General features: G+C 43.2%; 1 long non-coding RNA gene across 1 annotated transcript; it reads right to left on the bottom strand.

Moving 5' to 3' along the window:
- Positions 1 to 31,339: 31,339 nt before the first annotated feature.
- Positions 31,340 to 131,506, bottom strand: LOC309825589. Its single transcript, XR_014297053.1, has 3 exons — positions 131,387 to 131,506; positions 51,641 to 51,792; positions 31,340 to 31,402 (listed from the first exon to the last, which is right to left on the bottom strand). It is a non-coding gene; the product is annotated as an uncharacterized lncRNA (long non-coding RNA).
- Positions 131,507 to 144,179: the final 12,673 nt, after the last annotated feature.

Raw genomic sequence — 144,179 nt, 5'->3', positions numbered from 1 at the left:
GTTAAAGGCTAGGCAATTTTTATTTTTATGCCAGGTCCCCTGTTCTTCCATTTACACTGTAACTTCAATCATAGGAAGGTGGATTTGCTATCAAGATTCCAGAGGGGGGAAAATTGTAGAATGACTGAATTCAACCTGACAAGTATGCCTTAAGTCCTGGATCTCATATGGAAATTCAAGAAATAACTCCAAGTCCCCTGCCTTTTAGATACTCACTTATGCATATGATTTAATATCCACTGGGGCACTAAAAGAAAATATAATTCATTTCCTTGCACTGACCTTTTGCCTGATTCTATAAACACAGTCAGGATATAACTCTTATAAATGGGAAACAAGGCAGTGGAGGGGCAGGTAAGAGAAAGCAAAAGAAGATACAACAAAGAGAGGTTAAGTTTCAGTGTACTAGAACACTAGTATATGAGTATAAACATATAGCTTACAGAGCTTTTAAATATCTGGAAATGGAAACATTCATCTTTCTCCATGTACCTTCTTCTTCTAGGGGTCAAAGATAAAAAGATGTTGCTGTTAGAATACTAATGGTTTTCAACACCCTGCTCTTTTAGTTGTGTGAATTTCCTTGTTTATTTACACTGATTTTAGCCCATTATCATGTATTAGTGCAATTATGGCTCATTACATAATTAGTGTAAATATTTGTAGGCATGTAATAACAACATGCAATTATGATATGGAGTGATGTCATAAAAGGTCTTATTGAAAAGGGAAAGTAAAAAAATAAAATAAATAGCATTTATAGGAGAACAGTAGTTATATACCTTTAGGTATAGAGAATCTATTTTACTCTTTTAACTTTAAAAAACACATTTTAAAGGTATTCTGAATACAGACAGACAGACCCTCAGACTATTGAACACTGAGGTTTTTAAGTGCTACCAGCAGCAATCTTTCCAAATGAAGGGAGGGTGAATCTTGAACAATGCCATGAGTGTCTGAGATTACAGAAAAGCAGGGACTCCCCACTAGTAAACATATTCTGTATTGATCTGGTGTTTGGAAGTTGGACAAACGTTATGATTAAAACATGATTCATTGAAGTCTGTGTTGGTATGGCCAACAAGCAATTCTGCAAAGGGACTCCTGACCAGATAATCAGTTTTTTGAAGTCAGAGTAATGTCTTCACCCTCTAGCAAAGTACTGAACACATAGTAAGCATTCATAAAGGTTTGCTGAATGAACGAGTGGATGCATCCTATAATGTGTCTGGCCATATGGCTCCAGCGAAGTAAAAAAGTGGCTTTATTCCAACTCATACTTTATTGAGTAACATGTTAGGTGTTAATAAGTCTGCAGATTTGGAGAGTCATTCCTATTGACTGCTCTGTAAAATTTCAGCACTATTACAGGCCTAAGAAACTTTTAAAATCTCAACTAGAGAGGCTAGGTGACATCTGATGAAGTTAAATAACACAGTCAGCAAAGATCTAGAGTACCTAACAAATGTTGGGGAATGACTGGTAAGCACACTGAAAAGTAAGAAATCATATTAACTTAAAACTCAAAGTTAATTTTGTCCTATACGTATCAGTTTCTTCCCATGAAGAGAAATCCATTTATTAATTTTGAAACACAAACAAGAAACCCTTTCAAAATTAAACACCAGTTCCCCCTACTCTCTCCAAACTCTGGTGATAAAGGGTGAACTGCTTTATCAAACACGATTCTTGGAATAATAATTATTTTTTTCTGTTAAAGAAAAACAAATCTGAATTATAATCTCGTGTTACAGCTTCATAAATATATTTTTAATAATTTGAGAATTTTAATAAAACTAGTTTGTTTTATACCCATTCTCTCTACACCCCCAAGCAATAATGACTACTGAATATATATTTTAGAGTCTTTCTGAGGAAAACCTGAAGTTATTTAACTTTCTGCAGCTTCCTGTAACATATCTGGTCCACTCTGAGGGAGTCCCAAGGGAATAATTAATAGCTACAGAACCACTCATTCACGAACATGGAAGAAGGGAAAAATACTGAATTTCATCATCCTGTAAAATATTTAATATCCTGTTTCTTGTGACCAGTGTCCAGGGGCTTTGGGCTTTCCACTAGAATATTTTCTAGCCAGGTGAATCAAATAATCATGTCCTAGGCCTTTTAGAAACTTTGAAAAGATGGACTGCTCTGCATAATCTTTTTTCTTAGGGTAATGACTGGGTTTAAAAAAAACCCTTAAAAGAAACGATCTGGGGCTTCCCTGGTGGCGCAGTGGTTGAGAGTCCGCCTGCCGATGCAGGGGACACGGGTTCGTGCCCCGGTCCAGGAAGATCCCACATGCCGCGGAGCGGCTGGGCCCGTGAGCCATGGCCGCTGAGCCTGCGCGTCCGGAGCCTGTGCTCCGCAACGGGAGAGGCCACAACAGTGAGAGGCCCGCGTACCGCAAAAAAAAAAAAAAAGTCACCTACTGGTCACCCTGCAGTCTTAATGTCATCCCTGTGTAGGGAATTCAGGCTGCTCAGCATCCCCTAGATTCATGAGCTCTGTTGGTCCCACTGGTAGCACATTTAATAGCAGGTTAAAGGGATGATGAGTGGATACACGATTTTGCCTTCATCAAACCTAAGTGTTTATCCAGGGAAGGTACAGGTTTAATTTGCTAGCAGCTTATCCATTCCGAGTCGACCACTTCAAAGAGGTGTATAAAAGCAACCGAGTAGATTGTTTGCTTAATGGGCAGATAAAGGCCTTGGGCAAAGAATTATACATGATACACACCAATGGGGACAGACTTTTTCTTCTGGATGTAATGTTCCATCATTCCAGAACGAAGCAACAAGTTCTCAGTAAGCTGGAAGTCAAGATCTACAGACCACCCTCCTCAATGCTTTGCAGAGCAAACGCATACACACAACATCCTCAGGGTGTAGCATTTGCAGAGCTTGGTATTCTCCAAGACGTCTTTAAACAATGTCACCTGTATCTGGGCCTTCCTAATTCCGACATACAAAATTTCATTTTTACATGCTTGATAGAAGAAAGCTCTAGCTACCCGTGAACAGTGCGGCTCTTATGAGGAGACAGCATTTAGTGAAAAAAATGTATCCATCTGAATTTCAAACCTTTTGCTGATGTTAATAACTACTTCATGTTGACTCTTTTTTGTTAGAAGAGGCTTCACCAAAAAAAAAAAAAAAAAGCCTTAAGGGAACTCCTGGTACTATGTTTGACCAAAAGGGAATGCAAAAGTTTCAGAGTCATCCAGATCTGATCAACTTTTCACCCTGGGTTCTGTTTACAGACGCTTCAGCTCACATTGTTGGAATGAGACAAATATAGCCAATTTTGCTTTGATCTGGAGTCAGTTTGGCTTTCCAATCCTGGCACAATGGTGACATTTAAGAGGCAAGGGGATAAAATTATTTTCATTCCAGCCTTTTAAGCATGGTGAAGAGTTATAAAACAGCTCTGGACAAATACGAAGCTGGACCTGAACGAGCCATTTCTTTTTTATAAAAGTTCTTTTTCTTACATTGCTGGGTATGTCCAGAAGTATAAACAGTTAAGCACATCCATTCCCCTCATTAATTTTATTTTTAAAGGCAAGGGCTGATTTGACGGCACTTGGAGAACAATGGGAAAGGAAGACTTACTACAAGGTACTGATACAACCCACACCAGGGTGAACTGGGTCTTGTAAACAAGTCTCTGTCACTTTCCAAAAAAGATCAGATAACTTTGAAAACAATGTCAGGCTCACAGAAAACAAAACAAACCCTCGTGTATATATCTATTTACTCACCACTCAATAGGAAGTTGTCTGAGTCACCCCCATTCCTGCTGCCTCACCTGTGAGCCCAGGCTCTTTGTCTGACAGCTGAGAGCAGTTAGAAGAAAGAAGGGAACTGAGGGCGAGCCTATAAATTAATCATTGGAGAGCCTCATCCATTTCAGGACAAAAGATCTCCTTCCTCCGCACCAGCCCCTCTTTCCGTGTCTACCCCTCTTAGAGGAAACTAAGGAGAAGAGAAGGAGAATCAAGGAATTGGAAGGGACTTTGATGGCAGACAGGCAAAGCCCGCGGCCTGTGAGATTGCCCACAGACACATACCTATAGACACAAGCTTGTGTGGGCTATCATCACAAGTTCGGATCTACGGGTTTGTGGCAACAGGCCTTAGGATCTCTCTCGTGTGGGTGTCTGACATGTCTGAAAATGAAACGTTAACACCATTAGTCCAACCAAAGGTTCTGCAATTCTATCATTTCACGCCAGAAACGGGAAGACTTCATCCCGCTCTTAAAAGGGCAAACGTTAAGCAGCATCTTCTAGGTTCTCCCCCACATACTTCCCTGTTTTCACTTATTCCACAGACACAACGGGCTTCAGGTAAACCTCATCATTTTACTGTTTAATATTACAGAAGACTCATTTATTCAGGCCTTAACACACACACGGAGCATAGTGATGGCAAATGAGCAGAATAAAGAAAAGTCTTTCAGTTGTAGGGAGAGAAAGAGAGAAACACTGGAGAACCCAAGTGCAAGTTCATTCTTTTAAATACCTGTAATTACATGAAAAAAAGATGGTGAATTTTTCCTTTTTTATTTGCGTTCTGGCAGACAGCTGTAATAAACTAGCAAGCACCGCCTATCGGCTTGTTAGTATTTCCTGAAAATTATTCTAGAGATTTCCAGTTATATTAAATTGGAAGATTCATCGTGAGGAAAAGTTTGTATTTCACCCTCACTCCGCCCCTGTTCTTGGTCCAGACACCAACAATGAGCAAGTCTCGGCATATTTTATAAAATCTGAACCAGAAAAGAAATTGTATAGTTGCTCCCCTCAAAACTGTCCCAGGTTGTGGGAATGACTCTATTTCTAAGGACTTCTCATAAAAGGATTTTGTTTGTCAGCATAACATCCTTTCTTCATAATCAGTGTTCTACAAGTAAAGGAGTAGCCAAGACAATGCACTTTCATTAATGGCTCCTTTTGTGAATTTTATTTAGGACAGAGTCTGAAGCGTGAGTACTTCAAGGACAAATGATGGAAAGCAAAATCATCCATCTCCCTAGATGTGGGGAAAAACATATGCCTCCATCTCTTTGTAGGACCTAGAAAGAGACCTTTTCAACTTTTGTTAGCAATGACCGTAGATGCTGGTTCTCAAGAAAAAAAAAAAAAAAAAAAAGATCTTTGCCGTGACAGAGGAACATTCATTCCTACCTCAAGAATCTGGGAGGCTCTCCTAATAACAAAAAAACACAGCTGAATTTGAGAATTATTCAGAGAAAAGAGCAGGCCCCGATGTATACAACTTAAAAGGTGGAAGCGAGAGAACAGGAAACCAACAGTGGGACAAATAGGGAAGAGGAGGCAATGGTTCATAGACACTTCATTGTCTGCCTGTTTAATCACGATGGAGCCACAAGCATCACTGCTCAGAGTTCACTGGTGCTGTGAAGGTTGCCAAGACCGAGAATTTCGTTGCAGCTCCATGGCTGGACTTTTAGATTCAAAGAAACAACAGTCCCAAGTGGAAGCAAGGAGGATCCAAACCAGTTACCTCAAAATGGTTTGGACTTTCTGTTATTTTAAAATGTTCATTTCCTTTATAGAACAAAAGGTTTTAAAATAAACTCCAAGCCTCTTATTTTGCTTTGATCTCCCTGACAAGGTCATAGGGCCAGAGGTATTTGAGGATGGGCACTTTGCACACTGTTAAGGATGGCTGGAATGTGTGTGACACAGGAGCTCTTATTAATGTACAAAGGAATAGGCTCAGGCTCCCAAAGTGACGAGAACTGTTATCATTTATTAAAAAGACAGAATGCAATATTTGTTAGCAACGGATGAAGATCTGTCAGAGTTACACTGAATCATTCAAGAAGCATCACCTTTGTAACTCTGCACCTCCAAGTCCATAACAAGGAGCTCAATGCCGTGTTTCAACTGGGGGCTTCTCTGTGTCTTTGTGTGTGTGTGTGTGTGGAAAATACAGGACAGAGAAAAGTTATTCATTCTGAAGGGTTTGTAGTGTTAATTTCCAAACAATCCAGAGTTTTAATTTTAGAAAATAAAAGAGAAATCAGAAGATGCCCAGGTGGCAGAGAAAAGAGAAAGTTAGATACCGACCTAGTAGAAGAATGGTTTATTTGGGAATAGACATTTCCCCAAATATCAATTGAATACCTCCTTCAAGAACCATCTCTGTGTTGAGTAGAATAATAAGGGTTCTTTTCAGAGGAAAGTCTGTCCTGCTTTCTTAAGCAAGATTCTGTGGGGCTACCTTAGATAGTAACACTAATAATTAACTTGGAAAATGTAGGCAAATACCTATAAACAATGGCAAAAGTAGGGTAAGGTAATTTATCAAGCAAATATATCATTTGTGTTATTAAACATATTTACGTAGCACAAAGTCCTCCAATAACACTGAAAGGAAGCTACTTATATCACGATAGCGGAGCTCAAATCCTAGTCACTGGACCTGTGTAAGCATAGTTGTATAAAATATGTCTACATACTGTATGTAGTACTAATCTAGGACTAAAGTTAAAACATCAACTATTATGCCATTATTATGTTATAAAGCACCCGTTATTATGCAACTTCTATAAGCCATATCTTCCAGGAATTCAGAGCACATGTTAGGCTTTTTAGAGATAATCCTCTAATACTTATATTTCTAAGTACAATTACTAAAGATAGCCACAGAGTTTAAGAACGGCGCCTGATGGTTTCAAATGAGGTTTGCCTAAATCGTTGTCAAAAGAAATAAGCACAGTTAAGCAATAACTTTCAAAATATTTTTCTGAGCTCCACAGAATTGAATAATCTGCTCGTTGGCTACAAATATTATAAAACTGGTTGCTATTGTCAAAAAATCAAGCTTAAAGTAGTTATTCTTCATAATTAAATGATTCAAGCATGCCCTAAAAACTTGTAATACTTGAGGAAATGGAAGGTTTGGAGAAATTATAGGAAAATATAATTACCTGAAAAAAGGACCTTCTTGTGAATCCTGTTTTTGTAAACCTGTTGCCATCTTGCTAGGCCAGCATCTTCAAACCATTTGCCTGCGTCTGGAAAATAAAATTATTTTAAACGGATCAAGATTTTTTGCTTGGTTTGTTTCTTTTTGTCACCCAACTCTTTTATAAAGCTGAACTAGAATTCATGCCAAAATGAAAGTAAAAAGGAACACACCAAAAAAACGGAAATAAAAGTAATTCTAGAAAAACACTGGGCAGCATTATGGTTTCTTCATTTCCAGAACTACACATGATAAAAAGGTTCTGCAAATAAGTCACTTTCACATTTTTCCTGGAATTTCCCTGGCTACCGATGACTCTTGAGAACGATTTTACCAGAAAAGTGATCAAATAGGAATGCGACGTCTCGGAATCCTCCCAGATTCCAATGTTTTATATCAAACTGCTCATTCGCTAAACATGATTAAGAGATAGGCTATCAATAATTAAGCAGGGTTAAGGTATAATCAAGTTGGGCAATCATTACCTGGCATGACGTAGCATCACTGAGACACTGTTTTAACTTTTTGATTCAGAAATGATTCGGGAGTCATTATTTCTCTCTGCTGATGGGGCCGCTAAAATAGAAGTAAAATATCTGATTGTGGTGGATTCAGGAGTCTGTCCCCCTCCACCCCAGCGGGCTTCTTGGCTTCCATTCCAGCGGTCTTTCATTGGCCAGGTTTTAGATGCAGGGTTTGCTTTTCCTTCATTGTTCCTTTACTAGTGGAAGGAAAACTCACTGTGCAGCTGCTCGCAAAAGGGAAAATGTACTTGAGTTTTGCCTGGCTGTGGACTTGAACACCAAATCCACGGTGATGTCAGCAGAACGACACCGACAGACAGATCCCCTGCCCTTCCACCCTCCTTCTCTTTAAAAGAGGCATCCCTTGTACAGAATCTCAGCACACCTCCTTTGTCCTGGGGGGAAAGAGCAATTCAACTGAACAACCTGTTATGAAAGAAAGAGAGAAAGAGAGGGAGGGAGGAGAAAGAGACAAAGAGACAGAGAGAGAAAAAGGAGAGAGAATTAAACAGAAAGTGAGAGATGGAGAGAGAGGAAGGAAAGAAGGAAGGGAGGGAGGGAGGGAAGGAAGGAGGGAGGACAGGAGGAAGGAAGAAAGAGAAGGAGGAAGGGCAGGCAGAAGGGCGGGGGGCGGCAGAGAGAGAGGCAGAGAGAGGGGGAGAGAGAGAGAGAGAGAGAGAGGGAGAAAGGGGGAGAGAGAGAGAGAGAGAGAGAGAGAGAGAGAGAGAGAGAGAGAGAGAAAGGAAGAAAGGAGGAAAGAGACAGAGGGAGAACTCAAATCTATCCCTGGCATTAACCCGACATCGCGAAGCAGGAGAAACAGCTAGTATTGGTCTCCCTATGGCTTTCCAGTTCTCCTGATGTCTTTTCTCTCACCCTCTGCAGCCCCTGCTCTTTGTAGAAAGATCCAATCACCTCAACAAAAGAGGCACATCCAGCAAGTGCTCCTCCAAGAGTAATTCACGGGTGCCACGCATCACAGCACACTTTCTCCACCTGCGACCTGGCCACCAGGACACCAGCCTCCAGGGTGCGAGTGTCCCTCAAGCACCCCGTGCAGACAGACAGAGGCTTCCGGCACCAGAGCCATCTAGCTTAGGTAGAAGGAATTCTTCTCTCCCCAGGAAAAACTGACCAGAAGGGAGCAGGGGAGGGAGGAGACTGGCAAAGCAACGCCATGGTGTTCGCGTTCCTTTCGGGCAGAGGGAAAATTAGGAACCGATATTTATAACCTTCCTACTACATACTCCCTGTATTAAAAAAATAAATAAATATTTTACGTCAAATGAAAAATGAAAGTGTGGCTAGGTCGGCTAAAGAACAAAGACATGAAAAATGGCGTGATAGAATAAAATAGATGGGATGAAAACAAAAGATGCCCTCAGATAATTTGAGTAGTGTGCTTTTTTTGGGAGGGGGTAATTTAAAAACGATCTTAAACCCACCAAGTGTTCACTTACAACAGATGTATAACAGGGATCGACTATTTAAGAGTGAGAAGTTGGAGGCAAATTTGCTTTTGACACACCCGAGGAAACAAAAGAGAGAGGGGCTGCCAGTAACAAGTTGTTTCGTGTGCAACTGGCTAAGGAGGTCGCTTTCACTTTTGAAAGCGTTAAGTTTGCTCAGGATGACAATTTATCTTGCTTTTTAAAATACAAGCAAGGGTGCCAGCCTGCAAATTCCTTTCTAGCTATATTGTTAATAAAGCCAAAAAGGCTTTTACGAGAATTAACATTTTAAAAAACACAGAAGACCCTGATTCTGGTATGGAAACACGAGACACATGTTTTTAAAAAATCGGATGTCTGTCATTTCTTGAATATAAACGAATTATAGGCTGCACAAAGCTTTCTATATGCCAGGCAACTTTAACACTTTTATGTTCAAAGCTATGTTTTGCTCTTGTTCTACCACAATTGGATTAGAAAGCTCCAAATGAAGTGAGGGTACAGGGTGGCTAGGGGGAATATTGAGGATCAGATCACTTGGATCCTGCAGGAAAGGAGATATGCAATAGGTAAAGAGTCTGTATTTCCTTGGAACCTTGGCTGTGTAACAAGGGGATTCTTGTTCTGGGAAAAGTACAAAAGAGCCTGGAGCCTCCACAATGATACTTACAAAAAGAAGCACCCATCAGACACAAGAAGCTAAGTTCAGCTGAAACAGAGACCTTCTGCCTTACTCCAGGGCAGAGGTTCACCCAGGGAGAGCCTGCCAACCCTCTCTCTGCGTTTCACTCCAGGAGAGCTTAGCTTGTCTCATCCAGGGCTCTCCACACCTACTGATTTCCACATTTCCCCCTTCCTCTGGAACAACAAAAATCAACCAAATGGAATATGATTTTATAAAGTCTCCGTCAAATTGAAGTTTGGAAAGAAAAAACAGGTATGAATCTATATTACCTACTACTTCTTGCTCTCAACTTTTCCCCAAATCGATCTGGTTTTGCCTTCCAGCCCTCTACACACCCCCAACACACTCTTTCTCTCTCCTCCAAGCCTCTCTCTCTCTCTCCCACCCTCCCTCCTTCTTCTGCTTCTCTCTCTTTCACACACACACACACGCACACGCACACACGCACACACACACACACACTGCCGCTTGGTCCAATCTGGTGCCTACTTAACACCAACAGAATGACAAGCAACATCTGTTTGTAAAGAAGCCAGAATGAAACCTTAACGGCTTTTTGGCTAGGTTTCTCTTTTTCCTTTTTCCCCTGACTCTAAAAGGGGAGGGGGCAAGAAGAAGAAATATTAAGATTTATATTCAACATCGGCTCCAACGAGGCAGCAACTGTACTTCCCTAGAGTTATTTCCAGGTACAGCAATTGTAGGGAAAACCACTGCAGTATTTACGGCTGTCTCCCCGAAGCAAGCCCGGTCACATAAAATCCAACGTATCGGATTCCTAAGAGTCAGGTTTTTTTCTAAAAGCTTTATATTCATCTTCTAATTAGAATTACAGGACCGCGTGTGTGTGTGTATGTGTGTGTGTGTGTGTGTGTGTGTGCGCGTGTGCGTGTGTGTGTCAGGAGGTGATGAAAGACAGAAAGGGAAACGAGCAAGACAGAAAAATAAAAGACACAGTTGAGAGGAAAGGAGCTATGCTGTTTCTCCCTTATTTTACAACACGCTGGCATGTAAACAGGCACCTTTCCGCAGATGCCACACACGAGAGCAGGCACCAGCAGCGGGAGGCTGTGGCAGAAACCTGCACAGCTGTGGCCATCAGAAACAGGTCCCATCATCCCCCACGGGGATGGGAATTTCTGGAAAGCCACCAACTGTCCACAGAGTCACAATGCAAAGGATCAGAGCTACCTAGACGGGGGAGGGGAGGGGTGGGCAGGCGCTGGTAAGGGGGAGAAAGGCTCCCTCACCAACTCAAGGATTCCGCCCTCAGGGAAGAGAAAGAGGGGACTCTTTCTTTCACTCCCCTTTCACTCTGCGTTTGGAAGAAACCCACACACATTAAGGGAAAAATAAATTCAGACAAGTTGCTAAGGAGACTTGTGTAAACTCCAAGCACAGACATATTTCTTGGCCTTTCCCCCTGTGCTTCATCTTGTATTCTGATCACGTTGCTCTGCGGCAACGTTGCACCAACCTTCTGCATTAATCTTGGCCTTCACCGTGCAGACTGGCAAAGCATGCTGGTTGTATATATCATCTTTCAAACTTAACAAGTGAAAAGGGTGCGCGCGCGTGTGTATGTCTAGTTGGAGGGAGAGAGTGGGTGGGGAAACTTAATTTGGAATTTTAAAAACATAGGTGTTGAACAAAGAAGAATATTTAGACTGTGTGTTTTGGGGGCAGTGGGGAAAGGGGCAGGTAAAGCACTGGAAATTTCCCTTTGCCTGTGCGTTCCATCCTTTCGCCACTCTGCTGGCCTTTTCCCCCCCTCCCATATCTCCGGTTAAAATCCTGTATCCCTGGGCAGAGGTAAGCAGCGCCGGCATCACTGCAGACGCCCAGGAGGGGCCCAGGCTTCTGCAGAAAAGAGTGTGCTGCACAGAGTGGACCCCTGGCTCCCTGCTTCCCTGCTCAGGAGGGTGTCCCAGAGAGATCAGCTTTTTGAAAACTAACTGCAACGATTCATAAAACCTCTGAACCAAACCTGTTTAGATTCTAAACCAGCTAGCACTTCAGAGGACAGACCCCGGCCCGATATCCATGCTCTGGAGCAGAGACCTTCTCCCATAGTGACACATCTTCAGCAGCGGCCAATATATGTCAACATTTGATTTAGGGGAAAATTAACATTTTCTTTCAGGACAGAGATGTTTGTACTGTAGAAGCCAATATTTTCCTTTCTCAGCCTCGTGTATTAGAATTTCTAAAATCTTCTCTAGGACACAGAAGGGGGAGATAATAGCCAAAATCATGGCTCAGGGTGCTGGGACAAGTCAGTCAAGTCTGTGTGTGTGTGTGTGTGTGTGTGTGTGTGTGTGTGTGTGTGGGTGTGTCCCTGCCTCACTGTCATGAGCAGATTAGGAAGACACACACCAGAGAGTTGGAAGGGGACAGCTACGGGTCCCTTCCCAAATTAGAGAAATTCACAGCATCTGCCCACCAGCTACAACCGAAGAGCCCCAGTGAGGGGCAACCAACCAGGCCCGCTGCTGTTTTCAATCACAATTCTCAGGGGTGCCCATGGGATAAGGAATTGCTAAGGAGATGGGAAAAGTTCCTGCATGTGGTGCATAGAGCTGAGTGTGTGCCTTCATGCTCCAACAAGGCTATGCAGCTTCCATCTCTTCCCTTTGCCAACCTGTATTTGGTTTTCACACTTCAAAGCTAAAGCAAGCTGTGCTGCCTCAGTTGAAATAAGGCAGCCAGGCAACCCTGAAGCTAGCAAGATGGAGGGTTTGCTCCTGCCATTCGCAGAGAAAGACAGAGCCCTGCAACGAGCCCTGCTGGCCCATCCTTTACAAACGACTCCATGCAAGTGAGCCCTAGATTTTAGGGAAGGGGAGATCGTTGGCGTCCTTTCTGACCTTTTCCCTACGAGGCATATCCTCAGATGTTCTGTGCCACAGAGGCATCATGACTCAATCAACATGAAAAATGAACCTGCAGGGAAAAGAGCAGGGTGGGCCTCTCCCAGCGGGCAACTGGGCAATTGCCCTGTGACCCGCCTGGCCTGGGGGCAGGGCAGTGACACCTGCATTTTTTCATTTATCCAGGAAGCTGCAGTAGCCCAAATCCCAGGAAACCCTGCCTTGTCGCCTGTTGGCTATTTGTCCTGCCTGCTGGAAACAAGAGGACTGTCTTGCCCTAATGTGAAGACATATTTGCTGGGACGCTGCATGATCCTAGAGCATCAAAGACAGGAAGAACTAATTTACAAGATCAACGCAACACCTAGTCCTGCAGTGAAGGATTCTCTTCCATCTAGATTGCCAAAGAAGTGCTTTCCTTTATAAGTTGGCTTACTGCTTTCTCAAATGCCCCAAAGAACAGAAAACATGTTAGATACCTCTTATTACAGCACCACCTGCCCTCCCTCCAATGCTGCCAGTCCTTTGTGGAAAAAGGAAAGATACCAGTAAACAAATGATCAACACAGCCAGGCTAGTCTGGAAGAAAGACTGCATCAGATGCATACAAAGTCAATTCAGATAGCATTCAGATAAAAATATGGTTTTTCACATCATATTGGAAAATCTTTAAGGAGTCTGTCCTTTGAGATGCAGAAAGAAAAACAGCCATATTAACAGTGGCTGGCAAACTAAAATGCTGCCCAGAGACACCTCTCAAAGTATAAAGTAATGCAACTTCTGATTTAACATGGGTATAGGTACATATCTGTGCGCGTTTATATAAACACACACACACCTATATACAAATATATGTATACACACATGCACACACACACACTTGTCATCCAAATCTCTCACCTCTAGCCTTGAGGTCAAAGACCACATCTTTTTCACATTTTGTAAACTGACCTTCCCTAGTCCACCCTGAAATTCAGTCTTACACTCCGCACACAGGGTAAGGAACAGAATGTTTGGCCTCTCCATCTTGTATGAGCTAATGCTTCAGACTGCAAAACACTCTACACATCAGTAAGTCTAGTTGATATTATTACTCCATGTTGTGGCAGAGAGCTGACAGAGAGGAAAGTTAAGCGTCTTTCCAAAGCTCATCTATTATTGTAATGACAGCATCAGAATTAAGACTCTCCTCCCTGCCCCGAAACTGGTGAGAGGGTCCTAGGTCAGGCTGAAGGAATTTCATGGTGCCCCTTCTCTCACTCCGCTTTACTTGTTAGTCAGGCATTTGTATCACGTATAATCCCCCAATACAGGAGACCTAGGCCACATGTACTCTAGCAGCTGCCATCTTGGTAAAGCCCAAAGAATAAACCAACACACTCCTATAGGAGGTTGATGTCAGAGGTCAACTAAGTTTGAGAAAGGTCTCTAGCAGCGTGTTCTAGTCAAGCCAATCCAACTGTGTGGTCCTATAGCTCTGATCGGGAGTGACAGACAACAGGTCACCTGAGTCTACAAAATGCTTTTAGCATATCTACACCCAGACTAAAGTCCATCCATTTCCCTGTGTAATTGTTAGTGCTTGCTGAATTTTTATTTGTTTTCACACACGGGGCAGCAACGAGGAGAGGATGAGTTCAAGATTTGAAGAGAGGGCATCAAGTGTACAGTGTCCTATGCAAAATGTTGACATATTTTCTATATATTCCCAAGGCGGGTGGTTATTAAAGGACAACTGAAAAACTCCCAGTGTCCCTCAGGGGGACTCAAGGTGGTTAAGCTGCTCTTCTTGGGCAGGATTAATACCCATAATATAATGACACCTCTGTGTTTTCTTCTCACATAAATAATTTATTTCTGACATTTAATATGGACCAGACATCACCTCATGGATGGCTCATAAAAGCACGATCATATTTCCCATTTCTTTTGGTGTGATATTTTTGGGGTGGCAGACAAGAATGGGTGGGGTAAGTGGAAAGTCGAGTCTTGAATCCCGTCTCAATGATTGGTAAACAGAAAAGGCTGGCAAAAGCCACCGATCTAGTCCAAAATCCCTTCTTGAAACATTTTAATGATGCCATGAAAAACTCAAGATGACACCTTTTTCTATCTTTATTTTTTTAAGAATGAAACCCCTTGTGCCAATTCTGACTGACTGGTAGAAGGTGTCTGGAGTACAAACCGAGAAGGATTCTGAAATCCTGCCTGATCGCAGTAGGAAAGAGTTTTCCAAGCGTTAGTAAGTTATCACTGCCCTGGGAGAAGGAGGATGATGATGAAACATATACTAAGTATTTGCCACTCCTGACTGACCCCCAAATCCTCTTGCATTGTCTTCCTTGTGACAGTGGGAAGAGCTAGCTATTCAGCAGCCTCTATGTGATAAAGTTTTTAATTCCTGTAAAGTATAATTGTTATTATTATATTATTTCTGGACATTCTAGCTAATAAAAAAGGAATTCAGGTTGAATTTTTATCTTACATGTAACAGGTCTTACATATTTTATTCACACAATCTTTAGAGTACTCTCTAAGTTACTAGAATAAGGTAGAAAAAATGGCAAAACAATTCCCATCCTCTTCCCTCAATCACTGAGAGATGCAAACCTCCTGACAGGTAAGTCTCTGTTGAAGGCAAGGAAAATCATGACAAAGAGCAATTTCTGTGCAGCCCGGGACGCCAAATCCATTTATCCTAATTTAGTTCTCCACAGAATCTATGTGCGATGATGCATTTTATAACAAAGACCTCTCTCTGGGCAATGCAGCTGGTCCAGACTGGCATTACCATTTCTCCTGGGAAGCTTGGAAGGTTCCTGGTGCTAGGTGAGGGCAAACAGGGGCAAGGAGAAGACAACGTTGAGATATGGATGTTTTCCCTCCTACCTCGTTGACTTGGCCAAGCTCCCTGGTGCTAGGAGGTTAGACATCTGTGATGAAACAGGACCTGAAATCAGGAGACTTGCCCTTTCTTTAGGGCACTCAGTCACAGAGTTTACCAGACATCCTTAGGCCCTGAGGAAGCTCCGTCATTGTAAACGAGGCATCCCTGTATTTCCTAGGTTCGCTAATGGACGTCTATCCCTTCAAGAAGGCGAAACTTTTGTCTGTGGTCCAAGTAATTAAAGGAAAAGTCCCTTTCCAGAAGCAGAAGCCTAAGGGGACCACATCAAAGCCTTCCTCACTCCTACCGATCTTTCTCTGCCAAACTCCACACTGTGGGCTATGGAATCCAGCTTCCCAAGAGGCAGGGTGGGAATCTCCCAAGGGAATTAGGTATTGATTCCAACCTGTAGGTGCGCCAACTTTATTTTCACATTTCTGAGGTGTGAGAGAGGACGTTTTCCTAGCCTCAGCCCCAAGAACTCAGCCTCACAGCCTGTAAAGGTGCAAATCTTCCAACCAGGGAAGAGAGGTCAGCGATCCTTCTGACTGAGCAACATGGACAGGGCTCACAGGTCCTCCCAGAGTCAGACCTTTACCTAGCCCATCCCTCCGTCACCACGGAGGACCACAGATGGACTCGCCAGTTCTTCCCCGCTTCAATACATTTGGCAAACGGACACGAAGGGTCGGGGCTGCCAGATGTTTTTCAGTGACCTGTGCACAGGCAGCGAAGGATTAAGATCAAGTCGCTGATGACTTTTCCTTGTGGACCTGGAGCCCCAGCAGAAGTGGTGACCACAGGAATCAGGAGACTCTACCTTTCAGATCGGAATTTTCAAGGAGACCGAGAGGCTTGACCTCCAGAGGGAAGGCCCGGTTGGAGCTCAGAAATAAGATACAATAAAAACTCTGTCTGGACCAGGTTTACATAGGATCCCCTGGGTACTGGAAAATTACGAGAAATTCCATCCAGGAGTTCAGCTGAGCATCACAACGTCGGTTTCTGCACATCTGTAAGTCCTATTAGTGCTTATGAGATCCACTTGCCTGTGGCTTGATTTGGAACTGCAGTTACGCTGAAGGGGCCATGAGGATATGAGCACTGACATATGGCTTCCTCCATCCCCCGCTCTTTGCGGGGAATGGGAGTAAGGGGACCATGAGCTCCAGGGCACCCCCTGTCCTAAACGATCCCCACTATCCCTGTGCGGGAGTGTAGGTGTGCGTCTCCCAGCATCTGCTTAGTTCCCATGAGTTTGCGGGTAGAGATGTTCATATGTTGCTGCTGAAACCCAGAGCTGGATTTTCTCCTGAGCTTGTTCACAGCTCCCCCTAGACCCCTGGCAGACAAAGGCACCACCAAATCCTCACTAAGAGAACATAAAAGCCCTGAGTAAGAGGAACGCGGGCACCCTAACTGCCTTTCTTACAACATATGGCCTATTGGCCTCACTAACACTAATACGATGAAATGCCTATTTAAACATCTTAGCCAAGGGCTCCAACATGGCCTGGCTCCACTCTGCGTGTTCTTTTTCTCTGTTAGATCTCTGCCTTTACTAGAGTCCCACTTCCCTGCACACACATACCCCACAAACGGGCTGTGCCAGATGGGCCCTTAAATCACAGCAATCAGCTGGGAAATTAAATGTTAGAAAATCCAGCGGGTCTCCTGAATTTTCGCACTTGAGAGCTCCGGCGATGCCCTATGGGAGACCCAGGCTCCCTTTTAAAGGAGGGTCAATGTGACGGACCCAGGGTGGGCTTTAGGCCTTGTGGGCATTTCTGGTTTCTTCTCAGAGAACTGCAGTTCAGTTTCATCTGGGTTCTGATGGCTGCTACTAATACTTCCTATTTAGAGAACACACACCTTGGAGGAGCTCAAAACAGTTACAGAAATTAACCAAGCTTTGCAACATCCCTGACAAGTAGGCAGGGACTAGACAGTACTTCCTTCATTTCAGAGGAGGAAACCGAGTTGTTCAGAGGGCACGTTTCTTTGACACGCCTTGCAGACAGGACCCCATGGCCCACTCATTTCCAGGGCTCTGACGAGGCTGCCAAATGAGGTGGGTGTTTATTTATACCATGCTCACTAGTTTGTTGTTCTAGTATTTTCTCACACACACACACACACCCCATCGTGCTGTAAGGTCCCAGTGTGCGAATATCACGTCTTTTTTGCTGTGAATCTCCCCACAAGTGTGTATTATAGGTTTCCTTTAGTAGGTGATAACGTGTGACTGATTATTTTGCAATAAACCTATATCTCCTTCTAGGCTGGCTTTCTCCCTCTGCCCAGAAGACTCCTAAATTCTGCTCAAACATCATTTCCCTGAAGACCCCAAGGTCCTATCAGCAGCTGGGTTTTAGGAGTCCAACAGTACCCACCTCGTCCAGCACTTACCCCATTCTACTGCAATTACTAAAAGGTGTAATAGTGAAAAGGAAGTAACTCTGTGATCTTTGAGACAGACAAGCCTCAGTTTGAATCCTAATTCTGCCACTGTGAGACCTTGGACAAGGTAACCAACTTTCTTCTATCTCCTCCTCTGTAAAATGGGGATAAAAAGACTTACTTTGGAATCCATCATGGCACTATTTGCAATAGGAGACAATAGAAGCAATTTAATATCCGCCTATATGCGAATGGTTAAATACATCAATATTGGAAAATACTCTGTAGCCATTATGAAGACTAGCATATATAAAGAACAGAGAGAAATACTTCAAATATGTATTAAGGGTGAAGAACAAATTTCAGAGAATATGCATGATTCTATATATACAAACAACTCCCAGATCATGTTGTTATTCTGTACAGGCTTACCTAAACGTAAGGAATGAGATAAGCTCTATGAAGGATGGATAACTGATGGGCTCACAGGACTTCCCTGGTGGTCCAGTGGTTAAGACTCCTTGCTTCCAATGCGGGGGACGTCAGTTTGATCCCTGGTTGGGGAACTAAGACCCTACATGCCACGTGGCCCAGTCAAAAAATAAAATAAAATAACGGGCTCAGGAAATGGTAGCTACAACTCCTGCTGTGGATGGGTTCCTTGGAGGTGGAGTTGTGTTTTAATCTTTGTATCTCTGGCACCTGGCACATCAGAGGCACTGACGGAGTGAGTGAAAGAAAACTACTCAATGAGTGATGCTTTCAGGAATTAACTGTTGAGTTAGGAAAGAAGAGTCCTAATGTGAATCACCAAGAGTCTTATGTCTTGTTTGGAATGGTTTCTTTTTGCTTGTTTTTTTTTTGCGGTACGTGGGCCTCTCACTGCTGTGGCCTCTCCCGTTGTGGAGCACAGGCTCCAGACGCACAGGCCCAGCGGCCATGGCTCACGGGCCCAGCCGCTCCGCGGCATGTGGGATCCTCCCGGACCGGGGCACGAACCCGTGTCCCCTGCATCGGCAGGCGGACTCTCAACCACTGCACCACCAAAGAAGCCCTGGAATGTTTTTTAATGTGGGGAGGCGGCCTAGTCCTTTGGGAAGAAACTGGACTGAGAGTCATGAGGCCTAGATTCCAGAGCAGTGTTCCTTAAAAGTGTGGTCTCAGGACCACCAGCCACCAAATCACCCAGGAGGCTTATTAATCATACAGATTCCGGTATGAGAATCTGAATCAGATTCTCTGGGACTGTGATTCAAGAATCTGTATTGTAACAATCTCCTTTTTATCTATAGATTAAAAAGTCTGAGAATCACTGCTTTAGATGCTGTTCTACCTTCCTGTTTGACTCTGGGCAAACCACTAACCTTTCCAGAATTCAGTTCCTTCTGTACAATGCAGAGGTTGGATAGCAAATGCTCCTTTAACTTGTAAAATTCTATGACCGTGATTAATCCAGTTCCCTGCCTTTAGGCAGTCCTGTACCTGAGCCATATAAGATGGACTGTTCAGACCTGGTATGAGCTGCCTTTGGGTCCCTGGGCTACCATTTGGATACTTTTCAAATTAGAAGCTACTTGTTATTTGATCTTGTGCCTTATATTCTTTAATTACTAAAACCAACTGGTAAGGACATTCTCTGAGCATTGGTTCTTAATGATTAAAATATACAATTTTTGAATTTTAATATATTTGTGTTATAATTGTAATATATTAACATAATGTAATTACTATAAGAAATAATATAACAAACACACACAAGAAAGGGAAGGTGGAATGAAGACCCTGGAACAGATACTGATAACAACTGTTAGGAAATATTACTGACAAAAGCCAGTAGAATGTCTCTCTGGCCTTGGGTATGAGTGGAATAAGAGGAATGTGTCCAGTCATTTTCATGAAAATTAAAAGCCAAGAGCAGAGACAGCTGAGTTGAAGAGGGACCCTCTAGCATGTCCTTATGTGTGGCAGGCCAAGAAATGGCAGGTGATAGCATCCTCTAAGAAATCCCAAAGGTTTTTAGAAGACAAAATCCAACACCAAATTAATCCCTCCTTCAGTCTTCAGATAGAGAAGAGCTTCTTAGACTCACCAAGAAATGGCTCTAAGTCATAATAAGAATATTCGGAAAGAGATTTCTACCTAAGGCAAGTGTTGGAAGTCACTGAATCTGGATTTAAGTGTTCTCTGTCCTCTTTATTAGGGGTATTGTCTCGGGTGACTGCCTTAGTCACTCAGAGCGCCAACTGCCTTACCCGTAAAATGGGGTTAATAAGAACACCCACTCCACAAGGTTATTGGGAGAACTGAATGAAATAATGCATGTAAAGTGTCTAGCCTTGTGCCCAAGGCATATTAAGCATTAGGTCAACGTTTAAAAGAAACCACCCTTCTTCCTGTGATAGTACAGAGGGTAACTGTCCTTTGAGCCTCTCTTGCCTTCCTCACGGGAGCCTGATAGAGTGTTGATTTAGGATTATTCAAGGGGACATGCTTTTGGAAATTCTCAAATTGTTTTCATTTTAGAGTTTCTATGTTATTCAGCTCTGCTCCATATTCCCTTTAATGATTACAACCAAATCACACACATGCATGATGAATCCTTTTAACAAAAAATAGTCTAAAGACCCTTCCAGAGGCTCCTTGAAATATACCTTATAAAAGGAAAGTCAAAATTATTGATGCCAGCACAGGGTCAATGAATAGGGGCTGATGGATTCCTAGGGCCTAGGACGCTGCCTGGCACATGGTAAGTACCAAATAAATATGCACCTGAATGAAATAATGTCATTTGCTGTAACACGGATGGACCTAGAGATTGTCATACTGACTGAAGTAAGTCAGACAGAGAAAGAGAAATATCGTATGATACCGCTTATATGCAGAATCTAAAAAGAAATGATACAAAAGAACTTATTTACAAAACAGAAACAGGCTCACAGACTCAGAGAATGAACTTACGGTTACCAGGGAGGGACGGGTGGGGAGAAGGGATAGTTAGGGAGTTTGGGATTGACATGTACACACTGCTATATTTAAAATGGAGAACCAACGAGGACCTACTGTACAACACAGGGAACTCTGCTCAATATTCTGTAAAAACCTAAGCGGGAAAAGAATTTGAAAAAGAATAGATACACGTACATATATAACTGAATCACTTTGCTGTACACCTGAAACTATCACAACATTGTTAATCAACTATACTCCAATATGAAATAAAAAGTTAAAAAAAAAAACAAAAAACCCCCCAAATATGCACTAAATGAACACAAGATCTAATGATCATAGTCATTGTGAAAGTAGAAACAGACTTAAAACTTTGTTCAAATGGTTGATAGTGTATGGATAGTAGAGATGGCTAAATCTGAAAATTCTTTGGAAATCTTAGGTCAGAGTTAAGTCACCTGGAAATAAGCTAGCCTCCAATAGCTTAGACTGCTGGAGTTATTTAGACATTTCTCCTATTTCTATTTTTTTAAATTCACATTCTGTCACCTCAAAAGTGTCAAGCTCTTTCTCGAAAAAAAACGTCTAAGGGAGAAAGCTAACATTCCTGAGTTTAAAGGCCCCATCTTTGGAATTCTTTGGACCTAAAAGAAGGGGACTGACCAGGAGCTCTTAGATTTGGTCTCTTTCTTCCCATCCCCATCCCTCCTTTCTTCTCTCTCACTCTCACTTCTGCTCACTCATCCTTACTTCCATTTTGTGTTTTGGCTTGCACCTTCCTAGAAGCAAGTTTCACGCTTTTCCTTTGCATTGCCATGTGCCCAGCCCTGGCATAATGTCAAGCACATAGTAGTACAGAAAAAATATTTGTTATATAAATTATGTACTGTATAAAGTATCAAGGAGATTTTGTACCAGGGAGAAAATTTTATTATTTTACCTCTGCAGGACACCCCAGCCATTTCTATCGTACCCCACCATTTCCTACTGCTGGGCATATATTATCCTATATATTTCATGTCTTTATTTGTTCACTACCCTATGAGCTGTGAGAGTCTCAAGGTCGGGATGATGTCTTCCTCCTCTGCATCCTCTCACAAACAGCCACGTCAAGGCTCCACTCCCCGTGGCCGGTGATTCATCAAGTATGGCTGCCTGACTCAGAACCAACATAATCAGTACAACACACTCTGGACCTTCCAAGGAGGTAGGGACCATGTCTCACTCATGCTGACATACAGCCCAGTGACTGACACAGCAAAGACTCTCAATAAATATTGACTGAGGAAGGCAGAAAGGCAGTAAGAATGAATGACACTGAAAAGAAAAAAATCCAAATGGTTCAGTGAAGCCAAACACGCAGCAAAATAAACTAATGTGCGTGTCTATTCATTCTACCTTGCATTCATTCAACAAACATTTACTGAATGCCTAGTTTATGCAAGCCATGTACTTGGCAGATGAATTATATATGAGTGGGAAAACAGGTCTGCGTGGAATGTCCACTTTAGCAGGGAAGACGGATGGTGTACGAGGCACTGCATGTATGCTGATGTTGCCAACGGGCAAGGAGAGAGTACAATTCCTCGTGCAGAGGTGCAGAGAGGCATGAAGGAGACAGGAGGTGATCAGGGAGAGACCCGGAAAGGAAACAGGAGACCAAAGAATCATAGACAAAAATTCATCTGCCCCTGAAGCAAGGAACTTCTTGTAAAGACAAATGTGCTCAGGACATTAGTCAGTCTTTAAATTGATGGTTTAGTGTGATGGCAAACGCTGGTACAGCAGACAGACATCTTCTATACACAGTGATATTGACACACATCCAGCCAAGAAACCCCAACATTCCCATTTGACTGATCACAAGTGTGGGCTCACCTCCTTGACCTTGGCACCAGCCCACAAGCTGTTTCGCGATGGTTTTTTGTTTGTTTTTTTGTTTGTTCTTTTGTGGTACGCGGGCCTCTCACTGTTGTGGCCTCTCCCGTTGCGGAGCACAGGCTCCGGACGCGCAGGCTCAGCGGCCACGGCTCATGGGCCCAGCCGCTCCGCGGCATGTGGGATCTTCCCGGACCGGGGCACGAACCCGTGTTCCCTACATCGGCAGGTGGACTCTCAACCACTGCGCCACCAGGGAAGCCCTGTTTCGGGATGTTTTAACAAGTACTGGGAAGTGGTAAGCTTTTGTTTTTCCTGATTTTCACAGAGATACCTGTTGACTTACACCTGGCATTCAGTGTACTATCCTGTACCAGGGATTCAAACTCAGTAGAGAAGAGTGGCAGGGAGTGAGGTTGAGGAGGAAGGAATTTGAGAGATTATCAAGACAGGAGCACAGGCACTTCAACAATGAATGAAGCTACTTGAAAAAGGAACCCCCAGGGCTTCTCTGGTGGCGCAGTGGTTGAGAGTCCACCTGCCAATGCAGGGTACGTGGGTTCGTGCCCCGGTGCAGGAGGATCCCACGTGCTGCGGAGCGGCTGGGCCCGTGAGCCGTGGCCGCTGAGCCTGCGCACCCGGAGCCTGTGCTCCACAACAGGAGAGGCCACAACAGTGAGAGGCCCGTGTACCGCAAAAAAAAAGAAAAAAAAAAAAAAAAGAAAAAGGAACCCCCAAATGGGTTATATTATTGAGTTAAATTCAAACTCAAGCACAGTGACTCCGAACACCAACATGGGCAAGAGGAAAACCAAAGTGCTCCAGTATTCGGTCACACACAACTCTTTGGTCTGGCACCACGATACACCCCTCTTCTACTTTTTCACCTCCCATGACAGTCTTGGTCTGCCCGACACCAGAAGCGCAGTCATAGACCCTGATCTCCACAACTGTGAAATGGAACCTTTGCTGTTGTCTGAGTAGGAAGATGCGAGAAGGCTTAAACTCACATATACGGGTACACAGATGAGAGCCTCTCCGTGTGAGTCTGTGTAAAGAAGAAATTCAAGGAAGTAAAAACGTAAATCTTCAAACTGAATGCTCTGTATCTCCAAGCATATCCTTGTATTCAGTTTCTCGGGATTTTCTATCCGTCCTGAGGACCATGGAGAAATGCAGAGGCTTGACAGCCAAGGGTTTCAAACCCAGTTTCACCACTTAGGTGGCAGCTCTGGATAAGTTACTTAACTTCCTCATACTTATTTTTCCTCATCTAAAACCTGCTGAGTTGGAGAGTGAGTAAAATTACCTGGCCCCTATAGGTGCCCGATAAATGCTGATTACTTTTTCTCAATCCCTAAAAGAAATGTAAGGTAAGGAAGGACCGATGCCATGTGTTTGCTTAGGTGCTTTTGTAAGACAAGGAGGATGAAAGAGCAGCATCGGTGGGGATGTGGGAAAACACACCTGAGATAGAGTTCTGAGTAATCAAAGGTGAACACAGAGCTTGGGGTAGCAATAAAGGAAAGAGGAAAGAAAGATACAGTTCCTTTGGGGAATAATGTCTTTCTGTTTCATTACCTTTCACTCTCGTGACCTCCCTATTTCTATGGTTCTCCCACATAACCACTGCCTCCCGGATGCCAATGACGCAGATGCAATTACGCCTCACGAGGAAACTGGCTGCTAGAGGGAGCTCTTCTGGCCACACAGCTACCTTTCCCCTAACTTCTCAGGTAAGTCTCCCCACCTGTGACAAGAGGCTCCAGAGACTTCTTGCTGAATGTGCTGCCGCACTTACATGGTCTGAGCCCTAAGTCAGGCAGGCCAGTGCCATTCTGATTCTGCTTGTTATTTCTCTTATGAAAAATGTAAGGTTGAGAGAAACAGGGAAGGGGGCACGCCCACAAGACTGCTGTTGGCTTCTTAAGTATTGTTCTATCTGAATGGGTGTAATGGCGAAACTCTACTGCTAACACACTGAACAGCAATGCACGCTCACTCAACAGCCTTACACCCATCTTCTCTAAAATTTCTATCTGACATAGAAAAGAGGTGTAGAAGATACTTTGTTTTAATGGTTTATCAGTCAGCTGAGCTTCAGAAATATATGTCCATAAAGATATTACATGGAGAACTACTATACTTTCCTTATTGGAATGATATAAATAATAAGTTATTTATATTATACTAAAAATATAATATGAACCATCCATTCAACAAATATTTATTAAGTAACTTCTGTGGATTAGGCGATGAGCTAGACCCACAAAAATGCATATATACAGGAGGAATTTTTACATACCCTTGAATAGTATTTATCCATAGAGTTGAGATATAGATCTCATGGGTGCAGAGTGAAATTTACCATCCTGTTTTTCCAGCACATCACATTTAGCGTGCACGACAGTTTCATAAACACAGCTTTTTAACTGAGTGCATTCTCTCTTCAAAAATTTCTTTTGGCCAATCTCAAAAAACTGTCATCTCTAGTATAAAAAAAAATGGGGTTCCCCATTTAGGATGATTTTACACTTGCTACAGAAATATCAGTTTTAAAAAGAGAGACTGAGATTGGATACTGTTGGCCTCGAATCCCACAATGAAAAGCAGCATATGATACCAGGATGATACATGTCCTCAAATAGAGCCATCCTTTTCCGTAGTTTCCAAGGTGAGTCGTGCTTGTGGGGGTCTTTAGAGAAGAAGTATGGGGGAATAAGGATGGACGAGAGAATGACTAGGAAAAGAGCTAATGTTCTCATGCATACGTCCCTTGTTTTTAGTTTAAGATTTACTTTTTCATTCATTCAGCAAATATTGACCAGTACTTACTATGTGCTAGAAGATGAAGTAAGTTATTGCACATAAAGGTAAGAAAAAAATATCCCTAGCTAAAATACACATTATATATCCCCTTTTGAAGAATCGTTAAAATTAGTAAACTGTGATTTTTCTGAAGAAAGTAACACTTGTAAAATGGGATTCCAGGAGTTTAATGCCAGTTAGTATCACTCTTTTTCCCATAAGAGGTGTGCTAGAGGACGGGAATGTGACATTTCTTAAGAGTGGTGGGTAAACCGTGTTGATGCTTATGAAGAACATGAAATGGCAGCTGATGACTCAGTGATTAGATAAAGACAGGATATAGGTTTAAACTGCAGCAAGGTAGAAGACACATGACATTGGGCATCACCCCACATGCTCTAGAGACATGAGTTCCACGTGACTCCTACCACTGCTAGCTACAGTTGATTGAACAGTAAGCAAATGCCAGGTATACCACAAGATTTATATATATTCTCATTTAATTCCCACAATAGCATAACAAAGTAGGTGATATCTTCCCCGTTTTATCTGTTGTCTAAATGAGGATGTGAGGCATACAGAAGTGGCATGTCTAAGCTCGCACAGTCAGGAAATGTAGAGCCAGGGTCTAAGCCAGAATCAAGGCTATGTGACTCCAAAGCTTGCCTGATGTGGCCACCCTCTGATGAAGTTCCATCTAAAATTCAAAGTGGGAAATCTACCTGAAAAGGACAAAGGATGCTCCAGAAGATTTCCTTCAGCTACAATAGCGACTCTTACTACTTGTCGGATTTCAGACTTCTGATAATTTTATGAAAGCTGGTCTCCCTAAAAAGAGACACGTATGTTTACAATTTGTGTGTGTATGTGCATTTTGGGGGGATTTCCAGAGTCCTCAAAACAAAGGCTAAGAACCTGTGCCCTGAAAGTTGCAGGACCCGACAGGGATGTAGTGGGTAAAAATACCTCTTTGGCCAAACCAACCAGGTTGATGCAAATTCTGGAGTATACGCAATTCCTTACAAACGTAGAGTTCACGCCTAACAACGGTTAATCACAACAGACAAAGACCTCAAATTACAAAGATATTCACAAAGAACACAGATTACCTGATTCTTGTTGGACTTTTGAGTAGGAGGGAGTCAGCAGGAGTGTCTAAGGGGGCAGGAAAGAACGTTGCTAGAATGAATGTCAACCCTATAGTTGGGCTGAGCCCCTTGGTCATGACCTTGAGGCTCAAGGAATTGGCTCAGACAGTTCTGAACTGAGTAGCCATTTCACAGACAGCCCACAGCCCAGCAGGACACCCCTCTCTAACTCTGCCATCATGACACTGCCATCTGCAGCAAGCGAGCTGAGATGTCTCAAGACCAAATTTATCACACCCAAGATTCCATCCTTACGTAAGAATCACCTGTCGCTGGTGCATAAATTTTAGCACCTAGCTGAGCCAAGGGTAATCAAGATTTAAAAGAAAGGGGCCTGAATAAATATCAAGCAGATTTCCTCTCTGTGGGGCTGAGTTTTGAAAAATCTTTGTGCCCTCATATGCCCCTCAAAGGAGACTGTCATTTTTCTGCTTTCGGTCTGCCTCACTACTGTTGGGGAAAGGATGCTCGCTACTGTTGGGGAAAGGATGCTCTCTAAGAGCCATAGGCAATCTGTTTTCTTGGAGGTTCTGCTCAAGCTATGACCTCGGTTTGTTCCAACTTATGTCTGTCCTCACAAGTTTCAGCTTGCTCTCATCATCAGCTAAATTAACCATAAAGCAAAGCCTTGACTCGCATTACTGAAGCTTGAGGGTAATCAGTACAAGCCCGGAGCTATGCATCACTGTTTCCAAGGCTGCAGGCCTAAGAAGAAATGCAGGAATGGCCCTTCAATTTATATTCCACTTCGGGTAATCTAGAAGATTCCTTTAGCTTGAGACCTTGGAGGGGAGGTTCAAGTGTGTCGTCTGAGAGCAAACAAAATGCCATTGGAAAGTGACAGAAGGCGGTGGAGTTGTTTAAGGAGCAGCGGCATTGGGATAATAATGGATGGGAGGGCAAGGAAGAGGGAGGAGGGAGTCTCCTGGACTAAAAAGGGGCCAAGAAAAGTCCCTACAGCTGTTTGGTGAAATTTGGAAAAGTTAAATTCAGGTTAACAAATATCTGGTCTGAATCTGACCTGGGGCACATTGTTCCCCCCTCTGGGTTTCCATTTGTAAAATGTAGGAATAGGACGAAGGCTTCTTCCTGCACGAGCATGTCGTGATGGAAGGTAGAAGAAAAAAGGCCTTTGAAGCCAACAGAATTACTCCTCTGTCCAGGGAAATATAAACAACAATAACTCCATCAGCCTTCGGCTCTGCTTTTGAATGAGTTCTTTGCTTCTGTCTGAGAGGCAAAGTAGTTCATTCCTTGGGAAAAATTTGAACGTAGAATGGTAGACCATGCCCTTTTCACTCCGGTTTCATTATGTTATTTTGAATTATTATTAGTACATAGAACACTCAATATAAGTTAACAAGATTTTACTGAGCATCTGTCACGTACCCAAGGCTGCAGTAGGTCCTCTGGGGTAGATAAAGAAAAACTCTGTGACACGTTCAGGGTCTTCAAGTATCTTAATATCTTTTTAGAGGTTTACATGTTCCATTTTAAAAGCCAAGCAGAAAACAAGCTGTTATATTTTAGAAGTCTAACTTTTAAGATAAATATTACTTTTCTCTATTAATGTAAGCAACTGAGTTTGACTGAACTTGTTTTTATGCTTCTACTAATATATATCACTGTATTTACTAATACATATTATTGTATTATTTATATTGTTACTCATGTCTACAAAAAGCCTCACTTACAGACTTTACACTGGCTTGAATTCTGGTTGGATGCCTCTAGGTAAAACACAAATAAAAGTCCATCAAAAAAACTCTGAATTTCCAAACAAATGCATACTTGTACATTTTGAAGTTCCACTCAAGTGCACTCTCTATATGATATGAAAGAAAACTAAATGAATCATCTTGGGGAAACTACTCTAATTCCTGAGTGTGTACTTCAGTTAATATTTCTGCACATCTTGGGACTTCCCTGGTGGTCCAGTGGTAAAGAATCCACCTTCCAATGCAGGGGACATGGGTTTGATCCCTGGTCATGGAACTAAGATCCCACATGCTGCGGGGCAACTAAGCCTGCGTGCCACAACTACTGAGCTTGTGCGCCTCAACTAGAGCCCATGTGCCACAGTCTAAAGAGCCCATGCTCTCTGGAGCCTGTGCACCACAACTAGAGAAGAGAAAAACCCGCATGCCACAACTAGAGAGAAGCCCGCACACCACAACAAAGAGCCCGCGCAACAAAAGATCCCGCGTGCCTCAGCAAAGATCCCACTTGCCGCAACTAAGACCCAATGCAGCCAAAAAAAAAAAATTTTTTTTTTGCACATCTTTTAAACACTGATGCTGCTGCCTCAAGTTAATTCCCAGTAATAGACTATTATCCTTTGGTGTGTACTTCTTTTGCAAATACCAAATAGATGGTCAGTTACATTATCTTCCCCAGACTATCTTGTTTTCCTTTGAAGTTTTCGAAGACAAATCACTAATCCATTTATTGTAAATGGTAATCCTTTCAAAAATATGCCTTGGGTGCAAAACTGAACTTTTCAGGCAGTAAAGATGTTTCAAAGGAGATTTTTCCAATGCAAATTATCTTTGTAGTGATGTGAAAGTAATTGTCCTGTTTTATATGAATACGCCTTTGTATACTTTCAATTACATGTATTTAAACATTTAAGAATGATGTAAAACATGATATATACATTAGTGGAATTTGTCAGTCACATCATATATTTCTAAGCAGTTTATAAAATATGTACCAAGAATTAAAGTATGATATTCTTTTTTTTTTTTTTTTTTTTTTTTTTGCGGTACGCGGGCCTCTCACTGTTGTGGCCTCTTCCCATTGCGGAGCACAGGCTCCGGACGCGCAGGCTCAGCGGCCATGGCTCATGGGCCTAGCCGCTCCACGGCATGTGGGATCTTCCCGGACCGGGGCACGAACCCGTGTCCCCTGCATTGGCAGGCAGACTCTCAACCACTGCGCCACCGGGGAAGCCCAAAAGTATGATATTCTTTCTTAAGAAACGATATACTGTATTACCATGTTTTTCTTCCAATAACCCACAGCATTATTCTGGGAACTTAGGTGTTCAGATTTGGGTTGCCTACACTGTTCAGCCCATGAAATTTCAAAGCACATTCATATCCACTGCCCTTATGGTGACCCCAGTAAGATGAGAGGCAGATATTCAGGGTGACCCACCATCCCGGTCTCCCCAGGATTGAGGAGGTTCTGGGGATGCGGCACTTGCCATGGGAAAGTCCCAGCAAATGGGGGACAGGCTGATCATCCTGTGGGTATTATAATTCCTCTTTGTAGTTGGGGAAACTGAGGCACAGAGAAGCAAAGTGCTCTGCCCAGTTTACCCAGCAAACCTGAGGCAGACGTGGGACTCAGTCTTCTGTCTTCCAACAAGAGAACATTTGCAACTAGGCAGATCCCTGCTATTTCCTCTATACCTTACTTCTGCCTGGAACTGTAAGAAAACCAATGTCATCTTTTGTCTTTTTTGCGTGCTACCATTTCAAAAGTACTAGGATGAAATACAGTGGGTACTAGTGAATAGGACTCTTTGTCAAAATCCCATATTATTTGGGAGGAACAGCATCGCAGCTTTGTGCTTTAAAGAGAATGACAGAGAGACTGAGAAGTTATGATGATCACAGCTCTTAAGAGCAGAGGAAGTACTAGCATAAGGTCTGTCTACCCCACCAACCACCTCTTACGACTGCCAACTATCTCCGGTCTTGACTGAGCCATTTGTGTAATTTCATGAAACAAATCAACTTAAACGAATCTCAGAAAAAATGACCCAGAGAGCCACCTTTTGAATCGCAGCACGGTAACAGCTAACATTTCCTGAGGGCTTACTCTGTGCTAGGTGCAATGCTTAGAGCTTTACATGAATTCGGTCAATTCAGCCTCACAATAATTCCAAGAAGGAGCAACTAATATTCCCACTTTACAGATAAGAAAAATGAGGCTGAGAAAGGTCAAGTAATTCATCCAGTGTCACACAGCTGATAAAGGTTGGAACTTGGATTTAAACCCAGGCAGCGTGACCCTGGAACCAGTGCTTTTAGCCATCCACTGCATCACTTTTAATAAAAGCAGTTCAACAGCACAGTTCCCAACGTCCCATCACTCCGACAGCTTTTTGTTAGGGCAGACCTAAAGCTAGTGGACCACATATTCCTCAGATGCACAGTGGGTGTGTTGGTCTAAAAGCATGAGGCTTTCTGGTCATGGGTATTAAAGGATCTGAAGGAAGAGATTTTAATCTACTGATTAATTCCAGAGTGAGATAAATTGTCCTGCCAAGCTCCTGCTATTTATTCAGGACCTCTATTTCTCTTTTTGGAAAATGTAAATAATATGTCCTGGGCTTCTATGAGAAATGACTAGGTAAAATAATGGGCAAGTACTGTGCAAACTGTAAAGTGCTGTACACAATTATCCCATATGTTAAGGAGTTTCCAAAATAGCAATTTCTTCCAATGCCCTTGCAAAAGCAAATGAGACACAGCTGCTAGAACACTCTGTAAAGAGAGAGAAATCCAGCTCTTTAAAACTTTCAAGGGGGAAAACACACACCATAAAATTACCCCGAAGATGAATTTTACAAGAAGCACGGAAGTGTCATCAAGTTTTTCCGTGGTTAATTCTAAAAGAGTGCTAGCGTCGCAAAGATCAAACAAGCAGTTCTTCCACAAAAACCTGGGGAAATATGCTATTTAATGACACTTGCATAATAGTTAGAAATGTAAATTATACTCACATGAGAAGCAGAACTGAAGAAGCCAAGTTTACTGGCTCTTCTGAGTCTTTTCCAAAGACAAGTCTGTTGGGGAAAAAAGAGGAGAGGCTTGGTCTAAACCAAACAAAAGGAAGACATAAAAAAAAAAAAAAAAAGGAAAGTTAGAAGGATGAGGTGTTCCTGGAATGCTATGAAGCACTGAGAGTGACTCAGCACTTGCCAAAGGGCAGCAACAATTAAACGAGTTTGTTGAAAGAACTCTAATAAAATCGGCGTGCCCTGTAATCTCAGAACAAGCTGGCACCACTAAAGAAAACGTTCAACAACACATTTGGGGACTATGAGTTGATGGAAGTTGCTTGGGGCGGGGGGGACTCAGGGATGAGTCATAGACTCCTCAAATGAAGTGGACTAAAGCTGGAGGAAGCTGGGTTGGGTCTCTGCCCTCTCATTGTCTTTCTCCTCTCGAGGGATTGCAGCCCTTCTGCAATCAGCCAAAAGGAACAAGTGAGTTGGCCACTGGGCAATGAGAAATTGTCAAACAAGTGAAATGAAGTTTCATTTGTAGTATAAAGCCTATACACTGTATACACAAGTCCTGAGACAGGGAGGAAGGAAGACTTTCCCAGGATCCTCCTGTGCCCATGAGAATCATTCCTGCTGAATCCTGTCTCCAGGTAGAAGGGCACCTAGGTTATCCAAGATGGAGCCTATACAGATTTTTAAGTTCTTTGGGGAAAAAGAAAATCATGATTCCTCTTAGTAACTAAGTTCTGTCTTTATCTACCCTTTTAGCCATTAAGTTCTGTGCTAAAACTAGCTTCAATTTCTCTAAACTGGTCTTTGTGGACATGGATGAATGATTTTGGTTTTGTCCACCGAAAAGTACGCATCCTTCATATATTTGCACGTAGTTATTCTCATACTAAACTCATAATGGAAACCCAGGAAATTCTCCTGTCCCTTCTCAGATGAGAACTTCCCATCGCCCCACCTCAGGTTATAGAAAGGAAAAAAAACTTTTTTTGATGTCCTGGCATCATGTTTCCTATTTCAGGTGGCTATAGACTGAGTGGAGAGTTTACACCTTCCTATCTTAAGAAAAAACAAAAAAATTGAGAAGGTTAAGAGCTAGTGATTTGACATTTCCACATTAACTTTTTTTTCAAAACGCTGGTGTTTTCTTTTTTTGTTTGGGATTAAACTCAGGTGTAAAATATTATATCGCACACATTCGTTATTGAGGGAATTGACTGAATTTACGTAATATTCATGAACAGAATTTTGTAAGTTGTTCTGCCAGCCAAACTATTCCTGCTTCCTGCACAAATGGAGCTGCTCAGTGTTAATCAATTGATTACCATGAATGAAGAATTCTCCAGAAAGTTGTTAAAACCAAGATACCACCATTTGGTTCCCCTTGAAAAAAGGAAATTATTGTTCTACTGGATTTTCTTTTGTTCTGAATAGAAAAGTTTTTAAGTTGGGTTGGATATTCTTTTTTTTTTAATGCTCTTTTTTTTTTAACATCTCTATTTGAGTATAGTTGCTTTACAGTGTTGTGTTAGTTTCTGCTGTATAACAAAGTGAATCAGCTATACATTTACATATATCCCCATATCTCCTCCCTCTCGCGTCTCCCTCCCACCCCTCTAGGTGGTCACAAAGCACCGAGCTGATCTCCCCGTGCTATGCTGCTGCTTCCCACTAGCTGTCTACTTTACATTTGGTAGAGTGTACATGTCCGTGCCACTCTCTCATTTCGTCCCAGCTTACCCTTCCCCTCCCCGTGTCCTCAAGTCCATTCTCTACGTCTGGGTCTTTATTCCTGTCCTGCCCCTAGGTTCTTCAGAACTTTTTTTTTTTTTTAGATTCCATATATATGTGTTAGCATACGGTATTTGTTTTTCTCTTTCTGACTTCCTTCACTCTGTATGACAGACTATGAGACTAGATATCAATTACTGGGTTGGATATTCTTTTTGGGTTTTTTGTTCTTTCAATTTCAGCATTCCTCTAGGAAGAGAGAGTGAATGTTCTCTTTCTCATCAACCAGAGTGTTACTAGTTTGAGTATGAAATGCAACCAGGTTCCAAGGAAACTATGTTGTAGTTTTCGGGAATGGGAAGAGTTTTTTCCCTCAGGTGACAGAAGATGAGATGTTCCTTTTGTCTTCAACCTTTTAATACCAAAGTGTGAACCATTTCTACATACTTGTTTGGAAGCATGAACTGAATGCCATGAAAGATAGCAAACTAAGCTGACTCCTTGATTCTGACCAAGCCAGCAACAGGCATTTGGATTTAGATGAGCTATTCAATAACCTGTATAGTGAGACTGGGAGCTTAGGAATCAAATCACATTGTGATCTTGGTAAGGATATTGCTCTTTTGTGAGCAGCTTAGTTGATGGGGTCAGTCTTTTAATTTACTTAAAATTTTGCAGAGAGTTTTCCTGTTGCAGCACTTGAACGTTTCTCCCCAATTCAATTCCTTCATCCATACAATTGGGTTAATACAACTTACTGTGCAGGTCTTTTGTAAGGACCAAATAAAATGTATACATTAGATGCTTACTATAGGCCCTGGCACATAAAAGCTGAATGATCGTTTCTTGTTCACTTGGCCCCTATATGCTCCTACTGCTAAAAGTTGGTTCTCATAAAGCAATGTTGGGCTGTTAATAACTTTCTGCCACCCTCCCCCTGACACCCCCCAAAAGAAGAAAAACCACAGTTAACTAAGAACAGTCCCCTAATTTTGAAAATTTTGTTGTATCTTTCCAATGGAACCCCATCACCTTATACCTACTATAATAATTTACTGGACACTTATATGAGCCATCTACTGTAACAAGAACTTTATATGGGCAATATCATTACACTTTCCCTACAACCCTATGAGTTGAATACTATGGTTATTTTCTTCTGCTTCAAACTCACTTGTTCCCCAATATGAAGAACCCCAATGAGTATTTTCTAACCATCCATTTTACATAAGTATTTTTTATTATCACTGTAAAACATTATGGAATGCCTTCTGAATTATGTTTTTCAAATTTTGTTCAAGCAAAGCACTAAGATACAAAGCACTGATACTGTATACTAAGATACAGTTTCAATCCTCCAGAAAGTGACATATTTTTTTACCCCAGAGAGGAAACTATTTAAAGGGCCCATTATCTCTCTTTTTTTAATCATATAGGTGCTTCCTATCTCTGATTAAGTTTATGACCTCATCATAAATAAGAATGGCTATAACTCCTATTAATATCTGCTTAAGAACTGCAGCCAATAGCTACAAAATGTCAAACTGACCCCACTGACAAGACGGTAGTGATCACCCATACTGTTGAAATGGAGAGCAAGAGATCACTGTAGAAGAGTTCTCATGGAGACGTTCTACCCACATTCACCATCTGAAAGAATGTCATACGTAGACATTCACGCACATTGAATTGGCAAATAAAGATTTCTATACAAATATCCCTAATTTTAAATAAATGTGAAGGCCAGTAGAGCAACAAAGAATGCCTATGCTTGATACAGAGACATTCGTCAGGAAGAGTCCCTACTTGAAAAGATAGTACATCTCTATTCAAAAACCTCAGTCAATTCAGTTCATTTAGAAAAGCTCCTAAAATGAAACATTTATTGCATATTTTTCATATTGTGTTTGGCTTTATTTTCTGAATAAATATTTGAAGAGGCATATATGTGGGCTGTATTTTCTTTTGAATCATTTTTGATATTTTACGAGATAATGTTGGCTCTTCCCTCATGGAAAAAACTGAAACAATCAAAAGGGATTTTACACATGGTCTCGACAACTACACCTATTGCCCCACCAGCATTACTCCCCCCTAAACATGCCTGTTACCATAGATAAAAATCCCTGATTTCTGGGATGCCGAATATTCCACCTGGATTCTAGATACCATCACTATTTGCAGACCCAATGAAATTGCTTAAGGAATCCTTCCTATCTTTCCTAAAACACTAATCTGTCCCTCTCTACTGGATCACTTCCATCATCGCACAACTGTATCATTATTTCTCCCAACCCCAAACAAACACAAACACCACCACTTCCACCAACACACCCTTAGCAGGACCCCACTTTCCTCACCTGTTTCCCTCCCATTTCTGTGCTTTCGTTGGCAGGAACTTCAAGAGTTGTCTTTCCTCACCATTTCCAAGTCTTCTTCTATCACCCTCTTACACTATTTAGAGCAGACCTTAACCATCACCATGCCACCAGATACGTTCTTGTCAAGGTTACTGATGTTCTCTAGTTGTGAAATTCAATAGTAAATTTTCAGTTTTCATCTTACTTGACCCAGCAGCAGCATCCGACACTATTTTTCACTCCCCTCTAACTGGTACACTTCCTTCTCTTGGTTTTTAGGACACCAAAGCCTCCCAGTTTTTCTCCTTGGATGGTCCACTCCTTCTCAGTCTCTCCTTGGTGGTGTCTCTTTTCCTTCTTGACCTCTTAGTGCTAGAGAATCCCAGGGTTGAGTCCTTTTCTTCTTCTCTGCTTTATCTACACCCACTCCCTTGATCGTCTCATTCAGCCTCAAAACTTTCAATACTGACAAGCTGATGACTCCACCTTTAGCCCAAATGTACTCCGCATACTCTCATAAGCCCCATATGTGCGTGACCAGCAACCAACTCTACATCTCCCATCAGGTATCTAATAGTCATTTCAAACTCAGTATACCCAAAATCAAAATCCCAACATTCTCCACAAACTTGCTCTTCCTACAGTCTTTTACATCTCAACTGATAGCAATTTCATCTTTGCAGCTTCTCAGGCCAACACCTGGATTCCTTTAACATTCTACATCCACTCTCTCATGAAATCCTGTTGCACTTTACTTTCAAAATATATAGAATTTAACTGCTTTTCACCACCTGTACTGATCCGTCAACACATGGCCCAAGCCACATCATCTCTTGCTTGGGTTACTGGCATAACCTTGTAACTAGCCTCTTAGCTCCTATCCTTGCCCTACTCAGTATTCTCTAAACACAACATTCGAACAGGTCCTTCTTAAAAAGTCAGCATTGTGCAATGACTCCTTTTTCACTCAGATTAAAGCCAACATCTTTTTCAGTGACCTACCAAACATTACATGATCATGACCTTGCCTTGATATTACCTCTCCTACCTATCACTACTTCCCCTTCACACACTTTGCTTCAGCCCCACGGTCCTCTTTGCTGTTCCTTAAATATGCCAGCCATGCTCCTGCCCTTTGGCTTTCATACAGGCTATTCTCTCTGCCTGTGACACTCTTCCCTAGATAACTACATGCTTACAGTCCTACCTGTCTTAGGTCTTTGCTCAAATGGCACCCTATTTGAAATTGCAAATGCACACATGACCCTTTCCTGCCAGCCCCTGAAGTCCTAAACCTTATTATCCTGCTTGATTTTCCTCCTTTCCATAGCATCTACTACCAGGAACATATTGCTTTATGTATTAAGTTTACTGTCTGTCTCTGCTAGAATGTAGGCTCTGCAAGGGCAGGAATTTGAGTAGATCTTGGTCATGCCTTTTCCTGAACATCTTGAATAGTGCTTGGCATATGAAATCACTCAATGGGTGTTGAATTGAATTGAATGAAATAGGCTTCCAGTAAAAGCAAAAAACACACACAAAAAATACACCCAAAAAAACCCCTGAATTGATAACATCGTGCCTATAGGAAATAAGGGCTTGACTTAAAATAGCTTGATAGAGAATTATTGTCTAGGATCTAAGTCAATACTAAAGCAAGAAGAGAAGATACCTGAATACATACCTGAATACATGGTCTATTTTCTGGGAAAGAGAGTATGGAACCAAAAATGACAACCTGGGGGAAAATGAAGACACATCTTCCTTCTTTTGCATTTAAAGATTCAGGTAACATATTTTCAGATGACTCAAGAAGAAGTTTGGAAAACACCACGATAGTGTGAAGGAGCTAGAAGTTTAACTTAAAAAAAAAATCTGGCTTTCTTTTTCCAGTGTTCATCACAGTTCTATATAGACACTCTGACCCATGGATGTCCACCTGTGGTTTGTGCCACTGATGGCTTTTCAAAGTCCCATTTTAGTAAAGTAGTTTGAAAAAGAGGAGCAGTTCATGGAATATTTGTTCTTATCAGCCTTGGCAATCATAAGGGAGATCAGGTAACTGCTCTCAGTGTGTGGTCCTTGGACCTGAAGCATTAGCAACACCAGGAAACTTGCTAGAATTGCAAATTCTTGGGACCCATCCCACTCCAAGTCTACCTCATCAGAAACTCTGATGATAGTATCCAACTATCGATGAATTAACAAGTCCTCCAGGTGATTCTAATGCCTACTTTGTGTTAGGCATTCCGTTTAAGAAACACTGAGGAAACAAAATGAGAGAAATCATCATTATTGTTCATTTTCAAGTTTACAATGACTTATTTTTTTAACAAGCCAACATTAGAATACAGATTGCCCTCACTGATAAATGCAATACGCTCGTAGGTCATCCAGCGCCCAACGCTAACATTTATGAGATACTCTTTCTGGGCATTCTGCTTCAGATTGACGAGAAAGTAGAAGACTCTCATATATTCCAGGAGCCTCATTTAATGATTTCACAGTGCTCTGAGCTACTCGGCTCTTGGCTCTTCCTGTTAAGATTTATGAACCCAGATTGCAGCAAACCATTTTTCAAATTAGCTTCAAGTTGACAATTCCATTTCAACAATAAAGACTATAGCAATGGAACGTGAATTGAGGGAAAAAAATAGATATTGAGGGTTGTAGGAATTTGTCAAAAATGACATTCTAATTACAAATATTAATCCACAAGTAGGTCACCAAGAGTCACTTTGCTTTGATTATTTGCTTGATAGAGGATTATGACACAAAGACCATCAGTTTGTAAAGTATTTATTTAAAGAACGGAACTCCGCCTGGTCTGTGAAATCCAAAACCAATATTCTGTAAAGCCCAACTTCCTGTAATTCTCACACTCTCATTAGTTCTTTAAGAGTAGATACATATCCCATTTTACAGACGGCACAACAAAGCTCAGTGACCTATTCAAGGGCACATTGTTATGTACAAAGTCAAGACTGAGTCTCAGATGTCTGGGATTTGCTAATAGATGCCAATTCAATATAAGAAATAGGTATTAAGCACCTGCTCTGTACTACCAGACCATGGATCAGGGGAAGGGAGTGTAAGAATTTCTGACACAGTCCCTGACTTTAAAGAGCTCAATTCAAGATACCCTGTCCTCCTAATCATTTAATACCCACCTTTGTCAGTTCTAGCAAAGTAAATGAAATAAATGGTAAAGCTGGTTGATTTCAGCACTAAAGAAATCTTGGACCAGCAAGGACTGTGTGGTGAGGTGTCCTAAGACCTTTACAATGATCATGTACCATTTAATCAAGGCACCATGTACATCTTGATGAAGAGTTTAAAAGTGCCCTGTCATGTCCTACTAATAGTTCGTGCCCATAACAAAATATGGAGACACTATGTGAAAAAAAAAAAAGTGATAAGCTTGCAGAAAGGCAGTGGAATTGGAGCTCAGGGTCAGAGGAGACGGAAAGCTAGCTATTGAACAAATCACATTTTACAATGAAAAAAATAACATGACGTTCAGATATATTTACAAACAAAGACATGTTAGAACTGGTATGCGCTCCTTCCATCATTCTCTCCATTATCTGAGAATAAAGTTGAGTTTGGGGGTCTGTATTTTTTCAAAACACCAGCAGCTCTGGCTTTAGAAAATGTTCAAGTTAAGTCAAGAAACTTATGTGACTGAGAATTGGAGACTTAAGGTCCGGTCTCCATTTTATCCCTTACTGGGTTTAAAACTAAAAGGAAGATTTTTTTTTGTTGTGAAAGTAGGAGAACCTCAGACAAATTTTTAAGGAAGTTAAAGTTTTCCAATAAAGTATTAGAAGCTATAGAAACATGAAGCCATATTTATGCATTCGCTCAACATTTATTTAAGCACGTGTATGCTGAGTGCAGTAGGTCCTGGGGGTACCCAAGTGGATATAACAAAGTGCTGGTGTTTTTTACTCTATTATTAGAGTATCTGGGGAACACCCTCAGAATAGTAACCCGAAATTACGTAAAGTAGGGAAAAAATTGGACTTAAGCCAGTTTTTTAAATGAGTTGAGACTGCTTAAATAGTAAAATAAGAAGACTAAGGGGTAAGCTTTAATAACTTTTTAAAAAGTTTACAAACTCATTTTAAGATGGACTTAGGTCAGACAATATGAAAGCTAAAAAAGAGTGAAGATTTAGCCTCAAATTATAGCAAAAAAAAAGAAAGGGGGAGGGTTGGGGAAGAGAAGACATTGGGAAGAAAGAACTTTTTCTAGAACACTGGAGCTAGAGACTGAATTCCTCTGCTGGTCTGCTGAAGATATTTTGGACGTGATTAGCTAATTCTTCCTCTCAATGGGTTTAAAGATGTGACTAAACGTGGGGTGCTGGAATAGCCATTTGTTGGAGTTCTAAGTCTAAAGCTCTGTGAATGGTAACTAGGTGGATTAAAAGGCTGTTTTCTTCTCTCTCCCTTATTTGGCTGATGTGTCTTCTTCCAGATTTGGAAACTCATAGACATCGCTATGAAATGTATCACAGACCATGAGTCACTATGAAAAGGACAAGTGTGTAAATTGCCTTACCAGTGAAAAATCCTCTGCCTGTCCTCCCCTTTTTTTCTGGGACAAAACTTCAGTTTTTTTCTCTCTGATTCATATCCTGGGGAAATCAAATCACAAAATGGCTATGTTTAATAAAAAATATCTCCAACCCACCTCACTTTAAGAATGTAACCTCTTTTGAATCCAGATGTTCATGATCTCCCCCGCATAAAAGCCTTTTCTTCAGAAGACTTTGGTGCCATTTAAGACAGGTGAAAGAGTCAGAGAACCTCTCATACACAAAAGTTATGCTGAAGTCCCATTAGCCAACGGGTCTAAAAAGTGTGTCTGCTGGTGGCAACTATTTTAAAGATGAGAATTAGCAGGAGAAAGGACTAAAGTTTATTTGAGCCCACCAGTGCCAGGTATGCTAGAGGCTCTTCTATAGTAATGGTTGACATTAATTGAATTCTTACTAGGTATGAGGTACCGTTCTAAGTTTTACAGGCATTATTTTATTTAACTCAAACTACTCCATGAGATAAATACTAAGATGGACCCCAGCTCTAGGAGGAGGGAAATGAAGCTCAGAGAGGCTCACTAACTTGCTCAGGGTCATGTAGCAAGTAAGATGCAGAGATGAGATTCAAACTCAGATCTGTCTGACACCAGAACTTAAACTATTAACTACTGTCCTCAGTAGTGCTTTAAAAAAGGTAGACAGACTCTCTCCATTATGTATAGGAAATGGAAGCTCAGGGAAGTAACCTGATCAAGGGCACACATTAATGTTTCTTTGGCCTGGCATTTGAACTCAGGTCAGGTGGACTCCAACATTTATGTTCTAGGCACAGAGATATTAAGCCCCAAAGAGGAGCTGCTATCCTCACTCACATTCAACTCCATGGAAATTATTCTTAAATCAATTCAAATAAATGAATGTCTACTCTGTACAACGAATGAGACTCTGAAGATAATGCGAAAGATGTAAATCTACTGTACCTACCTCTAATAAGCTTTAAGTTCTAGTTGGCAGAGAAAATACATATATGAATGGATTGAGGTCAGTTGCAAAGCATTGTGTCACCACAGGTAATAGGACATCGTATGAAATGAATAAATTCTGAAGCAATGCAGGGGAAACCAGTGACTGGAGAAGAAAGTTCATCAATGAACGCTGAGAAGAGGAGTAAAATAAAGCATATGATGAATGGAGTTGATTCCATTTCCACTATCTTCCTGACTATTTTGTCAGTAGGAAGAAAACATACTTTGGAGAACCTATGGAAAGAGAACACAACCTTAGCACTTATTAGAAAGGTTTCATTAAAGGTATAGCTTATGATCACAGAGCAATGAAAAGACTGAAGGACAGGAAAGGATTTTTCTGTGATTACAGCTAAAACTACTAGTTATTACTCTTTCCCTTGGCGAATAGGTTTCCACAGGGTTCCATCAAATACAAACCATAGTAGTTATAAATCAAACCCAGACTTATTCTCTACAAAGAAAGGCAAAAGGGCAGAGGGAAGGGAAGGGCATCGATTTCAACATTTTCAAGGGATTTTCCATGAGATCTAGCCAGTCTAATGAAAAAGAAGAAAAACTTTTTTCCTGAATTAATCTTGAAAATAGCGCTTTACTGGATGAATGAACTAGAACGCCAATGCTTATTTCAGTTCCCCTGCCTGCAAACCTCCAACTTAATAAAGAATGGGCTGTTGAAAAGAATCCTGGGGATGGTAGACAAGTATTCCCTATTTACAAGGTCGTATCTAAGCTATGTTCAACTTTTCTTCAATCTAAGACATAGACTTCAGCCTTTAATAGGAAGATTTACTGAAGCTCCTCTGAAAATAGCATTTTCCAAACTGTACTGAAGAAGAAAAAGAGGCACTCTAGATGCTAATGAATATTACTAAATAAAACAGTTCTAGAGTCAAATAACTTTGGGAAAGCTGAGTTCAATTTTTTGCAGCCTTAGACATGTGCATGTACATCTTGTATCTCTACTGGGGACATATTCAGAATTTCTCAAACTTGTTTGACCTTAGAAATACCCTGTTATTTTGTGGAACTGTACTACTATCTCATAGGTCTAGTATTCCAAAAAGCAGCCATGTTCTCTTTCCTTACATAACTTTTAGAAAGATGAGGTAAATTGAATAATGGGTGGAGAAAGAAAACTACCAACTGGCCATGGCTTTGACCCCATGCCTGGGCGTGATAAGCCTTTACTTCCATGGACTCTGGGTTCATCACTGAATGAGTGACAAAACTCTAATGCCTCGTTCCATGATTTTCAGGGCTACCCTCACAGCAACATGAACAAGCAGTAGGGTCATTCTCTCCTGTAATGGGCAGCTCCAGGTTGGCCTCGGTGGTGTCCGTGGGAGACAAGGCAAGGGTTCCTTCCCAGGTGATGGCCACGGAGGAGTACATGGAGCGAAAGATTATTTATACCGTGTGCCTAAACCACTGGGACAACTAAAATTTAGTATTTCATCCTAGTCTCTGAGATATACTCAAGGACTCAAAGTTCAGACTCCTTTAGCGGGTCATTCTGTATCTGCTGGCTGTACTTCCCTGCCCTCTCCCACACCTGAGCAGAACCTAAGACAAATTCACACAGAATATAATGGGATCACACTTCTTCAGATCCTCTGTGTGAGGGTGACTCTTTACAATACTATCATTATTTATGATGATTCAAAGAGGAGGAAACAGAGGCACTGAAGGGAAAGTTTCACCTCTTAGAGTAGTACAGCTAGAGGGAAATCCTTAGGCGAACCTTCTGTCTACAGAAATACAGTTCACTTGGGGGAGAGAACACCTTATAATCACTACATCCAAACGATTTAATTCCTACCCTGTGACATGGCCAGCTGAGTCAAACTGCACTATCCTCAGAGTCAGAGATACAGGAAAAGTCAGTCAACTCGTTAATGTGTGATGCATTTTGCAATGGCATTAACCACCATGCTTAGCCAGTGAGCAAAATTAACATAACTCTCAATGCGAACACTATATCTTTCCATGTAACGGTATTTATACACTTTTTCATATTTCCAAATATTGTTGTCAGTGAAGAACTCTCTGTTGTAACAATAAACGGATTTGAAGAATAACTTAAGTTTGTATAGTGCTTTACAGTTATGAAGTACTTTCATTTACGTGTCTTATTTTATCCTCAGTATAACTCTGAGAGGTGGAACTTAGTGTCTTCATTTTATGATGCAGAAATTAGAGATTGAGAGATTATCACCAAACTAATAGCTGGCAGAGTGAGATTGAAACCCAGCCTCTCTGATTTCAGCACTGTCAACTCCCCATGAAGTGAAGCGCTACTCACGTGCTCCAAAGGATGTCCCTTATAAGTTCATGGTAATCTCAATTTTTTCTGTATTCCTTGTGCAAAGTACTAGTAAAACTAGTACTTTATTGAAAACTGTCTTATTTACCAATTATTTAATGAATTGATAACCAATTATTATTTAATTTTATCTGCCTTATCTATCCCACTCAAACATAAGCCTTTGGTTACACTGTACTTTCAGAGACCCCTGAAGAATGTCCCCTCCCTCCAGACCCTATACAACCAGGTTCAATCCTATGCCACAGAATCCAGCACAGACCAGGGGTGGCCCCTTCCTACCTTCGGAAACTCTCTCTGGACTTCTCAACCCCTGTCCTCGCTTAGGGAGGAGACTCTCCTGTGTGCCGTGTGCTCCTAGAGCACCAGTGCGGTTGTCTGTGGAGGACTCACACCACCACACTGCACTGCAAGTGTCTGTTTATCATGTCCCCACTTGACCTTGGGCATCTTGAGAACAGCAATCTTGGGTTCCTTCACTTTGAATCCCCAGAATCTAGTACACAGTGGATTGTCAATAATTAATAAATAAGCAATCTAATAAATACATAAAGTAACACAAAACCAATGAGGGCAGTTATCGCCTTTGAGGAGTTCCCAGTCTCACGAGGGAGAAAGACCGATCAAGAGACCACAACAAGCAACATTCCGGGGTGGAGACGGGTTCAGGGTGCTCTGGGAGTGTGGACAGGTAGGGATTGTGCTGTTCGGCCCTCAGAGACAGTGAAGTTGGGCAGAAGCTTCAAGAAGAGTAGAAGGTCCCCAGCCAATGGGCGTGGAGCTGAGAGAAAAGGGCGGGAGTGGGCAGCAAAGAGCGACAGCAGGCTTTAGAGGGGTTCTACTTCTCTGGGGGAGCTGCCCCTCTCTCCAGCCAACCTCATGGTTCTAACAGCAGCTACAAGTCATGCACGGTATCTTGTTCCCCTGGCCCAGAGGACTTCCCAGAGGTTTTGAAAATTTCTTCAGGCTCACCCAGGAGGCACATCTGAGAGAATAGAGCTGACTGGGAGAGAGAAGCCGAGGACAAAGTCGGAGGAAGGGTGTCGTGGAAGTGCTCAAGTCCCTGACTCTGGTGATGTCTGGAGTCTGGTGGACCCCTGCCTTTGCTGAAGTTTGGTTTTCTACCTCACCTTAGTCAAGCTGGTTTTCTGTCACTTGCAAACACAAGAATCCGTATCCACACTAAGGCCTTACTAATACCTCCCACAACATGCAGAGATAGGCGCCAAGTAGCTACTCGATATTTTATTCCTCAAATGGACCTTCTCCCGTCATCGAGTTCAATCTCTTTATTTAAAGATGGGGACACAGGCTTGAGCACTTTTCCCCAAGTTACCCATACGACTCACAACAGAAGCTGAACTCTCTTCCCAGAACAGTGCTGTATCCACACAGACTGCTGCCCTTGTTGCCATTTGCTGGGTAATTAGCCTCAAGGTAAGAAGTGATAACGGGGTTCACATTTGGTGAAAAAATCACAATGGGCAAAGGATTCATGATACGACTGTAAAGTGATGATGTTATTGTTTTCTACTTAATTCTATAACGAGTCCCTGGCATGCACCTGGTAAGTGGGTGTTTTGAGACAAGGCACACTCCTTGACCTCAAGTACTTCACCAAGTAGAATGAGAAGCTGTACAGCTTACCAGACCCTCAAATGAGCCATCTGGGAGAATATGTCCTTATTACTTTTGCAAGTGCTGACAAGTCTCCTCTGAACCGGTTACGACCCAAACAAAAATGTCACCTCATAATTTCATAACTGCATTTAAATTCATTTTTAATCAAAAATGGTATCATTCAGCTGGACCAACTGGAGACGGCACTTGGTTTTTAGAAAATGCAAAACAGCCTCCAAAGACAACCATTTCCTCCTACTAAGTATACCCAAAAGGATATGCTATGGGTTCTGAGGTCTACTGTAAAATAGGAGGTTCAAAGATGTTCTGCCCGAGGCTAGGCAGCATCACTGCCCTGAAGGGAACTATACTATTCAGGATGGGTACATTTTTACGTATTGTTAAAATAATGACTTCTAGAATTTATATTAAATTTCCAGACAGGCATATATCTGCCTAGAGGCAGGTGTCAATATCACCTTAGGTCACCTTGAGTCCCGTCCAGCTCTGTGATTCTGCAGTTGCTTATACTGGATTTCTCCAAGTCTGTGATGGGCTGAAGAGCTATTCCTGTCCTACTTCTTTTCCTTATATAGGTCAGATCCCATTCCAGTGAGTACCATAACAATAACCACCTCATGGCCAGGTTATTTTAGACAACCTGATAAAACGAGGATCAAGCATGACCTCCAAGACAGAGTTGGCTGTGACAGAATTTGACCTGAATATTTAAGCAAGGAGGCAGCCGGTGTCTTAAATTTTTATCTCCATGGCACTAGGCCACTGCAGGACAGTCAGACAAAAGTATAGAAAAATCATCAGTGAGTCCAAACCACAGTACTCAGATTCCTGAATCAGGGACCCCAGTAGCCTGCTAGGCACTGCAAAATCAGAATGTCTGGGGACCCAATGCTGTGTGTCTCCATGTGAGAAGAGTCTCCATTTTCTGTCAACTCCAGCCAAAGAACAGCATGGAGACTTGTGCCTCTGATTTCAGGTCTATAAATAAGCCCTCTTGTCATACTGGATACCCCCAAACCTGCAGTTCCTTTCCCCACTCTTTCCCAGCAGGGCTGGCTTCATGTTTCTTTTTGCATTTGTTGCTCTTTCTTGGAGCGAAGCGTTAGCTGCCACTCTCTGTAATCTTCCTCTACAAGAACGTAAATTCCCTGAGTGTAGCAACTTGTTTGTTTGGCTCCCAGCTCTATTTAATACCCAAGTTGTCCTGCTGGAGAGCAAGCGCCATAAAAGTATGAAATCTCTTGTCTAGAACCGTGCCTGGCATATAGTAAGTGCTCGATGATTATTTGCTGAATGAGCGAATGAATACATGATGAACAGTCATTGTGCAGGACCCAACTCCAATGCCACTCCTCCCTTCCCAGAGCAGTTACAGGTCTTTCCTCTGACCCTTTAGAACTGTTTGCATCTCTCTATTATAACATCTATGGGATACTCTACTTATGTTATATCTGTTTTCCCAGGTAAACTGGAAAATACTTTATGGCAGGAACTATGTTTTTATAGCTCCATGTCCTTGTGCCTAAAACAGTTAAGAGTTCACTCGATGTTTATTGCTTCAGTGATCATAAGAATGAATAAAAATGTTTCTCTTGTAACAATGAACGCTGAGGATTTATGATTTAACATCATACCTCACATTCTGCCTGGACTCCAGAGCTTTCCAAACTGAAGAAGCCGTGAGTCACTGGGCTTGGAGGGGAGGGGTGTTTGTTTGTGGAGGACTTGTTTCCCGACCTCGATGAATCACAAGTATAATCACCCCAACTGCATCCTGTCTGGGGAAGTAACCAAAACCCCTATTTCTGGCCCCAATGGCTTTTTGGTTTTATGAGTAAATGCCACAGACATGTCATTAAATAAATGCCCTCAGAAAGCCCCCAGCCAGTGCCATAACCTATGACAGTCAGGTTGTAGAGGAGCATTCTTGCGAACACAGCACAAGACAAAGGAGTTAACGTTATTCTCCTTGCCTGGACCACTGCTCTAGCTTCTAACTGCGACCTTGCATCCAAGTTCTTTTCAAACATCTGTTACACTCTTTTCCAATAAATCACAGGTATGATCATGTAATTCTCCTGCAGAAAAATATGCGATGGTTCTCATCATCAACTGAAAACAGACCAAACTTTTTAATCTACAACTCCCTCCGGATTCTGGCTCTGACCTTCTCCACCTGCCACACCTTCCTGCATGCCTATATAACCATATGCTCCCAACAAGATGAACGATTTTCTGATCACATACAAATCCTATACTTTGCTCTGCGACTTTGTTCCCTGTCTCCTCTTAGAATGCCCACCTCCTACTGTTTCCAAATGTCTAAAATCTACATACTCTTTGAGTCTCACCAAATGCCACTTCCTCCACAGTATCATCAGTGATGTTCCAATAAGGAAGAATAATGTCTCTTTGAGCATGCGCAGATGTTTTAATCTGTGCTCCCTTTCCATTAATTACTTCTAATTGCATTATAGACACGTACACGCATGCTCATTTCTCTGATAGATCAGTTCCTGAAGAATATCTGAATCTTAGTCAATGTGATACTCCTTCAACTCCTAGTGGTGCGTGCCAGAGTGCACACTCCAAATAAACATTGTTAGAGGAAAACCTGAATTAGATCAATTGTTGAAATCCTTATCTTTGGCTCAGAATCTTCAGGAAAGGTCTGACTTAGAATTTTTTTATTCTCATCTCTCTCGTTTTATCCCTTACCTCCTTTCCAAGAAAATATAACATTCAGAAAGTCTTTGGTCCCTGCAAAGAACTTGCTTTATATCCATAGATCTCAAAGGCAAGGTATTCATCCCAGCCTTCCTTCCTCCTATATCCAGTTCCTGTGGCCCACCTTGCTAGTAGATACAACAAGCTCAAGTGAGAAAATATAATTTTGACCATAAACCCAGTAAAAGGAAAACATACTTGAGAGGTATTGCCATTTCAAAAAGCAAACTTTAAAAAAGATAGCATAGGGCTTCCCTGGTGGCGCAGTGTTTGAGAGTCCACCTGCCGATGCAGGGGACGTGGATTCGTACCCCGGTCCAGGAAGATCCCACATGCCGTGGAGCGGCTGGGCCCGTGAGCCATGGCCGCTGAGCCTGCGCGTCCGGAGCCTGTGCTCCGCAACGGGAGAGGCCACAGCAGTGAGAGGCCCGCGTACCGAAAAAAAAAAAAAAAAAAAAAATATATATATATATATAGCATACTCCACAAAGACTTTGCTGTTACTGGCTATTTCAGAATATCCGCGCCTCAGTGCCAATTTCAGGGTGGACACATTCCTTCAGTGTGGATAAGCGAGAGTTGAAGCAATAAAGCTTAGCAAAGCACCTTCCTCTCTTTTTTGTTTATTCGTACCATTCTGCTTATGAGAATAGGGAGGTAGAAGCAGAACAAGGTTAAAATCACCCATGTCAAAGTCAGATAAAGAGGGAACAGAATGTCAGGAGTTTTGCTTCCTCAACTCTCTTTCAGCAACGAGCACTTCTGCGCAGATGAAAGAGATGGACGGCCATCACTTCCCCCCGAGAGCCACCTCCACAGGCCGCTTCCATCCAGGCTACCATCAGGGCGGGGCCCCTCCCTCTCTAGAGGCTAAGTCCTACCCACACCACTTACTGGCTGAATGACCACGGAAAAGTCTGCAATTTCTCTGTCCTTTAAATTGCAAAAGAACGTGGTCAGACTTTATAAACTGTAAAGCGCTGCTTAAATATTAGTTGTTTGCGTAAATTCAGAGACAACGGGTTTTGTTTTTGTTTTCATTACCCTACACCTGGAGTCAGCAAACTTTTTTCTGTAAAGGGCCAAATACGAAATACTTTAGGCTTTGTGGACTGGATGGGGTCTACTGCAACTACTTAACTCTGCCTTTATAGCAGGAAAGCAACCACTGACAATATGCAAATGACAGGATATGCTTGGTTCCGATAAAACTTTATTTATAGAAACAGGTGACAGACTGGATTTGGCCCATGGGCCATATTTGCAAATCCCTGCCCTACATCTTTGGAGGAAATGAAACCCCAGAGGCAGACAGAAGGGCTTACTAAAATCTTTCCCAGTGCTAATGATTTTGTCACTTCTTGTGAGCAACTGTCCTGAGGCTTACAGACATCTCTTTTAGGTGCTTTTTGAAATCAGAGTTTTAGTTTTGTGTATTACCATCACCACCTTCATCAACATCCTTTTGGACCTGAGAAGTATTACTGAGACAGGCATAAAAGAACCCTAGTTTTCTACACCTACCACTTGACCACACTCTCTTCTGGGAAAGACAGCCCTGATTATTGTTGAAGAAAATATCAATCATACTTGCGGTGAAAGGTCACTATATTTTTTAACAAATTGGTCCTTTGAGCAAGATGAATTTTAATGGATTGGTTTATTAGCCGAAAGGTTGAACCAGACTGAGAGTAACTGAATGATTTGCTCATAATTAGTATTATTTATAATTATTTTACTTGGGAAAAAAGTATCACCTTAAATGTCAGGATGTTTTTTAATTGCTTCAGATGAGATTCAAAATAATTGACTTTGCAAGTGTATTTAAAAAAAAAACTCATTTAAAATTATCTAAAGCTGCTGAGAGTCTGTCTGCAAGATGTAAGATATTGATATTCATTACTAGGAACAGGGCAGAAATTGATCCATGATTTTTTTTTAACCACACGAATTGTGTATTGTGGTCACTTCTGGACTCGAAAAGAGCTGGAATGCTGATAGGGTGATGTGTCTTTCCTATTGCCCATTAAATCTGTTCTCTAAGTAAGTATGCTGTGTGAATATGTCTTTTACTCAAATATATATTTGCATATATTTTATATTAAAAAGGGAGTAAGTACGTGCTTGAAAATAGAAGGGATACACACGTGCTTGGAGGTTGTAGAAAAACACAGTCTATGTACATATTGTGCAGGTATACACGTGATTTGGATGGGACACCGACTTCTTGAAGGTGAGTAGGTGTATCATTTAGCATCTCTGTAAATATTTATCGGTCAGTTGGTGGAGAAAAAAAGGAGAGTACATTAACATCTGGGGAAAGATAGCTTTTAAAATAATGCAAGTTGTAAAATACGGATAAATCACTAGTAAAAAACCTGCAGCACAGTAACAATGATGATACCTTATAATTATGTGACACTGGAGAGTGACAAACTTTTGCTGCGCTCAGATATAATCTCAGTAGTGCCTCACATCTACATCTGCATGCAGCAAGGAAGGGTAGTAAGGACTTCACTGGGCAGAAGGGGAAGAGACGGCTCAGTGAAGTCCAAGGATTTGCTCCCAGTCTACACTGCCTTCCCCGTATCCCACACTCATCTGGAACCCGCAGAAAGGGTGAATGTGTCCACAGGTATCAAAGCCAACCTCAGCAGCCTTCACAGGTCGCCTCAACCAGCCTGACTCAGGATGCAGACCCAAGTTTCCCACGTGAGGGGTTTTAGTGAGTTAAGTAACAAGCGGACTGGAAAGAACATCCCAGGCAGGGAATATGGTGACGGGATTAAAAACACAGCCTCTTGTTCGCTTCTTCCAAGCATATTCAGTCTGAGCATGTGCCTGAGACACGGTGTGACACTGACTTGGGTGGCACAGAGTCCAGGACACAGCCAAACCGCTCTTCCAGGGAGCAAAGCAGACACCATCAATCACTATCTGCATGTTTGAGACATAGAAAAATGTAGCCGAGGCTGGGAAAAAGAACATTCGAAGATGGCTAAAAGGGAAAGAACACCAAGTTTCCCACTTATCTGCCAAAGACACGCATCTATACACACACACACACACACACACACACACACACACACACACACACACACACACACACTCACACAGGTTCCTCCAAAGCTCCGTAAGAAAATACCCTGCTGAGAGTAGTAAGGGTATATTAACTAATTTTTATTAATGCCATCTTTTATTTGCCTAGCAATCATAATCTATTAAGAGCATTTATTCACATTATCTTACTTATTCAACCCTCAGAAAAATCCTATAAGGCTCATCAGTAATATATTATTATCTCCCTTTTATAGACAAAGAAAACGGAGACAAGAGGTTTCCTTGCTTAAGCTAATCTCACTAAATGGCAGAATGAGAACTTGACTCCTAGTCATTCCTGAGAGCAACTGTGGGAAACTGGAAGGAAGGAGGGAAAGCTGAGACATTGGTTCAGAGTGGGAAGAACCTGAACACACTGCCGTCAGACCAGAATTCTTCCTCGTTTAGGTCAAAAGGCCGGCGTAGGTGTGGCCCTGTGACACACAACCATAACGGCGAGAGCGACTTCCAGGCACACTTACTCACTTTGAATTTTCTTGTGCAACTGAGCGTTTGCTCTCAAACTCCTGGCCTCCAATGTCCTGTGAAGTTTCTGGGCAGCTGAGTTGGAACCAACTTCAAACAAGTTTAAGTCTCTGATTCAGCCCCCAAACCCTCCCTCTCCGGCTCTGTGGTCAGTCTTTTGCATCACGACCTGCGATCGAGCAGTTTTTCTTTTGCACTCCTTTGGGGCTCCTCCCTCACTCTCCCTCAATCTCCCAGGTCCTGTCTGCACTTCTCCCCCTCCGTCTCTCCTGTCCATCCACTTTTCCCACTATCAGGGGCTCTGTGCCCCGTGTGCCCCTCCATCGTCCTCTCCCGGGTACCTACTTGGGCTCGGCAGCCACAGGCACCTTCCAGCTGCCCCTCGGCTTTCTTGGTTCTCTGTCTGATGCTGTCTGAAGCCGCCTGCCTCCATCCAGGGCCTGGGATCCATGAAAGTCTTCAAGCTCTTTGTTACTTTTCCACCTGAGTTGATGATGCTAGGTAAATAACAACAAACCAGAAAAGATGGTATATCAGCTGTGGTTCTCACCCGAAGCTTCCAGAAGTGTCAGCTCAGGCCCCAACATTGCAACAAAGGAATCTAACAGTGGGGTACTCGAAAATCAGTTAGAGGACAGGAGGAGAAAACTTCAGCGCTTCCCAAATTCTGCTGCCCTCCGGGGGCTCCCCCTTGTGGAAGATGCAGGGCATGGCAAGGCGGTACCCAGGCGGGTCGGGGCCTCCGGGAGGAGGGGGAGAGGAGCTCACACACCCCAGGGGTGCGCACCCCCAGGGCTGTGGAGTGCCGCTCCAGCCATGAATAACAGCCCCTGTGTGAGCCCCTCTGTAATTAATCAGGGAACCGCTGTGGGGAGAGACAAGAGTTCCCCATGCCTGGGGGTCTCTGGTCCAGGTGAGTATGGCATGAGTCATGAGCTTGCACAGTTTACACTCTGTATGGACGTGGTGACTGGCAACCACTTGCCTCTTCTTCACGTCCAATTCCCTCACCAGCATAAATGTACCATAAAGTTGGACATCCACACAGGGCTATACTGGTGAGACAGGCGTGGTCTCTGCCGTCTGAGGACAGGGAGATGGTCCAGGCTCTTAGACTCTGGCCAGTGTGGGCACCCATCCTTTTGGAGTCCTGGCAACTTCCTGCTCCCCACTTGATGGAAACAGACTGTATGTTCACATAGTATCTTTCTGCGGAGAGATTCCGCCTCATTCATTCCCACCTACCCTGGCAGTTAAGTAGAGTAGGAAATCAAATATAGCACTCTTTCTGCAAACAGAATGGGAGGCTCATGCAACCTAGAAAGGTGTCCAATGCTCTAGAAAAGCCATCAGTGGAGCTAAGGGCCCAGCTTTCCCGACTTCCTCGTGCCTCCTGTGTCTAGACTGTGTTCTGCCTCTGGAGAGCAGGGGAGGTGGGGCTCCCGGACCTTCCTCAGTGCAGGGCGATGAGCGGCACCCTGAAGGAGTATTGATCGACGCGGTGGCTGTGAAGACCACGTGCTGGGTGTGACACAGACATCTGGACCCAGAGCGAGCCTGCCGGAGAGACTGTGTCATTATGTCAAAAGCTGGGGAAACAACCAGTGGGCCTACTGGGATGCTCTTTATTTGCCAGAACCTAGTAAGGAAGCTGCAGAATGACAACAGTGGCCCGGCCAGAGTTCACATGCCACCACGCGTGTGGTGACACATTATCTCACTTCACCCTTATACCATTTCTGAGATGGAGTCGGGTTAACCCCATTTTATAGATGAAGAAACTGAGTTCAGAGTGGTTAATTGCCCATAAGATAAGTGGCCATGATAGGGATCAAACCTAAATCTATTTCAGCCTAGAGCTCTTCTCACCATATCACATTGCCTCTGTGACTCTTCCAGCTGTCCTGGCCAGGGGACTCGGGCCACGGCATATTAATTTCAGCAAAGCCAAATCTCAAGCCAATTCCCGCTGATCTCTATTTAAACTCCATTACCTCCCTGATGTTGGTAGCAGCTCTGTACTGAACCACACAGAAAGACTGAGCTGGGAGTAAAAATATAAAACTCCACTTACTAAAAACCATCGCTTCTTCATTGGCTCTTTCTCCATAAGCAACCTCGACACTACAGAACCAAAGATAAAACGAACACAGAAATACCCTGGGCAAAAGGAGCTGAAATAATGTGACGAAGGAGACGTGTCAAGTCATGATATGGACTCACTAAATATTTCTATACTATACCTATACTGGGCTCTGGGCTGAATGTGAAAGAGGCAACCCACCCTGAAGACACTTACATGTTGTTATAAACTGAAATCAAGTTAAAAACAGCAACAAGGATTTGGAGAATTCAAGGAAAGCTACAAAAACAAAACAAAAAAAGATTCCTTTCGTGTAATTGGATCTCAACCTGAGGACCTTCAGTGACTGCTGTGAAGGACGGAATAAAAATCCAGGAATACTTCTCAAAGAGAAGGAGCAGTGGGAAGCAGCCGCATAGCACAGGGAGATCAGCTCGGTGCTTTGTGACCACCTGGAGGGGTGGGATAGGGAGGGTGGGAGGGAGGGAGACGCAAGAGGGAAGAGATATGGGAACATATGTATATATATAACTGATTCATTTGGTTGTAAAGCAGAAACTAACACACCATTGTAAAGCAATTATACTCCAATAAAGATGTTAAAAAATAAAATTAAAAAAAAAGAGAGAAGGAGCACAGGAAGGACACATGCTCATGGGTGGAAGAAGAGGAAAATGAGTGGAGTGGGAGGGAGAGTCTTGTTTCCCTTTGGGCTGGTCGGTGCATCCCGTTCTGCGCCACCCCAGGCAAAGTGGAGGATGCTTATAATAGAGCGACCATAGGAAAGAAGGGATCACAATTCATCTCAGGAGGAATCTGGAAAAGTGGAAACGTTTAGGCAGGTGAAGATACGACTCCGCACAGGAAATGACTGCTATCTTCAAATATCCAAAGGGCTCTGAGGTAGAAAGGGACGGGATTTGCTCTAGCTTTCAGGGAATACGATGGAACCAACGGGGAGAAACTCCAAAGAGAGTGCTTTTTGACTCACAGAAGAAAAATACTCTGCTAGCTCAATCCAAAACCAGAAGGATCACTTCCTGTCTGGAGAAGGTCAGGAGGGCTCTGCCATTGGAAGTTCTTTGGTCAAAGGACGGGCCCAGGCAGGAAGACCTTCTGGACTGAAATAACCCTTGGGGATCCCTTTAGCTCTAAGCGTGTTGGGGTCTCTGAACAACCTGAGTTCCAAGCGGAGAAAGTGGACAAGAGAAATGCAGGAAATCCTCACACAGAGCATGTAACTCCCATTTAGGGATCACACGTCCTAATATATTCAATGACCACCTAAATGCAAAATGTGCTTACGCCTTTTCCTCTGTTTCTCTTGAACAGAATTATTTATTTTACTGTCTCAGGAATTCCAATATTTAAGGACCTCCTAGGTGAGGCAAACGCCCTTTAGAATAGTGGAAAACACAAAGGAGAAGGCCACACTCCCACCCTCTCATCAGTTTAAGGAGAATCTGAGGGTTTAAAAGAGATGTTTAGAAGCCAACTGGTCAAAGACCCCCACCCCTCATGTCTGAATTCCTTCCTTATCTTCCCTGTTTGAGTGTTGCCTGATCTCTGTTTGAATGCTGCCTCCAAAGCTAATTTCATTGTTGGCCATTCCAATGGGGAAATTGGCAAAAATATACACATGTAAAATGCATCAGCAAGACATGGAAACAAAGGCAAAGAAAAATGGTACCTTTAATAGGCACTGTATCAGAGTATAAAGACAGAACCTAATATTAATAAGGATTATAAAAAGTCAGACTACAGTAAATTTTTAAAACACCACCTCCAAGGCAAATAAACTTATTTACAAAATAGAAATAGACCCACAGACAGAAAATAAACTTCTGGTTACCAAAGGGGAAGTGGGGGAGGGATAAATTAAGAGTTTGGGATTAACATATACACACATTACTATATACAAAATAGATAACCAACAAGGACCTGCTATATAGCACAGGGAACTCAATATTTTGTAATAACCTATAAGGGAAAAGAATCTGAACAAGAATAAATAGATAGAAAGATAGATATGTATAAATGAATCACTGTGCTGTACACCTGAAGCTAACACATTGTAAATCAACTGTACTTCAATGAAAAAGTGAAAAAATAAAGTAAAATAAAATAAAATAAAATACCACCTCCAGTGTGAGTGGCCACTACTTAATGACACATGGTACTGGTAAAAAGCACAGGTGACACTGTTGCTCGTCAGGCTATCTTTTGCGTATATGTGCAAGCCTTCCAGTGCCGGGTGGGAAGATAGAATAGGGGCAGGAGAAATTAAAATGGTGAAGGTTGCTAATAAGGAGGAAAGCAAGGTATGGGGCTTTGAGGGATGCTGGTACGTGGTATGTATTTCACTTGCTTGTATGATGGGGACTGGGGCAGAGTTATAAAAATGAGTGCAGAGCTGGTGGGCATGGCAGACAAGAAAAACGGGGCATTAAAGAATTGACCTCTGATTGAGTAGAGAGGATGGAGGGCTTAAGTGGAGGAGGGAAAAGACATAGAGTTTAGGGGTGGAGGAAAAGGGAGAAACACGAGATCAGTGAGGGAATTGAGAGGTAGGGAGAAGTGAGGAGAGAGCCTCAGGTGAGGTCCAAGATACTTGGGATGTTTCCAAAACCATCGTGGGGTCTCAAGAGATGGTGAGAGGTGGGGATAAGGGTAAATGTTTAGGGGGATGCAAGAGACAAAGCCCGGAAAGATCTCCGGAGTGGAAAGAAGCAGAGAGGAAGCTAGATTCATCATAAGACTTAGTCTCTTCCTGGCTGCAAAAGATTGTTAATCCATCAGAAAAATGTGGATCCGTCAAGGGTTGACTGAACACCTCCTATATGCCCAGACATGTGATAGAAATAGAAATCCAAGTGTTAGTAAAAAGTCATGCTCAAGAATGTCCCGTAGTAATCTTAATTACTATCAGTCAATTAACAATCGTTGATTTAGGAACTACTACAGCTGGGGACCACGGTCAGCACGAGCTGTACAGTTGGGATCACCAGGCCTATCGACATGGAGGTCACAAATGGGGGGGGGGTAGAGCCAAATGTAAAACTGCTGCGAAGAATTATAGGGTGCTTCAGAGAAGGATGACGTACAAAAATAGGGTTCGTGATTTTTAACAAAGAAGAGATGTGAGAAGCCAAGAGAAGCAGGAGTCAGGCCACGGCAAGTTTCTTCCCGGCCTGAGACTGGCAGAGAGCGTTGCCCGACAGCTTCTCAGGGTCCAGAGCAAGGGGGCAGATGCCGAGCCCAGCAGAGGACTGCTGGGGACTGGCGCAGAGCCAGACTGGGTAAGAAACTGACTCCACTCCTCAAGGACATCAGGAGCTCATGATGGAAGGAGGCAGCCTTCTGCCTGAGCTCCTTCCCCTCTGGACCCCACTCACCCTGCCTGGCGTGACCTCTTCGGCTCATTTGGCCTCCGCCCATGGCCAAGTGAGAAAACCATCTCTAAGGAGCCTCTCCAATTTCCTGAATTTTCTGTCTGCCTTGCTTTCCTACTTGGGTTCACAGATGAGCCCATGACCCTCAACGACTGTTTTGGGGAAGCTTTTGCATTTTCCTTGGCAAAGGTGCAGCTCGCTGAATTCTTTTAGGCCAGGCCAATAACAACAAGCCCTCAAATCGCTGAGCCAAGTGGTTTCTTTGGGGATCTGCTTACATTCCCTCCCTGAAAAGAGCAGGGGGCCCACTTCGTGCAGTCTCTGCACACAGAAAATGCACGCTCCACTTTTAAGGTGGCGGAGGCATGGGAGGCTCTGACCCAAGAGAGGATGGAGCACAACTGATTTTTGCTTTGGTTTTATATTGCTCGATTGGGTTTCATTCCATTTTAGATGATGGATAAGACGGCTCGGAGTCAGCTCCCTTGAAGACTGTCTTGAGAAAGGGCTAGGGAAGCTTTTAGTGCAAGCCCCATGGGATCTCAAGTTGGCAGAAGAATTTATGTGTGTCAATACCCTCTCTCATTCCTGAACTTCCACTCAGTTCAGGGTTCAATACTGTAATTACATTCTTGTAAGTTGTGGCTTTGGGAAGAAGATGGAGTCAGTCTATAGACGGCTTGATTTTTTTTTTTTTTTAATAATCATGGAAGGATGTTTGGGTAGAAATAATCCAATTCCATAAAGGATTACTCCAACGTTTTGTGGGGTTTTTCTGATTTGGAAACTGTTATATGACGATTCTTCAATCAGTTTACCTCCCCGTTTATTTTCTATCATGCGAACGTGAGAACATGGTCATGTTTCCCAGGTGTCCCTAGCTGAGGGGAAAACCTTGAGAGCTATCTTCATGGGAGCCTGTCAAGCAGTGGCCGTCAAGCAGCCACTATGGAATTAACAATTATCTGTGAACAATTCACAAGGCACGTCATCCATGTGCAGATCACTGAGAACTGACTGCCTCTGAGAAGTGCCTGCAAGATTAGCCAAACGGCCTTTTGCAAAAACAACAAGAAAATGATCACAGAAGTACTTCCTCATTTCTTGGCATCAGTGCATGGCTAGGGCGGCAGAGTTGCAGGTTCATGCTCCGAGTCTGAGGGTATTCTTCAGGTGGGGGAAACAGGGGCTCTTGCAAAGTAAAATTTGAACACATTCTCACATGGCAAGATGACCCACATGTAACCAGAAACACCTAGAGCAGTCATTCAGTACTGAGCTTTCCTACTCAGATGGAAACTAAAGGGTTGTGGGGTCAAACCTGCCATTTTTAGAAGACGGAAATCAGGGCAATCTCATTTGCAGATGGGTAAATACATTCTAGGGACCTAAGCCGGCTTCAGTGACTTTATCAAAAAGCCTGGCATTAGAGCAAGAGGGTTGATACTGAGAACCCTCCTAGGAAGGGGCTCATCCAACAGCCCACTGCACCGTCTGACCCAGAAGCTCTCCAGCAGTTTCCAGCCACTGTGGGGACCTGGCAATCAGAAGTAACCCCATCTTGGGCTTCCCTGGTGGTGCAGTGGTTAAGAATCCACCTGCCAATGCAGGAGACACGGGTTCGAGCCCTGGTCCGGGAAGATCCCACATGCTGAGGAGTAACTAAGCCCGTGTACCACAACTACTGAGCCTGCGCTCTAGAGCCCGTGAGCCACAATTACTGAGCCCACGCACCACAACTATTGAAGCCCGCACACCTAGAGCCCATGCTCTGCAACAAGAGAAGTCACCGCAACGAAAAGCCCGTGCACCGCAACGAAGAGTAGCCTCTGCTCACCGCAACTAGAGAAAGCCAACGCGCAGCAACGAAGACCCAACGCAGCCAAAAAATTAAAATTAAAAATAAAAAGAAGTAACCCCATCCCCATGCTTTGGAGGAAAATTTACAAACTGAGGTTTGCCTGACCTAACAACAGGGATGATTCGTTTTCCTATATCAACTGATGAAGAGAAGATACTGGCATTTCCAACCAAGAAAAAAAAGGATAGCTTAGGCTAAAAGCAGCCTCAATGTGGGAAACCAAGTGAGGTTGTGAGAAGAGTCAAATTTCTTGCACTTTATTAAGAATTCAGCTGGACCCTCCAGAGATGCTCATCTTCAGGGGATTTCATAGGTCCTTGGCCAGAGACCAACCTGGATCATAAGAGGAAACCCCCTGGGCCTTTCTTTTAAAGAAAGAGCTTTTAGTCATCTGGGCTTTGCTTATTGAAAGAATATTCTTTCTTGTCCTGGAGTCAGGGTAAAAGAATGTGCTGCCAGGTTATCTGAGAGGCCCACAGGGAGATGCCAGTGAGACAAGCCCAGTGGTCCCCTACTGAACTCTTTCATCTTGAAGGCCAATAAGATGCCATCTTCACTACACTTCCCAGGGCCTGCTGTCTTCAGACGGCACGACAGCAATGAACACAGAACTCAATTGCCACTCCTTTCCCATTTCACTCTTAACGCCAAGGAAATCTGGTATCAGAGCCTTGGAATTATGAACTGGAAAATGGTGACAAGAAGAGCGAGGGTGCAAAGTAATTCAGAACACTGAATGTCACCCAATAATATGAAAACAGGTCATGCACGATATCGCCATGGGGCTTTTTTTTTTTAATAGATATATTTTTTTAATTGGGGTATAGTTGCTTTACAATGTTGTGTTAGTTTCTGTTGTACAACAACGTGAATTAGCTATATGTATACGTATATTCCCTCCCTCTGAGACCTCCTTCCCACCCACCCCCCATCCCATCCAGCTAGGTCATCACAGAGCGAGCTGAGCTCCCTGCACTATACAGCAGTCCCCACCAGCTATCTGTTTTACACATGGCAGTGCACATACGTCAGTCCCAATCTCCCAATTCACCACCACCCCGTGACCACACGTCCGTTCCCTATGTCTGCCATCTCTATTCCTGCCCCGCAAATACGTTCATCTGTACCATTTTTCTAGGTTCCACATACGTGTGTTATTTTACGATATTTGTTTTTGTTTCTGACCTACTTCACTCTGCATGACTTTCTGTTAAATTCTTCCCTCTCAATTCTTTGGGGAATTCTCCCTGCTTCTGTGTGCAGAGAGCCCCACTAACTCACAGTAATCTGAGGGTTAGAGATCATCACCGTTAAGAGCGGGGCCACAGCGGTGGCAATGGGATCATATGATCCCACTCACTCTATGTCAAGGCCATAGTCTACCCATAATGATAGGTTATAGGGGTAAGTTTACACAGTGAATAGGCCACTGCTGCTCCCTCCTTGATTCTCAGCAAGAAAAGTGCAGAAAGTTCAGTTACTCCCACTGGCCACTGGACAAATGCCCAATTGCTCTCTGGGGAAATCTCACAGCGACTGTGTCATTGTGAATTCCTCCCTCTCATGCCCCTCCTTCATGGCCACTTAGTTGCCAAGCTCTGTCCATTCTTTCTCCACTGCATTTCTTGAATTAGTCCTCTTCTTTGATCCCTGCGGCAATCATCCTTGGTGAAGTTCTCATTTTTTTTTCTCCACTGGGCTTTCGCTCTATCTTCCCATTTAGTTTCCCGATACCACTGTAATCCATTTTACACGTGACTCTCGGTTGAGTCTTCCTGACGCATGCCTCTCCGATCACGTCACTCTTCTGTTCAAACACTCGTGGTGATACTCTGCTGCCTGCTGTTCACAGTCCAAACGTGGTGATTCTGCATTGCTTATCGACCAAAATCCAATGAATAAACTGATAGCTTTATTCACAAAGAGGAAATTGTCCAGGGACTCACATGTTATCCTATGAATAAAGGACTGAGACGCAGAAAGTTGCTCAAACTTCAGTAGCCCATGTACTGGAAGTGAATTTCACTTGTCCCGTCCCAGTGGGTTTCTCTCCAATACATCCCCCTTGTCCCAATCAAAAAGTCCTTTTCCTGTGTCCACCCTGACTTATCCCTCAGGCTCTTGAATTCTGCTATCTTTAACTATTACTTCTTCTTTTTTTTTTTTTTTTTTTTTTTGCGGTACTCGGGCCTCTCACTGTTGTGGCCTCTCCCGCTGCGGAGCACAGGTTCCGGACGCGCAGGCTCAGCGGCCATGGCTCACGGGCCCAGCCGCTCCGCGGCATGTGGGATCTTCCCAGACTGGGGCACGAACCCGCATCCCCTGCATCGGCAGGCGTATTCTCAACCACTGCGCCATCAGGGAAGCCCTAACTATTATTTCTTTTAATAGTGAGTTCCACTCTCAGAAATGAGATTAAGAAAGTAAAAAAGGAACAAGTGACTCCTAAGAAAAACACCAAAGAACGACTGCAGCTTGAGTGGAGAAGGGGAGCCGATGGGTGTTTGTGACTCTTCTTTGTTTGATTCCCTGCATCTCAGGACCTTAATCATCCACAGATTAAGCCTCTTGACTAAGCCTTTAACTTTGATTGGGGATTTCTCTTTTGTGCTTATGTTTCAGTTACTCAAAACATGATCATCACAATTAGACGGTCATAATACCCCATGATGCTAGGAATGGTTTAATGGAGAAACATACTTGGGTAAAGATCCTTGGATATTAATCAGAGTAATGCATAGAGACTGTAGAAAGCAACTTGGAGAATAACACATAGAAAAAGTACTCAGTCACTTTGACCATCTTTACAGCATTGCTATTTCTGGGGCTGAATGCAAGAGCAGCTAGGAGTGGGGGAGAGGGGAAGACACACCACATCACACACAAATCTGAGGATTCCAATTCTGCAACGTTTCTTGTCATGTGTAAAAGATGGACATAATCTCCCTCTACATAAGGCCTATAACAGTCATTCCCCTTTCCCCAGAAGTAACACAGACTACAACGATAACAGCCTAGAAAGGTGAAGAGCTCACTTTTCTTTTAAAAAGAAAAAAAAAAGGAGAAAATGAAGAAAAGAAACAAGCAAATACGAACAGACTCTGAAGGACAACTTATTTTGCCTGTCAGTGCACCGTGATGCACAGCTGGGAAGTTCTTCTTAAGATCTAACCTGCATTTCTCTTGCTATTTTTGTTTGTTTGTTTGTTTGACCATAGACTGCTCTAGCCTCTTTGCCAACAGAGAAATACTCACAGCCCTACCCAGCTGGCCACTTGGCTCAGCTAACGGGGCTGTTCTCAAATCCATGGTTAAAATGTCTGTCCCTGAAAAGGGCCATTGAGCTTGGCTCCATAAGAAAGCTCTGGACCACACCTCTCAAGCTAGACAGCCCTGCCATATGTGTGTGAATGTAGATGCCATCGTGACCACTGCTTCTATCTACTAAGAAAAAAGTCAAAGCAAGATTCGTGCCTGAACTTCAACCTCTGCCCAGAGAGCGCTGAAGAGTCGGCTACCGGGAATTAACCTCTATCCTCTCATTACAGCGGGACGCTAGGCCAGAGCAGGGGGTGACCGCGAAGGTGAATCCTGGGCTCTAGCCCTCGGGTGGTGTTTGCCTCGCAAAACCTTTCTATTTCCTGGGGGTGAAGGTAGGGCTCTTTAGCAAAATTTTCAATATGGAGTTGTACCCCAACTTTTTCCTTCTACATCCATAGTTTCTTCTATCTTATAAAATAAAATGTCACTCTTGTTTTTTTTAAAAAAGCACAAAGGGCTGACAGTATAAACAAGATGGGACTTCAGAAGGCCAGAAGCCTCTCTGCATTTTGCCAGAACCAGGCTTTGCCTCCTTTTGGGTTTCCCGAGGCGGCCAGCACCCTAGAGCTGGTGACTTCTCAGGGGGCCAAGTGTAAAGGGGGCTTAGGACTTCCATGTCTGGTGAGAGACCCCCTGAAGGCTAGAAGGAGGAGGCAAGAGCAGAGACCCATCCAACCTGTGTTCAGAATTACCGGAGAAAGTTCCTTAATATTCCCCACCTTGGTTTCTTCACCTGTAAAATGGGGATAATAATGGGAGCATATCTCATAGGATTGTTGGGAAGATTTAATTCAAAGGGATAAAACCCTTAACACAATGCCTGGCACATAAGGAGTGACCATTTAATTGCACCTCTTGGTATTAATATGAGTAGAGTCACCTCTGGGGGCAAAGTAGCAAAGAGAAAGAGTGGGAAAGAGAGCTCCGGGAAGTGACCAAGACACTGCCATCCCCCTGGCCCTGGTGATGAACCCACTGTGCAGGGTGCAGAACATTCTTCCATTCACCCAGGCCCCAGCTCGCTCCCAGATATGCAACAAGCCGGCGGCACAATAAAGACCTGCCTTCCACAAGATGGGCACCGCGCCGAGCGGCGCCTGGATCCAGAGGAGATATCTCTGTCCAGCATTTCTATCAGGGCTCTTCCGAGCCAGCTCCTGGGGCGCACACAAAGACCCATTCAGGATGGCTGGAGCGCTGAGAGCAAGCAGATGAGCAGAGGGGCCCGGGAAGGGGGTGGAGAAGCAGCACAGTGCCTGGCACCGACCCGGCCAGGACCGCCTCGGGCAAGTGGGCACTGAGGGCTCAGGCCCGCAGCCGGGACTGCACTCTTTATCCTTCCTCGGATGCCTTTCTCCGGTGGTGGTCCAGGGCCTGGAGACACCAGCTGCCGTGGCTGGGGCTGAATGACCTCGCTGGAGGAGGCGGGGAACCCCCAACCCCACCACGCCAGCCCAGTACGCCGGGTATCCAGTGGAAACGGGCCATTACTAACTGGCTTGACATTTCAAAAGCACTTCTTTCTGGGAAAAATGCCTCTCAGAGGTTCCCACCCTGGGGAGGTACTAGCTGAGGCACTGAAGTGACAAACAAGAAGCTAAATGAATACACAGCAGCCACCCGTTACTCCCCAGGACCTAGGAAGTGGCTTCGTGTCCTTCAGCCTCAGTTTTCCCACCTGTACAATGGGGCCTGGTAAAATGATCTGCTGGAATTCAAAGAGAAGCTGTTGAGAGAGTTTCTAGGCAGCAGTGTGTTTATTCTCTCTGAGCCAGCAGGCGGGCCCAGCCCCAGCCTTCCTCTCTGTGGCCTCCTGGAACTCATGGAGAATGCCTGGTCTGGGGCTCCCATCAGCATGGCTCTGCGGGCAGCCCCCAAATAGGTCAAGTCCGATGCATCAAGGCCATGCCAGCTCTGCAGTGCTCACAAGTTTGGAGCAGAGAGGCTGCTGAAAGGACCATGATCCATGAAGAAAAGAAGATTCCCTCCTTTACCTTTTTCCTCCTAAAATTACAGAAGGCTATCTTAATAATGTCTGACAGATTAAACGTGGAACAGAAAACTGAGCCCCTTCTTGTCACCAGGTTTCTAAGACATTTCCTATGGCACAATGTCATTTTGCAGATGACTCAACTCAGTAGGACTGAAGGGATTTTCTATCATCTAAAGATGTTTCTACATCAATTAATCCAGTTGTCCAGCTTTCCTGGAATGCACTGACTGCATTTGTTCACTGAGATACCTCTCATCCAGTGGTAAAACTCGGTACACGTACCACCTCCTCCAGGAAGCCTTCTCTGACGACACAGCTCAAATCAGTGCCCCTTCATCATGCTCCCACAACGCCCCAGGCACACCTCTCTCTCGTGGCACTTAGGAAATGACTTGAAATTGTCTGTTTATGTGTCTCAGTCTTCTCTGTGGTCGGGCACTGTATTTTATCAAGCTTCCAGCACGGTGTTGGCACGACGGAGGAGCTTAATAAATGTTTACTGAACTAAATGGATGTGCTGCTGGCATAAACCCCCACTTGTAATTTATAAGAGTATCCTGTAACCTTTGCTCTCAGGAAGTTCTATCTCGTAGCTAACCCAACCCTCCCCTGCACACATATGTTGCTACTTATTCTAACCTCAGCTGGTGACCATCCTCATTCTTATGAGAGCAGCAGAAGCAATCACTGCTATCGCTCATCATTTCTTTCTACCAAGTCAGACTTCCTTTCTTTCAGGCTTAAATCAGGAACAAACAATCAGAATCTCAGATCTGACAGCTTTTACTTTTAACAGACAAATAGAAAAGGACTTTCCAGAAGGATTTTGGCCAGAGAGAATCTGTGCATTTCAACAAGCTTCTGGGAGGCACCTACTATGTGCCAGACTGTGTGTGAGAGAATAAACACATGCCGAAGTCCCGGCCATCGAGAGATCCCTAACCTAGAATAGGGAATAAACGGGGGTACTTAACCGATTAACCAGCAGCACTCCACTTTCTTTGTGGTGCCCTGATTAGAATCACCAAGTGTTGTGAGAATGTAAGAAAGTCCAGACTGCTAAAAAAACAAAGTTTCCAGTTTCTGCGCAACTTGGGAGAAAACTAGTAGCCCAGTCAGGGAACACACTGGGGACACGTTGATGAGCCCATGAAAGGATGAGTGCCTTGCCTGGGTGTGTTGACATTGTGACAGAAATCTATTTGCATTTTCACTGCTGGGAGGAGGCTGGCCTCCACTGACCACATATTCAGGAAGCTGGCACGAGCCCCTGATCACCAACCCCTGCACTGGCAGCCTCCCTTCTTCTGGCCAAGGAGCTCAGGGTCTGCGTGACTTGAGGCAAGTCATCTGGGGACATTTGGGATTCTGATCGGGTGAGCCAGTGGAGGCAGCACAGATAAGACCAGGACAGAAACCTGGCAGCCTAAGTAACATCTGCTTGGGCTGAGGTTTTGGCATGGGCTCCTGCGGGGAGCCTGGGGCTGGAGCCTGGGAAGGCTGCGGTTGGAGCAGGTGACAGCAGGTGGCGCAGGAGAGCAGAAACCAACCCTCGGTGGGGCCCAAAGAAAGCATGGGATTAATTCTACCCCAAAGAGAGGCGCTAGGGCTGAGAAAGGCAAAGGGGACCAGGCTCTCCACATGGTGCCAAAAACAGCAGACTGTTCCCATGGAACATACAGCCAGATACGGGCATTTCTCAGGTAATGTAGATGGCATCGTGACCACTGCTTCTATCTACTAAGAAAAAAGTCAAAGCAAGATTTGTGCCTGAACTTCAACCTCTGCCCAGGGAGCGCTGAAGAGTCGGCTAAGATAGGTCGGAAGAGGTCTGAGTAAAATCCTTGCATGGTCAGCATCTTTAGGACATGTGCAAAGAAAAGGAAAAACAGCTTACAATATTAACTTCAGGAGCAAGGTAAACACTCCTAGAGCTGAAAGGCTCAAACCACTCTGAACCCTTAGACGGCTGATGGGCAAAGTATAATTCTCCAAATAACCTTCCCCCTAACAACAACAAAATGAAAACAAACGACGACAACAAAAGCACTTAATCTGGTTGGTAAAGTTCCGGAAAGCAACATTTTCAAACATACACACAAAAAGGGATTATATCTCCATCTTAAAGCTACTAGACGAAGCCACCTTCTCAATGTTCTTATCTCTGGGTAAGCTGCCTCCAGATCATACCATTATGGGAATAGGACGGCCAGAAAGTTCCCCTCCCACAGACACCCAAGGCTTCTCGGCTTCTGTGCCCCAGAGGGCAGAAAGCACGGTCCTACTTATTTATTTACACAGCACGGTAACTTGAAGAACGTCAATTGGGGAATTCTAAGCAGGGGGGTAAAAGTGCCACACACAGGATATAGGACAATCTGTCTCTTCTGAGAGAGAACATTCCAAAGCAGTAGACTGATGAGATGCGCAATGGAGAATTTACCTCATATACTGAAGCAGCGTAGGTTGGCTTGGGGATAAATTTGAGGGAATGCAAGGAATTTTACTTATTTTTCCATTTCGTTTACTTTCACGTTGCCAATTCTCTTGTGGGGAAGCAATCCTAGATACCTAAGGTCTGACGTTTTATAAATCAATTCTCTGTGTTTACTTAAGTACATGTACATATATGCAGCATGTTGCATTGCTTGAGAAAAAACATTTGACGTATTTGTTCTCAATCTTCTGCAAAAAGCAGGGTCTGTTCAACTCAGTTCGCTGCTGGGTTTACTGCTCAACTAGGACAGTAAATGAGTCTGTTCTATAACCTACCACCTGTAACTTGGTGGGCCCACATCACAGACGTCTCAATAGCAGAAAGTGTAAGAGCTCAGCGATTAGGCTCCATCAGAGGGCCAGGAGAGCAGAGAGGAAGGGAGGAGGAATTCCTCTGGGTGGGACCAGAAAGGCTTCATGGACTCAGATACTGTAGTCGTTTCATCCTCCGTGCCATGGACTTGCTTCGTTCTGCCTGGAATGTCCTTCCTCACCTCCCACCATCTTCCTTTTGTGGGTAATTTTTCATCTTCTTCAAGAATCAGTAGTGATCCCGTCTGAAGCCCTTCCTGACCAGCACCTTGCCCTGTGTGTCCTTAGAAATCCTGTGCAAATCTCATTCCAAGTACATGATATAGGAATGATGCTGCTGTCACCATCTTCCTGCTATAAAATTCGCTATTGTAGATTCCTGTTCTTCTGCTTCTTCGTGTTTTCCCACATCCCTCTCCCCCCAACTCTTTCTAAGTAGGGTTGCCAGATGCAAACAGAATGCCCAATTTAAACTGAATTTCAGGTAAACAACAAATAATTTTTAGTATAAATATATCCCTGAAATTCCATGTGTTGTTGTATTTTTATTTGCTAAGTATGGTAGCCTCACCCTGAGACCCCTGAGTTCACGTCTGTTCCCCCTCCCCCTCCCCCTGCGGCGAGGGGTGGGAGATGCATTCAAAGCTACAGATGCACTGTCTCAGCATTGACCTCTCTCCCCAGCCAGCCCTCCAGAAGAAAGGGGGTACCCCTTGCACACCCCTCCAGAATACTGGACGAGTAATCTAAGGTCAGCTTCAGACCCATTTGGTGTTTTTTCTCCTGTACTGGGTGTATTTATTCAATAGAAATGAAGTTTAAGTGTTTTGTTCAATATAAAAACACTTGCTCAGATGTTTTGAAATAGGAGGGTTATTGCTTGCTTTTCATTTAAATGTGGTTTCATGAACTGTATGAATTCTACGACACTTTGAAATCTGTTAAGTCCATGTTGAATTTCAAAGTATGGCCACAGCTGGATGTAGTGACATTTACCTTGTCAGTTCCTGCTGGCTCTTTCAACCCATTCTGTCCTGGAAGAAGCAAGGGAGATGCAGCTGGCAAGGTATGAACCTGCAGAAACACAGCCAACCCCAACAGACAGTGTCCAGCATTGTGAAATGTCTTCAAGCTCCACATGCCCTCCTTATTTCACTATTTTAGCAAATGGAACTTTAAAAGCGAAAATAGCAACATCTTGGATTTCTCTAACAAATCCTTTCCACCAAGATTAACATTCTTTCCACTTACACCCCAACTCCCAGCGTGAAAATTCGCAACAAGAATAATTTATGGCAATGTTGCCCTAACTTTTTTATATCATCACACACAGGAAGCTACAACAATTGCATAACTGGGATACCTTGGAAAAAATCTGGGAGATTCTATTTGAGACTTAGTAATAAAATTAATTAATTTTCATTACTTACTTTTTAAATTAGTAAATGTTACGGAAGATACTAAATACGGACTTTGTATAAACTCTCCCAGTAAAATAAATCATTTTCTATTTAGAAGCATCTAATATCTGCTTTTAAAATGTAATGATTAGGGAATTCCCTGGCAGTCAAGTGGTTAGGACGCTGCATTTTCACTGCCGTGGCCTGGCTTCGATCCTTGGTTGGGGAACTGAGATCCCACAAGCCACACGGCACAGCCGAAAAAAAAAAAAAAGTAATGATTAAAATCACATATGCCTTCTATATTATTAGACAAAATATAAAATATTAGAGAAAATGAAATCAGGAAAATAATCTAACACTTTATAAGGCAGGCAAAGCAAAGAACATCACTGATGGAAAAATCATGACTAAAAAATAATCAAACTAATACCCGGACATTTTAACAGGATGATCCGGGGAAAGTGAATTGCATGTAGCTTCCCAGGACACTCTGGTGTGTTTGGCGGGGGGGTGGGGAGCGAGGGTGGGGGCATTCATAGAGTTTTAGATACCCAAATAGTCGTTAGGGACGTCAGCAAGTTTACAGATGAAGCCATACAATGAATGTTCAAATAGAATTAAAAATTTCTAAATAGTTATCAAAACTGCTTTTATATACTTTCCCACTATAAGAAACCTTCAACCATCCATATCTCGGATAAATGCCATGTAAACTATCCCAGCCACCCCAAGCCTGTCACAGCGCCCCTGGGAAGCTCTGCCTTAGAAATGAGATCATTCTGGTCCATTTCCAGCCCACTGTTAGTGCTACAAGCATAGTGAAAATGAACAGGTACTGAAGAAGAGAAGTATTTTTATCTTTTAACCAAATCAGAATCTTCCCCAAGTATTAAGGATTATGAAACACTGAGGTAAGTTCCCCACAGAAGACTCAGGGGTTGCCCTCCTTCCTTAGCCAGCCTTGGTGTGTGGAAAGGGCCAGTGAACCATCCCACTCCACCATATATCGGGAGCAACTGTGAAATGACAAGAGAGAAAAAAATGCAAAAAACTCGGTCCTAGTTGGGAGCTTACTGTGTGGACAGTGAGACCAACACATAAACAGAGATACAAGGGCATCTGTGGTTCACCTGAGTCTCGCCCATGATGAGGTTCAACAATTCTTAAGATTCAGTGATTCCTTCTTGCCCATCCTCAATTTATGCTAGAACCAGACACATGCTTTTACAGAGCCTCTGGCTGCCTTCCCCCTCAATAATTCTCTTTGCTCCAAGAACTTGCCTCAAGTTTGACTCTTCAGAGTGTTTTCCTCCTCCTGAAAAGTATGCTGCCTTTTCCCTTCTCACTCTCAGCCAGCCCAGATGGTTTCAGAGCTTGGAAAGAAGGGCCCAGCATCACCAGTTACCACTGGGTGACTGTATCCCTACATGCCTGGAACATAAAACCTAGACAACTGGGGAGCGGGGTGGAAAATGAACCTAACAGTTTTTAGGACAAAAGCGTTTTCTCTACTCATCCCACTGCCCAGGGTTCAGCAGGGTTTCACTGAGCAAACGATTTTGAAATTGTCAGCCAAGCCTGTGCCTCTCAAGAGCCTGTCTCTCTAGTTCCATCCCCGAAAGGATCACAGTTTTGAGCCATGTGGCTTTCATGATTCTTTCATGGATGGTACATCCATCAGGGAGTCCCATCTGAGCCCCCCAGCAAAGCAGAATTAACTAATGTGCATAAATTAGCACCAAATGTCTACTCTTTGGAGAAATGCCAAAACCATTCTTTCCTACAGCAGATAACTGCCCATCCCCGTGTCCTATCAGCCTCCTTCTCCAACAATGACCTGCACCTCCTTCAACTCATGTTCAGTTTTATAGTTTATCTAATGATTTCAAATGCATTTCCTCATTTGACCTTTGACGTTTGGGTGGCAGGTGACGGAGAAGTTTTATTTCCATTACATAAATGAGAAAAATAAAGCTCAGAGGAGTCACATGACAAGCCCAAATCACACAGCTAAAACCTGAAGGGCTGATTGTGGAACCAAGGTCTTCTGACTCAATCCGGTGTTCTTTCCAGGACACAGTTCACAGCCAGCGAGAGAGAAGGACAGAAACATCTGAGAAGGCCAGCATCGAAGTTGAAGGAGCTCCCATGTCCTTTCCTTGTTCTCTCAACCCCCAACCCACAGTTCACTCACCGGAAGTCCCTGATAAAGGTTCCATCAATGTCTGAGTCACCTTTGGCACATGGTTGATTCTGAGAAAAACTGCACAGGTACATGCACACACAGGCACACATTTACATACGGATAAAATGTATTATCCTCAGTATTTAAAACGCTTTACCACACTCCACACTGTTCTTCTCCAAGCAGTAAGTGCCCGGAACATAGCGGAAGCTCAATTCTCTATTGGTTGAATGAATAAATTAATGCTCTCTCTCTCATTCCTTTTTACATCTCAGAATGGTCCTTCTATTTCAGCCGGTCTCATCGCCTAGCTGCCCCACCAACCACGCCAAAGTACTGGAATAGGCTCCGTGTCAGGATGCTATACGTAACTAAGTGGATCCGAACCAGACACAAATAAAACCCTAGTTCCCGTTCTGCTGAAGCGCGATTTACAAACTGTAGCTTCAGAGATGATGGGGGTAAATGACTGTTCCAATCCTTTGGGACAGATAATCCTCTGAAACAGGTATTCAAATCTCATTTTATAGATGAACCGATACAAGCTCAAGCAAATTAAAAGATTAGCCAAAGATTACCAAACTAGCAAGTGACAGAGACAGAGTTTGAACTCACTTCTGACCACTGGGTTACCACGTGTATCTAGTGTCTGGCATGGTAACTGGCCTCCCAGTACTCCTTGAAGGTGTCTGGAACGTGACACTTGGGGCCCTATATACTGGCTGTTTACTCAGCCTGCAAGGCTCTTCCCTAGAGCTGCTGGGTGATGCCCAGCTCCCACACCTCCTCCAAGGCTTTGCTCATTTTCTACCTACTCACTGAGCTCTTCCCTCATCACCCTAAATTGCAATCCATCCTTTCCCTCAGCCCCATCACTCTAGGTCCCCTCCCCATCCTACTCTGTTTTTTGCCATAGGACATAGCACTTTGCAACATATCATAGAATTTAATTATTTATTATGTTTATAGATATTTTCTAAGTAGGCTTTGCTATGGTGTGAGTTTGTCTTTTTAAATTCATTTATGGATCCTGAACACTAAGAATACTACCAGAAAGATAGCAGGTGTTCAATAAATATTTTCTAAATTGAAGGAATAGGGACTTCCCTGGTGGTTCAGTGGTTAAGAATCCACCTTCCAATGCAGGGGACGCACGTTCGATCCCTGGTCGAGGAACTAAGATCCCACATGAAGCAGAGCAACTAAGTCCGTGTGCCACAACTACTGAGCCTGTGCACTGCAACTACTGAGCCCACGTGCTCTGGAGCCCGCGCACCACAACTAGAGAAGCCCGTGTGCCACAATGAAGATCCCGCGTGCCGCAACTAAGACCCGACGCAGCCAAATAAAAAAATAATAATAAAATAATAAAGTGAAGGAGTAAATGAATGGTAGGCACTCAGTTAATATTTGTTGAATGAACCAAGAGCTTATTATCTAAGCTACCCCATGGTCCCACTTATTAAATGCTCCCTATATGCTAGGCCCAGTGACATAAGTGATCTCATTTAATTAGCCCCCAAGTTCTTCAAGCTAGATAATCAGATTCCCTGTTATAAAGATATACACGCTCAGAGAAGTTAAATAATTAGCCAAAGATCACACCACTGGTAAGTGACAGGCAGCATTTGAACTCAGTTCTAACTCCAAAGCTGGGGGTTCCTTCCATCCCAATACAGCACTTCTCAATGTACTCACAAAGGTATGAGCCACCTAGAAATACGTTGCGTCTATAAATGAAATATTGACCCATAAAAAGTAGGTAAATCTTAGTCATTCACAGTTAATACTGCCTCATTCAACTCAAGTTAGATGTGAGAGCTCCATCACCTGAGATGAAGCTTGTTGTCCCCTACTGTCTTGGAGCCCAGAAGCAAGGCCTGTTGCTCAACCCAGTCTGGTAATTTGCATTTTTAATCATTCAAGAATTTAATTAGTATCATGGCCTTAATCAGGTGCACTGAAAATACAGCTGATGTCATCAGAGCTTAATTAGTTTGAAGGAGAAAGAAGTTTTTACAGTCTGAATATGTCTCCACTGGTATAAAGGTGAAGGGTCTCAGGGGTTCACAGAAAAGGAAAGAAACCAACTCAAAATCTAGATGCTGTGATTAAAGACTTTTAAAACATATGACCTGGGAAAGGTTTTTGAAAGTGTACCACCACTATAATAAAAATACGAAGGTAACAAAGCACCAGTGTCAACCATTTTTACAGCTCTATTCAGGTGTCATTTGCACACCACAGAATCCGCCCACTGTAACTGTACAGTTTAATGATTATATGTAAATGCAGAGCGTTGGACAACTGTAACCGCAATCCAGTTTTCAAACATTTCAATCACCCCCAAATCTCCTCCCAGCTGCAACTTCTGCTCCTACCCCGCCAATCCTATGCAGCCATCACTCTGCTTCTTGTCTCTATAAATTTGCTTTCTCTGCACTTCATATAAATGGAATTACACAGTATAAATACCTCTGTGACTGTCTTCTTTCTCTTAGCGTATTTTTTAGCTCATCTATGTTGTAGAACGCATTGGTATTCCATTTCTTTTTACTGTTGACTAGTATTCTACTGTCTGATATATCACATTTTGTTTCTCCATTCACCAATTCATGAACATTTGGGTTGTTTCCACTTTGGGGGTATTGTGGTTTTGCTGCTGCGAATGTTCACATACAAAGTCTTTACGTGTACACGTCCTTTCATTTGTCTTGGGTAAATTCTTAGGGGTGAAAAGAAGTCTCACACTCAATTTCCATTTCACATCCCCACCAGCAACACAGGAGAACAACCACTGATTCCTGAAATGCCTTAGACAGTAGAATTGAAAATCTTCAACTCTTTATGTCCGATCTTTGAACTTCGGCCTTGAAAGAAAATGTGAAATGCTCAAATCACACTGTAGACAGAGAGGAGGAATGATGGGAAATTAACTGGAATCAATGAGGTTTAGAGAAGAGAAGGGATTTGTAGCAAGTAAGTCTTCTCAGGGATAGTATTTTCCGATTTCATTTGCTAGGCAATTAAATTAATCAATTAAATGAAATAACTCTCCAGAAAGATCAGTTACATTTGCCATAAAGATTGCTCATTTACCCCAATTTACCCTGTGGTTTATATAACAAAGACACTGGTTTCATTTATTTCATTCTCCCTATTTTTATCTCCACATCATGAAGGGAAGGAACACTCTGTGGGCTTTAGAATGTGTTAGTCAAACTGGATTGAGCCCACTCACATGTGGGAAACTCCAAGTTGTTTCATTTTCCTTGTGATCTTCAGAACTCTTGATAAGATATACATCATGAAAAGAAGGATGATGTGGCCAACTCTTAGGCTGCAAATTTAGTCTGGGAATAAATTTAGGTTCCATGTTGTACCATTCATGGGTTCATTCATTTATTCTGGAAAACATTAATATGTTCCTTGAGATACCAAGTGGAGAAAGACATGGGCTGTGCTTTCAAGGGAGTGACAGACTTGTTAACTAATACTGCAGTGGAGTGCTATAAGTGCTATCGTCAAAGCAAATACAGACGGGAGGGAGAATGCAGGCACAAAAAGGGAAAAGGACAGAAAAGTCATCTCAGAAGAGGTGATTCTTGAGCAGTTGTGTTAAAGTAGGTATTTGTCAGAGAGCAAGGAGCGGAATAAGCGGGGGGTGATGGGGGGTCATTCTAGCCAGACGCCAGAAGACGAGCAAGGGCCCGGACCCCTGACGCAGACTGTATTCAGAGACCCGCCTTTAGCGTGGCTGCAGCATATAAGGGGTAGCCAGGGGATGAGGCAGGAGGCAAGGCTGGCAAGCGCCTTACGTGTCCTAGTAAAGAGACGAAGTCATCCTATAGAAAATAGTGGCTGATTGTAGGATCTTATATAGGATCTGACACTGTAAGATTTGAATTTTATTTAGCTTACTATTACTAGTAAAGAGAATAGCTAGGAGACCAATTAAGAGAGGACTGTAGTAGCCAAGCTAGACGCATGAACTAAGGCAGCAGCAGCAGAAGTAATAAGGAGGCCTGGGATAGGATGAATGTTGAAAGGGCAGGATCTAGAGCATGGGTTTGGTGTGGAGAGCAGTGATCCGAGGCCCATGACCAAACGCAAACTTCCTAGGTCCCACCCCCATGACTTACCATGCTGGACTCTGGCCTAGGAATCTTCATTTTCATAAGCACCCCAGGTGATTCTAATGCAGGGTGACTTGAGGGTACTTATCTCAAGAGTGTGAAGACTCATCACACAGAAGAGCCTTGTGGAGAACCACTAAATCTACCACTGGAACCAGTGCAATGGGGGTGGGGTGGCTTCTGAGAACAGACTGGTAAATGCTGGGTGAGCTTTGCCACTGGTCTCCGCTCAACTGGCCCCTTGTGGCTCACCGTGAAGAAGAAAATTGCACTTCAAAGAAAAACAACTTAAAATTTGTCAACCTAGGCAACAGACTTTAATCAAAGCCTATTGGCCTGTGTACAAGATTCCAAAGAGGCTTACTCACGCTCACCTAAAACGAATTTCTATCTCACCACACAGATAAGAAACTTCACCTTTCTATAAGTCGGCTCCTGGTGCGAGAATTTTTATTCTGCCTTCAGAATCTCCGATCTGTCTTTCCACCTATGCTAGATCTCAGTATCAGGCATACCTCTGAGATACTGTGGGTTCAATTCCAGAGCAATGCAATAAAGCCAATATCACAATAAAGTAATTCACAAAAATGCTTTTGTTTCCCAGTACCTATAAAAGTTATGTTTATGCTATCCTATAATCTGTTGTGTGCAATAACATTATGTCTAAAAAAAGCAATGTACATCCCTTAATTACACAATGCTTTCTTGCTAAAAAATGCTAACCATCATCTGACAACGCAGGGTTGTAAAACCTTCCATTTGTAAAAAAACATCTATCTGCAAAGCGCAATGAAGTGAAGCGCACTAAAGCAAGGTTTGCCGGTGTTCTCTCTTATATGCCATGAACTCGAAAAGAGCAGGAGCTGGATTTGTCCAAAACCATTTTGTTCTGGTGCCCCTACAGAAAACAGGCACGAAATAAATGCTTCGTGTTGACGAAGCTGCGACTATGTTGATGCTTCATCCGCGTATTGCTGTAAGTGCTGAAGATGTAATCTGCGTATTATGCCAATTTGAGACAGTGGGGACTGTGCTACGTTTTGTCGTGCACGGTATCTTTAAATGCAGAAAACACCAGGGTAATAAGTTAAACATTTTAATTAAGTGCCGTGGCACCCTATTCATACACTTCTCTGTTACATGGTTCAGATAACTGTGTCAAATAATGTGCTTATTAAACTTCTACATTCATGACAAGCCTAATCACACATGGCTAGTCTACCCCTGATCGATTTTTTATCGTGTCCCCCAACCAGAATGATAAATACTGACTCATAAGATAGCGTCCACTTATGGCACAATTGTTTCATGCCAGGTACCACACTCAGTGCTTTAGTGAAAGATTACGTTGAATGTTACAATGACCTTAAGTAGTGGATACTATTATTAGCCCCATTTTACAGATGAGAAAACCAAGGCTTAAAATAGTTAAGTAAAAAAGTTCAAAGCATGTGACAAGCAATCAAGGAGCAGGGATTTTAACTCAGGTCAGCTGAGCAGGCTCTAAAAATGAGCCCATCTTGTTTCTCAAGTTTCCATTCCATCTAAGCAATGAAACAAGTGGATTTAATGTGATAGAAAATAAAAAAGAAAATCTAGAGTATGGAAGATCCCATGTTAGGATAGTAATCTCAGGAATTACCAGCTGGGAATTTACCCCAAGTCTCTTCTAGGGGTGTGATGGTCCATGTTTAACGTGTCACTCTCCAGGGAGGGAAAAGCCCTGGTTTGTAGCATTTGCAGATTTCCATGCTATACATGTTCTCACCACCCTGCCATTACAAAAGGTGGAGCTGGGGAGAGAACACGGATTGCGCCTGTTTCCTCCTAAAGGCCAGGGTTCTCATGGTCTCTGAACAAGCCCCAGAGACCCTGGACCAGGGAGAAGATACTTGTCCTGTTTTGCGGGAGGACCCAGTGCAAGGGAGAGGGTGGAGAGCGACAGAGTGGGGGGGATGCAAGTGCCACCAGGCTATTTTAATTAAAAAGTGACGACAGCTGAATACATTCCCCATCTCTGCGGCTAACAGCTTTCTGACCTAGACCTCACTCGCTAGACCCAATCCCGAAGCCAGACGGCATTCGTCCCCATGGGGCTTCTGTTATTGGCTGGCCATCTCAACAGACGCAGGTCCAACCAAATCCATGTCTAATATGAGCATGCAAATGGGGAGATAAAAGGGAAAATGCGTATGTGTGAATCACAGTCCACAGAGGGAGAAGTGTCTCTCTGCGGCTGCTGGGGAGGGAGGGTACCAAAGGTCACTGCCGTGGAGCTCCTCAGCAGCACCGGATTAATTCCGTCCAGCTGTCATTCACAGCTATCACTTTTATCAATTCATCTGACACATTAAAAATATTTGATTGGATGTCCTGTGATGAGGGCCGTGTGTGTGTGTTGGTTAAAGCATGAGCTTCGCAGTCAAACATGCCTGCAGCATTTCATCTGCTTCCAATACCATTTAATCCTATTATTGTGTCCATTTTACAGCTAAGAAAACAGAGTCAAAGGACAGAAATGATAGTTCCTGAACTGAAACCCAACCTTCCTGCAATGTTTTCTTGGATGATTCTAACCCGGGTAGACGGCCCATTCCTATTACACTCACTGACTCTGTACAAGTGGCATTAGCTTTGCCTTGCCACACGGATGCCCTGTTACATCACTTGTTTGGCTTCTTTTCCGGCCTAAAACATAAATTGTCATGGGCAGAAACCACGGGCAGATCTCATGAAGCTAGGCTCCAGGGAGATGCTCAGTTTCCAAAATGGATTAATAACACTGTATCCGTAGGTCCACAGATGGAACGAAGCTCTGGGAATTCTAGAACTGGGAGGAAGAGTCAACAGTTTTGAATGCTTATTACACGGCAAGCCCTAAGCGAGGTGCCTTACGTATACGGTTTTATTTAAAACGATATGGTTGATGTTGTGACTTCCCTTGTACAGATGTTTGTAAAAGGCTCAGAGAAGTTAAGAAATTTTGCTAACACCACATCCTGGGGCCGCTGCAAAGCTGCAACTTAAATCTAGGCCAGTCTAACTCCAAAGCCCAGCTGTGCTGCTCTGGAGGTCATCACGTCCATCCCACTGCACCTGTGAAAGAAGACACCTAAACGAAACTCCAGTGGGCGGGGATCATACCTCCCTCGGAAAGTAATTCCAAATGTTCACTCGGTAACATCTTGCAGGTTCTGTTAAGCCTGATATTCAGAGACGAGTTCTTCACGTCTGTCTTAATTCTCCCTTGCTTCCATTTCAGGTCATTCCCCTGTGTTTGCTAGGCAAGAAGATGGAAAACAGCTGGCTACCATTTCCTAGACAATAATCCTTCTTGGACTGGAAAATTCCTATGACATGATCTCAACTTCCTTTGCTCTGGTACAAAACACAGCCACACACCGCTTAGAGTGAAGTCGGCCCTACCTCATAGGCTTTCCTACGCAGACGGAACTGTAACTGTCAGCAGGGAACATGAGTAAGAGCCACCAGCGGGACTGGATAATCCATGGACAGATGCTCCTGGATCGAAGATTCATGCTGAAAGCAGCTGTCAGAGCAAGGCGGCAAAGTCCTTGGAGGAAAGAAAGATGTTGGGAACCCGTGTGCAGCCCCCCAGTTACCCCCCATCACCCCTGGCCTCAAAATAAATTCAGAGCCAGGATATGAGGTGGGGGGGGGACAGAAGGGAGATGAGGAGGCCACGGCAGCTACTAATCTGGGGAAACCAAGGGTTGGCAGGCAGCCCCCAAGGCCCTGGCACCTGGGGAATAAGGGCAGCTGCTCAGAAAACATTAAAACCCAGTGGAGACCAGAAGAGGGGAGCCTTTCAAATGACAGTGTTAAATGTTGGGAACCCAGTGGCTACGAAAGGCATTGCCAAGTGTCATGCTGAAAACAGGAAAGCTTTCCTGGGCCCTGGCTGTGAAGGCCAGGGAACAATGAAGGGGAAGCCTGTACGGAAAATAACAGCGACACAGAAGCCTGTGCTGGCTTGGGGAAACCCCTTCTACGGTTCTTCCAGAAAGCACAGGAAACAACAGGTGGGCAGTGGGCCTGGCCTCCACGCCACCTCCCTCCCCATCTGCATGTGGTGTCGGGAAGGGCAGTGGTGGGGTCGGCTCCCCGACAGGGGTCAGAACAGCCCATTTTGAGAACAAAGCCTGTGCCGTTTACCTGCAGATCAAAGTTGGCTCTTAATAAGATGTGCGTTGGAGGGGGCAGAGAGAGGAAGGTCGCCCCTTCATTCCATTAAAAAGGGATTATGAGCTGACAGACCAGGTGAGCAGTGTGATCTGTGAAAAGAAACTGGTCCTTTGGAAGCTAGGACTGTGGCTGAACAAAAGCCTTAAGAGACACAATCGGCAACCGTTCCCTGCAGCAGGGTGGTAAGGCATCAGGTCTGTGCAAGGGCGTGTGCAATCCTTCCTGCTGTTGCTAAGATGGTTTCCCCCCTCTCTGGCCTCTCACCCAATCAAAAGGTAGCAGCTGCTCATTGGCTGCCTGGCTTTATCGAATGACCATGACGAGCTGGCGTTGAGCCCACCTCATTGGTTCATTCCTTTGGCCCATTGTCAGGGGAGAGCAAATCAGACACCTAATCAATATTTTGTGAAGTGGCACTAGACTCCTGGCTAAATTTGCATTAACCTCCTCCCTGTCTGTGTCTTTGCACTCAGATAGCATCAGATTAACTTCAGAGGTAGAGGGAGAGGCAAAAGCAATCAAGCATTGCCATCCTTCAGCCACTCTGGATGTATTCCTGAGTCGAGGCAGAAATCTTGGAATGCCAAACATGCGACGGAGGAATTAGTTATAAACAAGATGTAAATCTCCTGAGCAGAAACATATGTTACTAGGCTGGATTAGTGTGTCTTTTCTTGATGCAAACTGAATATTATCTTCTTGCTTCCTTGCTTCCTTCCTTCCTTCCTGTAGTCATTCAACAAATATTTATTGAACACCTACCTGCTCTGAGTCAGGTTCAGTGGTGGCCCTGGATACAGCACTGTGCCAGGCAAGAAATGCTTCCTTTCTGGGCCACTCCATAGCAAAGCAGGGCACTAGACAGCCAGGGTTCATCACATTCCAAACAAACTGGCTCTAAAGGAAACTGGGCTCTAATAATCGTCCACTGGAAGAGGACCAAAGTTCCGTGGTCTGATGTCTCTTAGTGGGAGATGCAGATTCTGAATCAAAAGTTGGTCTAATAACCAGGATTCCCCAGAATTCTACATAAATCTCAGATAAAGTGTAGGTACACAGTCATTCTGAGGAAGAGAAAAATGTGGGGTGTCAATAAATTTCCTCTCTCACAGAGAGAACAGAAGCAAACGTGAAAGAAATCCCACACGCCCTCCACCACCACTTAGCAGCTAACGTATGCCTGTGGCCCTCTCCTCTGTGGGCCTTCCTGTCCTAAGGAACAAAGAGATTGTGTTTCAATCAAAAGCAACCCTTTCGCTTATGCACTAGCCCCATCCTCACTCCCCAACTCAAGGAGGTCCTGTAATTCTCACCTTGCTCTCGGACATCACCACATTTTCCAATTTTCCCTCTTTTTTGGTCATTCTCATCATCATGGAAATATGCTGCAATACCCTCAACTTGAAAAATGAAGATAATAAAGAAAAACAATTCTTTATGGAGCCAAGGCAGATGTTCAGCTGGAACACACTGGCACTACCACCCTGATTATGAAAATACTGAAACGCTTCTGGACCTGCTGATCAACACCCACTACACTGAGCTTCCCAAGTACCCCCTCGCCTACTTGTCCAACCCAACCTCTCCCCTGGGACCTCCTGGACATTCCGTAGTCCAGCAACCAAAAGGTTTAAGTCTGGATCAGCAGGCCCACCAAGGCTCTGCTCCAGACCCGCAGCCAGCATCCAATCTGACCCATCAGAGCCTGGGTCATATTTATTCATATCATGCCTGCTTAGACCCTACATTTTCTTTGAATCATTCTCCCCTCCTCCCCCATTACCTTCTTGCCCTTCATAGCAAAGATGTCTATTCTCACTGTCTCTGTTTCTCTTCCTCTTTTATTCTGAACACATTCCAATCAGGTCACCTTTCCAATCTTTCCGGCATCACAGCTTTTGCCGAGGTTAGCACTGAACCTTCACTTTGCCAAATCCAAAAATCAGTTCTCAGTCTTCATCTTATTTAGCTTATTAGCAGCGTTTGACACACAGTTGGCCACTTTGTCTCCTTAAATGCATCTTACTTTTTTACCACCTTTCTCATTTCTGATGCACCAATCTCTCTTCAAGTTCTCCTCCTTCCCGTCAATCTGCCTTTTTTTCTGTTTTGCATTTTTTAATTAGAGTTGGTTTACAATGTTGTGTTAGTTTCAGGTGTACAGCAAAATGATTCCGTTTTATATATATATTCTTTTACAGATTCTTTTCCTTTATAGGTTATTACAAAATATTGAGTATAGTTCCCTGTGCTATACAGTAGGTCCTTGTTGGTTATCTTTTTTTTTTTTTTTTTGCGGTATGCGGGTCTCTCACTGTTGTGGCCTCTCCTGTTGCGGAGCACAGGCTCCAGACGCGCAGGCTCAGCGGCCATGGCTCACGGGCCCAGCTGCTCCGCGGCATGTGGGATCTTCCCGGACCGGGGCACGAACTCATGTCCCCTGCATCGGCAGGCGGACTCCCAACCACTGCGCCACCAGGGAAGCCCGGTTATCTATTTTTTATATAGTATTGTGTATCTGTTAATCCCAACCTCCTAATTTATCCCTCCCCCCACTTCCCCTTTTGTAACCATAAGTTTGTTTTCTATGTCCCCATCAGTCTGCCTTTTGTTCTCCTTTGCTGGTTCCTTCTCACCTTCTTGACCTCTAAACAATGACGGGCTCTAGGGCTCAGTCTTGGGGCTTCACCTTCTTTTCTCTCTACATTCAGTCTCTGGTGATCTAGTCCTCTGATACTGAATACCATCTAAACTCCAATGATTGTCAAATTTCTATGTCCTGCTTCAACATTTCCCCTGAAGTCTAGATTCAAACATCCAATTGTCAACTCTGCATCTTCACCGAAAATGGTCCCACTTGCACCTAGTCTTCTTCATCTCCATTAAGTGGAAACATCATTCTTCCCATCACTCAGTCCAAAATCTCTGCACTCAGGCTTGAGTCTTTGAGTTCTTTTTCTCACATCACAGTACAATCCACCAGCAAATTCTATAGTTCTACCTCCAAATCAGATTCAGAATCTGACCATGTATCACCGCCTCCTACCACTGCCACTCAAGACCAAATCACTACCATGTTTACTCTTTATCATTGCAATGACCACCCGAAGGTGTCCCTGCCTTCACCCTTGCCCTTTAACCATCTCTTCTCCACGGAGAGGCAGAATAAGGCTCTGCAAACATAGTCAGCTCATGATACTCCTCTGCTCAAAATTTTCAAATGGCTTCTATCTCCTCCAGGATAAAATCTAAAGTCTGTATGCGCTGTACCTAGGCACTAAAAGGAGCCCACAGTTTATTAACTAGGCTCCAGTTTTAAGCTACTACGTGACCATATTGCAAATAAGGAAGAACGGGCAAGGATATGAATGATTTATTATACAAATCTAAAAACAAACACAACAACAAACAAAAACAATTTGTGTGCAACGTAAACCTTGTTGGTCAGTTATGAACATTAACTTTTTATTTAAGGGCAGCATATTCCCTGTATGTGCACTCACATGATTTCATTTTGTCTCCACTGACATCTAAAGTTGACATTAAATCATAACTAATTTCCAATGTACACGGTGAACACTCAAAACATCTGTTGAATAAACGAATGCTTAGGAAATGGACTTCTTATTTCTTGCCTGTGATGTGATGACGATGATAACGAGAACCGTGATTTGAATATCTACTGTGTAAAGTATGGCATCTTATACATTTACGTTACATTTTTACCCCCAACAACTTTATTCTCTCCATTTTAAAGGTAATGTCACAGTTCTGTGGCTCAGAAACGTTGAATACCTTTCTCAAGGTATCATAATAAGTGGGAGGGTTTGAGATTTGAACAATGGTCTGGGTGGCTTCAGTGTCTATGCTTTTGCCATAGCCGTATCGCGATGAGTCATGTATAGCTACGACACTTAACATTATCATATTCCCATCATCATTTCAACAAACCTCCAAAGATCACTGAAAAGTGAGAGGCAGATATTCCTGTCCTTTCTTTATGAATGGACATGATGATTCCAAAGAAGCTCAAGGTCAAGCAAGGAGATAAAAAGTCCCGTCTTCTGTTCCCTTCTCCCAGTATGTCTGCACTCATGTCTTATGCTATCTTACCTATATTTTTCTTAGCTAAGTGATTTGGACCCATTTACCCATTGAGTTCCAGAACAGATTCCCTAGAGCCTATAATCCCATAATTTTTATAGTTTATTAAACCACCTTTCTCATACACCATGCTTTAAAATGCCAATTCCCTGGGAACATAATACCATTTTCTAGAGATGCTCTCAGGCCCATCGGAAGCAGAGTCCAATTTATCAACCTTCCAATGTCATGTTTCAATCAGGTTTTTGTTTGTAGTAAGAAAAAAATCTATGAATTCAAACTCTGTGCACATGAACTTGCATATTCTGACACAATCCAATAGAAAACCATATTGAGTGTGATAAAAATCCCCTAGATTTTTGAGAATCAAGCTTCTATTAACTAATCATGACTTACCCCTATTGACACCCAAAATGCCCCTTTTTGTCAGTAGCCTCTGTGTTGAGTGACTTCTGTGCTCAAGGGGAAGAGCCAAAGAGGGGGACCCTTTCAGGGAAACAGAAGAGTAAAATGACAGGGCATAGCTTCTACCAATCAAAGCCAGGTAACCATGAAGCCCCAGCTGGCTAAGTGAATCACAATGAGAGTTCAGTTATTAGGAAAAGCAGAGCTTTATTTCAGTTCTCCAAAGAAGAAAACAGTAATTCACACAAAGCTCTGTGAAGGGGTCAACTCCATGGAACAAATAAACCAAAGAATGGCCATTCAGTCATTCAACAAGTATGCCTGCTGCCTTTAAGGTGCTGTTGTCAGTGTTACAAAGGGAAATCCTTTGTGAAATGGTCCCTTGTATTTACAAGTTGTATGTTACAGAGCCACTCTGAACTTTGCCTCTCGGCACTTCAGCACTTGCATACCTGTACATCCTGCTAGAGGACAACCACCCTGGGAAAATCAGGATAGTAGCTATCCGTGTGAGTGCAGTCCACAGAAAGAATTTAAACGTATATAAACACAACGGAGACAATGAAAACAAGCCAATCTCTTTTAAATGAGGTGCTAAGATTCTAGGCTGCTTAGAAGAAATATTCTGAGACAAAGGTAAGTCTAGTGGTTGCACAGGCTATGGAACTCCAGCTCATGGTCCAGGAACCCAAATAAATGCATTTCTCAAAAAGCAGGTTAATTCTGGTTTGGCTTACTAAAATCAATTTTGCAGCTGGTTGTTCAAAAATCAATCCATTTTCTTAAGATGAGGTGTACTCTGGAGGTACAATACATGCTATCACATTTGTATTGTTAATATCTCTTCTTGTAAGTATTTTCCACATGTGTGATCCATGCTCATGGAATTCCCGAGGGCAGCATTAGAGCTAAGTTTTTCCAAAGCCTTCTTATCCTCTAGAATTTTATCAGGGCTGAGTATAGATAGGACTCTTGTAGGAAGTCCAAAATCTAAATCAAAGGCCTCACAAATGAGAACACTTCTGCGGACTGGAAAGAGATTACCATGACCCCAAGAACCAAAGGCAGAGACATGTTGGGGGCCTACCAACTCACATGACTCAGAGTTGGAAAGGATTTGGGCAGGTCCTGCCTGATGCTCTTGGCTCCTCCAGGAGGACTGCAGGGCTCTGCAGAGGAAAGTCGGAGGACCACTGACCTAGCCTACCTCCTCATTTCTCAGAGAGAGAAATCAAGACCAAGAAAGACAAAGCGCCTCATCCAGAATCACATAACCGGTTATTGCTGGTTCCCAAGACAGCCCTTTCTCTCATACCACACACCTCTCCATTTCAGAGCCTACCGTAGTCTCTCTACAGCAAAATTTCCTCTCTATTTCAGGCAACCAGAGCAGGCCAGCTTGGATCTGAGCCACCCAAGGCCATTTGTCAGTGCTAGTCTCCCACCAGGCCATGCCAACCCTGGCATCTGGTCCTGGTCCCTAGCACTTATGCTCTTGTGATTAAAGAGTCGACATATGACATATACAAACTAACTGTAACTTAAGCACGACATGGCTGGCAAGTAGAGGCCTAATGTGGACGAGTGCTGACTCATAAGAAGGAACCAGTTTGCAGATTTCCAGTCTTGTTTGTCTCTGGTGACAGGGACATAAATACTGCAATGGCTTAAAAGAGGCTTTTATAACTTCACCCAAAATATTCCTCAACCCACGGCAAGTTTAACAAAACTTACGTTATCCCAGGTTGGTTAGGTGGGACTGTTTGCAGGCCAGTGGGTTGGAGTTATTTTCAGGTTTGAGTCAGGACTTCATTACTCAGTGAGACTTGCCAGGGGCAGCATGGTGGTAAGATTCTTAGTGGCTCTTTGTAAGACACCAGGACACCTATTGGCTCAGACTATCTATGACTGTGTATGACTTTGTCAGCTCTCTTCTTGGAACAGACCCCATTCCCAAGAGGCCCCACCAAGACGAGACCTGAAAGACCAGCGGCAGCATCATCTGGGGCGTGTGCTGTTTTCCTCTATTGGTGCGATCTGGTTGTGGCTGTCTCATTGCACTAACAAGTTGTATTTCTGAGAATAATAAATCATCTAGAGACTTGCTGCTCAAATTGAGGTCAAGTGCACTGGCATCAGCTGGGAGCTTTGTTAAATGCGTGGAATCCCAAACCCCACCCCAGACCCACTGCATCAGAATCTGCATTTTAGCAAGATCTCCAGGTAATTGTATGTACATTAAATGCAGGAAGCACTGATCTAGAGATGAAGACCTTGCCTCTCTGCCTTCTCCATTAGCTCTGTCTATAAGGTTTCAGTAAGGGGACCACCTCAGGTTCTCTGGGCGTTTAAATGGAGAAAGGACCCCAATAAAATCCAATACTTCCTTAAAATGAATTCTTTTTTTGCTCCAGCAGCAAGATCACCTCCATTTTTTCCCTCTAAGAGCAAAAAATGGATACGCTTTGGACCATTTGGAGGAGGAATATGCATTGTGGATTGTGATAACCAAGAGTAAATATATTTGGTATTAAAGTACCTCTCCTTCACTTCTAGACGTCCAATTGGCCACCAAGTCCTTTTGATTTTACCTCTAAAAGATTTTTTAATCTGAGTCCTCCCTTCCATCCCCACTGCTCCACTTTAGCTCAGGTCCTTATCATCTATAACATGGGCATTAAACTAGTCTCTCAACTGCATCCCTCAACTCCCTATGTAGTATTTTTGCTCTCGTCCATTGCATCCTCCAAACTGTCATCAGAAAGAACGTTCTCAAAGGCAAACCTCATCATGTTATCTTCTGGTTTAAAGTCCTCTAACGATTTCTGATGAAGTCAATACTTCCAAGTTTTTGAAGCAAGGTCTTTGGTGATATTGCTTTTCTGTACCTGCCCCATCCTATTTCCCCCACTTTTATGCCCACCTCCTAATACACGTGTTCCATGCCTCTCCCTTTGCCCAAGCTGCCTCTCTACTGGGAATACTCGTTTTTCTCTCTCTGCCAGATAAACCACTACTTATCTTTTAAGACCAAATAATTCCTTTTAGCCCCCCTGTGAGGCTGTTCCTTACCACGACTCTACCACCAAGGGAGAGCTGATCATCCTTGGAGCCCGGCAGCACTTCGTATTTGCTCTATTATCAGCACTTGCACTGAACTGTGGTGTTTGCCAGCTTGTCTCTGTCCTTGCACTGCTCCACGAGACCTTGAAGCCAGGAACCACGTCACATTCTTCTTCTGTATCTTGAGAATCAAGTGCCATTGTCAACATACAGCAGGCACTCGACGACTGTCTGATGAATTACATGATTAAATGAATACAGTCGCTGTGGAAAATAGTTATCACCCATCTCTGGGAACTGTGAAAAATACACAGCAACCACAGAGCTGTGGAAAGATTTTCAGTGGATTAATCTTTGAGATTCTCCAATGATGGATGCTAAGGGATTGAACTGATGTTATTAGTGAAAATAGCTATGTTAGCTCTGCCACCACCCTGAAGGGAAATGATCTATCTCAAATCATTTATTAAACACCTAACCACCTGTGTCATCTACAGATCAGCAGAATTACAGCCTAAAGCAGAGCCGACAGTAAACGTGGACACCAGCCACTCTCTCTGGTGGTCACAGAGCTCTTCTCTTTGAGGCCTGATGGTGTTCCCAAAAGGGGAGAGAGACAAGATGTGAGCTCAATTGGAGAAGACAGTTCTAGAAACTGGGTCTCAGACTGGGCTCCCCCATATGCCCACACTGGGGTTCACAGGATGTTCTGCTTCAAGCTCAGCTCAACTGGTCTCCAAGATTAGTGAGGCCCTTGAGCGGGGAAGATTTCAGGACCTCCAGCTAAGCATTATTGCTCAGAGCTCAAGCCATACCCCTACCCTGTCTTCCACCTACCCCTCCAGCTGCTGAGGTCCAGAACCCACCTTATCCTCCAGTTTCTGCTGATGAAAACAATAATAATAATGCTATTTCACACATTAATACAACCTAACTATGTGCCAGGCACCAGTCTGGGTACTTCATGTGTATTAACAAGTTTAATCTTCACGACAAACCAATTTACAAGGTACTGAATTATTTTACAGGTGACGGAAGTAGAGACCCAGAGGAGTTTCCTCCTATTTCTGGCTTCTTGGTTTCTCTTGATCCTGGGCTATTTACTGTAGATTCCATGATTTCACTTCTTTGGGTTTCCTTACACCTCACATAATATGCTCTGAACTTGGAGATGGATCGCCACATCCTCTGTCCCCAGGCCACATGCCCCCTGACACCTCCCAGTCTGGCCATCCTACTTTACAGATTAATCTGCTAATTCTAGTCCTGTCCTGAAGAAGAGAGCAAAAGACAGTCATAGGCTCATTTATTTTCCACTCTATTTAATATGGATACTTAATGCTGATACAATTAAACTCAGGGTGTGTCATATGAATAAAACGCTGAGTGACGACAGGCATCCGCACTGTATAATATCTGAATTAGGGAAAGAGGAAAGACACGGTGCTGTTTTTAAGAGGCATGTGGAAAAATGTTCAACATCGCTAATTATTAGAGAAATGCAAATCAAAACTACAATGAGATATCACCTCACACCAGTCAGAATGGCTATCATCAAAAAATCCACAGACAATAAATACTGAAGAGGGTGTGGAGAGAAGGGACCCTCCTACACTGTTGGTGGGAATGTAAACTGGTGCAGCCACTGTGGAAAACAATATGGAAGTTCCTTAAGAAACTAAAAATAGAGCTACCATGATCCTGCAATCCCACTCCTGGGCATATACCCAGAGAAAAACATGGTCAGAAAGAATACATGCACCCCAATGTTCACTGAAGTGCTGTTTACAATAGCCAAGACATGGAAGCAACCTAAATGTTCATCAACAGAGGAATGTAAAAAGAAGATGTGGTACATATACACAATGGAATATTAGCCATTAAAAAGAATGAAATAATGCCATTTGCAGCAACATGGATGGACCTAGAGTTTGTCATACTGAGTGAAGTAAGTCAGACAGAGAAAGAGAATCGCTCATATGTGCTATCTAAAAAAAAATGATACAAATGAACTTATTTACAAAACAGAAACAGGCTCACAGACAGAGAACGAACTTATGGTTGCCTGGGGGGAAGCAAGGGGAGGATAGTTAGGGAGTTTGGGATTGACATGTACACACTGCTATATTTAAAATGGATAACCAAAAATAAATAGATAAATAAATAAAATGGATAACCAACAAGGACCTACTGTACAGCACAGGGAACTCTACTCAATATTATGTAACAACCCAACTGGCAAAAAAATTTGAGGGCTTCCCTGGTGGTGCAGTGCTTAAGAATCCGCCTGCCAATGCAGAGAACCCGGGTTCGATCCCTGGTCCGGGAAGATCCCACATGCCGTGGAACAACTAAGCCCGTGCGCCACAACTCCTGAGCCTGCGCTCTAGAGCCCGCGAGCCACAACTACTGAGGCCCTGGGCGCCTAGAGCCCATGCTCCGCAACAAGAGAAGCCACTGCAGTGAGAGGCCCGCACACTGCAACGAAGAGTAGCCCCCGCTCACCGCAACTGGAGAAGGCCCGCACGCAGCAACGAAGACCCAACACAGCCAAAATAAAATTGAAAAAGAATAGATACATGTATATGTGTAACTGAATCACTTTGTTGTTCAACTGAAACTAACACAACATGGTTAATCAACTATACTCCAATATAAACGAAAAAGTTAAAAACAAAACGTGCATCACTTTGCAGACGTTTCCCTAGACATCTATCTAGGTTCCATAAGCACTCTCTGTAACAAAACACAGGATGTCCACTGACAAACTGAAGGAGCTTTGCATAACAAGACACAAATCATTACTGCTCCATTACCAGGGAGGGGGCATCAGTGGAAACACCTGGAACAAGATTCGGGATTTTTGTCCCTAACAAGCCTTTTCAATGAACTGCACGCTCATTTACTCTCACGTTTGTACAGTTCAGATAATAACAGCTCTCTGTTTCATGCTCAGCGCTGAGGTCAATGTCACAAGAAGCTATTCGGCAATGACTGCCATTTCAGACAGTTAGGTGATCAGGTAGGAGAGCGGATTCACAGAAGAGGGAACAGAAGCTGTCCCTGGGCTTGGACCTGGAAAGCAGCCTGCATTTCCAAAGACGTGTACATGGAGGGGTGCATATCAATCCCCTGGGGCACTCTGAAAAACACAGATTAGATTTCATTGTGCTACTACATCTCTCTAAGTCAGAGCCCGCCCACTATGGCCTGGAGAAGTAGATAGAGATTTAGGTACGTAATTTTAAAAGGAGATCCTAATACATATTACTGACTAGGAAATACCACTAGAATTATCACCTGGGGAAAGCAAGAACACTAATAGCATACATATTTTGCTCCAGTGATCCCAAGAAATATAAGTGAGATATTGATAAACTAATCCAAAAGACTTAGGAATACAGAAAGTGTCCTTAGATTTGGGGCACTCCGATCATGTTGAAATGGGCTCTGTAAAGATCTCACCAGGGATGACTGCTCCTCAAAGAGATCTGATTTGAAAAACGAGGGAAGAAATGAATGTACAGCCGACCCTCACCTAAGACAAACATGTTAAAAATTCTTAAATAACAAGAGAAACTAAGAGTATGAAAATGAGTTTGAGAGAAGATTCATGGCAAGGTGTTTAACTATGGAGATGTTTGTTACTGATCTGGTACCTTTAAAGTATAATTTAATTTACATTACTTGCTGAGCATAATTTGAGGAAGGACTTATTAACCATCTATTCTATGAAAATAAACTGATAATGGACTGTAAATGTCCAAATCCACAAAAACAAGTTTTCCAAAGTCACAACACTGACCAGATGCTTCTTCTCTTTGGCCCCCCTGCTGGTGACAGCAGTTCCCTGAATCAGGGACACCACCGAAGACAAAGCTCTGACCCCATGATGTATCGTCCAGGTCTTACACAAACAGGACCCGCACAAAACTGCAGGAGCTTTGGGTCTTTTTTAACCAAGACAGGTCATTAAAAGAAATGAAAAGATGTCTTCTGGAGGCTTAATTAAGGAAGTTAATTCTAGGCCCCATCATAGGCCCATTAACCTTTCCCTGTTCCTAAAATATCTTATGTAATGTCAAAAAGAAGCAAAGATGGGAAAAGGAGCTGTGTAATTAAACCTACTTAACCTTAAAAAGGAAATGTGTCAAGGGATAGACGTAATTGGTATAAAGCTCCTAACCTGTATTTACGACCCCAAAACCCAGAACCCACATGCCTTGTTTTGCTACACTTAGAATTTCTTTGCCATGGTGTTGGATAACTTGGCTAATTTACTTACAGTATCTGACCCGAACCATGAGAAGTCAGTTCTGAAAATGCTGGAAGGGCAACCCTATCCTGGTATAAAGAACAAATAAATTGCTGATTTCTATAAAGACTTCTTGTGCACAGAACATTTCTAACGTTCTTCAAGGAGGTGGTTTTCTCTGACCCAGAACACTTTTCTTCCCCATCCTGTAAGAATGTGGCCAGGCTGGGGGTGAGTTTGGTTCTAGATTGAAGAGAACCTGATGTGTTTGTATTTTCTTTCATGAAAGCACCTAGTTATGAATGTAAATTCTTCCGGAATGCCAATGGAAGCCTGAGTCTGAAAGGGCAGAGGCATAGCATGAACTCAGCAGCCTCTAGCAAAGCAAGTGTTACCAGCAGGCTCCTGCCCCACTAGGGAACCACCACAGAGCTGGGGATACATTACAGTTGTGTCTGTTCTGCTTAGTCACCTCACTTCCTCTAAGTTCTGGGTCCTGGGCTAGATTAATAGGGAGAGGAACATTTTCCACCAATCCAAAACCACTCTGAAATGCTACAAGTTCCAAAAATTACCATAAGCAGCCAGGTCTCTACTACGTGGCGTGCAGACCACGCACACTACACTTATTCCTGATGACTCTGGATTCTCCAGGGGCCTCTCAGTACAACTTCTAATATTAAGGTTGACATAAAATACAGGACACCTGTATTTTTATTTGCTAAGTCTGGCAACCCTGCCATTAGTCCAACTGGTAATCATCACCCATCACCATAAAACAGGACATCTTAGAGAGAACTTGGAACCAGACCTACTGCCCCATTTTACAGATGAGAAAATTAAGATCCAGAGCTTTTGGGGGATGGGGGGTTAGGGGTAGGGTGGGAGGTGTGTTCTTAAGCCTCACAGCAACTTAAAGACAGAATTCAAAAGGTTTATACCCACTTTTTTTCCATTACCCATGCTGTTTCTCTAATAACAATGCAATACTTTTTTTTATTGTTGTAGTTGTATTGTTTAACTAGGCTTTCCAAAAATCTGTCCACAAATCTGAAATTTCTTGGGCAGACCCTGTGCGGGCCTCTCTACTACATTCTGTGGATAGACAAAGAGAAGTAAACACACTCTGCCCTGATCTTTAGAGCTTTTATCGGTTTAACTGGTGAAGTACTAAGGAAAACAAAAATTTTTAATGTTTTTAATACAGGCAAAGGGTCAAAAACTATTTTTGAACTCAAATATAAGGATATTCTTGTTTATATACTATTTTTTAAGTCTTTTTCAACCACTGTACCCCTTCATCCGTGTGAATGACCCATGCTGGTATTCCAGGCAAGGCATCATAAAATAGGCAAGTCTCAGCCAACCATTAAGCTCACTGTCCTGCAAAATCAGTTAGGAGAGGTTATTCAAACCCAGCTAGAACACACCTCATGTCTGCAGTCACAATCCCTTCAGAACCATCTTTGTACATTTTTGCCAGGAGAAGACATGATATGAAAATCCAATATGTACATAAGTCTCTCACACACTTATGAAGACATGGGTGGCAGAAACAGCCTTTGCTACTATATTCAAGGTAAACCTGTTCCTCTCTGGCCATCCCATGCTACTTTGAACGTCACATGGGCTAGTACCCTTCTTATTTACCGTAAGATTTCTCCAGGTCTTTCTCTCTTAGGAATAACTGATTGTGTACCTCTTAATAAAACGTAGTCTTGGGCTTTGAATTAACACAGGCAACACATACTAATACCAATGAGTTCAATCCAGGACTTAGACAACACCGATACTCATTCAGTTAGAAATTCAGATTTTATTCATGCCTCTAAAGAAAGAGTTTATGTTTTCAGGTGATCAGTCTTATGAACTGAACTGGATCCTCCCAAAGTTCACAGGATGAAGCCCTAATCCTAATATTATTTGGCTATAGGTCCTTTAAAAAGTTTATTAGGATTAAATGAAGTCACAGCCGTCAAGACCTAATCCACTATGACTGGTGTCCTCATAAGAAGAGGACAAGACACCAGGGATAGATGTGCACAGAGAAAAGGCCATGTGAGGACACAGCAAGAGAGTGCACATCTGAAAGCCAGTGAGAGAGGCCTCAGAGGAATCCAGCCCTGCCAGCACCTTGATCTTGGACTTCCAGCCCCCAGAAGTCTGAGAAGATCATTGTCTGTTGTTTAAGCCACCCAGTCTGCCTTTTGTTATGGCGGCTCCAGCAGATTAATAGTCAGAATAATGCTCTTATGAGCATTAACCAAATAACCACTGGAGTCCAAGACAGATGAAAGCAAGGATTCTATCTCATGCACTGCGATGCTCACACCACCTCCTATGGCACCCGGCACATACCTGATACTTAATAAATAGCTGACAGGATAGAAGAACAAGTGAATGCATTCAGACCGATGCCCCACGAAGCTCTACTGTCCATACAGTGAACCTCAGTGTGAGATTGGAAAAGCAGAGGCTTTGGAGCCAGATAGACTCATTTCATTCTTTATATCCTGTGATCATGGGGAAGTTTCGTAACCTTTCGGGGCTTCAGGTCCTCATCTGTAAACTGACAACAGTAGTCTTTTATCATTTGGTTGTTGTGAAGATGAATTGAGGTAATGCGCCTGGCACGTGACAAGTCCACGTAAAGCGACACCTGCCATGGTGGTGACGCTAATGGCGAGCTTCATCTTTTCATTCATTCATTTATTTAACAACTATTTACTGAGCAAGACCCTTCTGGGCACTCAGTATTGTTCCCAGCATCGAGAATAAAATGCGTAATAAGACAGTGTCTCGGCTCACGTACGCCTTATGTTCTAGAGAGAGGGATCCAAATAACAAGGAACGATAAAATAATTTCAGAGAGTGGTAAGTGCCACAAAGAAAATAAAACAGAGTGTGGTAAGCAAACTGGAAAGAGGGACAAGATGAAGTCAAAGACATGAGCTGGAGCTAAGCACTCACGTAAGGACTTATAGGCCAGGGTGAGGGACTTGGGTTTTCTCTAAATGCAATGGGAAACCACTGCGGGGTTTGACGCAGGGATGTGACATGGTGTGATTTACATTCACAACAATATTCTGCTGCTCTGAGGGGGCTGGTGGTAGGACGGCATGCGTGGAAGCAGGTGGCTGGTCAGGAGTCCTGCCCAGGGTCCAGGGGAGAGAGCATAGGCTTGGACTAAGATGGTGGTTGAGATGGCTGAATGGGACTGTCGTGAAGGCAGGTGGACAGGACCTCTGATGGACTGAATGTCAGCACAAAAAGAATGAGAGGCTCAACGATGAACCTAAGGATGAAACCGAGGGTTTCAACTTAAGGAACCGAGTGGGATGGTACCATTTACTGTGACCAGTTGGGGCTGAGGAGAGGAGGGGAGAATCAGCAGAGATGACATTACCCCTAACTGTGTCTCTATGTATCAGTAGAGTTCATGCAAACTTCATGGCATAGCCAGCAGAAGCCTGTCTGTAGAGAAAAGCCACTGGTGCCTGGCCTTCAATTTCAGATTAATCAGATTAATTATCAATTCACTGATCATTTGCTAAGCCTCACATTTTAAGTGGTTGCATGAAAAATGATCTGGCTGAAGCTTGGGTTTTTCACTGGACTAGTGTTCTAGGCTTTGGTTTTCCTCCCTGTGGAATGAAGCATTTTTGTGTGTTCACTTTTAAGTATTTCCCAACTGAACCACATCATCTCTCCTCACTCTGAAGAATCAAAAACAGAGCAGAGGTATCTCCTAAGAGCTACAAGGATAGAGCAGCAGACAACGGCCAATACTTGGAAATTACCTTCCTTGTGTAGAGTTCAGATTTCTCACTCTTCCTGATTCCCTCTTTGCTCCGCTCCTGTCTCTCTTAAGCATCAGATTCACTGCATTATCTCCTGCACGTAGAGTCATATGACTGCCGCTGGCTGGCTTTAATTAGCGTGTGGTACTGAGCATCATTACGATGTCGGTGGTGTTAAATTTCAATGTATTCAAATACCGTGAGCTGAAGTCACAGCTCATGACAGCCACCGGGAAGCTAGCCTTGAACTAAACTGGGAGATAATTAAAACAGGCAGGAGTGGAGATTGTTCATACTGGCCTCTCTTGCATTCTGACCCAACCACTTTCTTTCCGTGTCATGTCTTTCTTCCTTTGTCTTATTTATTTCCTCTCCAGCAAAGGTTACTCTGCAGCAGGCACCTAACAAGGATGACAATGTTATGGGCAAGAAATAAAGCAAGTGGAAACCCAAAATGTTTGTTCTGAGAAGCTGCCTCTGGTGGGTTTAAAATCATTGTGGAATAAAACCGGAATGAACTGCTCAGAGAGGTAGCAAGTGTGCTTTTTGAGCTCAAAGAATTCATTAGTCTTTATATTGTGTCTCCATGAGGGTGAGCAGAGTTTTCTTTCCATTTTACTAAAGAGAGAAGAGACACAAATAGTAGCTAAGCAAAATTCACTGATAGGTGGTTTCGAAATTCACTTGGGCAAATGCCTCAATAATTGGCAGTCGCCAGTCATATTCTTTTTCACTTATTCTGAAACCCACCCATTAACCTCCCCTGTCCCTGAAGCTTAAGTAAAGTGCAAAGAGCTTTGATTGGCAAACAGAAAACTTGCCTCTTATGTGGCTTGGATAAATCCATTAACCTTGCTGGAAATCAGGGTAAGACTAGATTCTAGAAGATGCCACTGTGGGAGCTATTGATATAAAAAGGCTGTAGATGGCTTAGCATCTAAGCCCAAGGCAGAGAAATTTGGGAAACTAGCCTGAAACACAGGGACTACTCCACCTCCAGAGGTAAATAGTTTCAGACAAAAATAAGTTCTAAGAAGAAAGTCAACCAGCTGTGGTGATGGACAATAAAGTAAAGGGAGGGAGTGTCCAGGAAAGGTTCAATTTAAACTGAAGCACAGAAAATGAAGGGCAGCCCAGCTAAGAGCCAGAGAGGGAAAGAAAGCAATAGGTGCAAAGGTCATAGGGCAGGGAAGAGCTTGGAGTGCTCTGGAAAGTGCTAGAAAGCCAGGGAGGGCTGAGAAATGCTGACAGAGGGGACAGGAGCCTGGAATGAGGCTGGGAGGAGAGTCAGAGCCACATGGCGTTTAAGGCAGGGCAAGGAGCTGAGATGTTTTCTAAGTAGAATTGGAAGTCATTTAAAGATTTCAGCAGGGGAAGGACATGAGCTGGTTTGGTTTGGTTTTTTAAAGATCCTTCTAGATCCTAGCAGGGGAATGACTTCTCAGGGGTGGGATGGAAGGGCAGAATGGCAGCAGGGAGCTAGGTTAGACAGCCACTACAGTAACCTGGGCAGCACATGATGAATATCTGGGTTGGTATGGTATTAAAAGGAGAAGAGGAAAACAGTTTGAAGTACACTGTAGATGTACAGTCAACAGGACTTGCGCACAGACTGGATGTTAGGAATGATGGAAGGACAGAAATGACGGGTAACTCCTAAGTTTCTGGCCTGATCCCACGAGTGGCTGGTGATTCCCTTTTCCTTTAGAGGCAAGACTGGCGGGGACGGCGGTTGGGTGCAATGAGAAGGAGTTTGGGAACAGGAGAAAATCAAGAGCTCCATCTTGGATATCTTTACACTGAGATTCCTATGAGGGATCTAATGAAAGGCATCATCTGCTTAGATCCTGGATGTGGTTAAATATAAGAATCTGGAAGTCAAGTGACAGGATAGGGATGAAGATACAAATCTGGGAGCATCATCAGTGATGATATATGAAGTCACTGGTTTGGATGAGCTCACCTAGGCAGAGAGTAGTGACAAAGACAAGAGGATGACAAAGAGCTCGAATAGAGGAGGAGACTCTTACCTTCATGAAAGGAAGAAAGGGTGATTCAAGGCACAGCGCCATCCCAAAGTGAAAGGAACTGAACAGGGAGAGACGGCCAGGGAGAACGTGTCTCCCACTCTAGGGCCTACCTAGAAAACCACCACCATCCTCATGAGGACTCAGTGCAGTAACGCACAGACAAACATTTAGTGAATTACAACTTACTATTTAATATGCAGAATTGTTAACTTATTGTCTGATCTTGAATTTATTTATGCGTTTCCTGCTTTTCTTCTCATTAAGAGGTTAAAACTCCTAAGGACAATAATACCATTATGTCCACTGGTGCTACTCCAGCACCTAGAACAAATCAGTGTTGACTGACCGACTGACTGTTACTCTATGTTCATGAGAATAACTGGCCAATGCCTGCTTCAGGTTGGCCTCTGGGAAACCATCGTTCAGTCCTTCCTATTGCCTGCAATTTCGCACCTGTAGGGAAGACGTCAGAACTCTTCAGTCCTGATGAAAGCATGCAGCAGAAGCTCCTATTCACAAATCGATGTGAGCAGGAGAGATGCTCATCTGTTCAGGATAGGTTTTTCTTCCCCCTTAGCTGTGCCAAGAAGATTCAGCATCACACACAAGAATAAGAGAACTCGAACTAAAAGGAAATGAGGATTTAATGGAAACCCCTGTAAGAGCTCTGGACTTAAGCATCCTTCTGTGTGGGGAACATCAATGTGGTAGAACATCAATGAAAGCAGAGCAAATGTTACTAGAGATTTTTGTGAGAAGGAAAAAAATGAATTTTCTTACTTTTTCCTCTCTCATGTTATTCTTGCCTCTGGTTTTTAAAAGAAGGCGTTTTCTTCGCTGTCTTGTTAAAAGCAAACAGTCTCAAGAAACAAAAAAAGACAGACAGTCTCACTTAGATTAGAAATTCACCCTCCCTTCTCATAGGACTCCTAAACTTCCTTCTCCACCTAACTGACTTTCAGGGCAGCCAAGGTAAGAAAAGATTAAGCTTTACTGCTGAGGGGGAAGAGGTTTAGACGTGAAGCTGTCTCATCGGCAAACAGAATGTACTTCCAAAACATGTTTTGAGAAGATGCATAGTACTTGCACCCTGCCCCTCAACAACAGCAACGAAAACTCAGAGACAGCAGCCAACATCTGAAAGGCCTAGACTTCGAACTACAAGGGATATCAACCTGACATAACGGAAGGTGTCTAGATTTTGTAATTAATGATAGTCCTGATCTGTTGGCTACAGGCCTTGGACAAATTATTTCTCTATGTCCATTTTTTTTCTCTTAAAGATGGATGGGTAACACTTACCTTACATGGATGTTGTGAGGTTTGGATACAAAGCACAAAGAGCTGGTACAAGGCATGGCAGAAGGTAAGGGATAGGAGACAGTCAGACAAAACATGGACGCCTGCTTCCTACTCTCAGGTGGCTGTAAGGACTTGTGGAAAACAGGGAGATATAATAATGACAGCAGATACCATTTTTGAGCTTTTACTATATGTTAGACACTGAGAGAAGTACTTGCATGAAAATCGAGACATTTTCCTAAAGTGACCCAGTAGGAAACAATGGACCTGGAATTCATACCCAGGCATGTGGACTCCAGAGTTCCTGGTCCTCCCTGCTACAATACACTGCCTCGTGGATGCGTAGAGAAAACAAATACATGGAAACCAGGATACTTGACTTCCAGTGTTCATTTCCCACAAATTAATTTATTTGATCCTGGAAAAGTCACCTAATTTCTCTGACCCTCAGTCTTCCCAATTGTAAAATGGGGACACTAGATGCTATTGGATTGCTAAGGTCGTGTCTCTACAATCCTGTGGTTCTGTGACCATTTTTTCCAGTTTTACTGAGATATCACTGACATATAGCATGGTATTAGTTTAAGATGTACAACATAATAATTCAAAATTTGTATATATTGTGAAATGATCACCACGAAAAGTTTAGTTAGCACCCATCACCTCACACAGTTACAAATTTTTTTGTGATGAGAATTTTTTAAGATCTATTCTCTTAACAACTTTCAAATATACAATACAGTACTGTCAACCATAGCTCTCATGCCGTATGTTACATCCCCAGGACTTATTTATCTTATGACTGGAAGTCCGTACATTTTGATTGTGCCCCCTGTGATTTACGCTTGTTTTAACGAACTAAGGTCATTCAGCTTTTCAAAGCTGGTGAATCACCTGGCTGCTGGCACAGAAGGCATGAAAGTCTGTAAGTTGACCCAGGTCTCAAGTGAGCTTAAAAGAAAACCCACTGGTTCTCCCTTGAACCTCCAGAAATGAAAGGAAATGGCATTTTTCAGACATAACAATGGGACGTTCTACAGGGCTTCTCCATCTCATGGTCTTGACAGAGTTTCCTGCTACACTCAGACATGAAATATTTCACAGTGTAAATGCCAAGAAAAAGCGATGGATCTGAAGAGACGAGGACAGATCTAGGAAGCAGTTAAAGCCACAGTCACAGCCCCATGTGCTAACCAGCAATTCCTGTACCCATGGCACCTGTGGGAAAACAGGGCCAATTCATACCTAGAAAACACAGCAGTCATGGGGCAAAACCAGGGTTGGAACCCAAACGTCTAACACTAACATGCTGAGCTTTTCTTCTGACTTTTCTGTGTAATATCATCACACAGGAATCAAACATCAGCTTTTCTTGATCCAAGATGATTAGGCCTCAAATTTTCAGGTGAGAACGATGGTATCCCCCAACCCCTGTAAAGAGTCATGACGAAGTCCCATCAGAACTGGCTGGCAGAAAAACCCTGTCGTGACTCTAGTCTAAACTGTTGAAGTTTCAGAATTATATGGTGCTTTTATTATCTTGTGGAATGCTTGTCCCTGGGGTACTCCTTTGAGTTCAACTAAAATGACAGTTTAATTCTCAGTAAATGAGTGCTAATTAAAATGCTGGGGGAAAGACCGTCATAATTGAATAATGAGAATAATGCAGCCTACATTTGTTTAAAGGTTCCTGTAAGCTGAATTTGGGGACCCAAAAATGGTCTCTAGGAGCTCAGAGGCAACACCAACTCCCTGAAATGTCTTTACTGTTCAGTGTGTGTATTCACTAGGCTAAGTCAGCCTCTTGAGTAGGAATTGTTTTAAAGCTGCTGTGAGAGTCTAGGTCTTAACTTTGCCTTTGTCTTCCACAAAATGTCCATGGACACGTTCCTCACTCCTAGACTTTGTGAAATGTAGGCTGGAGTGGAACCGTGGTGTGGAAATCTATTTCTGATTTACTCTTAGGTAGCTGTGATCGCCCCTCTAGATTCAAGGCTCTAGAAGGGAATAATCTTTGACATAAGGACACTTTTATAAAACTGTAGAACTGGACAATGCCAAGATTATAAGTGTTCAGAAGGAAGCAAAGTGCTTTAGTGGAAAGAGCACTGGATTCTAATCTTAGCTTTGTCAGTAATTCCAAGGCAGGATGTAAGTAACTTAACCCAGATCCTCCTCATTTAGTTTAGCCTGTCTGTAGGATTAAATGAGATAATGCATTTAAAAGTAACTTCAAAAGGCATATATATATATATATATATACACATATATTATATATATGTATATAAACGAAATAATGCCTTATCTTTAGCAATTGGTTGACTCTAGTATAAATGATATAAGCCTTCTATTTTCCTAATTCAGATGACTCTGGTATATACATACATTTTAATAGGTTAGAGCCATTTGGCCAAGCTCATTACAGTAGTACATTATTAGGAAAATCTGAGTTATCCTAAAATACAAAATGTATCCTTCATCCCACACAATGTCCAATTTATATACTAGCCTCCACCCCCAGCTGCTGAGATAATTGGATTGACTTTCATGCTTCTCAGTTCCTATGTTTCCTCTGGCTCTTCCATCCCAGTAATAGTTAATTTCAAAGGCTTCAGGATTGTACTGAACCCAACCTATTCAGTGAGTTTCTGTTCTGTCCTTGAAGATCTATGGGAAAAATAAATTCTGTAACCTCCTTCCATGCCTGACAACTTTTACAGTGAGTAAATTCTGTACAATCTGAATTCTTCGATCATGAAAAAATGTCCCCAGGGCCACCCACTGGGAGGCCTCCCATACACTTACTAATCCAGCACAGCTTAGCAGCCCTGACAGCTCCAGCAGTGCTGCTGAGACACCCCCCTTATGAATATGCAAAGACAATCTTTCACTTACAAAAGAAACTGATATAGCCATTATGGCCTGTGGTTAATCAGACCTCCATTCACTTTCCTCTGCTTTGAGAACCGTCATCAAGAAAACGTGTTGCTAAGCAAACTTAGTGGTAAGGACCTGGTTCCTGTAAAAATGATTGCCTAGAGGCCAGCTTGCTTACAAGTAAGGATCAGGGTTTTCTCAGCCTCTAATTTGATTTCCTATAAAATCTAAGCTCATCATTTAGTTAAAGGAAGACTGGAAAGTTGCTCACACATTACTCATTTTAACAACACACACAAATACACATGCACACACACAAGCACACCCACCAGGTCCTTCCACTTGCTTCTGTAACTGCTTTTTGGAAAACATCCAAGCTTAGGCCAAGGAAATGCATAATAGAGAAGCTGCTGACTTTCCAAGCATCTGGTGGATTCACAACTTGCATTGAGCCTTACATAATATATCATCAATATTCATTCTTTCATAGACATCTATCTTAGTCATCCCCACCTCCCCTAGGAAACATGATCAAGAGGAAACATAAAGGACTTTATATCTCAAATTCTTAATGAAGAGGACACAGGAGTGGAAATTCACTTCCTAGCTTTGCAACTAATTTTCAGTACAACCTTAAAAGATCACTTAAAATTATCTGTGCCATGGATTCCATAACCCCCAAAATGGAGAATAACTCTCTCTCTGACACCAAGATGAGGTTTTAAGCCTGTCCACACAACAGCTGAGTAACTTTCGTAGCTACCTGGATTATCAGATTCCATCAAGCTTAAGCAAAACCTCTGTTCTAGGATCCAGGCACTATCTCCTCCGGTAAGTGGTGGGTCAGAGGTCTCCATTTCCCATTCCAGGCAACAACTGCAGTTTTCCACTTGAAAAAGAATTCAAGGAGATGTGATAGATCCTAGGCTAGGACTGGGATTTGGAATTCCTTGGAAATGGGATTCTGGCATAAATAAAAAAATAGATTGACCTCTGAGCTACTACATTATTTTCGAAAAATTGCTATACTAGACGGTGGGTGTAGATTACAGATTATGTCATATGATGTTAACGTTTGATTGCTTTATTCCCAATAATATTGCTTATAACCTTTTCCTAGTCTTTTTGGGTTTTTTTGTTTTTTTTGCAGTACGCGGGCCTCTCACTGTTGTGGCCTCTCCCGTTGAGGAGCACAGGCTCCGGACGCACAGCCTCAGCGGCCATGGCTCACGGGCCCAGCTGCTCCGCACCATGTGGGATCTTCCCGGACTGGGGCACGAACCCGTGTCCCCTGCATCGGCAGGCGGACTCTCAACCACTGCACCACCAGGGAAACCCTGGGAAGCCCTACTTTTTTTCATATAAGAAACTTGATTAGAGAATGAACTGGTTTGCTTTAGTATTAATATCATTTGACATAGGATGAGAGGTAACAAGCACTCAGCTACCCTGTAGGATTTTTAAGCTCCACTAACCTCTGAGCTGCTTCAGGGCAGGAACTGTTAATATTTGTCCCTGGATCCCGGGCACTGTACTTGGCATGTGTGAGGTTCTGATTAATCAGTCTGAATTAAAATATTTTTAAAAGTTGGCTAGTATAACGTTTTCCATTAGTTTGATGGTGGCCATAGTTTGGTGTTTCTCAGAATATGGTCCCAAAACATCTGAGGACTTGTTAAAAGATGAGATTCCCAAGCCCTACGTGAGGCTTACTGAATTCCAGTCTCTCTTGGTGAGCCCCAGGAATCTGCAATTTTAATAAACTCCCAGGTGGTTTTTGCCCACATCTTGGTTAGAGAACCTCTGCTTTGCTTTTTTGTCTCAAAAGCATTGTTTTTGGCTTTGCTGGAACGCTTCAGTCAACATGAAACAAACAATGGTTCCAATATGTGAGGAACTATTCCAAAAGCATGGTGTTCATTCTTGGTTTGAGGATCATATATTTGATATCCCAAGACCTGTCGGTAGTACCAACACCTAGGTGACTGCTGCTCAATCTATCTCTGATGTCAAATGCATGAAATCAATTTCTCTTACATCTATTTCACCATCTGATCGGCATGGATTGATCAGTTACGGCTTCCCAATAAGGGGAAGCTAACGGATCTTTTAGTCAAGTGGCACGTGTGTGTGTGTGTGTGTGTGTGTGTGTGTGTGTGTGTGTGCATTTAAATGCTTTTTCTTTTGTTTAATCAATTTATTCATCAGCTTGCAACTAGCCAAGGGTGACTGCTTAATAGCACGATTACTCCTTCAGTCAGCTCTTGGGGTCTAATGCTCCCGCCCTTTTCCTAGAGCGTTTGTGTAAGACCTCTACCTGCTCTGTCCGTATCTTATGGAAACGGTTCTTTGTGGGGCACTTGTGGGTTTTCATATTCAGCCATAAACATGTGAAGGCACACACGAATGAATATTTGGGTCTATGTTCCTGAAAGACATGCTCCTCAGGGGTGCCACGGCATAACTTTACAAAGAAGCCCTCCTCCAGTAACAGCTGATATGAATCAGGGTCTCATACAGGCTTTTGGTGAAGTTTTTCATTCAATCATCTTTGTTAGGATTGACATGCCTGGCACTTCTGCCAACACTGTACTTACAGCCTCTGTGACACGCCTGAAATTCCTCAAAGGTAGTAAGTGATGGTGTATCTTTTTTCCTTTCATCTTGTGCTCTGTGTCTCCCAAATGCATCAGGAAAAATGTTAAGTTGAGATGCTTGATTCTCTGCAGGTGACATGCAGTCACATGAATTAGTAGTTAAATAGAACTCTGTTTCTCAGACCTCAAAGGTTCAGAGAGTTAAACTCAAAGAGGGGAGAGGGGTATACACTGAGTGCCCCTGACAAACTGGCTGGAACCCCAGCTCCTCCAGGACTACCTCTGGGCCTCTGGACAGCTCAGGTGTCCAAGGCCCCCTCCGATGGTGCTCATCAGTCTCTCTGCCTCATGCCCTGCACTCTGGCTGTGCTGGGACTTGCTGATTCCATTTATTGACAACCACTGTTGTTAAGCTGCTCTCTTTTATAAGGCCCCTGATTCCGCAGTCACCTTGGCCCTTATATGCTCTGGACCACTACAAAATGTACAAGGAAAAAGACTGGGGTGGAGATGAACGAAAAGAGGAAGAAGAAGGTACTACTCCCCCAGCATGAGAACAGTTTCATTAAGTCCAAACAAAATGCCATTCTTTCGAGGTCACTTATTGATATGAAAATTATTTCAGTTGATTTTATTTTTAGTTACTTTCATAAAACTATATCCCTCAAAGAACAAAAATAAAAATGAATACTGGCCACTGGCTGCCTCTGACTCAGGGTCAGAGGCTGTGGCCACCCCCAAGACCAAGGTTCTCTGCTCCCCACCAAGCAGGGGCCCTGGACAAGAAGAGTGCAGGGGCTGCCCCTTCCAGTTGCAGGGCCGCCATTGGCACTACAACTCCTGTATGAGATGCCGAGAAGGAGAGTCCTGCAGCCTGCCCAGCCGGGCCCAATTGTCCCCGAGAAGTCCTGTCCAGACCCTTTGCTGTGTCCGACTTAGCCAGATCTGCTGGAGGTGAAGGCGAGCCCCCTCCAGCTACCCAGTAAAATTGCCAATTACATCAGAAGAACTGAACTGTAGCTAGTGGCTGTCTCTGACTCAGCTGGCCCTGGGGAAACAGTGACTGCCAGCAGGTGACTCAGAACAGCTCTGTAATATTCATTTCATGTTGCTTAAAGATGTGAAAAAGACCAAGCTGACCAGCTTCTGGTGTTTGACAAAGCAGACTGCTGTTGGATCATATCTGAACAGACAGCTGTGTCTGAGTGTGCCAGGGAAAGCCTTCCCAGGTAATCAAGTAAGGTAGCACAAATTCCCCAGCCTAACGAAGAGCTGGGACATATCTCATTCCACAAAAAGCTAATGGCAAGTTATATGCGCTGTTGATTCTTTCATACACATATTGATTCTTTCACCCATCATTCATTCACCAGTCACTCAACAGTTATTTATGGAGTTCTAATCTGTGCCCATGTGTCGTTGGTGCTGGGTGCACACTGTCCTGGCCACCACAAAGCCTGAAGGCTAGTGGCCAATTCTGACCATGCCTGTACTTTCTCATGGATCAGTCAGAACCTTTCCTGAACAACCTACAGGCTGCAATTCTTGCTAATAAAACAAGACTGTCCAAATTATTTCATTTTTTAACGGCACAATAAAGTAGCCAAATGAAGCATGTATATCCTTCATTCTAAGTCAAATAGAGGTTTCTGTCTAAGCCATGGATGGAGCTAACATTGCCTAATATCTAATCTAGCCCTCCCTCCATCCTTTTGCAAGAGCGAGCCTGTATAAAGCATTGGATTCCTATAAGTTAGAAAGAATTTAACTTAGATTGTACCTAGAAATAAAACAAATAAAAAATAATATCACAATCCTATAAAAGGCAATGCTTTGCCTTCTGGTTAAAGCCTTAGCCCAGCAATAAATACGCGTCGAACGGTATCTGAATTCTGCGTTAACTGTTAAGAAAATGCCTTCCTGACCACTTTGTCCACTGGATGTAAAGACACGGTGGACATACACACTGTATGTGTTGATCATATACAACTGGTCAGTCAGAGCCTTCCCAGCACTCATTGGCATATAATTCTTAACAGCTTATTTACTTGAGTGTTTAGAGTATATCTATTTATCTATTTAGAGGATATATATTTAGAGATTGGAAACAACCAAGGAGACGGAGGGTGAAAGAGGCCTTTACGTCAAACGCGATGACAACAGAAGGACAAGTTGATAATATGGCAAAAAGGACTGGCATTAGGCACACAGCTACTCTTGGCAGTTAACCATCTTAATACAACTTGAGATCCAACCTGCTTATAGCCCCCCTTACTCGGATGAAATAAGTGATATCTAAGAGGAGTTAAGTTTTCAGACGATAACAAAACACATGCCACATTTTTCAGATTTCCATCCGCAAAGAATTTTAAATAAAATTCACTCACGTGTGCATTTGCAAGTAATGCATTTCCAAATAGTACCTTACTGAAGAACGGCAGCTTGTAAAGTCTGTTAAAGTTCTTGGGTGTTTATTAAACGCTTCAACCCTCACAGCAACCCTGTGAGGCAAGTAGATAGGTGTTCAGTTATTTTGTCATTGTTCGTTCATTATTTTTTTTCATTTGTATTTTCATGTATTCTGTCAGTCAATGAGCATTTGTGGAATAGCTTCCAGTTCCAGCCACTGTGCTCACCTATTATCCTGTTCTCTCCAATATGACAGCCCCTAGCCACACAGAGTCATTGAAATTAACTAAATCTAAATAAAATTACACTTCAAAATCTTTACATGCTGGATATGGGTGCAAGGGAGGTGAGGAGGGTAACAGTAACTGATTGTCCTGGTCCAGAAGATGCTCAGCATAGCCTCTGCTCCACACCTAATCCCCTCTCGTTAGTCGTTTTTGTTCTGTATCTTCAGCACATCCCATCCACCTACCTGCAGGTAGCACACTGCCAAAACCAGTCAGGCAGGTGCCCAACCGGCTCTCCTTTTCCTCAATGATTTCTAGGAACCCCACATTTACAACTGGTAACCGACGCTAATGTTCTGCTGATGGTTTACAAATTGTCTTTATTGTTGACAACTGAAAATGTTCCCATTGAAACAATCTAATTGCCTTTCCCTTCTCTGCCTTGACATCCAGTTTTCAGATGAGAGAGCGCCTCAAGACAATAAAACTCTCATCTCTCAAAGACGCGCTGCATCCCCTTGCACCCCCTGCTATGCTCATTATTGTTGCCTGCCTCCAGAATAAGACCTGTCTCTTGAAGGCTATCTGATGCACCTTCCCAGGGAACACTCATGTCTTTCTCTCCACCAGGAAATTAGATATTAAAAAGGAACAGTCTTTGGTACCTCAGAGTTCTGTGAAAGTTTAATTTCTTTTTAAGAAGAAAACAGAAAATCAAAATGCAGAAAAAGCATTACCATAGCCCAGCAAGAACAAAATTAGTAGACAAACTAGGATGGGTATGATGTATTAAGGGTGCTGGAGGTTAACCCTAAGGACAATGTGAGGATCTTAAAAGGATTAACGTGGGCTTCCCTCGTGGCGCAGTGGTTGAGAGTCCGCCTGCCGATGCAGGGGACGCGGGTTCGTGCCCCGGTCTGGGAAGATCCCACATGCCGCGGAGCGGCTGGGCCGGTGAGCCATGGCCGCTGAGCCTGCGCGTCCGGAGCCTGTGCTCCGCAACGGGAGAGGCCACAACAGTGAGAGGCCCGCGTACCGCAAAAAAAAAAAAAAAAAGATTAATGTATTTTATGAAAGAAATAAAAAAAGAAAGAAATGTGAAGAGGTGATTCTGTGAGCCAATCAGAAGATGCTTAAAGAAACCATGGGAATGACCCTACTAAGCTCAAAGGAAAATGTAGACTCTCTTGTCACCTTCAAAGGCTTACCATAGATAAGAACACTGGGAAAGCGCTGCAGCCTTAGCCCAAAATTGAAACTGCGTGGCCCTGAATGAGAGTTCTGAGGAGGCCCACAGCAGGTGGAGCCCACAAGGGGTCATTCCACCCTGGGTGTACTTCAGTCCACCAAGCTGAAGCTTTCCTTTCTTTTTCCTGTTCCCCAACCACTGGTTTCTAGAACATAAACCCATCCCCTCCTGGACCGGAGTCCTATTCCGAACTCAGGTGATTTGCAAACTGTTACAGGGGGACTGGACCCTGCCAGGCAGTGCTCTGACCTTACCTGTTACCACCAGCTTAGGGAGTACTGTGACTGCTTTGAGAACCTCGTTGTAATATCCCCTTCCCAGATTGACCTTCTAAGAATATTGAGTCCAGCCTACGCTGGACCCAAATTTGCCATGCCCTATTGATATTGTGACCTGACTACATTCCTACAGCTGTGTTTATTCTAGCTCTGATCTACCCTCTCCCAGCCAGTTGATCGCTGAGATCCTATCAAGTTTCCCAATCTCAAGCAGGTCATTGCAGATCTGAGATGGCAGCACACAATCAAATGAATGCACACACATGAATGCCATGGAGCTGTGTAGACCAAGTAAGGAATTTGGATTTTACTCTAAGTATGATTGGAGAATGTCAAGGAAAAGAGTGACATGATTTGCCATGCCTTTAAAAATGCAACTCTGGCTACAATGTGAAGATTGGATCATGAAGTGGTAAAAGAAGATGCAAGGTGACCAATTCGGAGGCCATCTAGCAGTCCCATAGTCACCGAGTACTCACACAGTGGTGCAGGTGAGAAACAGTGATGACGTGAACGAGGGTGGTAGCAATAGAGATAGAGAGAAATAAAAGGATTAGGGATATATTTTGAAGGTAGAGTTGATTATACAGAAAAAAAAAATGATGGCTGCTACCCTTGTCCATATTAGGGGAACATTGATTTATTTTTTCAAATTTTTTTATTGAAGTATAGTTGACTGACAACGTTGTGTTAGTTTCAGGCATACAGCAAAGTGATTCAGTTACGTACATACACATACACACACACACACACATATATATTCTTTTTCAGTTCTTTTCCCTTGTAGATTATTAGAAGATATTGAGTATAGTTCTAGGGGAACATCGATTTAAACCAAAACACACAAAGAGGGTTTCAGTAAGATATTAGTAAGAATTTCATGTTAATTTAGGACTAATTAGCCCTGACATATTTATACGTAGATGTTGGAATTTTCCAGGGGGACTACTTTGGGATAAAACAAGTGTCTAATTGCCTAAAGTAACCTATAAGATGTTAATTTTCACAATAATTTTTTCCTGGGATGTAGTGATGCTTTGTTCCAAAAAGTATTCCTTCTCTTAAAAAAAAAGTTTCTCCGTTTGAACTATAAATGTAACAACAGAAAACTAATACCCTAGCTCCATTTTGTGACTTTTCAGCAGGACTTTGCAATGGAACTAACAGCATCTTAATCCATTTTGAGAGAGTCTATCAGAATTGTTCCAAAAATATATCTTGAGTCCCTACTATAAGCATATTCCAAAAATTCCACAAAATAATATGGCTTATTGACAAATGTTTCTCCATTCAGTCCCACAGAAAAACAATCTTTGGTAAAATAAGCTACATAGCTCGAAATATGTTACATTCATTGACAATATTTTCAATGGCATAATCAGTTATACATTAATAGACATGGTATCTATTAATGCTCTAATTAGGATTCATTCAGCCGCCTCTATATAGCTCAGCCAACGTAGGGATGAACAACCCTCTAATATATTATAGTAATGCAGTTTCTCCACCGTCCTTTAGGTGCATAAAAATCATTCTTACTGCTTGTGAGTAACTTCCGTTCTTCACAGAATTTCATTTGCCTACCCCCTTTTTTGGTTGAAGTTTTAAGTCAATCTTAGATCCTTTTAAATACGTGACACAAGTTTTATCCACTTGAAGAGGTTAGTCTAAGGGTACCAAACGTTGCAACATACCCGAAGTATGGAGAATGTATATTAGATATAGATAACACAACAAAACCTGGGAGTGGTACTGGTGACTCAGGGCATCAATATCAGATAAATTTCTAGACCTGGAGCCAAGTCTGTAGATACATACTAAACAGAGTCTTCAAATGCAAAGTTTGATTATGTGCTTAAAATACTAAAACTTATCATTGAAGGAAATCCCCAAGGAGGACTGTAAATTAGTATAAACTGTATAGCCACTGCAGTAACAGTATACGTGGAATTTCTTAAATCCTATAATCAAAGCAAGGGTTCTTCATCCATTTGAATTATGATTCTGTATGTAGATAAACTATTCTCTGGTAGGAAACAATCAGGACCTCAGGGATATCTGTTATTCTGTGGCCTTCAGTTCCAACATTCTATCATTCTATCACCTTGCACCATGTGTTTTGAAGATTCATCCAAAAAACACCACCCTTTCCCCCACAACAGAATGGAAAAGAAATTCCCAAATTTGCAATTTGAGACAGATGGCTCGGTTATGCAGTACGAGCGCCAATGTCCTAACTAGACTGTTGATTTCATTTGTGAAATTTGTCTCTGAACAATGACTGATGGCTCTTGGATTTTTTTTTAAAGTGCTCAATAATCCCACTAGTGTATCAAATTATCAAACGTCTCGGTCCCAGATAAAGCAAGATCAATGACAGATAACCACTGTTACATGCGCTTATATCCCAGAGACCATCAGAAGCTAAACATGCTTGTGCTTCAGATCTTTTATTGTATTTGCTTCAAGACAAAATGAAAGTAGCGTATCACCACATGAATTCCAGAAATCAGGCTAAAGAAATCTCTAGCAGTCTCCCAAGAAGTCATTTCAAACACAGGGTGTACTAGGTTTCCAGGATGGAAGAAGCATTCAATTGCTCTTGTAGTACCTGAGAAGGAATTTACACTATCAGGACCTGCCCTAATCTCTCCTAAAAAGGTTCCCTTCCGATTGCTGGAAGATGGTGACCAGGCTTTCTGCGAGCATCACTTAATGGAGCCAAGTACTCCAAACCAAAAATAAAATATGTCATAGCATCAACTCCATGAGCTGAAAATAAACAACAATCTCTACAATGAGCCAGAGCATACGTGGCATATATAATGCCTATGGTCTGTCTAGAGGCACTGAGCACAAGGTCCCTGCCAGCTCTATCCACTTGGTACAATAGATTTCTGATACTTTTGAAGCTGATATCCAGTAAATGGATTTCTTCTTTATATTCTTCTTTCAGTAGTCCTTTAGAGATAATGAATGCAAAATCACTGCCCTTGAAATGCCTTCATACATTCTTACTTTAGCAAGTTTTATAAATTATGTGATACAAATTCTAAAAGGATTTGGCAGACATCAGTGGGTCTTGGGTTTCATCAAATCCAGTCACCGGAAATACACGCCCATTTGGTCTGGGGGGAGGGGGGAGGATTACACTGGTGTCAGGAGTCCTGAGTGGATCCATGGTGCCCCTGCTCATTAGCTGCACAACCCTGGGACAATTCTCTAACCTTTCCATGCCTCGGGTGCCTGAACTAGAAAATGAGAGTAAGCACAGTCCCCCAGTCTACCTCACAAGGCTGTCAGATTACCGAAATACGATCATCCTTTTGCAAACTGTAACTTCAATTCATGTAGCTGAATGCATGTTCAATTGATTATAAAATTGGGACAATAGATAAAATCTCCCTAGTGGACCTCGAAATGAAACATGTCTCATCAACCTCCAGAGTCAGGAGAAAAAAAAAAAATTTTTTTTAATTCAGAGAGGTATGTTTGGTAACAAAGCAAATAACAGCTGAGCGCTCACTATACGTCAGGCTTCGACCCCCTCGTGCATCATTTCACGGACTCCTCCCAGGAGCCTGATGAGAGATGCTCTTCCTCCCATTTTACAGGAAAGATGACCGAAGCTTAAAGAGTCCAGTCTCTCTGCCCATGGTCATCTCCCCAGTAGGCAGCCGAGCCGGCATTCAAACCCTGCCTACTGTAAGATCCATGCTCTCAACCACTCTGGAGCCGATGGCCTTCAGAGCTGCGGACTCACGAACCCAGCCCCTCGGTCTACCCTCCACCCACCCCACCCTCCCGCCTCTGCTCAGTGCTTGTCTCCAGCTCTGCACTTTTACTCCTGTTCTTCTCCCTTCCTGAATCAGTCCCCTCTGCTTCACCGACTCGTCTGCATCCTGTCTGGCTCACCGGAAGCCCTGCCTTTGACGTATGTCTCTCTAACAAGATTCCGTTTCATACTGATCGCTCTCTACTGTCGCATCCGTTGGTCAGTCATGTCTTAGAACCATAATCTACTGCTTGGCTTTCCTGTGAAGGCACAGAATACATAAATGCATCTCTTCTCTCTCCCTACCAGTGCCCGAGACAGTAGTAGGTCAACAGGAAACTTCTCAAATAATTGCTGGGAGACATTAACAAAACCTGCCCTACTTGAGTCTAGGCTAGCTATCCCATTCCTGATACTATTCCACGGCAAACAGCACGCACAGACACTACACCGTGGGCTGGTGAGCAACGCGGGGTCTCTCCCTTCCCAAATCTGCTCAGTTTATCAAGGAAGGCAGACAAAGAAGCAACTGTGTTAGGTTAAGAGAAGCACAGGTACCACAGAAGCACAAAGCAGCAGCAGCTACCCTGACCTATGGGGTGAAGAGACAGTTATCTGGCGAGTTTGGTACCTAGTGTGAAATTTTAAGAACTGTGTAATAATGACTATCAACAGCTATTGAATGGAACACCTCACCTAATGCTCTCACTCCCTCTATGGAGCAGATGCTCTCATTATTCCATTCTATGGATAAGAAAACTGGGGCCGACGGAGGAGAATTTGCCCCAAGTTACTAGTAAATGGTAAGAGGAAGACCAGACCCAGGCAGCCTGGCTCTCAGAGACCACACCTTTCACCAGTATCCTGTCCTTCCTCTCAAGTAAATGAATCGTTGAAAAGGGAGTGAAAGAATGGTCCAGTCGAAGGCCCCGTGGATATTAAGGACTTGTGCGGAGTTCAAGCAGGCTATGTAGATAAATTGAAGGAGTTTATTCTGGGCTCTAAAGTTCCAGGCGAGGCTCTCGTTACTCTGAGATGGACTTTCCCCAGCTGGGGTGTAGGATAGTGACTGAGTCCTGGGGCAGCCAGCCTGTCCGTGAAGGGGGCTTGTAGTTCTGCTACACAGAAGCCTTTGGTGTGCTGGGTCCCCAGGGACTGCGCTCTACTGTCTCTCCTGCCCACCTGCCCCAGGGGCTGGGGAGGTCCTCCCCGCAAGCAGACTGTCCCTGAAACACCAGCCTGCCCCCACCCCATGAAATCAGAAGACCCTGAAAGATCCCAAGGGCTACTTTAATTCATCGCTCTGCTTCCAGACAGGATTCTTCTATACTGTCAGACTCTTAAGAAGATTCCCTGACTCACAGTCTCCCATTTCCATGTCAAATGGCCCTGTCCGTGAAGACACACTTACTTAGGTCTGATATAAACCCTTCATGCTAACAAGGCCTGAATCCCCAGCTCTGCCTTCTTGCGTGGTAGGACAATAGGTCGTCTCTGAGGAGACGACTTCAAACACCTGTGACATAGCCACACTTGGACTGTGGAGTCAGGATTTACCTCCCAGCTCTATCACTTGGGAGCTACGTGACATGAGGTCAATTCCTCAACCTTCCAGAGATTCAGCTTCCCACCTGGGCACAATAACAGGGCCAACACATGAATTTGTTGTGAGGATTAAATAGAGTTAAAAGGCTTAACACAGTGCCTAGCTCATCATAAATGCTTATCAAAATTTAGCTTAAAAAAGAAAATGAATAACTAATTTCACCTGGATGTTGCATTAATTTGTACACAATATAGGGCCACACGAATCTCTGGTCAACTTTTCCAGGGTGAACAAAAAAAAAAAAATCAAATGCCTAAAAATAGTAACTACACTTTTAGTCTTTTTATTTTCCACCGGTAATGCAGGAGAGTAGAAATCCACTCCTAAATGGCAGCTATATATCAGTTATAAAACTGTTAAGTAAATCCAGGAAGGCAAAAAGACAAGACGGCAGAGACAGGAACCATCCAGCAGTTGCCATGACAACGAGGCAGGTTACCTGGACAAAAATTTTGGAAATCTCTTAAAAGAATAACCAGAGATGTTTCTGTCTATTTTGGGAAGGACAAAGTCTTCCTTTATCCTCCGCTAAAGACAAACATCCACTTGTTTGCTGAATATCTCCCAATTAACGCAGGGCGAGATCTGAGAGGAGTCAGGATGTGGTGCGCAGGCAGGTGGTGGGATGGAGAGGGACTTGGCAGGGAGCTGTAAGGTAAAGGCAGTATCAGTGGAAAATGCAAGATCAAACTGCCCAGGGATCCCCATTGTTTCATTTAAAATGCTCGAGGAGCATTCATTAAAAAGCGTCATTCTCACGCATGAAGACCCCCAATTGCTGCAGATTACGCTTACAAGAAATTGAATTCTTAACCAATAACACATTTTTATTAACAGTACTGACACGAAGAAAGTGATTAAAAACTCCGGTGGGCAAGACTTTCTCTGAAAGTCATTTTCAATACATAAAGAAATAAAGAGCTTCTGATTCATTACAGGTGCCCTCTCTCCGGCTCCTTGGGTGTTAGACATGGGTCGTGTGTGCCTGTGTGTTTGTGTTTCCCTCCTACGATCTGCAGTTTACACTTCATGTAATAATCTTGCACACCTCGCTCTCATTTTTCAGTTAATCGATAGTATTTTTAAAGCAACAAATAGGGGCTGTTTGTAATAGTATTCCTTTAATTGCATATTTTTCAAACATGGGACTATTAAAGTAGCTGCCCATGAAAGCGGTCATTCAATTCTCGTCCGAGGTGCCCCTTCGTTCTGAAAGGGCCTCCCTCATCAAACTCAATAGCATCTCTTGGCTGCCTGAGAAAAACCACTGGAGGGAAAAAAAAAAGAAAGAAAGAAACCTATTTTCCAGATCAAAGTAATCCCTACTCCATTGCCATGGCTCCAGACGTCTCTTTCTTCTTTTCATTGACCAGACAAGGTTCTTCTCAGCAAACCTCCTTCAATTTTTTTTTTTTTTTTGCCTGAATTTGTTTTCTCGTTGGGAAAAGTGGTCATTAAAGTATTAGTTTAGGTTGATTGGTTCTTCAGTGGCAGAAGAGGCTTCTGAGGCTTTGATATCTTTGACATGATCTCCAAACAGTGGCCCGATTATTATACAATACAGAAATAAGAACTCAAGGCAGCAGGCTTCTCTTTGGAAACCCACACGGGGTGGCGGGTATATGATGATACACCTCAACTGCCGGTACATTCATGGGTGCTTTCAGGACCTGAGTGCCTGGCTGTATCCCTGGCTGCTGTTCCGGACTTCCCCTCCCCACCCTGGCCCTCGAGCCCCCCTCCTGTGGACCTGAATTCTCCCCAAGTCATCGAGGCTGCAGAGCACTTGTCCCTATTTATATCGAGCAGCGGTGCATTCACTAAGAAGAATGGGGACAGGGAGAGGGCCGGCTTTGATGTCTCCAGGGGCAGGAAATCACTCGGATGATTCCTCCAGGGCCACTTGGCAGCAGGTAGAGGGCGTGACAGCTGGTGGGAAGGTCGGTGACTGGGATGTGACCACTGAACCATAGCGGGGAACTGCACGGCCCTTGCAAACAGAAAAGTTTATTCCTATAGTCTGGTGGGGGTAGGGATGAGGGAAAAAGATGACAGGGCCTGGCACCTACCACCTGGGAAAAAGAGAATTCAAAATTATCTGACAGTGGCATGTCGGAGCTTTCATTCCTTTTCAAGACCAGTTGGCCCAAGTCTTCACGTCAATCTAACAAGAACGCATGACTGTCAATACCCAAAAGGTGGGATGCGTGGTGGTTAATCCACGGAGCTTGACTCTAGACTTGAAGCCTCTCTTTACCCATCTGTTAAAATCGTTTATAAGAGGTTTACTGTGAGAAACAATATTTGTACATACTCACTATGTGCGAAACACTGTACATAACACTTGACATGCATTATCTTATTTCCTATTCACAGCAACTCCATGGAACAGTTACTATCAAATGCCCCTTTTTCTTATCAGGAAACAGGCATAGAGAGTTGAAGTAAGTTATCCAGAGTCACGCAGCTGGTAAGGAAGCCAAGATTCAAATCTAATCAGTCCAAGCTCTAGAGCGCTGTTAGCCACCACTTAGGAATGAAATGGAATAATATATAAAGTATTGATTCTGGTACCAGACACTGAGAAATATTAGTGATCGTTCATTTTACTTCGCCGACATTATTATTAAACTCCCTCTGTTGCTCTGTCCAAATGAAAAAGAGTATGTGCAACAATGCTTCAAGAAGGGAAAGGGCTTTATGAAAGCCAACAAATAAAAAATCATTACGACAACTTGACCTGGCGCACAGGAAAATTCACGATATTTCTTCATCCGAAAGTTCCCTGGAGATAACTGTGCTTAACAGGACTCTCTGGGGGAATAAAGAGAATGAAGGGGTATGGGAACGGGGGCTCGTTTCTAGCGGTAGCTCAGACAAGGGGTATGGCGGAAAGGTCTAGAGACACTGGTATCCTGACTGCCTTAGCTGGGTGAGAGTGGAGATGTGGGTGATGTTTCAGGGGTAGCCAGAGAGACAGGGAAGGAGCGCTGACAGAGACAGCCCAGCGAGCCAACTGCAGAATGCCTGACCACGTGCCTACTGCCCTTCATGCTCAGAAAATACACACTCCCAGGGACTAAATCTTCCCCCACTCCTACCTGAAGCCCCCAAGGAATCAAGTGCTACTGCCACCTGCAAATTCTTAGGGAGACTGAGAAAGCTTCATTAAAAAGTCTCCTTCATTTCTTTATCGGATTAGTATTTACTGAGAACCTTCTACTTTCTGAGCACAGCTAGGCACAAAGAAAATGAAACAGGTTGATAGGTCCCTGATCTGTAACAGGAGTAAGTCCTCTAGACTGCAGAGGCCAGGGTGCTCTGTCGTTTAATGGGGAGGTGTCATGAGTGCTGGGAGTGGGCTGGGCAGACCAGGGGTGACCAGTTCTGACCTGAAGGTAGAAGGAGGTAGGGTGGTGGAAGCGGGTGGGACCCAGGAAGTCTTTTCAGAGGAGCTGCTGGTTAGGGGTGAGGGGGAGGGATCCTGTCTCTAAGGTCCTTCAAGCTGAATTTGCTTCTGTCAAACCTTCTGGCCTGGGGAATTCCCTGGCAGGCCAGTAGTTAGGACTCCACGCTTTCACTACTGATGGCGCAGGTTTGACCCCTGGTCAGGGAACTAAGATCCTGCAAGATGTGCAGTGCGGCCAAAATAAATTCAAGTATTAAAAAAAAGAAAACTTTTGGCCTGTTACGTGTAAGAGTAAGAAACATTTGAACACAGGGCTGCCCCAGACGCTACAGAGGACACATGAAAGTAGTAGAAGGCAGTATCCCTTGCCCTCAGAACGTAAGATGCGACAGTGAATCCAAAGAAGCATCGGTAAAATAACTAGAGAACCCAGGTGAATGCAAGGCGATGCAATTCCAAGTTTGGCTTTTGTAACTTTATAAAACGCCGTAATTCTCAAACTCCACATGGCAACACAGAGTGGGTATTCACCACGGAGCAATGTTTGATGGCTCTGGACCGTTAGGAGGAGGCTGAGGAACATTCCTGAATGTGTCAATCAGCTGGCACGTAGGGAACACCTGCTAAGAGCACAGTAGTTCAGAGCCATCACTCTCCACCACAGACCGGCTCCACCACAAGCCGTGTGAACTGGGGCAGGCCCCCTAACCTCTCAGAGACCGCGCTACCTCACCTGCAAAATGGAGATAAAATGGCATCTATTTCTAGGGTTGAACTGAGGACGAAATGAGGTAAAGGAAGAAAATGATTGGGCCAAAGTCTGCCAAGAGTAAGTCTCGATGGTAATAATGAACTTATGGAATGCTGATTACTTATAATTAATTGTTTATTTTTAAATAAATGTATATAAGAAATATTAATATCGCGCATGAGCTGGGTGCTATGGTGCATGTAAATGCAGAGAATTAACACTTTTAGACTCTTACCATGTGCCTGTCACTGTTCTAGGCACTTCGTATGTGTTAACTCATTTGATCCTCACAACCATATTGTCAGAAAGGTCTTATTACCCTCGTTTTACAGGTAAGGAGACAAGCACAGAGAGGTTAAGTCATTTACCCCAGGTCAAGCAGCAAAGCTAGGATTCAAACCCAGGCTGCCTGACTCCGACTGCACTCCCAACCACTCTGCAGCGCTGCTTCTTGTCATCATGAATAAGATACAGTCCTTGAAAAGAACATTATAAAGCAAGCCGGCCTATGGTAAGACTCAGGGGAAACAAAAATCATAAAACTATTGAAGAAAGAGCTGAGGAGCGCTACCAAATCCAAATGGGAAAATCAAGGAAGAACTAGCAAGGGTGAGAAAGAGAAGTAACAGCAAAGAGAAGCAGCAGAATGCTGTGTCATGGAAGCACGAGGAAAGGAAGTTTTAAAGCAAGCAGGTGAGTCATTGCTGCGTCACACGCTCCAGGGATGTAAAGGAGGGTGAGCTAGAGAGCCACTAGGTGGTGGCACAGTGGGGAGTGCTATAAAGGGAGCACACAGATCCCATGAAGGGTGCAGGATGAAGCCAAGTCACAAGGGATGGTCAGAGAGTGAGGCTACTGAGCGCAGGCTTACCTTTCAAAAATGCTGGTAACAAAAGGCAGGAGAGAGATGGATGTTAGTTCAAAGGCGCTGTTCCCCCTTCCAGACAAGGTTGTCTCTTGTTCATGATCAGAGTGGCACTTATAAGTAGAGGAAGAATAAGATGCAGGAGAGAGCTGTAGCCGATCTGTGAACGCGGAGAGAATCTGGAGAGCTCGTGCGGCTCTGCTGGGAGCTCTAGGGTCAGCTAAGAGGAAGATGCTTCCTCCTCTGATTCAAGGAGAGGGAAGGGAAGCAAGGTGAAGATTAGGAGAAGTTTGGATATGGAAAGAAGTTGAGGAAACTCACATCAGTCAGGTTCGAACCTTCTTAGCAAGGAGGGTTCTAGGAAAGGAAGCGAGGATGCTGCTTACCTAGGTAAGTCAGAATGGAAAAGACCACTGCCCCCTTCGGGCTGCTTGGCAAACTCCTACTAATTCGTCAGATCTCAAACTGCCCCCGCTAGCCTCCGGTGTGCCCAGGCAGAGTCGGGGGCTCTGTCATCTGTACTTGTTCAGTTACTCCCCTCTGATGCCTCAGCCACGTGATACTGCAATTATTTCTGTTTATGTCTCTCTCTCCCTCTAGACTGAAGTCCTCCATGGTAGACACCACATCTTACTTGTCTTAGTTTCTCAAACATCTAACCTAGTACAAAATGGCATTCAGTAAATGTGTGTTGAATGAATAAACAAATTACTCAGTAAGTCATACATAAAAGAATTGCAATTCAGATCCAGAAAGGCTGGGGAATAGCATTTTAGAACTAGCATCCTAAATGTCTAGGTTCATTTCAGATCAAAACAGTCTGCTCTTGGGAAATTACCCTAACTGCTCTGTATCTAATAACCCAGGCTCTGAAAAACGGGAACCACAGTCCATGGAACTGTGAGCTTCATTAGTGAATGCCAGTAAAGGGCTTTTTAAGTGGCAAAGCAGATGATTACCGAAAATGCCTCTGAGGGAGAAGGATGACAAAAATGTGTCTCCAAGACAATGAAGCAGCTTCCTTCCAGGATTTCCACCACATTTCACTCTAACACAAGCAGTTACAGAGAACGCAGGGCCCGCTCAGAGGCCCTAGCATCACTAGGCCCCGAGGTTATGTGTTCACCGAGTTCAGGAACTGTTGTGAAAGAGTATTTGTGAGAAAGCACAAGAGTCCTGCCATGCAGCGCTTCCCAGCTCGGGGCCACTCTGCTCCCTGATTCACTTCACTTGCAGCTTTTCCTATTGTTCTGTCCTGTGGCTCCTGATTTCCACCTTCAGAGCGTCACCAGATCACTCAAATGCCTTGACCTTTGGAAATACACTTGTGCTCCAGGGAAGTACATGATCATTTATCACTGCCATTTACCAAGTGTTAGCTAGATAAATAGATATGTGCTAAACCCCGGGAGCAGCCACCAGCCCACGTGCACAAGATGTGATACAATATAGTCCAACTGAGCAAAAACAGTATTGACACTGAACAATAAGATGTGTTGATATATGGGTGTGTTCTGAGGATTTAAAAAACTTTATGATTGACATATTTTTTAGTTATTTCTAAGGCTGTAGAAATCGAAGACATAATGTGGTCCTCATGCAGAGGAGCACTGCTATGGAAAAGTTTAGAGAGACGGTAATTCTAAACATCTGTTTTATATATTATAATTCCCCTCTACACACATAAATAAACAAATACGCACACACGCAAACCTACCTCTGAAGTCGACTTTGCTTAAGATACATTCGTAATTAGTTTGCCTCCCAGTATGCACACTCTAGGTTCGCAGTACCTGTGATAAAACGGGTAAACGGTGGTCTGGGATTTTTAATTGTCACAGTTAATCACAAGGTATCTATACACTGGAGAACAGATCCGAGTTGTAAAGAACAGGAGGGGGAAAAAATGGGACTAGAAGGGAGGAAAAGAACATAAAGCAGAAAGACGGATAAGAAGCAGAAAGTATTAGTAGTTTAGTATTAGTGGGTTTCAGTCAGTGGTCCCAATTCCTTCCCATACTGGTCATCAATCCTTATTCAAACACTGCCAGAGTAGGGGCATGTCAGGTTTGAGGAGGGACTTAAATGACTCTATACCTGATACTGAAGATGCTTTGATTGTCTAAAACTGCAGGCTGCTTTCTTATTAACAAAGCAGTTAACAGTCAGCAGTTACTCCCCAATATTAAATGCAGAATATTTGCTACCACCATGATTAAAACTCTGGTTGGGATCTACATTAGCTAGCTGATCTTCATGTTAGCCACTCAGAGCTCTTTTGAAACTTATAATTATTTGGGAGGGAGATAAAATGATGGCATTTTCTTATTACTGATATAACTTTGGGGTCCACACAGAAGCTGAACGGCCTTTAGTCAAGAGTACTGTATGTGGAAGCCTTTCAGTTGTTGGAAAGTTAGAGCCAAAGACTTCAAATACGACCTCTAACTGGAAAGTTGTATGATTCAATGACCTCAAAAGAAGATCACCAAGGTTATTCTATAATATGGACATCACTGGGACCTCCCATCCCTGCTGGAAAGCCCTCTGTGCATTACATGGGGGAAACTGCTGAAAATGGTCAACTCTACTCTCACTCAAACACTTTGCAGTGTTCCTTTATGCTGCCTGGGCCCCAAGGGCCTAGCTCTGTGCCTTGAGGATAAACTCCCCTGGCCCCAGCTCATCACTCAGACACACCTGTCTGTAGTGGGTCTTAGCTTGTGTCCTTTTCTGGCCAAAGTCAATGTAGACATTTTAGAGCTCAGCACATCTTAGACATTTGGGGTCACCTCTCCCATCAACAACCAACCAGAGAACATAAAGCTTCACAAAAAAGAGTAAACTGTTTAACCAACACGTCATCAGTGTTGCAGATATAAATTAGAAGAGTTGGGAGGCACCTGGCCTTTTTGAGGTCTAGAACTTCATTGAAGTCCAAGCACTAAACCTGAAGAGATTCAAGTCCAGAGAAAATAAAGAATAGGGTGAAAGGAAGACCAGTGCTTAGAGAAAAAGTGGAGGGGAGCAGACAGGCTACATCATGATTAAAACTTCCATTGTTCAACGAATCAAATGTGGGGTATATCAAAAGCAACCATAATGAAAAGTAGAAACACTCAACGTGTTTCTTAGAATCCAAGACCTCTAGAAAAATATGAGATGTTTATACATTTATAGATGTATAGATACGCAGGCTCAGGCTGCTAAGTGGCTGACTTTTATTTTATTTTTTAGAAAAGCAGAAAATAAAGTGATCATTTCAGGGAAGCCTGTATTTATTATTTTTTGTCTATGACTTCCATTTTTTTATTTTATTAAAATACTAACTATTTTAGAGTGAAGGAGAAGCAAAGCTACAACCAAAACTTAAGGGCCAATTTCTGAAAACCAAGTTAAACTATGAAATTCTCCTCTTTTTTTTCCTTAAAAAGCTTTCAGGAGCTTCCCTGGTGGCGCAGTGGTTGAGAGTCCGCCTGCCGATGCAGGGGACACGGGTTCGTGCCCCAGTCCAGGAAGATCCCACATGCCGCAGAGTGGCTGGGCCCGTGAGCCGTGGCCGCTGAGCCTGCGCGTCCGGAGCCTGTGCTCCGCAACGGGAGAGGCCACAACAGTGAGAGGCCCACGTACACACACACACAAAAAAAGGCTTTCAAAGAGAGAAAACTAATCTCTTATATGGCAAAACGTATAAAAATGCACAGTATTCATAGATAAGGGGTTTTGATCCAATTATCCAAATAACTGCCTCTGTTTCTCCTGCCTGTCTGTGCATTTAAATTCACGTTTTGTCAATTATTTCATGCTTGTTGGCTGTGTCTCCCAAACCAATCTCCAAATACTTGAAGGCTTTTCTTTTATCCATCTTAATCTCTTGCTATGGTTGGCGAGCATCCCAAAGAGTCACTAAGATGCTTCACACAAACCCGACTCCTGCTTTTCCTTAGGTACGATAGATTAGTTGAACAGTGCTTCACGTAAGTGTCACTAGGGAAATTCTCCATTTGAAATCATTACTCTGTACCTTCTTTCATTTGTATTGAAGTCATCATAACTTTTCAAAGCATTTTTACAGTGGCCATTGCATTTTGGTATTTCTTTCCTGAGCATACCTCAAAGAACATTACAACCACAAATCCAATGACAAGCACCTCACCCACCAATGAGAGTTATGTCCAGAGTCTTGGAGCCTTTTGGTAAACTGATAACTGGTCATTCTCACTCCAGGCAAGTAGGTGTCGATTACAATTCACCTGGCTAGAACACAATGGCAGTCAGCACTCGAGACAGACAGTGCTTAAGTGACAAGTTATATCAACTCCAACTGTAGAAGAATCCGGAAGGTCAAAATACAGGCCTCCTTAAACCTTGTAACGTTGAGAGAAGAGGTCAGTGTCCTTCAGTGACCCCCTCAAGTAAGGTGTCCACCATGTGTTTGGCTTCCTCCCATCCTGACATTTCCTCATAATTTAACATTCCTTCTAAGGCAGAAACGAAAGCTGAATGTTTCACTGGAGCTAGGTCATGCTGACAGTGACAGCAACTGACAGGAGATTAAGAGAAACCAAAGATACCACATTGAAAATGTCTCATCAAGGTCACCCACTCATGATAAGGCAAGTGGAGAGTGAGGGAGAAATACAGGCTTATCACTTGAGAATCAACAGAGACAACTACATTATCTAATTACTCCTCTTCACTCCCATCTCCTCTAGCCTCCCACTCCTACACACATGCTATTAAGCAAGTCCAGTATTTTACAATTACTATCGGGTACGTCTCCTTGGCAATCCAAGGTACCACTGTGGTGAAGGCACCACCACCAACCTCCCCAGTCCTGCCAAGCAGAAGCAGGCTCTCCCCGTGGCACTCAGTTCACTCCTTTACTACCATATGACTTTCTCCTGGCAAGCTGTGAGCCCTTCATGTGTTTGAAGCACACCTTCCTCTTCTTTCTATCTACCTGCACGGTGACAGAGCAAGCCAGCTATCTACTAAAATTCATGATTCTCCTGCTCTCATAGAGTTGCTGCTGAGAAGCTTCTACCAAGCCATGGACTAGGTTTTTCAGGTCCATTTACACCTAGGGGCGGCCATGTGACTAGTTTTAGCCAATGGAAAATGAGCAGAAGTGATGTATGTCCCTTCGAGGTGTTTGCAGCACACCACATCTCCATGCTCTCTTCTGCCTGCCGCTAGCTAGATGCAGAAGTTAACAGGGCTCAGCAGCTGACAGAGCTATGTGATGGAAAGACCTGGGTCTCTGGATCACTGCACTGAAGAAAGCTACTACTGACTAGAAACAATGTACTGGATTATTACAAGAGAAAGAACTATACTTCCATTTAAAAAAGAAATCTTTATATATTTTTGGGCTGTCACTGGAGTGTACCCTAACTAATTTCATGAGCCTAACACAGTGGCATACATAGACATTCAAAAGATGGTGAATAACTGAATAGGGCATTCACCCATTTGCCTATGAAAGAACCTGATTACTTTGTACTTTTCCAGGAAAGATTAATTATGGATTACATCGCATGCAATTATATCCAATAATTGTTGTTATGGAAATCATCTTGAATGCTATATGAAACAGACTGATGTTAGTAGAACTTTATTTAATCTTATAGTTTTTTCTTCAGATTCATAGATACATATTTAAATTTTGTTGCTGTGGGAGAATGTTGAGGTTGTCATGGCAACAGATTAAAGCAACAGAGTGTATGTGATGTACTGGGATGCTTGGTGCTAGCCATGCCAGCAAAAACATAAAATAATTATATTATACAGAAAGAACTGTACTAAAGGTAATGGTGTGATAGTCAATTATGTGTCTTTCACCTCCTAGGAACCGTAATTTAACACACTGATTTGTTAACAATTTTGATAATATTGTCAGTCCTGGAAGGAAATGAAGTTTAGACTAAGGATGAGATTATTGGTAGAGGATCATCACTCAATTTCCGGCTGCCTAGAAAAATACACACACACACACACACACACACACACACACAGAGGAAAAGAGAGAGGGAGAGAGGGAGACAGAAAGGGGGCGGGGAGAAAGAGAGAGAGAGAAATGGACAGAGAGAGGAGATTGGGCCTACACGAGTCAAATCTGATAAAGTTGATGAATTGAGGGGACAATAAATTTAAAGCAAGCAATCAAATTAAACCCCTTCTGAGCAGAGGTTCTTGAGAAAATTTAAGTAATTACCCCAACTCCCTGATTTACTTCACCATGTTGGCAGAGCCTTTATTGATCCCTTCTCTGTGGACCAGGGGCCTATTTCTCTGCAATATATTTGCTACTGATTTAAGTTATCATCATTCTCTTATGAAAATTAAACGCTTCAAGCAGGGCTATTCTATCTCCCCCAGGGTTATTACTCTTCTCTCTGAGGGATCTCAAGGCTTCAATGTGTCCAGAAGCAGTAATCATGAGACAGCACTATCGGCAGGTGTCCTGGGTTATCATGCAGGATCCAGAATAAAAGAGAAAAGAAATGGGCTTGAGTTCACGGGCTGTGGCATGCTGGAGCAGGGCAGTGTGATGGGCCAGAGAGATTTGGGGAGACTAATATTTTTAGCTGTTCTTTGGATGGGTCATATAAAACAGTAAAGACACAATTCCCCTGACTTCTTTTCTCGCTAAAGCCCTAGAGATAATTCAGGAAAACTTTCAACTCTAAGAAAAAAGAAAGAAGATGGCATCCCTACTTTTAGTCTTTATTCCCCTTTCCTTCCCATCTCATGCCATCATTTCTGTTTATATGTGCTCATTAAATAATGTCTTCTCCAGGCCCCTCCTAGTTTTATTCAGAAACAATACTGGCCAATTTCCTAGAGAAGAAACCCAAGCTTTGAGAGTCCTTCCCACCCTGGGACAGGCTGATCCATCCAGGAAAGAGACTCTGATCCTGAGAGAAGTCGTTACTATATTGAGAGGCGTGACACAAAGGATGCAGACTCTGGACCCCACCTGCAATGGCACAACCCATTTCAAGGCAGAATGAAAAAGGCCTATGCAAACATAAAGAGGAACTGAATTCAATCACAATGCCAGACGGTCTCGGGCGGCCCCTCCACTGCTCCTGGTGCAAACCAGGGTCAAAGACATCTGACGTGGCTCAGTAGAAAGAGGAGATCAATAACGCTAAAGAGAAGCATCTGCAGTAGGAAGCAAATCATTGCAAATTTAAATAAAATGTCCTCCATGGGCAGGACTCCTGACGGAAGCCCTACATCTGCCATGTCGACCTTGTCACTGGGACTCCCCCGCCTCCTTGGGGGGAGAGAATGAGGGAGAGGCAAGGAAAGAAAAAGCAGGAGCCAGGGATGGTTACAGTATTGTGTTGTCTTCAACCGAGAAGCCCCAAAGAGTGCAGGGCCCATCTGGCCAATCCAAGGAGAAAACACTGATAATGTGAACTATTTTTAGAATGACGGGGATAAACTACACGTCAGTCTCAGAAGAGACTGGGAGGTAGCTAAATGAGGTTATTAACAGTAGGATAAACAGAAAGCAAATTTCATTTAATGACTTAAATGTATTGAGAACTTATTACACGAGCCAGATACATCTGACTAATAAGGAAACTAAAGCTCAAAGATTGTAAGCAGTAAGTCAAGGATTCACACCAAGGTCGGCCTCGCTATAAAGTCAGACAGTAACCTAAACCCCAGTGTTAAGGACTCATCTGCAAATACAACATGTTTCGAGGCCATTCTCTTCCTCACGTTCTTCATGGTGTCAGGGTTCCTGGCGCACATTTGGCCTGTCTGGATTCACAGGAACAAGAACAAATACCTCTGAAGGCGAGTGAGATACTCAGGCGGAGAGTGGAGGCATGAAACAATGGATTATAGAGAAATGTAGAAAGCAAGGAGATCTCAGCCTAGTACTACACCATTTGCTTCCCTTGACTGAGTCTGCTTAGAGAAAATTGGGTTGTTGAGTTAAAGCAATAAACTGGTAAATTCTACTGTGGGTTACCAGACCTCGACATCTTTGTTGTCATTTGCTGTTGTTCAATATATGGCCTATCACTGTGAGGACCTACACTGACGGAAGCAGGAATAATGTAGGAGCCAGAGAGTTGACTGCCAGGATATAAATTCCACATCAGGAGCACACTTCCCAGGGTGCTTTTGCCAAGGGAAACGGTCTTGAGTCTCCCCAGCCCAGCCCTCCTGACCCATTTCACAGATGCTACCCAAAGAGTAAAATGGAAAAATTCGAAGTGACCAATATCCATTTTGTTTTACTTGTGGTTAAATATTAACTTTCTGCTTTATGAAGAAAATTAGCATTTCCTGAGCAGGGACAATGCACATTCCCTGCACTAGGTGACTGATACACACGCTATCTCGTTGACTTTTCACAACCTTTTAAGGCACTACATGCCTACTAGCAGCTGATGGAACTGAAGGCTCCAGTGATGGAGTTGCCTAGAGCCAGGACCTATGGGTGGCATGGGGGTTCAAGCCAATGTTTTTAAGACTTTCAAAATCAGTACTCTTTCCTTCTATGCTCTTCCTCAGTCCTCTTTAATGATGTATGCCCTTGCCACACCTCTGGGTCATCCTTCTAAACTTTAGAAGTCATAGTTCAATAGAGCAGAAGGTATATTATTATTGAGCTGAAAAAAATCCTACTGAAATAAATGTGCATCCGAGAAGTAAACGCCTTGTCTAAACTCCTAAACTAAGTGGGTTGCCACTCGTTTCTCTCTTTCAACTAAAATTGAAATATACAAGAATCATTCCAATTACTTGAAGGTTTGGGTTAGCTGATTCCACATTTCCAGACTTAAGTGAGAAGCTTTTCATGTCCAAAGAACTTTTTGTGGATAAAGGCTATTTGGGAAAGGATCTCAGATGGGCAGATGTAATGCGTTCACAACTGTTCCACCCCTGGGAAACACAGAGTGAAAGGGAAAGAGCAGGGACCCGGGAGCCATCCAGATCTGAACAAGAACCATGACTTCACCATTGGGTGAAGTTGAGCAAGTCTTTTCCCTTCTCTGTACCTCAGTCTCTTCATCTTTAAAATCAGGATGATGCTACCAACCTCAAAGTGGTGCTGTGAGGACCAACTGAGATGACCTACACAAAAAGCTTGGCGCATACACATACCCACTAGAAACTAAACTAGAAACTAAAATTTTAAACTTTTAGAAACGAAAAGCTCAGTTTCTTTCTCAATCCCTTCTGATATAGCTGCTTATTGATACAGCTGTCTACTGTGCTTGAATAAGATGGGGTGAGGGCATGCACAGTGCCCACTGCTGGTCCAGGGGAGAGTCCATCTTGGGAGGAAAGGAAGTATCCATTGTTTTGATTCTCACTTTCTGCAATTTTCATTGGGAAAAGAGGGAGGAGAGATCCTCTAACTCCCACAGCTAAACAGAAGTGACTTTTGAATTCTCTGCCGTTTTAATATTATCAGCGTTACTATTACGTTCCGGGGATGAAACACAGGGAAAGCTGACAGTGTATCTTTCCCGGATGCCAAGCAGATCATAATCAGACATCATCTTTATTTACTGAGCACCTATTACGTGTTCACAGCTCAGCAGCCCAGAAACTAATTCAGATCAGCTTCACCCCAGTGAGATAAAGTTTGAGCCAGGCATGATAAAGCCTGAATTAAATGCTTTCTTAGAAGGGAGGAAAAGGGCACCAGATCCCATTCGGGGAGGGACGTCTCAACCTCCCCTCAAAGGAAGTCTTCTGTGTGGGCCCAGGTGCTGCTAAGGGGGGCCTGGTGGGTCGGCGGGGGATAAAAGGCTCTCTGGAGGCCCTCTGACCCCAGCTGTCCCACGGGAAATGAGCGAGGAGGCTGCTGGCTGGCAGACAAGCAGGTGTGCCCTTAAGAAGCCATGGAGATTAGCTGGGGCTTATCCAAACCTCTGCAGGAAGCAAATCTCTCCTGGCTTCTCAGGAGACCCCAGCAGTCCTCTGGCATCAAATAAGCCAGACGCAGAATGGACGTCAACTTGGCCTTTCGTGAACCCCAGGCCCCAGCGTGGAAATCTGGACACGATCACACTTACCAGGGCCCCCAAGGAAAACGAGGTTTTGAAGAATATGTTTAGGAAAAGGAAGAGGGAGGAAAGGAAATGACTTCAAGGCAGGAGCACGGGTAGAGGCACCTTACTTGTGCTTGGATCTCTGTATTGGGGATCATTTTGGCCCCACCCCCCAAATTTAACCAAAAGTTACTTCATTTGCTTGAAAACATGACTTCTGGGGAAAATAGGGGGTATCTGCTCTTCAGCAAAGGTAAAGGCCAGAAGACTCAAAGGCTGAGAGAGCTCCCCTTCTCAGGAGCCCGAAAGGGAAGCAAATTAGCACCGTGAGCAGAGGAAGGAGGGGGAGACGGGGCCCCCATGAGTCCAGAACACACTCACTTTACTCTACGTCCAGGTCTAATGATGTGGGGAAGGCACTGGCTTTAGACCCACATCACTTAGATGTGCGCTGGAGTCCTGCTCCTGCTGTGTATCAGCTGTGTGGCTCTGAACAAGGCACTTCAACGCTCCAAGCACCAATTTTCCCATCCTAAGAGGAGCCTAACAATGGCTCCTTCATGGAACCATTTGAGCATTAAACAAGATAATTTCTATAAACATACAACACAGGACCCAGCACACAGAAGGTGCTCAGTAGAAGTTAGTTTTGCCCCTTCTTTTGACAACCCAATTCTCTATGCAAAACAGCAGATAAAACCCCTACACTTGTGGAAACCCATTCCCAGTGAGGGTAAGTCACATTCCCAAACCTCATTCAGATGGAAATAGTAGAGGTGCGAGCCCAGATTTCCCTGATGCCCTCGCCAGGCCTTGCTGTTTGATTGGCACCGTAAAGATGACCCGACACCCAGACTCAGAAAGGTCAAATGATGGCCACAGCAGAGGCAGGCCTCAGAGCCAGACACTGGTACACCTCAGGCGGCCTCCTGCAAGGGCGTCCACCAGGGAGGCTGTACTTGTAACTGCCTCTCCCATGGCAGAAACCCACCCAGGAAACGTGTGGGATGTATGGGGTTTGGTTTCAGCTAATAGTGTAAACAAGAGCTCTCTTATCTCTCCAGCCGGTTGTGCCTCACACATATGCAGGCACAGGACAACTGGCTCTGGAATGGCTGAGATGCGGAGAAGACGTCCTTGATTCAACAACAACAACAACTATAATAGGAATTTTGCTTTCGACTCAGCCCCTGCCCTCCCTGCCTTCACGTGTGGCATAAGCAGACACATAACTGCAAAGGTGGCACAGCGGTCTCTCTACCCAACTCTCAGGTCGTTTCTGAGGCAGGAAGGCTCTCGGGGAGACGCCGGATGGGGGTGAATCTTGTCTTTACTTCTTCCCAGAAGTGGCTGAATTTCTATTCCTATTTGAAATGTCCTATCAATCACCAATACCTAAACTTCCATCCTTTTAGAACTAGAAGGAAACTTGTAGACACTCTCATTTTATAAATGAGGAAACTAAGGGAGACACGGAGGTGTGGAATAAGTTTCCCAAGGCCAGCTAGCAATCCAGGGCCCACCTCCTCCACTGGCTGATGCAGGGTTTCAGGGACCCACATGCACGGTAGAACAACCCTGACCAATCGTTTTCATCATGATGGAGGCTCACTGTGCACAGAGCTCATGAGAAAGGCACTCGGGGTCAAGTGTGATGAGAACACAATTAGTGGGACAAATATTCAAATATGCCATTAAACATCCTCAGGAAAACGTAAATAAATAAAATGCCAAAAAGCCCTTGAAACCAGTATGACATTTTTTTATTTCAGAGATTTCTTTTTGGGTCCCCAAGACAGTCTGCTATAATTATTATTATGGAAATGGCAAATCACTATAAATATAGTCTTTGATTTAGTCTCATCGTGTCTGATAAAGTTGTTTCATTCAACTATAATTTACTGAGCACCTACTATGTGCCAGGTATATTCTAAGTGTTAAGAATAAAAAGATGAACAGCCACAGTCTCTGTGCTCAAGAAATTCAGTGTCTAGGAAGGGGTAAAAACAAGCACTGCAGAAAATACATCAAAGACCTAAATGTAAGACCGAAAACTGTAAAACTCTTAGAAGAAAATGTAGGGGAAAAGTTTTGAAACAGGATTTGGCAATGATTTCTTGGATGTAACATCAAAAGCCAAACAGAAAAAGAAAAAAAGAGATAAATTGGACTACATCAAAATTTAAAACTTCTACGCATTAAATGACACGATTAACAGAGTGAAAAGGCAACCCACTGAATGGAGAAAAATATTTACAAATTGTGTATCTGATAAGGGATCCAGAATATATAAAGAACTCCTCCAATTCAACCACAAAACAAAGAACTCGGTTCAAAAATGGGCAAAGGACTTGAATAGGCATTTCTCTAAAGATGACATACAAACGGCGGATAAGCACAGGAAAGGATGCTCAACATCACTAATCATCAGGGAAATGCAAATCAAAACCACAATGAAATACCACCTCCCACCCATTAGAATGGATACCATCAAAAAACCCGAAAGTTTAAGTGTTAGAAAAGATGCGGAGAAATCAAAACTCTTGCACACTGTTGGCGGAATGTAAAACGATGCAGCCAGTGTGGGAAACAGTGTGGTGGTGCCTCCGAAACTTAAAAATAGAACTACCATTTGATTTCACAATCTCACTTCTGGGTACATGCCCAAAAGAATTGAAAATAGGGTCTTGAAGAGATACTTGTACATCTGTGCTTATGGCAGAATTTTTCACGATAACCGAAAGGTGGAAGTGATCCAAGTGTCCATCAACAGATGAATGGATGAAAAAAAAAAGTGATATATACATACAATGGAATATTACTGAACCTCAAGAAAGAAGGAAGTTCTGATACACGCTGCAATATGGATGAACCCTGAGGACAGTATGCTAAGGGAAATAATCCAGTCACCAAAAAACCAAATACTATATGATTCCAGTTCTATGAAGTACTTAGAGCACCTGTCATTTACAGAGGCAGAAAGTAGAATGGTAGTTGCCAGGGCAGGAGAGGGAGGAATGGGCAGTTCCTGATCCATGAGTGCAGCGTTTCACTTCTGTGAGATGAAAACCGTTCTGTGAACGGACCGTGGTGATGGTAACGTGACAATGTGACTGCAATTAATACCCCTGAGCTGAACACCTAAAAATGGTTAAGGTGGTAATTTTTATACTATATATATTTTACCAATTTTTTTAAAAATACAGGCACTGCAGTCACCATCATCAGTAAACTCATCAGGAGGTAACTTAAGTCTCTGGTGCCCCAGCTACACCGCAAGAGACCAGGCTAGGTTTAGGGTCCAATAGAAACCACTCACAAAAATGTGAAGACTCTGTGACAGTGTGGAACACTGAGAGGAGAGGGGAGCCCGTGGGGAAGAAAGCTGGTCACCTGCAGAGTCCTGCCAAGTCTTCCTTGCAGACCATAAGCCTCACCAGATGGTTTATAAAAACCGATCACGCAAAATTTCTCCATTAACAGTTAGAAATCATTTTAAGTGCCATGGCCACAGGAGAGACATAGTGGGACAAACTAAAAAGTTCCACGTCATTAACTTTTACTCTTGACTGTTAAGAGGTTTCACTTGGTGTTCTCAGATGAGGACAGCGGATACTGAGGTGAACTTTGTAGTTATTTGTTTAGAAAATGGCTGGTAAGGACTTACCGGTTTCTTTCTAAGAGATCCTCCAGGCTCTTGGTTCCCCTTTGGTAGGGAATTCTTCCCGGAGCGCTACCGTCCTGGAGAGATGAGTCCAACAGGATGTGGAACACCGGCGTCTCTACTGAGAGGGCAGACGAGAAAGACAAATTACCCGAGGCAAAGGTGAAATGATTTTCCCAAAGTCCCAACATTTATAAACTTCATGAAACTCACGGACGCCCTTCAAAAGCCACACCTCTACCGACAGCATTCACCAAGCTCCCTTTTTGCCTCTTCTTTGGGCCAAGTGCTGTGCTGAGCTGGGGGGTAGAGAGAAGTAAGATGCAATCCCTGCTTCCGATAACTTGACATCCTCAGGAGTGAGAGAGCCTTAAAGTATGAATTACACCGTCATAGTACAGGATATACTGTGGTTTTGTCTGCATAAACTAAAGAAAGCACAAGCGCCAGCACACCTCCCCTGGTGCCACTTCCAGATGAGAGAGGTAAAGCTCAGAGAAACAAAAGGTTAATCAAGGAGCGAGCGCCATGTCATGCGTTTTGCTTCCTGATGCGGCCGCCTCCAATTCATGTTCCCCGGTACCCAGCATCCTCCTCCCTAGATGCCCAGTCTCTGTCTGGAGGTGGTCGGAGCGCAAAGCTGAGGCTGAGAGCACAGGATTCCCTCCCTTTCCAAGCCTGTCAGCCTCCCAGAGAGGAGACACCCCCTGTCCCTTGGTCACAGAATGTACGGCCATACCTTTGATCAGAAAGGTCAGTAGCTAGCGAGTGCAAATGGCAAGTCCATCAGCACCACCATTCAAACTGCAAGGCTGGCAGCGCTGTCTTCACGAATTAAATGACACATCACGAGGATCCCGAGGTTCGGACAGACCTCACTGCCTGACATGCCGGGTCAGCCTAATTCCCAGCCTGTTTCAGATACCAAACAAATTATCACGTGTTCCATGATGATACCAAATTGTGTTTCTGTGTGTGTGTGTGTGTGTGTGTGTGTGTGTGTGTTCCAAAGCCTCCATGCAAGTGCATGATCATCAATTAAATATTTATCAGACTCCCGCTGACCTGCGAGGCAGAATCATCATCCCCCCGGCTCTGGGAGCATCAGTACCAGCTATTTTATAAAGGCTGCTTCTCTTCTTGGTCAGTGGAACCTATTTAAACCTGAATGAAGAGCCCTCACTATCTTTTGTACTGGATCCATCTACCAGGCTGAACGAGGCTTTTAGAACCAACAAGAACCAGATGGCCCTCCAAGAGCATTTTTGAATGTTTAGATCTGAGTCATTTGTATGCGGATATCTTCACAAAATAGCAATGTGGGTAACAGGCTCCAGGCTGAGTCCAGCTTTCCAGACAGCCCATCTTTGCCCACAATTGAGAAGACAGGCACAATATTGTAGGGTTCCACAAAAATATTACAGCATTTCTCTATATGTGTAGCATCAAATACAGGAAGAGTCCCCGTCAGGCTGTCACGACAACGTTAGTGCGCCACAACCACGTCCCTTCCCAATTATTTTTCTTTCTCCCGTGGCACCTACAAGTTCTCCCCTAGCATAGGCCTAAAGCCAGCTTTGTGAATCAGCCAGCAGAGGGCACTACAAAACTGGTGCAATAATGAAACCACCACAAATTCAGAGCCGAAAAAGATTTAGACTAATCAAAATGGGCTCCCGTTTTATTATGTGCTGGCAGCTCCTAGCCAGAAAGAGGAGGACCATGGGAGGGAAGAGAGGGAACCAGAAATGCACTGGTAGATGGGCCCGCTCATCTGAGGAAGAGGGAAGGCAGCAGAGTGAGTCCAGCATCAGAAATCCAACGGGAGGGGCACACCTAGTTCAAAGGTGGGAAGTGATCAAAATTCAGGGGGTCAACCCAGCACTGTGACTTCTCAGCGTTTACCCCAGAGAAGGGAAAGCTTATGTTTACACACACACCTGTACATGGATATTTATAGCAGCTCTATTTATAACCACCCCAAACTGGGAACCATCCCAATGTCCTTCTGCCAGTGAACGGATAAACCAAATGTGTTACATCCATACACTGGAAAGTCACTCAGCAATTTAAAAAGGACAAATTATGGATACATACAACAACACTGAGGAACCTCGAAGGTTGAGTGAAAGAAGACGTTCTCAAGAAAAAGTTCCATTGCATGATTCCATTTGTACAACACGTTCAACGTCTCAGCACCGCCAGGGACTGGGGGCGAGGGGAGGCGATGACTACAAAGGAAGAGCATGAAAGAATTTCCTGCAGTTGATGGGACTGCTCTGTGTCCTGCTTTTGGTGATGATTACGTGAATGGATACGTTGTGTTAAAATCCACAGAACTGTGCAAGCAAGTCAGTTTCACTGTACGTTAATTAAAAAAATAAATTTTTTTAAAGAAAAAAAATGAGCCATAAAAGTAATCAAAGGGGTAGAACTCGAGAGGCGGGATGGGATACGTAGATAAAGAGTGAGATCTAGCAATGGTCCTTATCCAGAATGTAGGTGAAGGGCAGAGGCCCAGAAGCAGAGCTGAGCCCCCGGGGACAGGCTGCCGGGGATCAGGTGAGAAGACGGGGCTCCCCGCTGCTGACTGGTTGAGGTGGGGTTTCCGCTGAACACCAGCAGCTCAAGTTGAAGGTAACAGAGGAGCCAAGGGGACCCACACGGTGTTGACTGAACGCAGAGGCTGAAGCTCAATGCTCCTGCAGCCCCAGGGGTTCTGCTCACCCCTAGGAGCCCGCATCCACGACACTGCAGAGCCGCCCCAAGTCACTGCCCCAACCCACTCTCTGGCAAGGAGGGGCTCATCAGCTGTGGGCAGAGGTTTAGCTGAGAGCTCCAGTGACAGACAAAAGCTAGACAGACCTAATCTAACCCTCCCGTTCACAGATAAGAAACCTGAAAGAGCAAAGTCCCCCAAACCACACAGCTCATGAGCATCCCCAGGGGTCCTGACTCGCAGCACTGGACCCTTTCCACCATGCCTTGCACCGCTCCCTCATCAGTTCTCTAGCCTGGGATGGTATTTCTTCTCATCTGTCCTAGGCAGGTGAGACCATGTTTTGCACTTAAAAGATAACAAAACACAGGTGACTCCACAGCATTCCATGACAACACGTGGAAGAAGTCTCTACCTCACTTAACCCTCGTTTGTCACGGTTACGCTTGTTCTTTTCTCATCGGAATTGCTCATTACTTCCTGCATCTGATTTCTGTGTCAGCATTCTCTTATTCATGCCATTAAATACAAGATTGGATGGGATGGCTACAAAGACAAAGTTCTCACCTATCAAGTCACCTCTTATGTCCTATCCACGTTTTTCATTTCCATCGAGCTTTGGAGAGCTCAGAAGAGGGAGAAGTGTTACGGTTCCCTGGGATGGAATGTTACAAGAGAAAAGCCTTGGGTACAGAAATCGAGGTCAAGGTACTGGCTCAGCTCTGCTAATAACTGGGTGTGAGATTTCAGGTACGTCACTTCCTTTCTTGAGAATGAATTTCCTCCTCTATAAAGTGAGCTGGTTGGATTGGAAAATTACTAAGGTGCTGTTCAGTCCTATAATGTTACATTCCACATTTAGTCTTAAGTGTAGACGGCAAATAACTATGAACTGATGCACAAAAGAACTGATTCGTTTCTGTAATTCAACAGATATCTTTGGCAGGTCTACTGTATTTTCAGGCTACACATTAGCCAGGAGGTATTTAACAACATATAAGAAATGAACACTGCCTTCAAGGACACGTAACCTCACGGATCAGAACAAGAGTCTAGGTTAAAGGATCCACTGTTCCACTTGGCCTCATGTGGGTCATTTGTTTAACCTCTCTGAACCCATTTCTTCATCTATAAATTGTGAATAATAATGGCTCCTTCTAGGAGTGAAAAATAAATGAGGGTATATTAGGTTCTATTATTAAGTCATTTATATTACTGCCCTGCCCTTTTGAAACAGCATTCTTCTTCTTACCCCATACCTTTTGGCACACAATCTCCATTTTTAATCTCTTCATCGCTTGAAGTTGAATTTTCTATTAATGCCTTGAGATGCAATTCATATTCCACTTTTCCACAAAGACATACCTGTCTGCTCCAGCCAACACAATCTCCCTTGTCTCTGGTTTTCTGTTGCCTTTTAAAAACACTGATGTGGTGTTTTCTACTGCTGCGTAATTGACTTGGGTGTGTGTGGTTTAAACTCTCCTGAACTCCAGCTTATATGTTACCAAATGCCTCCAGAGACCTCAAATTCTACATACTTCAAGTAGAGTCCACAATCTTGTCAAACCTTCTCCTCTTTGTGAGCTCACTTCAGTCTATAGTTTCTCAGTTGCTCGCACTAGACACCTAAGTATTTTTCATGTTTCTTCTCCACCACAGCCTCCTCCAATCCATCCTATTAATTCCAACTCTCACGCATCCCTCAAATCAGCCTTTCTCATCTCCACTGTCTCAGCCTTCCTAGAGCATCTCTTGACTTAAGAGTAAGAGTAATGCAATAGCAAAGGGCAGAATGTATCAGTATCACCCCCCAAGCTTTTTCAAAATACCCCTATTTACCTTCCCATCACCTCATATGCCATCAGAAACTCGGTTGAGGGAAAAGACAGAAGATTAAGGAAAAAACTGGGCTTGTGTATCCTGCAAAAGCTTCCCAGGTTATTCTGATACACTGCCCATCACTGCTGAGAACCACTGTTTTAACCTTTCTCCTCTCCAATCCCTTCCCCCTCTACTGCCCAAATTACTTTCCAAAACCTCCAATTATAATGGCTCCTCACTCCCTCTCAGAAACAAGCAAACAGACAACAGATTCTTTAGTCTGGCTTTCACGTTCTGGCTACAGGCCACTTTGCTGAATGGGTTTCCCCTCATTCCTTCCATGCCCCATGGGTTCCAGCCAAACCAAACTTGACCTTGTACCTCTAGACATACCACACCCTTCCACAACCCAGGGTCTTGATTCACGCCACCTCATCTTCTTGGGATTCCCTTCTGCTCTTGTCTATCCCTACCTGGGAAAATCCCACTTGCCTTTTAATGTCCAGACTAATGCCATCTCCCCCACAAAGTCGTCACCAATTTTCACCCTCTTCCAGGCAGAGTTAGTTATTCCCTTCTCTACACCTTCATCTCATTCTATTCACAGTGCTCATCTATTGAGTAACAGTTCAGGTAGGCCATCTTTCTTGACTCCCTCCAATAGGATATGGGTCCCTCCTGTGGTCCCCTAAGTAACTGTTTATACCTCTGTTATAGTTACACCCTATTCTACTCTGTGTGTGTGTCGGGGTGGGGGGGTTCATAACCCGTTTGTCTTCTAATTTAGACCGTGAACTCCTCAAAAACAGACACCATCTTATCCTTCTTTGAATCCGCAGCCTCAAGCAAGAGTCTGGAATCTTACTGGGCACTTAGTAACACTTCAGTCAAGATCCAGATTATCACGGATGTAAAAAACAAACTTATGGTTACCAGGGGATAAGGGGGGAAGGGATAAATTGGGAGACTGGGATTGACATAAACACACTACCAAATATCAGATAAATAATTAGAACCTGCTGTATAGGACAGGGAACTCTATTCAATACTCTGTAATGACCTGTATGGGAAAAAAATCCCCCAAAAAAAAGTGGATATATGTATAACTGATTCACTGTGCTCTACACTTGAAATTAACACAACATTGTAAATCAACTATCCTCCAACAAAAATTTTTTTAAAAAAGACCCAGATTAGATATCGTCCCCTCGGTAAGCATTTCCCAGCTCTAAGCAGCAGCAGTGACTTCTTCTGCCACCACAGCACACTGCCAATACCACCTTCTACTGCAAAAGCCTGTTTCTGAGTTCATATCCTTACCTAAGACTGTGAGGACACTAAGGCTGGGAACTATGTCTTTATCTTTTTCTGCCCTGTAGCATGCTGCACAGTGCGTGACAAATAGTTCCACCCACCAAGGTTCTGGAATAACTGAACTGAATTTACTGGTGATTTCTTTCCAGATGATAAGCTCTTCAAGGACCCTCACCACATCTTTTACCCCTCTCACAATTTCAACAACATCTCCTCCAGTCCCGGACTGACGGCAAACATTCAACAAAATATTTGTCCATCAACACATGCTTATTGAATATTCCTGAATAAGTTTAGGCCTGCCTTGAGAGAATGCAGTGTCCCTCTCGGCTGTGTTTCCAGGAAAGGAGGGATTTAGTCTTTCAGTGGCCATCCCCCAACTCCAACTGTCATCCTGTATATATCTTGCTTTTCAGCATGGTTTGTCACGTCACTAGAAAGGCTGCATCTGTCACTTTGCAATTCCCAGCTTATTTCTCTGGACCAGCCATCTCCCTCCTCTCCAATTGTCCCGATGTGTTCACCAGAATGGCATGTGCTATACTAACCTCAACCAGGAGTAAAAATAATGTCTACTTATGTGATAAGTTCTAGTCCAACAAAGCTGAGGGTTGGATCACTGTTCAATGCATTCATAATACACAGGCCTACTGGATAATGAAAAACACTGCTTTATCCACAACTGAAGGGTTTTGGAATTTTGTTTTTAAAAACTAAACTAAAATATCATGATATTTATGAAAATAAATCCAATCTCACATTATTATTAAAATAAAAGTTAGGAAGACACTGTGTCGTAGGTTTTATTTTAGGCAGTAATAATAATTACCATGCTTTTAGAAAGCACAAACATGACAAAAGCTCTCTTTTTCTCCACTGTTTAAGTAAAACAACACAAATATGCTTCTACAAGTTTATAAATTACCCAACGATTCTTGAATGCCTGGGCACAACTTAGCTGACACCATCATCCAAAACATTAAGTCAGGTAATGAGCAACCAATGAGGAAACAGTTTTCCTAGAAGTTGGGAAATTACACTAACTTGAGTTAAATAAAAAGAACAAGCTCAACATTGATCATAGCACATCAACTGGGAGGAGGGATGCAAAGCATGGCCACCATCATCATATATCACAATAGCAGAGATGTCAAAAAATTTTAGAGTTTCTTCCAGGTAGGTTTAGGTATGAAATTACTTGGAGGCAGAAAATAATGACCCTGACACAGGATATAAGTGATTTTTAATTCACATTTTATCACTGTATTTAAACGTCCCCAGAATCATGATTACTCTAAAATTCTATGATCTGGGATAGATCATTTTCCTTCTGCAGTGAGGTCATTTGTATGATTAGCTGCAATGCAGTATTTTAAGGCTTCAAGAAGAACAAAATGAAATCAAGAACTGAGGCAACAGTACAGACTAGTTTTGTGAAATCTGACACTAGAAAAAAAGATCGGTCTGGGCTTGAATGATTCTGACTGATTATCCCTACAACTGAAGTTCACTTGTATAAAATGGAGTGGTCTGGAATATCCAAAATAACCAGTCCTAATATAGAAAGGACAGGTCTTAGTTGAGATCACCACGCTACAGACTTGAGTTGCCATTTCAGATCATTTCTCAGATTTGCAAGGAGTGAAAAGAAACATTTTGAGAAGTTTCAACACTTCTAGCATTAACCATCTTAATGTCCATAGGTCCTACCTGGTTAATGCTTTATGTGTAAAGAAAGCTCTAAATTATTCAAAATGTTTCAAGTGGGCAAAAGGGTTGATTCTCTCTACCAGGAAATTGGTTCCAGCCAGGTGCATCATATTGAAACAACTTTTCCTTTTGATTGTTAACTTCCTAAAAGGTAGTAGGGTCCCACCAACCAACCCAGAGCAGCCACTGAATTCCTCTGAGATCTCAAGGGTACCCTTGAAAAGTGATGCATGCTGGCACAAGGAGCTGAGCTAGGAAGATCAGGTCTTTGTCTCAGGATTCAGCACCATGTGTTTTTTAATGCTGGATAAGCCAAAACTCCCTTTAGCCCTCAGTGTCCCCTTATGTCAGGGGGAAAAAAAAACCAAAACTTTTTCAAAGGTATGAAGATGAATTAGATTGTGACGGTCAAACGACTTTAGCTTTTTGGGAGAAGATTTTGCAGCAGTAACAGTAACCTGTTTCCCCCAAAATGTTGACCAATTATTCTATGAGTCCTCGATTTATGCTTCGGTGAGCTGCTTTCACTGGGGTCAAGGCACTTGTGGTTCCTGTTGGGCTTTATTTTAGTTCTACCTTGCCAGTGGCCGGGGCAAGTGTGGGGACAAGAACACCCGAAGGGATGGGGACTCTGGGTAAAGGGACTGAAGGTTTGAGAGGCATTACAAAATCGCTCACTTTTTGAAGGAAACCTAATCTTAGATTCTTTTTTATTTTTTTAATTTATTTTATTGAAGTATATAGTTGATTTAAAATGTGTTCATTTCTGCTGTACAGCAAAGTGATTCAGTAATACACATATTCTTTCTCATCTTCTTTTCCATTATGGTTTATTACAGGATATTGAATATCGTTCCTTGTTAGATTCCCTTTTAATACCCTCCCACAAACTTTCTTGTTAGCAGTTCTGGGGTAGGCATTTTACACTTCCTCTTCCACCCTTCCAGATCTACACTCAGAGAAATGAGTAGAGGAGGAATTGTTGCCAAATCATCACTGTTTCTCTTCCATAGAATTTTACATTAAATGAATATGGAAAAATATCCAGCCCTGGATTATCACATCACTTCTCTTAGAATATTCTTGGGAGTTTTATGCTATCCTTAAAACACCAACTGTCAAAATAAGATAATTATTTTTCAAGGAAATCCTAAACATGTACAGTTAGCCTAGCAAGTTTATATAAATGGACTAGTGCCTACATGCCCCCTGCCTTAGAAAAATAAATCTGGGGAGAAAACAGAGCTTCATCAAAGCATCCCTCTATTGATGGAATCCTCATTTTTCAGATCTGCTTCTTTTAAAACACAACTCCTTGAACATGTAACACCACATCCAAATGCCACCTCTTTGCTAATTTACCAAACTATTAGGAGCTTTCTGTTTGCCTCCCAAAATATCAAAAGGACAGTTTGTTGTGCTGGTTGATTAGGAAAATGAAGACTTTCTCCAGTGCTAATGCGTGTCGTATTTCTTTTGAGGACTAGGAACCCTACACTGCAGAGGAAGTTAAGTAGCATTTTCTCGGGCTTCCCTGGTGGCGTGGTGGTTGAGAGTCCGCCTGCCGATGCAGGGGACACGGGTTCGTGCCCCAGTCCGGGAGGATCCCACATGCCGCGGAGCGGCTGGGCCCGTGAGCCATGGCCGCTGAGCCTGCGCGTCCGGAGCCTGTGCTCCGCAACAGGAGAGGCCACAGCAGTGAGAGTCCCGCGTACCGGAAAAAAAATAAATAAATTAAAAAATAAATAAATAAATAGCATTTTCTCTCTGGAGGCCTCATACAGTTAGGTAGGGGAAGGTGTGCTATTTACTTAAAAAGGGGCAGTTCCACTTTGTTTTCCCAATTTGGAGGGGAAAATACAAATCTAAAAGAGTTTACAAAGCAATAAACCCTTGAAAGGTATGTCTGCTACTAAACTGTAGCATCTCAATGGAGTATATGCTTTTGAAAAAGAAACTGTTTTCAATGAATGAGAGGACTGAAAATGAGTTTTGCGTTTTGGACCATACCCTGCCATTTTAGTGGTTATTTTAAATCAGCCTGAGGGCATACGGGTGAAGAGAAGTAGAAGAGCTATATCCTATCTTCCATATACACACACCTGTGACCTTTTGCTTCATACTTGGTTAAGCTGTTCTTCTAACATGCCAAAGATGCTATTTTTCCCTTTTGTTTTTAAAGATGTTTGTATTTTTACGGCCCAGGAGATTTAAGGCACAAATAATATTTTGATCACACTGTGCTCAATACGTATAATATTAGAGGTAGGGTTTCCATTTTCAAGAAAAGCCCAGTTTGGGGCTTCTGCATGATTTTTATATCAACTGGAAGTTTTATATCAACTGGAACAACCATATTGTGAAATATTTGGATTAATGGTTGAACATGAACCTGTTCCTTTAAAATGTCTGGGGAATGACCTTGGCCACAAGCTTAGCTGTTCCTTTTAATTTGATCCAGCAGAAATTAGCTATCTGCAGGGGGCACAGGCTGAGAGATGGGGTTCCCTCCAAGTCTGTCCTCCCATGGGGATGAGCATCCTTCCCAGCTCCGTGGAGAATTACACTGTTCTGCCATGCAGAAGGGACTGGGTTATACACTACTTCAGTCATAGAGACACTGAGCCTTTCATTAACCTCTTTGTCTTTAGTATTTTCAAGTGGAAATACTAGCCAGCCTTGCGATATCTCTCATTTTCCCCTCATTTCACCCTTTACCAAAGAAGAATTGGTCAAAAGTTGGAGCTCTCCATTTCTTTCTGTCCAAAATGCTCTGAACAAATTAGCAATGCCAATTTCCCAGTACACAAAGGCATGGAAACATCTGTTTAAATTTGACTTTTGAATCAACCCCGAGTGACTACTCCTTGGAAAAGATATGCTTTATCACAGATAAATTTTCCTTGTTCACAATTCCTGGCCTAGAGTTACTGTAGGTTCATGTAGATGTGTGCTGGAAATTAAACAGTGTGCTACCAGGGTGGCCACAATTAAATTCAGACTTGCATTCAAACCATGGCCCGCTCTGCATTTCTTGGAGAAGTTTGCTTTCTATAGACATTTCAGAATGTCTCTTCACAAAAGAAGGAGGCAGGGTGGCTGGGCCCAAGTCCCCTAAATCAAGGCAATGAAAATGGAAAGGAAGAGAATGTATTTGCAGGGTGCCAAAGTGGCTGCTCATAATAGTGAAGATCTTATACTTCCAATTTAGGGTGTTTTCTTATGGACCCGAGAAGGTATTCTACCCCTATAATTCACATGCAGACTACAATCATTATTTGGAAAAGAAAGAAATCATGAGCTCATACTGAACATCAACCCAACAGCACGTGTCATAAAATGGAATGGCTCCTCAAAAGGAAAAACTTCTTCCTTTGCATGCAGACATATCCCCCTTTTGACTTAAAATACACTTTGGAATTGAAATGCTGAATCTTAGCAAATTCTGACAATAACCAGGAGTGCTGGGCTCGTGCCGGAAGTTAGATAGCTTGAGAAAAAAATTATCAACTTAGAATAACTTTTTTCTAGATAGAACAGTATTTAGAAGGAAAAACAAAAAATCTATGGAGAACTAATATAGGTATGTGATTTTTCTAAGCTAAAAGCTTAGAAAATTTGCAAATGTGTTTGTTTTTTAGCAAAATTTTTGGAAAACGGAATTCAGATTGAATCTGCCTTCTGATTCCTTCTATATAGAATCAGTTTTAATCACTTTTATTTACTGGAAGAAATACAAATTATATGACGTTAAAGTCACTGAGAAAAAGTCCCAGTATTTTCACACTTATGTCAAATGCCCATCTGAAATACTCTCCTAAAAATCTATTTTGAGAGTGTGCCTCTGTAACCTTTGACAGCTTTGAGATTTATCAGGAGTTGGCCTGATCATAGAAGAGAATCACTTGTGCATAAATGTCACCCCAAAGAACAGCTATGGTTAGTTTAGGTGAAAAACAGCATAACCCTAAGATTTATAGCCATACAAAGGATAGTCAAAACCATTTTTTGTAACGTACATTGGAAAGTTACCACACGCATTTCACATGCAAGCTTAAATGATCTGAAAAAGACAACTACCAATTCAGGCTGAACTGATTTCAACATTTGAGCAAATCACAAACAGCAGGTCTGGCCTGGCTTAAAATTTCCATCCAGTTGTTGAGCCGAACAAGAAATAAACAAATGGAAAACCTGAGAGAGGCATGAGGCTTTTCTCATGATTTTTTAAAACTGAAAATGCAGCAGGAAACAAATACAACCACGAAAGTCCTTGCAAAGAAACTGCCCTTGGCATCTAGGCTGGAGCAATATCCAGAGACCCCCGCCCCCTCACTCTCCCACCAGAACCTCCCACTCCTGCTGTATTTCCTAATTTCCAGGAACGTATCGCTGAGCTGTTTATCAAAACAGTGTGCAAGAAAAACGGCTACCCTCTACTACTCTTCCAATTCTTGCAATTTCTCCCTCCTCCTGGACGGAGGCCACTAGTAAGGGACAGCCTCAGGAAAAAAAAAAAAAAAAGCAGAGCAGTGAAAGCAAAGAAACAGTAGACAACGGTGGCTTTGACAAAGCCTTCCCTCAACCCTCTTTCTGCTCCTGCTGTGACACTTGCATTCAATAGCAAGGGCGGCTGCCATGGGATGCATGGACAATGGATGGAGGAATACAAGGCAGGGGGGAAAAAAGGAAACCAGATGAATTCTGAGCTAAGATGGCAGGGCTCTCACCTTTTCCTGTTTTGTTTTTTTTTTTTGGTTGTGTGTGTGTGTGTGTGAATAGTCTGGATGGAGGTGTCCCGCAGAGAAGAAGTAAAAAAGGGTGTCTGAATTGTTGGATGGTTCTAAAGGCTTCTGCATCTGCACATGCATTTTAGAACTATTTGCAGGGGTCTACTTGCTACCAGCCATCTCCCCCCACCCCCTCTTTCTCTCTCTCTCTCTCTCTTCTATGTCCTGCAGTCTCCATCACACCTCTGTTAGTATGAAGACTTTCTGCCCATGTAAGTAAGTGAGAGTGTGCATTCCTTAGTGTTTGAATCAAGACCCATCTCTGCGTGCAATTCTGATCTAAGGAGCCTATAGCGGTTACTACAACTATCAATTAGTCAGCAATAGCTGAGACCTTCACCGCCTCTGAAGGAACAAAGGTAGAAAGACAAGCAAATACTCCAGCGCCGGGATCTTGCTGGATCCTGGGAACTTGCTGGCTATGAATAACAGTGCCTTT

Source organism: Grampus griseus, assembly GCF_964374135.1.
Source record: "Grampus griseus genome assembly, chromosome: 8".
Classification (NCBI taxonomy): domain Eukaryota; kingdom Metazoa; phylum Chordata; class Mammalia; order Artiodactyla; family Delphinidae; genus Grampus; species Grampus griseus.
This window is presented reverse-complemented; position numbering and strand designations above follow the sequence as displayed.